Here is a 144,179-nt window from a genome sequence, read left to right as displayed (position 1 = left end):
ACATGATGTTATTTTCATTATATTTTTCATGTAACTGCTAACACAAATCATCTATGCTATATAGTTTTTGTTTCGTACTGCTGGAGCATTAGGATAGTTTTGTCTCCGACTTCCCTGAATCAGTAGCTGACTGAGGCTGAGGAACCTAGTTAAAGCCTCTCCCCACCCAATCGATGGCTTTAATGTATCAATTAACATCAGGTCATGTATTGATTAACTGGCTATCACACTGCTGCAGCCTGGTAAGAGCTGTATAGCTCCAAAAAGTGAACAAGCTTTTGTGTATTGTTGAGTAAACAGCTAATAAACTTGAGCATTGTAAAGTGGCATTAGCACATTAAGAACTAGTCTTAGGATTTGTGGGTCGTTCGGGGACGAGGCTTTAGGTGAATTAGCTGCCTACGAGCCCTGAAGACTGTCTGAGGAGTCCAAACATGGGCTTGTTATCTTAGACTCCCAGGGGGGAAACACTGAGCGGGTGAAAGAGCAATAGAGTTGTTAAAGTGCTGAGAATTGTGTGAATGAGAGAAACAAGGAGAACGAAAAGCAGCAAAACTTTGGGTTTATCCTGTTGAAAAAGAAAACACCCACAGTTTTGACATTGTGTGTACCTACTAGATTAGGGTTATGGTTTGTATTAATGAAGCCTCTTTCACCTTGTATAGCTCTGTTTCTTAAGACAACAGCAGTTAATGTAAGAAGGGATCTGACCTCCATCCACATGCTGATGGCGCCATAATCAAAGCTCCCACTTTTTGCAAACTTGTTGCACTGGAGCTCTAGTGTTGTTCCATTCCCAAAAAGGTGCTGTTGGCAAAATCCTAGATAGACGCAGACTCAGGGACAAAGTTACAACATACCAACATTGTGTAGCTTCCTCTCTGAGAGTCTTCTCAGGTGATTATCATATATCCAAGAACGCCAAATTGATAAATGTGTTTTGTGGAGAACGTTCTTGCAGAGAACAAACTTCTCAACAACGTGAGAACAGAGAACATCTGAGACAGATTGACATGGGCTGTGTGCTTGATGTCACAACTTCAATTAAGACGCACAGCTGTTCATTTTCCCAGCTGATTCAACCAGCTCTCTACTGTAGACAGCACACAAACAGCACACAGACAGCAGTTTGGATGTGTCGTTCTTGCAATGAATCTTCCTAATCGTTCTCACTGGCCAAGCCATCTGATGCATCCTTGTTTGGCAAGTAAACTTCCAGGATCTTCATCCTTGCCTTCTTTTGTTTTGGAATTGTACTTCGGCTTTTAGATACTGTATTACATGAGTGGCCGTAGGAGAATAAAATCTATATTTTGAGGCCACAATTTATTTTATGGAGGGCAGGAGATGGTGTTGCCTGTGCAGGAAACCCCCTCTGCCCTCGTTTTAATTCATGTGGATGTACAACATACTGTATATCGTTCCCTTGTTTTGTTGCCACAATTTCATAATTTGTGCAAATTAACACGTACAACATTTTTTGAAGCACTTAGCTCCTGCAGCAAGTTTCAAACTGGTTTCACTCACTTGCCATAGTTAGTTCAATTTACTTGATTACATTGATTTATATGTTTGATTAGCCTGATATTTTACTGGATACATTTATTTAGTGACTGAGGATTTTGGTAACATATAATAGATTAAATTGATTAAATTTTACTTCAATTTAAAAAGTCAGGGTGCAGTTACCAAGGCATTTCCTCCTGACAATGATTTGTTGTTTTTAGTAAGAAACAACTGACAACATATTGGGAGCTAATGGGCTCTGCCATCATCAATAAACAGACTGGAGGGATCTTATATGATGGGACGAGTGTCGGTCCACAAACACACACAAAAAGGGCTAGGTGTGGTTGCACTGGCTCTATATATTAACTCATAACGTATTTTTGTGCAGTGTGAGCCCACACACAATAGCAGGTCATGTTGTTTCTTCATCACCACGAGACACTGTGTCCCTGCAGGTCGGCGGCTGCCAGGCTCCGTACTCAGGTGGCGGAGAAAGCATGGACATTTTAATGCACATAGTGTATCCTCTATATTTGTGATGCCAGAGCAGCTGTGAACTGAGCCGTGATACAGCCCCTAATTAGACGTGATGGTTTAATCAGCCTAACAAGGCACAGTCAGTCAGTCACTCAGACAGGCTCCTAATGAACCAACAAGTGTCTGCAGTGAGGGGAACTGAGTCATTTGAATGGATGGAGAAAGGGAGGGAAGTCTATTTGCCTTATCTGAATGGAAGGGCATGTGGCCGCACCAGTTTTACTTGCTTGCAGAACGTTGGCAGCAGCTGATGGATAATTACCGCTGATAACAATGTTGAAGACACTGAAGGTGTGTCTGACTCTTTGTCAGCACGAGTGTTTTAAGGATTATACGCACTGGTAACTTATTGTGGGAAAAGAGGAATAATGCAAATGTCTACATGAATCGAGTCGACAAAGGGACGGGATACAATAACTGCAGATGTCATAGAGAATGTCCTTCAATTTAAGAAGACCTATTTAAATAAATCCCATTATCAATATGCTGAGGCAGTTTTTACATCACAGAGAAGGAGAAACACAGAGAGAGAGAGAGGGTGACAAAGAGGAGAGGGAGAGACAAGGAGAAAGAGAGAGAGTGAGAGAGAGAGAGAGAGAGGGAGAGAGAGAGAGATGTAAAATAGTGTCCGACAGAAATGAGAAACAAAGAAGGTGGGGTGTCGGGGTGAGGAGATATGATAATAGATTCACTACAGAGCTGAACCAATTTCCATTCTTAACCTCGTCCGGACCAGCTGATGGTTTTAAGAACGCGGCGAGGGTCACCTTGCTCCAGCTCTCCTTTTTCCAGCTCAAATTAGAGACACTTATGGATTCATGACATGCATAGATTGAATAGAGTCGCTCTGAATTCTGTGCCAATATACAAATCAGGACACTTTCGGTTAATAAGCGAGACATAGCATATGTATGAGAGCAAGTTGAGGAGCCAGAGTGACTAAAAATGGATGCTCCAGCTCGACCGCCTACTTTTGTGCTGCATGCTGAAGGTTTTACAGGTTACAGATCGTCTTAATCAAGAGACTTGTTCACCAGGTTTTGCAGTCGCCCAGCAGGTGACCTTTCCTTTCAGTGTTCATGTTGTTTCATGTGCTCAAGGTTATTTTAAGGCTTGTCATTCAGGTTTCTACAATATATCCTTTACACTTCCTGGCTTAAAGTGATGTTGAACTTTGGTAGAACCTTGGGTTGTGTAGCTTCCTGGCCATGATATAACCCCATAATCTGTGATTCTCTGTTATCTGTTGCTCCGGTAGAGACGATTGGAGAATTGCGTTAGTTTCTCTCTCCATTCAGTGCCACTGTATGGCGAAATCACTTTTCTAGCACATAAACGAATGCGAACAAAGCAGATTCTGACAATATATAAAAGGGTCATGTTGCTGAATTGTGGTTAGGTGAATCACTTTCTTTATGATGATTAAACCTTTCAGTTTGAACAAGTGTAACACTGAAATCTGGACTGAAGAATTTTGGTGTTACACTTGGCGTTCAAACTGAAAGATAATGTAACATAAAGAAAATAGATTTTGGGGTTATATCACAACCCAAGGAACTACCAAAGTTCAACATCACTTTGATTGTTCTGGATCTGTATTTTATACTTTGTGCCATGAGGTCGCCCCATGATTTTAAAGTGCTAATGGTCACACTTTATTTGGATGGTCCAATGCTGATACTCAACTTACTATCAAGTATGTGTCACTTATGTGTCATTATCAACTATAATGTGTCACTAAAAAGTCTACTGAGTTTCAAGTGATACAGTAATGTGAAAAGTAGTCTACAGAGATTCAGTGTCAGGGTTGGGGTTCATCTTAGGGTTAAATCTACTTTTTGTCACCTGGTTAGTTAGTTAAGTATCAACATTGGAATATCCAAAGAAAACGTTACCCCTTTTTTTTTTATTTAGGTGACATCTATGGCTCTAAGCGCTCATTGCTGTGGTGTTCCTGCACTGCACTTCCCACAGATCACCTGTCAATCAAACAGTGTGGGCGGTACTTTCCTTGGATTGACATTATTTATATGAAAATGTTGTGGGTTATTGCTTTAAAAAGTTCAGTTTGCTCCTCCCGCTGAATCTGTTGATAGTTATGGACAGTGTGATGATGAGGACTTAGGCAGCCATCTTTTATTGAGGTGTTAATATGTATGTTTTGTTGGCCGAAACACACTGATTTTCAAAAGGAACTTGTAGTTGTTCAGCAAATGTAGCTGAATTTCTTGTCATCACTGCACCACACAGCTCCAGCACCTTGTTAGAACAGCAGAGTGGCAAGATTTTGTTTTCCGGGCCAGCGACATTCAAAGCTAATCCACTATACTCAGTGAAATCTCATACTGTACTGATCTGAGGCCAGTCGGTGCTGGCACAACCGGCAGATCCATCCCTTCTTTCATCTGTCTCTCCATTGACATCCTTTTCTTCTCTGGGCTCATTTATCCCATTGGAGCGCAGCTTACTGTAATTGACACCAAAGTAAAGCTGAGATCATTCAGTGGAGCAGCACAATTTCCAGTATTACAGGAGGAAAAACAGGATGAAAGTGCTTGGATTATGTTGAATTATTGTGGGCATTGTCAGTGTAGCAAGTCTGACTCAGTGAAATCTTTGAATAATATAGATATATGCTATTTTACCCTATAACCATACAAGCTGTACTGTATGATTCTCCCATAACAGCAGTCCATCTGTTCAGCCCATGACACTAATGAGAACTATATCATCATTACAAAACCATTAGGGAATGTTGGCTTTATCTTTTAAAGTATAATTAGCCCTCGCAACACTTAAGCATCCCAGAAATAGTGAAAAAAGAAAAAAGAAAAACGTAAAGAAAATGTAAAAGTGAATCCAATCAAGAGGAAAAAACAATTAGCAGCGTAATCAGTGGGCTCTACTAACTGTTCTGTAATTACTGCATGTTCATATTGACCTTGTTATCACACACACACACACACACACACACACACACACACAGAGAGAGAGAGAGAGGGAGAGAGGCAAACTCAGGGACCATTCACTGATACACGTTAAAGATATTTAACTTAATGTGTTTACCATCGTGTTGTGGTGAAAAGGCCTGGTGATCTAATGAGTTTGGATAACGACAACACTATCAGTTAAGACCGGGCCTCTGAGAGAGAGAGTGTGAGAGAGAGAGAGAGTGAGAGAGATCCAGAATGTTAAGTGTAACCTACAAAGTGACAGTAAGAAATTCAAAAGGCCATTTACATAGCAGCAGGTTTATAAAATGTGTCACAGAAGAACATTTGTGTTTGTATGCAAAGCTGAAATCATCTTTGCCTTTATACCTACATTTTTGGCAAAGTAAGTAGACTAAACTGAAAGTAATCAGAATACATTACGAGAGTTTGAGTAATGTCATGGATTTATCTTATTGATTGCAGTTTTTTAACTAGTATCTGTAATGCAAGGATAGGCAGCCATGGAGGGCCAGGAGTGTGCAGGTTTTCACTACAGTATATAGTTAGAAAACCTTGAGACACTCGGCCCTTCATGGCACATGGTTGCCTGTCCCTGCTGTAATGGAATACATTTTTAAAATCACCTCGTCGACCCTGCACACGCAACACGATCGATCCTACTCCACGCTTCACCCGAAGTGCACACACTGCATGATATCCATTAGAAAACACCCCATAACATCCTTCATACGGCAGCATCCAATTTCCTTACAGTGGGTGTGCAGGGTAACAGGTTAATAGGTTCAGGGGTAACCCGGTGGTAAATTGGTTGCACCGCAGTGGTTAAGGGACTAATCAAAGCCGCTGATCGAGGCCCGCTCACCTGTCCCGATCCCCGGGGTCAGACCATCAGCTGACACACACGCCGCCGCTCTGCTGCCGCTGGCCGGGCAAGCAGATGGCTAATTGAGCAGAGGGGAGATGGGTCAGGTCGAAAAAGTGATGGAGGGGAGTGATGGAGGGATGGAAGGACGGAAAGAGGGGAGGGAAGAATGAATAGATGTTGATATGAAGGTTGGATGCAGCGTTGAGAAACTGTAAGCGCCAAAATGAAAGTTGAGATGATGTCCATCGCTGTTACATCTATCGTTTCGTTAAATCAGGAGCTGAATATCTTTCTGCTATGTGTTCAAAACAGAATACAAAGAATTTTTGCCCTGCCATAATATCAGCTTGTGGAAATTTTTGTACTTGTTTGGGTTGATGTTGAACTGGGAAAAGAGGGACGGAAGGTGGGACAGAAGGACAGTAGAGAGAGGTGTGAGGGGGGAAAAAGAAGGGAATGTTGAAGCAGGGAAGGAGGGAGAGAACGAGGAACGGAAAGAAGAATGGAAGGAAGAGAAGGGAGAGAAAATGGAGAGTGAAGGTAGAGAGAAGAAGGGAATAGAGAAGCAGGGACTGGGGGAGAGTGGGAGAGGGATGGAAGGAAGCAGTGGTGGAAAGTAACTAAGTACATTTACTCAAGTACTGTACTTAAGTACAATTCTGAGATACTTGTACTTTACTTGAGTATTTCCAATTGATGCTACTTTATACTTCCACTCCACTACATTTCAGAGGGAAATATTGTACTTTCTACTCCACTACATTTATTTGACAGCTTTAGTTACTTTTCAGATGGAGATTTGACACAATGGATAATATAACAAGCTTTTAAAATACAACACATTGTTAAAGATTAAACCAGTGGTTTCCAACCTTTTTGGCTTTTGACGTCTTACAAAAAGCAGTGTGTGGTCGGGTCACATTTCAGATGTCTATGAGTTGTTAACAGCTCCACCAAATAGTGATTTTTCCCTCTAAACCTCACATGGTTTCATTTCAATAAATGTTCAAATGATCCAATATTTCAGTAAAAATCAAAGATTAGAGAAAAAGTCCAAAAAATGAAAACAGATTTGTGTATCAGAACTTTGTTTTTTCTTCTTTCCTCTCCCATTAATCATCTCACGACCCCTCAGATTTATCTGGTGACCCTTTGGAGGGGCCCGACCCCTAGGTTGGGAACCACTGGACTAAACTAGCTAACTGTATATAAAGTAGTTCAAACTAACTCCACCTCCAGCAGCTACAACAGTAACATGCTGCTTACACACTGATGCTTCACTATTAATAATCTAATGATGTCATATATAATAAAATATCAGTCAGAGGGACCAAACCACTACTTTTACTTTAATACCTTAACTACATTTTGCTGCTAATACTTATGTACTTTTACTTAAGTAGGATTTTTCATGCAGGACTTTTACTTGTAATGGAGTATTTTTACATTGCTGTATTGGTACTTTTACTTAAGTAAAGGATCAGAGTACTTCTTCCACCACTGGAAGGAAGGATGGAGGGACAGAAGCAAGGAGGAAGGTCGGGAAGGAGGGACGGAGGGACGGAGGGAAGTAGCAAAGGAATATAGGGAGAAAAGGTAGAGAGAGATGTGGACGAGAAGATGGGAATGGGGAGGGAGAGAGGGATGGAAGGAGGGAGGGTGAGAGGGAAGGAAAGTGGGAGAGAGAAGATGAAGAGAGTGAAGGTAGACAGAGGTGTGGATGAGAAGAAAAGGAATAGAGAAGCAGGGACTGAGGGAGAGATGGAAGGTATGGACAGAAAGAGGGAGGAAGGGATGGAGGGAGTGAAGGTAGAGAGAGGTACAGGCGAGCTAAGATAAGAATAGCGAGCAATAGGGATGGAAGGAGGGTGAGGAGGAAGGATGGAAGGAGGAAAAGTTGTGAGGGGGAAAAGAGAAGGAAAGAGAAGAGAGAGTAACTGTATTTTCTAACAAGGAGAGATAGGATGGTTTTATTTAAATAGTGTGCGCAGAAGGAGTGAGGAAAGCTGCGGGGTTGTCTGCTGAAGATGACCCGAATGTAAGAAAAACACACAGAGAGAAAAACCACAGCTTCCCTTTCACCCAGCCTGACCTCTGCTCCGCTGCTCTGCATATTAACACACACAACATGCGGAGGAAGATGCTCTGCTGCACATTATCCCAGTGAAAAAATAAATAATTTGCTATTCCCTCTCTTGCTGCAATAAATGCTTTACAAAGCATTTTTTGACCTAATACAAAAAAAATAAAATAAAATAAAAATTTTCCCCGGCAAGAGATCCATTTCAGTCCCCCCCCCCCCCCCCCCCTTTGCTCTGATTATCTCTCTGGCCCCTGCATGTGCTTTTCTCCTTGAACGTCCCTTCGAATTTGGAGTGCCTTGGAAGTAGTTGATGACTTTGTTTTGAAGGACAAAGGTTTGGAAGAAGTGCTTCCAGGTAAATCAGATTGGTTTGTGAAATGATATGTAGCGCACCAGGAAATTCTGTCAGACATTGTACGTTTTCTCCACTTCATATTCTTTCATTTTGATTGTTTGGATGGGTGGTAGCAGGCCGTCATTTGCACAAAGGTATTATCAATAAACACAATGGAAAACACTGTTTCCTCTCATTGCAGTGGTCCTGTCGTTTCATGTGATTCACTGTGATAGAGATAGACAGACAAGCAGTGACATAGGCAGTTAGGCAGTCAGACAGATAGGTATGCAGCGAGACAGGCAGTCAGACAGACAGTCAGGTAGTCATGCAATCAGGCAGGAAGGAAATCACATAGGCAGTCACACAGGCAGTGAGGCAGTCAGTCAGGTATGCAGAGAAACAGGTAGTCAGACAGTCAATTATTCAGACAGATATGCAGACAGACAGGCAGTTAGACAGATTGGCAGTCACACAGACAGGCAGTTAGATATTTCCACAGTCAGACAGGTAGGCAGTCAGGTATTCAGAAAGACTGGCAGTCAGACAGAGATGCAGTCACACAGTTAGACAGTCAGACAGACAGTCAGATTCAGACAGGGAGGTGTAGGTATTCAGGCGATTAGGTATTTGTGCAGTCAGACAGACAGACAGACAGGCAGTTAGATATGCAGTCAGACAGGTAGGCAGGCAGGCTGCTGTGTAGGGAATACCAATAGCGCTCAGTCAGTGCCATTAGAGCCCTACAAACACAGACAGCATGGCAGATTAGCCACTCTCCACTGACCAGCAGCACTGGACGAGCCAACGGAGCCACGGTGAATGAATGGATCATTTAACAATAGGTCCCTCTTCCTGGAACAGGGCGTCTAACATGGCTGCCAGAAGGACAAGTGTGAACGGTGAGGGATTGAGCATGTCCAGGTTTGTCTTAGTTAAGGACACAGCTCCGGTGATAAAACTGCAGTTACTGTCCAGCGCAATTTCCAAAGAAAACCCACAGCCTTGTAAAATGTACACAAGGAGCCATGCAGTATATTTTGTTGTTTACGTGACCACAATGCCAACTAAGGACCAACTATTTGGTTAAATTGACCGGAATGGTGCAATTTCAGCCTCATTAGCCAATCTCTGCCCATTAATTCTATCAGGATCGGTGTTGTGATGCAGGGTTTCTGGTTTGTATTCCATTCATGCCGTTATCTTCAACAACATAAGCGACCAAGCCTTCTTATAATGGATGAATTTAGTAACTTCAGTGGTTTGGGTGGGATATTAAAATACAATTCCACCCTTGGATACTCTTACACTGTTTTATATCAAAAATCTGTGATACTCAGTGCATTCTAAGAGTTATTTTGTGAACAAATATTAATAATAATTTACTTTTTTGGTGTTCCCACTTTCCCTCAACCTGCCTCATCTACTTCTACTTTGTTTAATGATGTCCTACATTTCCCAGAATGCCTTTTGACAACCCCCAGAATGTGAAATTGTTGCATTCAGCTGTGGGTTATGCCTCTAGGTGAAGAGAGCAATAGCGGTAGCAAACAGCAAAAGAGAGTTTTTCCAGTCCAGGAAAAGTGAGAGTCGTGTCCCTTATTAAAAATACAGCATCTCTTGTGGCTGCATTGCACTCAAGCTACTGTCAGTGGAGAAATTGGCCACTCTGCCTCTTCTACGATGGATTTCTCCCTGTATGGTTGTTGAATGTCGGTCCTAAATGGTGAGTCTAGAAAGAAGCTCATGCTCTTTGAGGGACTGACACCAAAATGTATGTTTTGGATTTTTCAGCTATCAAACTCCATTGTAGCTGCTGGAAATATCTCAACATGATGTCAAGTCATCTACATTTGGCCAGTTATGTGTGGGAATAAGAAAAATCACCACCAAACAACAAAATGGGCCTCGAAATGCAAAGCAAATCAGTGTTAAAGTGTTTTAGGGTGGCTTTTCAATTAATCATGATTAATTTCAATGGTCCTGTTATACATAACTAATATTTCACAGTCTATTGTATTTTATTCTTTGGGCCTATGCTGAATCAACAGCACATTAGAATATATGTAAAACTCTTTGAGTCAGTTAGCTCTTGTGGATTCTCCTCACATGCCTCATTGTGCCAGGTTGTTTGTTAAGGTATTTTGCCTGCTCACAGCCGCTAAACGATAGAGAGAGATTTATTCCAACTGCTGTTCAGGTCAAAAGGCTCGTTTTGCTTCCGGGTACAGCTTAATAATGCCCATAACGAGGGCTGACAGAGAATTAATATTAATTAAAAAGGATCAAAGAGTGCCTGCAAACTTGTCTTCATTAATAGGTAAGTGACAATGTAATTTTTGTGGGGTACTCTTGCCAAGAGGCTCATACAATAGGCTCTGTATAGGCTGCCAACTTATGAGTTATTTCATTGTATATTGGAGCATAATTGGCTTTTGGTAAAGCTTTATGAGGGGGGTAGAAGAAGGGCGGAGAGAAGAAGGGTAAAATAAAACTGCTTTAACAGGATATTAGCCTCCAGCCCCCCTCCGCTTGCTGTGGGGTCTCGGCACTTCACATTGTGTATTAGGTTATATTAATTTGGAGAGTGGTGTCTCTTGCAGGGAAAAAGGGGGGTACTCTCTGATGCGCTCTCCTCTGCGGTTTCCCCTGAGCCATTTTTCATGTAGGTGCTCCACTCGGTATTGATTAGGCCTCATAAATTGTGAAAGAGTATAGGGGCGATGGAGAGGCCTAAAAGCTGCCCTAAATAGGTTAATGCCGGGTAGCGAGAGCCAGTGGGGAGTAGAGGCAACGGCAGCCTCATCTCAGAGGGGCTCATTTGAAGGCACTGCTGAGACCATGTATTATCCCCTTATGAAATTAACTGAAACTGTGAGGAGCTTTTTGTCCATATCTGCCTTTGTCTCACATAAATACACAGATATAGGCTACATCCCTACTGCAGCAGAAAGTGTCCCAGTTCTGATTGTTTTCACCCCTCACATGTGACACAGATCGGATGTTTTCTAATGGGTGTGCTGCATGGAGCCGCGTTTTTTTCAACTCCGATCTGGACCGCATGGATATGTCGTACAAAATGGGATCCTGAGGCACGCAACCTGCATGCGACTGGTATTTAAACGCTCAAATCGGAATTTGTCAGTGTTGCCATGACAATAAGCAAATTTCACATCATTCGGTGTTGCTCTTTTCTAATCCTTTTTTACTTCAGAGCATCTTTTGATACTGTAGATCACCAATTTTAACTGAACGCCTTAAAGCAATATTCCAATTAGTTTGGCTCTTGACCGCCATGAAATCCAGAATAAACTACTCACAAAGATTAGATGCAGCTGGGACACATTTGTAGTGTGGTTTTTCTTCCCATTCATTTGAATGAGGCCACAAATATAGCCTGAAAACGTATTCAGCAACAGATCCTGCTTTTAAGACAACAAAGCAGCCCTGGGTTTGTCTGCATTTTTTTTTGGCATTTTGCATTTCTGTTCTTGGTTTACACTAAAATTTGTATTTAAAAGTAAAAGTAGATCCGGTCTCCCAAACAGGAACTATCTCTCCTAAATGGTATCCCTCCACTATGTCCTCTTCAGTAAGTAATCAGTAAAAATGTTGTTCGGTGAAATTATGTTCTAAAATGTTGGACCAACAGTCAATTGAAAATCACAGTAGTGGGATCTGTTGTTGAATCCGTTCACCAACGTGTTAAATGTCAGTTTTCAGGCTATTTTCGTGGCCTCATTCAAATAAATGGGAAGTAAAAATCCAACGCTACAAACTCATCCCAGCTGCATCTGATCTCGGTGAGTAGTTTATATTCGGGTTTTCATGGCAGTCAAGAGCCAAATAACCCCAAATAATGTTAAAACTCAGTGGAATATTGCTTTAAGCACTGGGTGGGTATCACCGGCTTTGCTGTAGACTGGTTCATCTTCTACTTTTCCAATAGAACATTCTCCCTAACCACAGGTAAATCATCATCCTCCTCAGCTAATATCACCTGTGGGGTGCCACAAGGCTCAATACTTGGCCCAATCCTTTTTTCATTGTACATGCTCCCACATGGCCAAATAATCTGTAGGTCTCCTTTCTCTGCTACGCCGATGACACCCATGTATATCTGCCACTGAAACCTGACTATCCAAACAGCCTTGACACACTACATAACTGCCTCCGCAATATCAAGTGCTGGATGGCCCAGAAATTGTTTTACAGCTCAACGATAGTAAATTGGAAATTATTTGATTCAGCCCTCCCAGCTTCAGAGACAGCATTTTAAGCAGGCGAGGGAATCTATCTACCAATTTCAAGCCAGTGGCCAGAAACCTCGGGGTGTTTATTGACAATGACTTGAATTTGAAGATCAAGTTAAGAGACTATTATAGTCTGGCTTCTTTCAGTTGAGGAATCTATCCAAAATCAGGGTTTTTTATCACCTGCAGGCTTGGAGGCTTGCTTTTATATCATCTGATTTAGACTACTGTAACTCCCTTTACTCAGACTTTAGGTAAAATCAATCTCTTGCCTTCACCTTGTACAGAATGCTGCAGCTTGGATTTTAACTGGTGTTAAATGAAGAGACCATGATCTTACCCCTATCTTAGCATCTTTACTCAGGTTAAAAGCCAGTCTTTACAAACTGGCTTTTATGTAAATGTTTCATTTTAATTTGTCATTTATCCTTTATACCTAGTATATTTTTTTTTATTCTTTTGGACCCTTGTGTTATTTATTATTCCTTGTGCTCCATTCCTGCTGCTTTTTAATTTATTTTATGTAAAGCACTTTATAAATTCTGTGTTTTTATATAACTGCTACAACAATTCTGGTGCCACGGCAGCTTGTCTGAGCCAGCGTTGGCATGGAAGACAAAGACACCCAACAACAGAAAAAGAGTAAAATATTCAACTTGGTAGGTATTTGGGGAGACGCCTCAATTGAATCAAAACTCGAAGCACATACTGTAACGCATGTGATATCTTTTGTTATTGTTACTCTGCGTGTGCATGTCTTTTCAACATCGCTGTCTGCATCCTAGAATAGATACGAACATCCAAAATAATCAGATAGAAGCAGCAGTCCAGAATTGAGTATAAAGGCTTGCAGTGTGAATGCAGCCTTAGATACACAGATGCACACACAGAGATATGCAAACACAGAATCACAGAAAGGCATATGTACACACACACACACACTTCTCAGTTTGTCTGGCACTGTGTCTTTCTCCCTGTTTGTATCGTCTGTGTGTTAAAATTGAATATGCTTACACTAATGTGTTTTGATCATGGCTGGGAGGCCACACAGATAATTGACTTGTTTAGATTAGAAACCACCTCTCTCGGTTTCCCATTATCAAACTAGACTGCTGGCTGTTGTTGGTATGCCAGTGTGGAGAGAACAGGTACATGAATGTGTGTGTGTTTCTATGCCTGTGATTCTATGTTTGTGTGTGTGTGAGTGTGTGCTGATATATCTTACTAGCGTACTCTGCGTGTGTTTGGTGCAGTTTGTTAAGGCGTGTGTAGGTGCGTTCTCTGTGTTTGTGGTGTACACCCTCTGTGTGTGTGTGTGTGTGTGTGTGTGTGTGTTTGTGTGTGTGTACCTCCTCACTGGCATGGAAATAAGGTATGAGTTGTAATGGCGAAGCAGGGAGCCACAGTCATCTGTCTTTGTTCAGCGCTGATGTCCTGTTATATATCAGAGGCAAAGATGAATGCAGTTAATAGACTGTGACACAACCATTAACTACAGCTGTAATAGAAGTGTAATGGAATCAAACAGCCATTTCTCCCCTCAGCATAGGCAGGCCCAGGTAAATGTTTAAAGACCATTCGCTGTGGGGGCACCTGTCTCTTCCTCTCTCAGTCTCGCTGTTATGTTTCTCTTTTATCTCCCTCTCTCCTCTGTCCCCCGCCTCGCTCTGTTGCTACCACATACATGCACTTTTTCAGTTTTCCTTCCCCACTTCCCCTCCACGCATCAATCCCCACCTCCATCCCTCTCTCTTTCCCTCCCACAGCGCTGCAGTCGTCCTTGAACCTCCTTCGGCCTCATCGCCAACATCAAAGCCAGCAGATAAAAGTGTCCAATTGTCCATTTTCCTACCGATATTCCATGCCGCCAGACAGATCCACCAGATCCACTGATGTCTGCTTTTATCCTCCTGTGTCTGCGGGATAAAATGCAACATTCTTCTTTTCACTCCCACCCCACCCCACCCCACCTACCCACCCACCACCCCCTCCACTCCCTATTTGTAACTCCCTGTATGTTCCTGTATGAAATTACCGTATTGATTGGTGAAATTGTCGTTGATGGTCTAGCTCTTGAGTTTCAGGAGATAATGGAACTCGTGTTATGCACCAACCTGGACAGAAAATCATTGGAAAATGGAGAGCAGTCATATCTGCACAATGATAATGTCCATGTATGAACAACACTGGCAAAATTGCCATCACTGTGAGCACAGATGGGCACATTTTCCAGTATGTGCATCAAAAAAAAATTGCACTTTTCCTTTCATGTGATTTTGACCTTATTTTGCTCTTGTGCATTACTGTACTGTATGTTATTTGTCTTCTATTTTTATGCTTGGATTGATTCTGCTTTCTTGGCCAGATCTCTCTTAGAAAAAAAAAAATAGATTCTTAATCTTAATGGAACTACCTGGTGAATTTAAGGTTAGAAAAACTATAAACAGATACTTCCATGGACATTATTTGTGTATTGTAAAAATACCAAAGTACTTTTCCTTAAAGATTAGTCTTTTGGCAACAGAAAACCACCTGAATAGTTCAGTGATGTGATAAGCATTTTTTACAGCATATTTACATTTTAGCCATTTAGCTAACACTCTTCAGAGCAACTTACAGTGAGTGCCAGAGCACATTAACCTCTAACTCAGACCAGTGTACAGACTGTATGTAGCAATTTCACCACTACTGTACACACAGATGGTTCAGATGGTGCAACCAATGAAAATCATTTATTTTTTCCCTTTCGGACACAACAAAGTGCTACACAGCAGCACTACTCTGCTCTTCTGCTAACCAGAATCACAATCTCCTCTTTTCTCCTGCACCCACTGATCCAAACCAGGGGAATACAGCGTGCAGGAGAGAGGTAGGAGAGAGGTAATGGGGTTCAGGTGCCGTCACTCGTCCCATCAGGCTGCTCCTCATCTCCTGCCTCCTGACAGCTCTCCACCCACCACACCCCTCCCGCCCCCACTTGCCACAGTATAGTTATCACACTCACAGGGAAAATGGTATAGAGTGGCCTGTTACTATCTCTACAGTCTCCATGCCTGACACCATTAAAAGGAGCCGTGTGTAGCATTTTAACATCAATAAATCTTTACCACAGTCATTTTGAGACCTGAGTATAATTACCATAAACCATACCACCACTGAGAAGATTATATTCTACACTGCATTTTACACTGTATGACACAGGGTTGGATTTTGCATGAAATTTGCTAAAGTGTTTTTGTTAGTAGAAGGAACAGGGTTAATGGGAAATGTGGTTTTAATTTAAAGAAATGCTAGCACCAACAAAACCACTGATGTGAGATAGAGGCTACCAATCATCTCGATCATGGTTTCATTTATTTAGGTAATAGGTATCATAATTAAATTGACAATGACATATTGATTTTTTAAAAACACATAGCGCCTTTAAAAACCTGGAATCAAAACTTAAAAAAAAGGTTAAATAACGTGTCCCATGTGAATAAACACACAGTACCTTACTGGGAAATTAGATGCTTGGCAGTTTGTGTAATTTCCTCAGTGTAATCCTTTTTCTCTCCTTGTCAGTTACTTTTTTTTGACATGGCATTAACATTGTGTTGGATTTTGTTTCTACATGCATTAAGAATACAATGTCTGATGGCTGAAAATAAATGGTGAAAGTTGTCAGGTCGTGGATAGACTGAAAAGTAAATATATACACGTCTCATTACACAGTAAGTGTCAATGTGTTGAAAAAGACATGCTTTGGGTGCTTTTGGGATAGATAGGACTGTATTGGACATAAGTAGCACTATAGTGAACCGGGTTAAAAGATTTTGGTCAGAATCGATCAGTATTAAGGAAAAAGACAGAAGGAAAATAGGGGCCAGGTCGAAAATGGGGAGTTAAGCTTCAAAAGAAACGCTTCAAATCTGATCAAATGACTCTCACACACCCACCAATGCAAGACAAAACTCTCCAGGAGTTTTTTCCAAAGACACAACCTTGCATGCTAACACGGACATATTTCAGAAATGATTAAGGGTGAATAAGATCCATCCTGTCCAGCTGAGAACAATCAGGCAGTGATAGATGAGTTGTGTCTGCTTGCTGTTTACCAGAGCTGTAGAGCTGCTTCCTGATTAATCAGACTCACCTGTGTTCAGCCCCGTCTGGGACTGGACAAACCGAGCGGCGCATCATTACCCGGTGTGATTGGACCTGGCCGGCCGCTGACACCCAGCGAGACGCTCTGCACCTGCTGCTTCTGAGGGAAACATGCATCATAACTTTCTCTTGTTCCTTCATTAGCTAGTTTGCTCCTTTGTTTGTCCCTCCTTCCATCCGTCCTTCCCCCCCTAATCTATTTTGTCTCCTCCCAGCAAACCCTTTGACATTGAATAGATGTTGATACGATTTGCAGCAATGATGAAAACCCGTCTAAATATGGCGCCAAAAAAGTTGAGGTGAAGTCCGCAGTTATTCATTGCTGCTACCTGCACCCAGCAATCATTTCACAACATGCAACTTAAACGTCGAGCCAAATGAGTACAACATTTTCACAATATGATATTATGGCATGCCAAAAAAATCATATCAGAATAGCTTTGGAAACTGTTTTGAACTGATATCAGAAAGATATTTCCAAGATAGGTTCCAATTTCACAAAACGATGCAGTTACCAGACGTCTCATCTTTGATTTCAGCCCTGTGTTGACACTGTATTTATACAAGTCTTCAACGTTGGTACAGGCTGTCGTCTCAGCATCTATTCAACGTCAAAATGTTTGCTGTTTCGTGAAATTGAAACAAAAATGTCTTTCTGATTTCAGTTCAAAACAGTTTTGCAAAGCTGTTGTAATATGATTTTTTTTTTTACAATGGCATATTGTGAAGATGCTGGGTTGATGCTGAACTTGGCCTCCACCTGCAAACTCATTCATTCCTTCATTTATTCCCTTGTTTGTCCATCCGTCCCTCCTTCCTTAATCCCCCTCAGAATAATAATAATTGTACCTACCTGTCCAGTCCAACATTGACACTTCAGTTTCAATCCTATTTCTTCTATCTTGTGCGCTGCATTTCCCTGAGATTAATTCAAAACACATAGTATTCGTTGCTGGAAACATGACCAAAACATGAGCCCTTATTGTCTGAAGACTGATGCTAACATCTCAGCAGGCAGAGCAGCTCCATTGTTTGGTGAAGAGTAAATCAAGGCGGAGTTGTCCTTCCACCTACTGTCCCCCCATCAGCGGCTCTGAGTGTTACGAGTCATTGCTCTCTGGTGTACAATCCACCATTCTGGCTGCTTATGTGGCTGCCTGCTCAGGATTTAGTAGACTGGTAAACGATGCCATCCGCAGCGCGTACACACACACACACACACACACACACACACACACTCAAGGCCTCTGTCATCTCTAGCTGCGGAGCCACTGTTAGTCAGACAGATGGAGAATTACAGCCCTGAAAATTGCGGTTCGCTCACATTCGGCGAACAGTCACTCACACGGATACGCTTCCATACTTCCACATGCGCCCGAGCACACAGGTGAAGGCAGATAGAGCTGTTTGACTCAAACACACGGAAGAGCGAGCACACACAGGCACAGCAGGTCAGACATGAACAGGGACTCGGGGCAAAAATGCCCTTGATAGTAAATGGCTGTCAAATTAAAAAATGAGGGGGCATTGTAATTAGGAGAACCCTTTTTTTCTTTCTTTTTTTTATTTCACCCTGTTCACGTTTTATTATTTGAGTTGTCAAATTATATTATATTCAATATAATATTCACGTGTGAATGTGAGTACTGTCCCCTTGGGCCACTGTAGGTGATTCATTGAAGCCTACGACCACGTTTTCTTTTTTTCCAGTGCTTTCTGGGAGAGAAAAATTGAGCATTTGTTGGTCAGAAAACAAACCGAGTACGCAGTCTGAAACAGTAGAAAATGTTGGCGCCACACAGCCAGCAGTAGAAAAAAAATGCCAAACTCACACAAACCACTGCATCAACCAAAACAAAAACAACCAGCGTGGTAAAAAAAACCCAAATCGAGCGGTGGAGGATGGACTGGTTGGGGACAGAGTGGGGAAACATCAGCATCCTTTTCTGAAAGGCCTGCTGACAGGTTCCAGCAGTGGGAAAGAAGTTAAGGCAAATCTTAGTGGTACAAATAAACTGCTTATTTGCCAAAATGCAGTGGAAAAGTATCACAGTTAAATAAAATTGCACCCAGAAAGAACAAAAATGCCTCTAAAAATCAGTTCAAGGGGCAAAAAATGCTGTCTGAAAAAAACTTTACGTTACCTTTTTTTTTTTTTTTTACTTTTTTTTACTGTAGTGCAGACACACACACACACATACAAACACACACATACAAACACATACACACACACACACACACAAGTAAGTAAAGACACATACGCAGAATTTCTATATAGAGATTGAAAAGCAAGCATGCACAGGCATACACAAGAGCACACACACCTATACACACACACACACACACACACACACACACACAGAGAGAGCAGTGAGGCAGGCTCACCTTGCTGTGTACTCTCTGAATGAGATGTAAATGTGCTCCTCGCCCTGCCACCGCAGCCCCGCTGTGATCAAAGTGTTTTTAGAGACACGACTGCTCTGCTCACCGTGAAAATCTACTGTGAAGAAACTCACTGCAGGTGGAGACACAGCCATTTTAATTACTGCACTTGTGTGTGTGTGTGTGTGTGTGTGTGTGTGTGCACATGTATGTATGGGTGCATGGTTTTTTTTTTTGCCGTCAACATTTTGTGTGTACGCATTTAAACATATTGTGCATTTCTGGGTTTCTGTATGTGCGTGTTTGATTCTGTGAGTGTGAGTGTGTGTGTGTGTGTGCTGGTGGGATAGCATGTGTGTGCAGACTGGAGTGTGTCTCTAGGCTACCAATGATATCTCAAAGCGGCAGGTGGATCTCATGGAAAGTTCTGGTCTTGCAGAAGCCGCGGCGCTCGCAGGCTCGGCCACCTGCTGTGTGCATTACAAGCCTCCGGACCGGAAAGGTTATCACGCCGGCCTTTGTGTCAGCAGTTTTAACAATATTTCAGACTCCTCAAAATGCAGCTTTTTGGCCCCTTTGACATACTTTACAGCTCAGCTTTGCAAATTCATTTGAGCCCCCTCGGCGCGGAAGCTTGTGCAAAACGCATCTGGGTCTGCGAAGTATATTAGCAGCTTCATAAACGGTTTATGACAGTAATACCACCAACGGCATTTGAAGACCACGACTCAGGAGAAGATACTCAAACAATTTTCAAGACCAGCAACTTTCAAGTCTATAAAAATTGATCTGTTTGTCATGAGACCAGACCCATTTGGGATCCTTCGAGCGTGAAATCTTTGTGAAATGGGTGTATCAATCAGAAAAACAGAGAGGCAGAGATTGAAAGACGGTCGAGAGAGAGAGAGAGAGAGAGAGTGGAAGAGCGAGAGAGAAGAGAGACAATATCACTTTAATTTAGTCATTGTCTCAGCTTTCCTAAATCCTTTCAAGAAGAGAGTCGAGCCGTCTGTCTCTCAAGCCAAGAGCGGTAGAATATCACTCCTCTCCTCTGTCACAGCAGATATGGAAAGCAATAGGCCCTTGTCACATGTAATAGCATATAATATCTTGTATCTTCTTCATTTCCCTACCTCCGCTGACAACACAGGGCCGCTGCTGGATAAACGCTTTGGATTTTACGCAATTGTGTGTCCGCCCTCCCTGCGAATAAAACCCACTGCAACTTCAGCAGCTTTTCCTTCAAGTTCCTGAGCTCAGATTCAGATGGGGACAAAAGTGTCTCAACAAATATCTCCTCTCTTTTGCCAAGCTGCCTGAAAACATTACACCCCGACAATTTCCAAGTCACATTCTTAACTCTTGATTCGAGGATAACTGGGAGGCAGCTAAGAGCCTCGGGCATCAGTCAAATTCACAGAGGTATGTGTGATGAAGTTTACCTGCGCTCCTTCAGAAGTTAAACTCGTTTCAACTTTTTTGACAAATATAAATAGTGGAGTTGATGCCTATGTATGAATTTCTTTCCAAAGCCTTTGCCTTTCCATTAAGGCACCTAGAATCTAACGTATAAGATGGTTTTGATTTGTTGAACACTTTTTTTGGTCACTGCATAATTCCATTTGTGTTATTTCATAGTTTTTACGTCTTTACTATTATTCTAAAATGTGAAAAATAGTACAAATAAAGAAAAATGTGTATGTGCAAATTTTTGATTGGTAGTGTATATCTCATTGAAATACATGGGATATTGTCCGTTTTTTCATGTGCCACAAATGCTCATGTGAACGGGGCCTAAACCAATTTTTGTGTTTGTGCAAGTAAACATCATAACTCACTTAGACTAACCTGGTTAAGCTCATACTCTGATTATGAGAAATCCTGTTAAGATGCCTGGTTTACTGTGACACTTTTGACCAAAAAAACAACTCTTGCTACTTAATAACATAATGTAATGTAATGTAATATTACATGGGTTACTTTGGCAAGGAAACATCTTACTCCTTTCACTTTTCGTTTTCACCGTCTTGCACAGTTTTGAATGGTATTGTGACTGTTTCTCTATTTATTTCCCCCCCCTTCAAGTGCAATAATCTGTCCTATGCAATATCTCTCCAACTATGCTGCATACTGGCTCCACTTGCTCCCAGTACCGGACATTTCACTCTTTTATTCTGTGTATATACAGTATTATTTCGTTCTTATTTATTTCATATTTTTGTATCTTATACTCTATAGTGTTTATGTTTTCTTATAGTTTTTATCCTTAATTAGGCATCTATAGGCTTGCTCCAAACGACATTTCATTGTACTTGTGCAGTGACAATAAAGGCATCTATCTATCTATCTATCTATCTATCTATCTATCTATCTATCTATCTATCTATCTATTCTTCCCTGCTTTGGTTTTATTTTTCATAAGGATACCTTGTTTTGATGAGTATCGTATAGTGTTAACTAGAAAACAATCAAAAATAAACAGAAAAAATAAAATGACTTCAGATCTTACCATCGACCCCAACAATTGATGCAACCATCCAAGCATTGTTTTTGAGACTTTTATTCCTGTAGTCTTTCAAATAAAAGTGGTAGGGAATTGGGAAGCTGTGAATGACTGTAATCAACTTCTCATCCATTTTGCACTTACCAGGTGGAACTATTGTTCATGAAACAAAATCACATCAGTAGGGAAACAAGGAAGCACAGAAATCTGGCTGAGGGCCAATAACAACAGAAAGTGACCACTTTTCTCAACTGACAAGTTTGTTGAGTGTTCACACATCAGCTGAGTTTCCCTGCTCACTCAGCTCTACAGGAAATGAATAGACTTCAGGTGACTTTCTGACCATGTAACTCACAGTTACTACTGGGGTCCTTCTTTCTTTCCCCTTCTGTATGCGAAACGCCGCAGGTAGACAGGAATATTCAGTTTACTGGTTTATTTATGGGAGCAGAGATACTCAGTGGCAGGGTATCAAAAGGTTCATGTAAACAGTTTAACCTGAAGAAGACCTTAACAGGAGTATGGACAGCAGCCGGGTCGCTGTGGAGGCAAACCTGGCCATCGTTAAGTCTGATTTAGGGATAAAGGAAGAGAGGAAGCTGAAGGCCCGAATCCCCGACAGCAGTTCTGGTCAATGCTGATGACTAATGGTGTGGAAATAGACAAAATATAAGAATCCCCCCCCCCCCCCCCCCATCAGCACCTGCAGCTCTGCTCCTCTGCTCCTCTTCCTCCATTTTTCATCTGCCTGGGAGAACAAAAGCAGAGACAGAGAGAGAGAGAGAGAGAGAGAGAGAGAGAATACCTGAAAATGAGTATAGTGGTAGAGATATAATTGCTTTCTTGTCTTTTTCAGTTCCCTCCCAAAAGGAGGAGGCACAGCTGTGAGTGACTGAGGTTATCTTCACCACCATATCTGCTGAAGAAGCACATTAATGAATAGTGCATTAAAAGTTTGAGTCTATGCTCCACAAAAAAGAAAAAAAAAAAAAACACTATCCTGCAACTACTGTAATTTAAAAAATCACAATAGCCGGTATGCAATCTTGAAAATGAAAAAGAAAGGCTTTCATGCATTGTGCAGAATGGTTTTCTATTGTTTTTTGTTTTTTTCAAACAAAGCACAAAGGAACAAGTAGCTATCTATAGTTAAAGCCTAATTGATTCATTTCACAGAACCTCATTCATTTCACAGTAAAAAAATATATATATACGCTTTCCTCCCACGGCGCGCATAAACAAACATATACTTTCAGGTAAACATAGAGATTATGATAAGAAACAGAGACTGTAGAGAATAATGCAAAACAAACAAACAGGCCCGGCAGTGACTAGCGGGGATCCACATGAAACGATGAACAAGTCAAAATGTGGTGTAAATAACAGAAGAAAACCCAAATCGCTACATTGTGACTAGGGCAATATATTGTATAATATGGATATCGTGATATTAGACTAGATTATTGTAATAAAATGCTGCGTTACAGTAAAGTGACACAATTTTCTGAACTTATCAGCCTGTTCTGGCTGAGTAAAATGAACAATGATTGGCTTCACCAGCTCTTCATATCCACATTACTTATTACAGATTACACATTACTGATTACTAATGATCATTACTAATTTTCAAAATTTTCTTGTGTGTAAATACTTCTATCTATCTATCACGAATACTCATCCCCAAAATATCATCACATTATCGATATATCAATATATATCGAGGTATCCGGTGTAAAATATCATGATCAATATCGCCCCGCCCTAATCGTCACCCTGGTAACGGTGGCACCCATCAGTTATCCGTCTCCCAGTCTGTCTCCGCCCTGAACCGCGGGCTGAGGCCGCCGTCTCCGGCTCTGAGCTGAAAACCCAATTACTATAGCGTGAATGCTTGTTTAATTAGCCTTGTATGATAGGCTGCCCATCCATTACGTGGCTAATTGCCGTCCTATCAGACCAAATAAAACGCACTATCACACTCCGGAGTCCGCATCATTGCGCCAGATGATATAATTTCCTTGTGAATCATCTGGATAATGAAAGGAGAGTGACTGACTGACGGGTAAGGCTAAATGCGCGTGTGTGTGTGTGTGTGTGTGTGTGTGTGTGTGTGTGTGTGTGAACGTGTGTACGTGTGTGTGGGTGGTTTGCGCATGTAAGACTGAATGATTCCACAGCTATTATTCATTCTCTGAGCTGGTTTGACAAAGTAGCCATAGCAACGGCTAGCGGGAGGCGTTCATCTGTCTTAATCAAGGAAGAGGTGTGTTTGTTGTGTGTGTGTGTGTGTGTGCTGTGTGTGTGTGTGCGTGTGTTTGTTGTGTGTGTGTGTGTGTGTGTGTGTGTTTTAGGACCTCACCGGACAGCTCTCTCCCCTCTACTGTCATACTCCCCATGGAAGGACGGTGTGGATTTTGAGCTCATCTGAAGAGCTGGTATTTAATGTACACACACACACACACACACACACACACATACACACACACACTTACTTATCTCCACTGTAATATTCACCAGGCCCATTCGGCATCAGGAACTGTACAACTCAAACAAACAAAAAAGAAACTCCAGCTCCTTCTTATCTCCATGTAAATACCTTCTGAACTAAGTTGCCCTCGCAGCCGTTTACTCAGCCAGAATTTGCCCTACTTCCCTCTGCTTTTAAGCCCTGTAGTCGTTTACTCCCCATATTTGCTCCTTTTAGGGCCCCGGCACAATGTATTCTCCTGATGAAATTGAAGCAGAGAGCGGCTGCTAGTAGATTTTCACATCGGCCGGCCCATGTGAAGTAGAAGAGACTGTCATTATGCTGTTCATTGGAGCAGCAATATCTCTAGCTGCTTGGGGACATTGGGTGCCTGAGCATAGCCGGCCTGCCAGCATGTCTGTCTGTCTGCATGTCTATCTGCCTGTCTGCCTGCCTGTCTGCCTGCATGTCTGTCTGCCTGCATGTCTGCCTCTGCACCTGTTAGGCTGCCTGTCTATCAGTCTGCCCGTCTGTCTGGATGGCTGCCTGCTTGCCTCTCACTCCGCTTGTCAGATTATCTGTCTGTCTCTCGGTCTATCTCCTCTGGTGTGTGTGTGTGTGTGTGTGTGTGTGTGTGTATGTGTAGGTGTGTGTGTGCATTCACCTGTGCATTTGAGTGTGTGTGTGTGTGTGTGTGTTAAGAGAAGCACAAGCTGTACCCCAGGGATCTGGGCTCTCGGCTCGGAGACAGCATGGCAGATAATAGGAGCTTCTCTGGAAGATTACTGGGCCTTGTTCTCTCCCCATCAGCCTCTCAGTCTGTCCTCCTCGCCTCGCTCTCCTCCTCCTCTTCCTCTCCTCCTACTCTTCCTCTCCTCTTCGTATCTCCCTCCTCCTCCTCCTCCTCTCCCAGCTCCTGCATCAAACCAGGTTGCAGGTGGGTTAAGGTCGTCGAAGCAATTAAACAAACCTCCTTTCTGTCTCTGTCCCCGTCACTTTCTTCATTTTTTTTTCTCCCCCTCTTCCTCATCTTCTCCTACCCCTCCACTCTCTCTTTTCAGCAGCTCTTCTTCATGGGATCGAGGTATAGCTACAGTATGGCGAAGGTTTCAGGTAGAAGGGGAAATTGGACGTCATCCACTCCTCATCCTCGCTCTCATTCTTTCCTTATCATCCTTTTCCTCTCGTCCCTGTCTCCCCATCCGTCTCCCTTATGTAAGAGAGTTGTCATCATAGAGAGAGAGAAAGCTCAGACTGGAGCAGATACAGATTCTGTCCTTTCCCATGATGCATTTTGTGGCAAAGACATACAGACCTAATCAATTATCAGTCTATTTGAATGTGATTTCTGGCTCTCAGGTTGATCTGCTTCATGTCTGCTGTGGGGAATTTAGTAATGTTAGGCTGCCTGGCTAGTTATTGTTAGAAAATATAGCTTAAAACACATTACATACATAGAAACACTGCTTATACAACAATGTGCTTTATTATAAAATCCCGAAGAAAGTTCTTATGTGCTGTGTGACATCGTGTGAAATTAATTTGCGTTCAAGACAAGGCTCATGGGAGTGGTGTGAAAATTTGTAGCTAAGATGTGAAGATTTATAATTTCAGTTACATTTTCACACATTTTTCCTTCCTTTTATTTAATTAGACAGTGCTTAATAAAGAATAGACATGATTGGTAGAAAATCAAGCACTGTACATTGTGACCAGTGTTGGCTTACTGTTAAAAGTAATTAGTTACTTTACTACTTAAAGAATAACTAGTTATGTTACAATGTTACTCTTTATTAAAAGTAACTCATTAGTCTACTTTTGCATTACCCACTTCAAAAACACGCTGTACAAATATGGCTTTTGCTGCCAAGTGTGTTATCGGCCACTGTTTTAAAATGCAAAGCAAGGCTGCTGCTCTGATTTTATAACAGTAAGCCAATTTCATTTTTATCAAGCAGACCTAGGTTGTGTGTATTTTCAATTAGCAGCTTGTTGTCTGCACCAAATGCCAAGGGATTTCCACTTTTTTCTACCTTGTAATAAAATTTGCCCCAACACATATGAAACAATATGAGAGGAAACTAAAAGTGGTGGACATTCTAATTTTAAAATGTAACTAACTGATTAGAAAGACTGAAAAACGAATGCATTAAGTTACTAGTTACTATAAAAACTAATCTGAGTAGTAACCGAGTCCCCAACACTGACTGTGTTTGGGAGTGTCCAGGTAGAGGAGAGCAGCGTCTCACCTGCAGCTGAACTGAGCTCTGGGTGACCACAGTGGCGATAAAGAGGAGAGATGATGTGTGGGTGGTTTGGTATTGTTTCCTCTGAAAACAGGAAACCTCCCACATGTGAGGCTTTGTGTGCTGTGAGCTTAATTGGTCTGGCAGCATGCAACAAGCCGCTGCAGAAGTGCAGCGTAATGAGCAAAACTGAGAGGGAGAAGTTGAAAGAGTGCCGGGAAAAAACGCTTCACACACAACTCCCATTCATGTTGAGGAGCGAGTTGAATGTTTGTCTGTGCTTTTATCTGTGTAGAGTCACAGTGGGCGGGGCCATGTGATGCAGGTGACACTGAAATTAAGATTAAAGGTCAATCATTTAGTGAACGAATAGATACATAAATTAATGAATGTACAGTTTCTCTGATAAATGAATGCACACATGAACAAACAAACAAATGAACAATATCGAATGAATGAATGAACTGATCGATAAATAAATAAATCTTTCAAAAAGATGGAATTAAAAGTATTGATCACTAAAAAGAACTGGCCATTGCTTTTGTAATAGGATTACAGACTATCCCTCATTTTTCCCAGACCTGTCAACTTCCCGTACATTGGAAACACTTAGCTAAATGAGGATTAACTAATCAAACTAAAATTATTAGAAAATGTGGAGGAAAATCTGTGCCAGCAGCCCTTTTTTGTTTATCCACCGGGACTGAGATTACATTAAAAAGGATAAATTGGTTTAAATACAACTAATAGAAATGCTTTTAGTGAAATTAAAAGCAGTCCCTATTAAAACAGACTTTAATTCACTGTGATTTTTTTCCCCCTCCCTCCACCCCCGGTGCTAATCCAGGCCCAGTGGTCCTCATCCTGACAGCCAATGAAATCGAGCCTGGCACCCACAGCCCAACATTATTAGCAAATGCACAAAAAAGCTCTACCTTGCCTGTTGGGTGGTGGAGAACAGTCTGTCTCTCTCTCTCCGTCTTCCCCTCGCTCAACACACCGCAGCTATAATTCCCTCTGACAGGTTTCCAGCCCCTGTGTGTGTGTGTATGTATGTGTGTGTGTGTGTATGTGTGTGGAGGAGGGTCCGGGGTATCATGTGTCGCATGATACTCCTGCAGCTCTAATGCTAATTGCAGCTATTAGGCCTCCAGAGACCGTATCCGAGTCCAAGAGCCTAGCATGGTTAATGAGCAGAGCACGGTGAGATAAATGAGACATTGTACATCTCATGTTGGAACAACGGCCGGGTGACGTTAGACGTGCTGTCGAGTGGCAGCCGAAACAGTTGGCGATGATCATGACCCACGCTCTGACGCGGCGCGGGAGGCTGAAGTATTGCAGCTAAAGAAAAGAACTGCTGCAGGTTCTTCAATGGCAATAATCAGGGATTTTTCGTTGCTGATTAGATCTTTGTCCAAGCGATTGTTCAGGCTGCAGAGGTGTGCATGTGGTCCTCTTCTCTTCCTTCTCCCCTCTCCTCCGTTACTGTGGCCACCATCTTTTACTTGTGTGTTCATATAGCGTCACGTTCAGGTGCAATTACCCCGTACCTCCAAAGTGTCAGCTTTTCAGAAACTAAGAAAACCAGCCTTGTTTTCAGCTTGACCACCACGCATTTTAGAGTTTATCCAGTGAGGTTTTTAAATAGTTTTCTCAATCCGTAGAGGAACATGGAATCCTTCAATTGACGTTAAAACAAGAAAATCACCAAAATTGGAGACAACAGTGATAATCACGTTCACTTACATAATACTAATATGAATACTAATACTTCATCTCTACCTTTATTCTACCTCATATCTCCAAACTGTGATTTTTTCAGAAATGAAGAACAACAGCCTTGTTTCAGCTTGACATTAAGCATTTTTGAGATCATCCAATAGTATAAAAGGGTTTCATAAGCTCAGGGGTTTTTGAATTTTCTCTACCCACAGAGAACCATGTAATTAATCAAAGTTAAAACATGGAGTTAAAACATAAAGAATCCCGAACACTGGAGTTACAAGGTTTTTCACATGACGACAGCATGACAGAACCATGTAATCCTTCGATTGACGTTAAAACATGAAAATCACCGAAATTGGAGTTATGCTTTTGAGCAGGCAAATCATTTATTTTTCACAGTTTTGGTATTGCCTTTCATGCTGTTACATAGTTTTGATGAGTTAACTTTGCTTGTAAGCAAACACTAATTAGCTAACATTAATCAAACATAAGCAGAAACAATTTGAAATTAAAATGACTTCAGAGTTAACCATCAACCCCGACGATAGAGGCAACCGTTCTCCAGCTTCAATTTTTGGAGATGTTTATTCCTCTCGTCTTTCAAATCAAACAGTAGAGCTTTTGCGCACCTGAGTACAAAGTGACAGGTGTTGACGAGAAGACAAATGATCAAAGAACAAGCTTGAAGAAAGAAAAAGCTTCTCTACAAATCAAAGATAACCTCTTCCTCATAAAGATGACTTCCTAGTAAAGTTCAGTAGACAGTACAAGTGAGTTTTTTCTTTCTTTGTTGGTCTTTCAAGTAAAAGTTATAGAGAAACTGGAAGTTTTGAACGTCTGTAATCAACTTCTCGTCCATTTTTACACTCACCAGGCAGAACTATTGTTTATGAAATGAAATCTCACTGGTAGGGAAACAGGGAAGCGTGGAAATCTGGCCCGATGAGCACGAAAAGTTTCCCTGGTCGCTCATCTCTATGGGGGAAAAAAAACCCGAACCTGACTGGTTGATCGTGTTGCTCAGAGTGTGAACGCGGCAGTGAGACTAAGTATAGGTTCAGTGACAGGGGAGTGTAGGTGTAGCGAAGACGAATATAGGTGTAATCAGCGTGGCATCAGCATGTACTGCTGAGCCCTCGGGGTGTCATGGGTTTAATTCAATGAAACATGTGTGATCGGAGGATGACATTCCCATCTCATCCTTCCCCCCTAACATCCAAACCAGGTTTCTAGATTGGTGCACACTGGAAAATAGCAAAAGGGATAATTGCAACAGATCAAATCCTCTGTAGTGTCAAAGATGTTCTCTCTTCTCTCTAGGCAAAAATCTGAAAGCTTGAGAAATTTAGATATGAAACCGACTGTATTCAAAGCAGCCAGTTTTTTCCATGTCAAGGGAAATTACAGCTGCTTGTTTATGCTGTATAGCTTTTCCCATTCAATCACTTTCTTATCAAAGGACAGATACTGTAACCAGCGTTGTCCCTCATCCATAAAACCACATACATTCCTGTCAACGTCATACTTTCCATACACATGAGATGAGAGATTATTATTTTCTACAGGAGGCAGACTAGTCTCTTCATGTCGGAGATGAGGACCGGTGGGGTTTCCTCGCAACCGGCCGCGTGAAAGATGGCAGAACATACATAATGTAAACTGCAAATGAAATGAGGAGACTGATTCTGCTGGAGGACATGTAATCTAAATATTTAGATTGGCGGCTCATACAACATATATCCTTTTGTTTATGAGGATGGTTAGGGGTACAGAGAGGTACAGAGACACTCAGAGCTTCCCTTGATAGGTAGGAAATTGTCTTACAAATTACTCTCTGGAGAGCAATTTGCAATCAGCTCTCATATTAACACTGTGCAGCGGATGCTTTCAGAAATGGTTTCAATGATGATGATAGCCACATAGTGGGACATGTTCGAGCCATTCATTCCCTTCTGTATTGTCAGTCATAATGAAGTTATATTCTTCACTGTAACCATGGAGATTGAGCAACATCAAAGATCTGCGCCAGTTCATTGTTCCTCCTCAACTCCACACCGCTGTAGTTTCCAAGAGTATATTCATTACTCCTTTGTCAATCTCCTCCTTTTCTTTCGTGGCCGTTCTTCCCCGTTCTGCCTTTTTTTTTTTCTAGCTTCGATCTTCTCGCTGTTTCTCTCTCTCTCTTTTTCTCTGAAACTCATCTCCATTTGGGATTTCTTGAATAAATCCCTCTCTCTTACCGAAGACCTTCTCTCTCGCTTTCTTTTCAAGGCCAGATCAATAACTGGGAGCTGCAGGAGGGGAGGAACCAACCAGTGGCAGCAACGGACGAAACTATTCATGTCGCCGCTACTTTTTAATCCAACTAAGAGGTCAGTGAAGACCAGATTTCTCCTCCTCCGGACAAACAAGCGGCTCAGCTTAAAGGCTAGCTTGACAGACAGGGCCGCTGTTGATCAAAAGGCCTCATTAACATTTCAATCTGCCGCTGCACAGATAAGACAACGACGGCCATTTTGAGATGGGCGCTGCCTGTCAGATGTCCTGGGTGGCCAGTAATGACGGTGATATTTCATGTATGTTATCACAATCTCCCTGCGTCCATCAGTCAAATAACAGATGCCGCAGGCTTAATCTGTCCACCTTTCATTTTAATGAAAACGTTGGTCGGCGCACATCTCTTTCTTGCAAATCCAAAGATAAATTGAGTAATTGCTCTTTTGAGGTGAGGGTGGAAACTGACCGTTAGCCAGATCCACCGGCCTTTAAAATCCTTGAAAGTTGGTGGAGGAATAGAGGATTTATCTCATGCCTCAGCTCTCTGAACCTCTGTCTGTCCTTGCATCAACTTCATATCCTGAGGAAACCTCTGGGATGGATATATGTGTTGATTTAGCACCAGTTTAAAAAACCCCAAAACAATTTCATCGTAATATCTTCACTCAACAAGATCAGAAGTAAAAATGGGGCCTTTGTGTCTAATTTTGACCAAAACGTGTCAAATTTGACTCCTTGAATTTCACCAAAAACAACTTGGAAGTCATTGAAAACTCCCTGCATTTGATGCCCAAGTGAGTGTGTGAACCCCGATGGGTGTATCCAGATGAATTATCAATACTGCTGCAAGACGATCATTCAACCAAGACTTCACGTCCGCCTCCATCCCTCCACGGCCCCGGGGCTTTTAAATCTGGACGGGATGTACAGTGTCCCTCCCCATGGAGCGGCAGCTGGAGAAACGTGTCGACAAGTCAGAGCAAATGAGTTATTGAGTCATTTCCCCTTTCGACACCAGATCACGGCCTCATAATTGCGGGGATGGAGGTGGAGGGGGGGGGGGGGGGGGGGGGGGGGGGGGGGGGGGGGGGCATGTCATCGATGGCGAAGAGAGAGGGCAGGATGTGAAGGAAAGGAGAGGAACGGAGGGGAGAGAGAGGGGTGAGGGAGGAAGGAGAGGAGACAGAGAGAGAAGAGAGAGAGAGAGATAAAAGGCTTGTCTTGTATCTGAGTCAGCGCTGGTCTTAACAAATCCCAGCAACCAAGTCCTGTGAGTAATATAGATATGATTTCACCCCGGCCCTCCACGTCTGCCAATGGAATTATGATTGCTCTTTTCTCCAGGCCTAGATCTACTCTCTCTATGTGTGTGTGTGTGTGTGTGTGTGTGTGTGTGTGGGCTCCTATGTGTGTATGTATTTGGCCTGAGCTACCTGGCTGCTGCTCAACTGAAAAGAACAAAGACTGACCCGACACAGTAAGAACAAGCATGGTGTTCGATGGTTTCCTGGCATCATTTAGTAGGATTAGTAAGATTTTTTACTGCCCCATAGCACAAAATGACCTAAATGCCCTGCTGAGAGTTGATAGGGTTGGTGATCAATACCAGTGATTCAATGATTACTCAGCTACCAAGGTTAAAAAGCCTCCCTCTCAAGCCGAAAAGCAGTGTTGTTATTCCAGTGTTTTTCATGGTGATATTTTACCTCTCCACTACACGTTTCCGCTGGATCTCTGCTCTAATTAGCTAGCTTTCTCCTCTGTTGTGAAAATGAGGCTTCACCGCTGTTATTGTCCATCCCTGATCCATGTAGTATTTCTATGGGTTACCTGGTGGAATAAAAGCAAATTCCCACCGTAATGTGTCTTAATGGGATACTGCATCATTACAAGCCTTTAGACCAGTTTCACTGCTTTTTTGCATCAATTCTACAACTCTTCCTGAACCGCACCGAAGGGGAAGTGGGGAGAGAAATTACAGTATTTTATGTTTTGTTGATGGTGGTAGAAAAAAAAATACTGTCTTGGGCGCTGGTCTACAGTCTACTTATCAAGATTATCTCTATCATTAAAGGAAAATAATGAAAGAAATTTTTATATATGCTCTTTTTTACTGTTTTTTTTTTTTGGCAGGGTTGCAGTTGTCAGACTGTTGTAGTTCCTATAATATGTGAGGATATAATGATGGTACTTGTTAAAGCATAATCATGTACTAAAGGTCCCCTGTTACAAATTCAATATAAATTCGAATTTCCCTCTATTTATATACACATACGATCAAAGATGCTTCATGAATACATTGTTAAAATTGGATTGTTTTGTTGAGTGGTTCAATTTAATGTCATTTCTGTTTCAGATTAACTCCACTGGGACCTGCAAATAATAAACATTAAAAACATATCTTGATGATACATCCCACGGACATAAAATATACCCATAATTATAAAATGCCTCGCTTATAGTTTACACATCATTTTCATGCTGGCAAAACAACATTAGATTAGACCGTCCTGTAATCAATAGATCACAAGTTTGGTCCCTGTATCAGCCAATGTGTGTCTATCACCAGCCGCGTGTGTGTGTGTGTGTTTGTGTGTGTGTGTGTGTTTGTGTGTGTGTGTGGTCTCGGATACAACAGCACACACTTCTTTCTAAACTTCAGGCGACAAACACTGCGAGTAAGAAATAGACAAATATTCCAGTATGCAAGTGTTTTATCGATCTCTACAGTATTGCATTACTTGATAGATGCAGGACTGTAAGCGCTGAGGAGGGTGAAGCAGGCAGCCGGGTGGTGTTATGGGTGTCTCGGGGGCGGGGGGGGGGGATTACAACTCCCACTGTTACCATGGCAACGGAAGAACAACAGGGATATCTGCCTCCCAAGGCCTGCTGGCTGGCTGGACCACAGAGACACTGGACACGCAATTATACCTCACACATGACTGGATACACACTAGTTAAACTGTAGTGTGTGTGTGTGTGTATTCATAGGTGTGTGTGTATGTGTTTTGGGGGGGGGGGGGGGGGCATTGAGGGCTCATATGTGTGTGTGTACATGGGAGGGGTGTTACAGGCTCATTAGTGTGTGTTTATGTGTGTATGTGTGTACCTGTGTGGGTATGTATGTTTGGGGGAGTTTTGTGTGTGTGTGTGTGTGTGTGTGTGTGTAGGGGACACTCATATGTGTGTGTGTCTGTGTGTTTTGGGGTGAGGGCATGTTGGGTGCTCTTTGTGCTTTTTGTTTGTGTGTTTGTGTGTGTGTGGAGTGTTGTAGGTTCATATATGTGTGTATCGGTGTGTGTGTATGTGTGTGTGTGTGTGTGTGTGTGTTTTGGGGGTGAGGAGGGGTCGGGGGCCCTCTTGTTATGTGTTTGTTGGAGTGTAAAGCGATGGGGCGCATCAACTAAATCAGCTCCTGTCCGTCCCATTCTCCAATCAATCCCGTTTTGGATACTGCAGCAGCCCTCCAGATATTTCCTCTGGCAGCGGATCAATAGTGGGATTGAATGATTGACGACTACTAATCCAATTGACTTTTTTTTTTTTTTTCTTCCCCATTTGACTGAGATTTATTCAGAGGCTCCAATTTGGTTTCCCTTGCTCTCTTTAATTTAAAGCAGGCTAAGATGAATGCGGAATGACAGATAGAGAGAAAGGGCATTAGTCTCTTTGGAGTTGATTGTGATCACTGGCCATGGAGTGCATCTACACTCAGTTTAAATTCATCATTGTGCACAGACTCTGCATGTCAGTAGGTAGCGACTGGTATCCATTTAAGGGAGTGCTGTTACAAATCAGCTGGCTTTCCACCGCATTTACCTCGGCACAGCACCCCGGCACTCTAAAAACCCGCTGAATGCTTTAGGCAGCTCCTTTGAATTCAGCCTTCTTTGAAAGTCTGAGAGATATATAGCCTACGCCACAACAGGACCCCGACTCTATTATGTTCAGCAAACAAGCGGCAGATACGAGCCCCGCCGAGATCCATTTGAAGCTTCACCCCCATTTTGGCGTGATTGTCGGGGTCGTCCGCATCGCCGCTGATGGAGAACAAGAGGCACTGCACCCATTGTCGCGTCTCCATGCCCGACCTGCTGCCGCTGATATTTAGATGGATATCCAATCATCCGAACAGTTGAAAAGATCCCGGTCTCAGCTGCAGCCTTCACTCACCACTTGGTTTCACTTTTAAAAAAAAAAAAAAACACCCTGAATGCGACTAGCCTCGCGCCGCACAGACATCAAGACCCCGGTGGCTCGGAGAAAACCCCAGTGCAACGCCTTTGTTAATGCCCCGTATTCATCTTCAGCCTTTCAGGGCTCCGGCGGCATGTTGTCTTCGAAAGACCCTCGGTGACGGGGAAATGGGATGCGGCGGGTGGCCTGAGAGAAACCCTTTTACAGGTTTAAGATCATCCACAGGTATTAAACCCCTCTCAGGACCCCAACAAAGCCCAGGCAGAAAAGCCCAGGCAGGCAGGTGGGAGCTCAGACAACAGGGAATCAGATATGTATTTCAGAGGGAAATCACTGTGATACACTGAGACGCACGATAATCTGGGCGAAACAGAAAACCGAGGCTTTAATGTTTGTTTTGTGCTCAAAGAAAATTAGCTTGGGAATGTATTGCTATTTGATGTCGGAATAGAGGCTCAGCGCTGGATGTTGATAAAGCAAAACCCCCGATCCTGAATTCAGATTTCTGTGAATGTTTTTCTTCTCCCTTCATCTCTATCTTCTCTCAAACTCGGTTATTCCCTCCATCATTCCGTCTGACTCTCTCCCGAGTCAGATTCCCAGTTTGTTTTCATTTTGATCCCTCTCACTCTCTCTCTCTCCCTCCAAGTCAATTCCAAGACCAGATCAAGTCAAGTTCAGGTCAAGATCAGGTTCAAATGGGGTTGAGACCAAGTCAAGACCGAGACTATAGAGCAAATCAAGTCTTACTCAAAACAAAGAGCAAAATAATAAAACATTTAAGGAGTTTCTGATGAACAGAGATGTAGATCTATCTGTAAATCTCTTCCCTATATCCTTTGACATCCAACTAATGCCTAGAAATTGACTAATCAATGCACAGAAGTTTGAGGCCCAGGTTTCTACAGATGGAATCCCTTCAATTATTTGCAGTGCTGGGGAGAAGGTAAACCAAATATCAATACAATTCCTAATCTGTCTGTGTTTTTATATGTTTAGATAGGCAGGAAAAAACTTGAGTCAACATTCAATAGTTGCCGAGACCAAGTCAAGTCTGAGTCAACACAGACACAAGCCTGAGACAAGTCCAGAAAACACTTAAGACTGAAACTGGACTCTGTAGTATTACAGCTCTGCTCTCTCTTCCTGTCCTCGCTTCCATTCCCTTATCTTTCTTTCCCTTTATTTCATTCCTCCTCTGCTCGCTCTTTTAATCCCACCTCTACCTCCCTCCCTCCCTCCCTCCCTCCCTCCCTGCGTCACACCCTTAACTCTCTGACATACTTTTAGGTCTTTCGGTCACACTTTAATTGGATAGTGCAGTGTTGATACTCTACTTCCTATTGAGTGACTCTAATGTGCCACTAAGACGTCTATTGAGTTTCAAGTGATCCTCATAATTGTGTGAAAAGCGGCCTATAGATATGCAGTGTCTGGGCTAGGGTTAATCTGAGGGTTCGGGTTAGTCTAAGGTTAGGTTTGATGCAACAAATAGGCAAGTGACACTTTGCTGAACATCTACTTTTTGTCACCTGATAGTTGAGTATCAACATTGGACTGTCCAAATAAAGTGTTAGGGCTTGGCAGGAAACAGGCCTTCAGTCTTTTTTTCCCCCTCTCTTCCTCTGTGGTGTTTTGAGCGCGTCATCGCTCTAATGCAATCAAGGCCAGCCACCTGCCCCGGCCGCCACAAACCACCACCTATTACAACAGCGCTTTTGTCTTCACGCACAAAGACACGGGGCCTCTGTTTCAGAAAGACTGGGATGGAGCGACAGACGGAGGGAAGCAGAGATGGAAAGAAAGAGAGAGGGACAGAGAGAGAGAGAGAGAGAGAGAGAGGGAAACTGAACCCAATGCAGGTTTGTTCTGGCTTTGGGGATTGAGGGAAAATACAGTATGAGCAGCAGTATCTCATTATGGTTCAACATCATTTTTACATTTCACTATTGTCATGTGAAAACCTCGTAACTTCAATTTTAGGGATTTCTCATGTTTTAATTTCAACTGAAGGATTACTTGCTTCTCTGTGGGTTGAGAAAAATCAAAATCCCTCGAGTTTATGAAACCCTTTTATCCTTTTAGATGAACTCAAAAATGCATGGATGTCAAGCTAAAAACAAGGCTTTTCTTAGTTTCTGAAAAATTGACATTTTGGAGACAGCGACAATATGTACTGTAGGTTAAAGGGTTTAGAGGAGGAAGCAGAAGGTGTGTGCCTGTGAGTGTATGTACATCTATTAAGGCTAACAGTTCAATATCTACAACATGAGCTCGAGGGGATTTAGTGACTGTGGTCTTGAGGGAAATAAGGCGGCAATGGTTTTGTGTAAAGCTGGATCAATATGTCCTTTGAATTGCAAAAACACAGACAGAGGTCTTGCGTGCGGCGTCCATTTGACAATGTTAGCGGTAATAGAGTTTGATGTATATGTTTTATGAGGCAATAATACTTCAAGGTTTGTCGTATTTTACCCCCATTGATCACATCCTCCGCCGCCTTTATCGCGGTAGATATCATAAAGCAAAATCCTATAAGCTGCGGTATAAAAATCACATAACGATAAAATTATGGATGCACAAAGCACAGCTGTAAAACCATGCATGTTTCATGGCTCATATCACCCAGCATTAGGAGGTGCATTATAACATGTCCCATATAGCCTGGATGGTTTCAATTTTTAATACACTTTCTGTCCATAATGCATTTGCATGGTGAGAACTATTTCTGTATTAAAAAAAGCGCAAAAATATCGGTTTTGCTCTCCAAGGTTGAGAAATGGATGAGGGTGAGACTTTATCGCAATTTTGCATGACATTCGATAAGGAAAGTGGAGGAGAAACAGCCGCCCTTCTCTCTCTCTTTCTCTCTCTCTCTCTCCGTTCAATAAAGCTCCCATTGAGGAAAACAGCAGACGTGTCTTTTCTTTTTACCCTGAGGGGGAAAGTACCTCACGTCGAGGCTATCACTGAAAGGTCAAGCCGCTCCGAATCTCATGGAAACTCCGTTCAGGATACACACTTCCTGTGCCATTCAAATAGAGTTACTGGGCTCCATCCAGCTATCATCTCCGTTACAATAACATTTCCACGACCCGGCGGGGAATATTAGCTGGAGAGGTGTAGAGAATGTCAGGACATCAGTATGACCTTTTGATTGTAGTGAATATAGATGGGCATCTGACACTCTGTTTATGTTAAGAATACAACCTGCGTCGTTCCCATTTACAGTGCCCTTTCTCTCTTTCACTGCTCTGCATCTCTTTCTTTAACACATACTCCGTCTTCCTCTAGCACACACACACACACACACACACACACACACACACACACACGCCCATGTAAGTGCAAGTAAGTAAATATTTATGTATATAGCACCTTTGAAAACCGGGAGTTACAAAACACAAAACACAAAACAAAAGGAGCAACAACAATATGACATACTGTATATAACAACAACATAACATAACATAACATAACATAACATAACATAACATAACATAACATAAGCAAAAGTTGACAGCAGGGTCCATTCTTTTACATTCTGAATGGTAAATCCTGACAGATCTTTCTGCAAAGATGATGATGTGTGCAAAGATTCAACTGAATTGGATTAACAGCCAATGAGTTACTGCCTATTGGCAAAATGCCATCAAAATGCCAAATACCTCAGATTTGCTACCTGCACATGTGCGCCAATTTTTTTTGTGATAGCACAGAGCGTTCATGAGTTATGGCAGTTTTTGTAAAGTAGGCCCCACCCACAACATTTTTGTGAACCACCTGTGTTTTGGACAAAATTCAAAATGCCGTTAAATCTAGTCAGACGGAAATGGACACCAATGTTGTGCATATGTATGACTTATAGTTCAGAAGTTATAGGCGAACATGCCAAGTTGGTTGTTATTCTTCCACCATCTGGCCAGTTGGTATCATTTTTGTTGCCTGGGTTAGAGTAAGTTAGGTTAGAAATCGAACCCTAAAAACTTACTAGAAGGCACTCAGAGCACGCAAACCTATAAGCATTGAACAATTCTCCAACTTGCTGTTACACCCAAACACATTGTTCCTATTGTGTAAATTTTAAGTTAAGTTGATTTCTTGACCCTGCAAACAGACCCTTAGAGTCTGAAATCAAGTCTCTATCTGTGTTAGTTTCACAGTTATGACTTAAAAAAAACGATAATCATCTAATGGCAGAAATCCCTGGATCACCACCAAAATCGAATCAATTGTCCCCTGGCCCAAGGCTTATCTGTCTGCCAAATATCATGGAAATCTGTTCTTAAGTTTTACAGGACGACAAACTAACAGGGGCAAAAACAGAACCTGCTTGGCAGAAAAGAGACACTGACAGACAATAACATCAATGCAAAACTAACATAAAAGGATGAGTGGGCACTTATGCACACACGTACATTCACATGCAGACGCACAAACACTAGCTTGTTGGACTGAGCTCAGATTTGTGCTAAATCATTTCCCACTTACAGCAGTCTGAATGAACACAGGCCGAAGTCAAAACCCCCTTTACTCACACACTGGAGTTTCCTAAAAAAGCACTGAAGCACAAAGTTCATCTTGATACAGCTGTAATCCAACTGTACTCACATGGAAATTGCCAGCAAAAACAGGGAAAACTGGGAAACTGTTCCTTGAATGGAGCATTGTTGATCAGTTCATCGTTGATCATACAGGAGTCACATTGCTGTTTTCAAGAATCAAATCCATAGCAGTCCCAAAATTTCCTCGACCCATGTCTATATAAGCCTGAAGTCTAAAATCGATAATAACAGGGCTATAATGCAAAATTTCACGCAGTGTTTTGTCTTGCTTCATGGCCCAGTAGCACATTAACTCTCTGAAACAGGATCCTCAAAATACAGTTTATCCATAGAAATCCCTCTAACTGCAGTGTTGTGGCGTTGTGGAAGCTTTGTGGTTCCACGCTGTGCCTGTCTGAAGCCAGACTTGTACCTCTAGCAGCAAACAAAGACAAGTGTCTCTTTCACTGTGTCACCGTGACTTATCCTCCCACACACACACACACACACCTACACACACACACACACACACACACACACAAACAAAAACACACACTGAGAAGACAGGGCAGGCTTGCCAAGTAGAGCCCGCTACCTCTTAAAAACCTCATGTTTATGCAGACATTTTGTGTGTTTCTGGCTGACAATGATGGGCTCTTTGTTGACACGCCATAGGAACAGTGATGAAGAGGAGAGAAGAGAAGAGAAGAGAAGAGAAGAGAAGAGAAGAGAAGAGGAGAAGAGAAGAGAAGGGAAAAATACAAAGGAGAGAAAAAACAAAAAGAGAAGGAAAGAAGCAAGAAAAGAATTCAAGAGATGAAATAAGAGAAGAAACACAAAGAAAAGAAGAGAAGAAAAGAAACAAAAAGACAAGAGAAGGAAAGAAATGAGAAGAGAAGATAAGAGAAAAACAAAGAGAAGAGGAGAAAAAACAAAGAAGAGAAGAGAAGGAAAGAAGCAAGAAATGAAGTTAAGAGAGGAAATAAGAGACAAAAGGAACACAAAGAAGAAAAGGAATGACACTAAATGAGAGAAGGGGAGAGAAATAAGAAGAGAAGATAAATAAGAAGAGAAAGAAGAGAATAAGAGAGAAGAGAAGAGAAGAGAAGAGAAGAGAAGAGAAGAAGAGAAATAAGAAGAGAAGAGAGAGGCCCTTGACAAGTCTACAGTTTGGAGTCGACTGGCTGAGTGTGTGGGAATGCGAAGAAGAAGAAGAAAAAAGAAGAAGAAGGAGAGGGGGAGACGGAGTGAGAAGAGAGAGGCTTGAGCTGCAGAGTCAGCAGGCTGGAGACGGGGCAGTGTGTGTGTGTGTGTGTGTGTGTGTGTGTGTGTGTGGGCGGGGGGAGGCGGGGTGGGGGGGGGGCCAGCCTCCTAAAGTGAGCTGAAGAACCGCTGGAATAGGCAAGTTGGTTATCTCTGTGTGTGTGTGGTGTGTGTGTGTGTGTGTGTGTGTGTGTGTGTGTGCAATATGTCCAGCATGAGTAAAGCGTCAGGATGGAATAGCTTCATATATCACTCCCCTAATGCTGTTGGCCCTGAGTCAAATCTTTAAGACATCACTCCCTCTCTCTCTCTCTCTCTCTCTCTCTTTCTCTCATTATGACTTAACGACTTCGGGTCTGTCCCCATTTAGCTCGATCTGAGCTCGCCTGTCATAACCGGCCAGATTTACTGCGGAGCAACTCCTCCACTCCCGCCGCATTTAGCAAACCCAAACATGAATTTGCTGAGCGGGATTAATAGTGAGGTTTTGGGTGTTTTCAAGCCGTCGGGATGTTTATGTCTTTTTCAATACCCAACATGAATCTTTGCCTCTGCAGTCTGAGTCCGAAGTTAACCTCATGAAGTCTTCCAATATAAATGTTGATTCGGTGAGATCTGTATCTGTAAAGAGGGTCATGGGAAAGCATATAGGGAGCAAAATGTGTTTATCATGAGGGCCATAAGTCACAAGATAAGAATTGTTTTGCTCAATTGGTAAGTAGAGTGATTAATTCCAAGCTCTGCATGAAATTTAATATCTGGAAAATAACATTCAGAATGAAAGGCACGGACATTAGAGGGAGAGTAAAAAAATGGAGTGCCATATCCTATTCAAGAAATACAGTTAATTTTCTGCAAGGGCGTAACCATGGTATAGACATTGGGGGGAGGGGGGAGGGGGGGGGTTAAGTGCATTTCCCACAATTCTATGATATTTATATATGAAAATTTGCACATTTAGAACATAGTTTTGAGGACTACATTGACCATTTGAATTCACATTTAAAGGAACAATAATGTGATTTCTCCAAGATAATGGCTGCCCCTCCACTTGTTACTTACTGTTTTACTGTTTACTGACTTTAAACACACCTGCCAATTAGAATTATGCCTTTTTCAGTAGTAGCGAATAGGATAGCTTCCAATGGGGAAAAATTACATACCCAAAGCATGTTTATGTAGGCTACATATTGTGATTAGAACAACAACTAAGGCCTAGGTTAAAACTAATGTTATCAAGCTGTTTAGTCTCGCATTCCAATTTCTCATCTGATCATCTGTACCATACTTATGTTTTCCTTAACAAACGGAAATAAATTGAAAATAAATAGGAAATAACAAGAGACAGATCAGTATTTGGGGGGACATGACCCCTCCCAAAGAATGCGTGGTTACGCCCTAGATTTTCTGACATTTTACCAAAGTAGAAGAAGCAAAACCAGTGTAAAAATATACTTAAGCAAAAGTTAAAAAGCAGCTCAATTAAGTATGGAGATAGAGTATAGAAAATGGTATTATAAAAGTAAAACAGTAGCTTTAAATACAGACATTTTTACATCTGGACTTTCCCATGCAATGCCAAAAGGATGAGAGAACAGAGAGTTCAATATGTGATATTACACATGTTTCCATTAACTATAGTATGTTGAGTGTAGTAGAAATAAGACTCTCAAATTCATGTTGTTATTAAATCTGTATTAACCTACACTGATGTTTCCTTTGCTATCCAACTAGCAAAGTGAGCAAACTAGCTGGACAACAACCAGGCTAACACAAACCAATAATACTGCAGCTTGGAGGTACTGTCTGTCATGGAAGAAAATTTTAGTATATCATGTAAGTTAACATAATGTTTCCTCCACATGCTTGTGCCAGTTTGATGCATTTGACATTTACGATTATGACAGTTTCTGATGCGATGATCCCTATTTGCCTCAGTCCGCCCAAAGTTTCTTCCAAGTTTTCCTACTAAGGTTTTTCTTGGGAGTTTTTCCTTGTGTGCATTTAGGGTCTAAGGCTGGGGGTGCTGGGTAGGTTAGGCTATGTAGAATAGGTAGATTGTTTGTCTTGGTAAAATCTGCTCTTGCCTACCTTGTGTTTTTCGCTATGCTTGTCCTGTATAATTTTGTTCACCATTGATTGTGTTTAGTTAGATCTAGCTAGACACATTCTCTGTAAAGTCCCCTGAGACACGCTTGTGATAAAGGGCTGTATAAATAAACAAACTTGACTTGACAAGTGTAATTCGTTACTTCTAGTTTTGTATTTCAGCATAACAGAGGTCATTTCATTGTTTTGACTCATGAAATGCAGATGTCATGCAAATTAATTTCCCCTCCATGACGCAGCATAACCCCCAAAGGTGAGCCAACGGGTCAGGGAGCATATTTACGGCAATCAGAGTAAAAGTTAACAAACAACTTCACCACAGATGACTGTTATTTGACTGGGATGGGAGGGGGTGATGGGAGGGGGGGGGGGTGAGGGTCGCTGCTATATCTGGACCCGAGCACAGAGCACCGTCCCGGGAGGAGGAGGAGGAGGAGGAGGATGAGGAGGGGGGAAGGGGGGCGGCCTGGCAGTCGACGAAGCCGCACTCCAAAATAAACACACTCGCTCCTGCCGAAATGATCCAAACAGGAACGCTCATCCATCGCGGCCGGCCTTCATTAAAGTGGTCCGCCCAGGGTCTAATTATAGGATTACAGGGCAGCCAGCAGGACAAACACAGCAAGGGCCTCTGGATGGATGCAGCTGCCCAGCGCTACCATACAAACACACCGATCACTGTACCCACTCACCCAGGCTTCCACCCACACACACACACACACACACACACACACACATGCGGCTCTAACCCCAAACACTCATTTTACACAGTACCTGTTTTCTCTCGCTCGCCACAGGACCCTATACACGCTTCTCACAGTCTGTACGGGTCTAAACCAACACGCAAACACACACACACACACTAACACACACACACACACACACACACAGACCAAACAAGACATATAGGTAAGTATAGAGCTGACCCAGCCTCCCAAAACAGACTTAAAAATAACCCCAAGGTGGAGCGGCGAGGAGAGCCAGTCATGCAGCCTGTGATAGCAGAGTGAGGCAGAGCGGGTCAGCACCGCTCTTCTCAATAACAGCTTATTATAGCCAGAGACTGTCTGGGCTTTTAAGATGTTTTAAGAGACGGCCCCAGGGAGCCGCTATCACCGCTGAAGAGTCTCGGTTTGAGTGGAGAACATACATCTTTTTTTCCTTCCCTCCTTCTTAGCATAAACCAACCCGGCGGACCCGTTTTATCCGTAGCACTTCACTGCGTGTGAGTGTGTATGTTTTTAGCATGCTGGGTGGCTTCCTTCCCTCGTTGCGTCATTCCTTCCTTCGAGGTTTAGACCAATCTTGGTTTTGCCGATATTCGAATATCGCCCCAATGATTTTACCCGCCCACCTTCAATGGCTGCAGTCTGTGAAACCTGCTTCACCCCTGACTTAAACGTCCCAATGACACCGCTTTTTGAGAGCATCACACTTCCTTAATGTGATGTATTTCCTCTTGAAACAGGATATTGGGGCCGGGACGGATTATTCGAAAGTGTAAACCAATGGGAGATCAGTTAGGGAGAGAAAATCTGATTGAAAAAATCTGTGATGGTTTTGTACGCCACCTGGTACACAATGATGTCACCACAAAAGACCTTCCATTTTCTAGGAAGTAAAGGCAATGAGATTTTGATATAAAAATACAAGAAAATAAATTGTTTGTTATTCTTTTTTGCATAAATTGTCAAATAGTTGTATGGTATGACAGAATGAGCTAAAAAAAAAAAAAAGGTTTCATTTCATTTTTCATTTCAGTGTGACTTTAAGGAGCTGCTAAACAACAAATTTCATTTGTATGAGTTTTAATGGAGAGTTTTAGTGTCCCATAATGATCTTAAATGCTGTTTCAGAGTCTTTTCCATCCCGCAAAGAATACTTTTCTGGCATGAAAACGGTCAAAATGAAATATACAGAATATCAGCACAAAATATTGACGATTGGCAGCTTCAGTCCAAGAATATCAATATCTTTAACAGCCTTCCGGATCAATCGAACCGTACTTCCTTCATTCCTTCCTCCCTTCCCTCCTTCCATCCATCCATCTACTCACTGATTCTGATTACACCAATGAGAGTAAACACTTTAACACAGCAGTCCACGTTAATGTTTTATCTTAAGTATTCATGAAGGAATATGTTGTGGGAATTCATAGATACATTAATAACAGCTGTGAGTCTGCACAAAGCAGCTAAGGTTGATATCAGTAGATGTTTTTTATTGAAGCCCTCGGGCATCATCGCAGGGAACAATGAATTCTCAACGACTATTGCATTTCCTCTAAATGAGCTGCCAATTATTTTTATCAACAACTTCCATCCTTTAGCGAGTGAGAACAAAGCGACGATCACAAAGAGAACATCTCTCTCTCACACGTCCCTAATATGCAATCAAGCGAAATGTCAACCTTGCTTTGCGCTGACACCCACAAGTGATAATTGTGTAAACAAAAGGCGCATAATGCATTCAAACATTATAAGGAAATAGATGAGAATGAACACAAACAGAATCAAGAACGAGAGGAAGAGAAGGAGTGTAATTCAGAAACAAGTCGGATAATTTCAAAATGTCACCGGGTTCCCGGTGACTGTGGATGTTTTTACAAAAGTGATTATCCGCGACGCAATTTCAAAAGTGTCTGTGTTCAAACAGTTTAGACATCTGGCCTTTGAACTGTGGCACTGTAAATGGAAATGAGGAGGGGCGGAAAGAGCAGGAGGGAGGCAGAGCAAACGGAGGAGAAGAAAGAGGGGCGTGAGGCTTATTGGGGCCAACAGAGGGCATTGTTATCTGTAATATCCATTTAGACGCGGCGTATCAGATGCGGCGAGAAGCCGCGCCGCCTCACGGATGGAAATTAGTCTTGTTCCCCACTCGGCCCTGGTCACGCCAAGGGCAAATTCATACAAATGAATTTACGCAGACAATACATATGGAAAGCTGAGCGATGCTGAGGGATGTATGAGCGGGGAAACGGCGGCGGGAGACGGAGGAGAGAGGTCGACCCCCTCACTCCCTCACACCTCCTCTCTCTCTCTCTCTCTCTCTCTCTCTCTTTTTCCCTCTCTCTGATAATACTATAGAAATGTCAGCATTTTTATTTCTAAGAGGCTTCAGGGTGACTTTCACATTTCATTTAAACATAATGTACTTTCCTTGAAAGTTTTTACAGTCGTGCCCAATGATGCCATGGTTACACTCACACTTACTTTACTCACACTAACTTTACTCGAGAAAATCCTGATAAGGCCATATTCTGACCATAGCTTTCACGTGACAATAAAATCAAATGTATGAGATCAGCTCCCATTTGTTATTTGAATCAAATTTGAATTAAAGTTGCATGGAAACGGCCTTTCGATGGTGTCTCGCTTCCGTAATTTTACGTATTTCCGGTTGAAAATTGAAAGTTAAAAAAATGCTTTGCGCATAATCTGGAGCTTTCAAAAATTTCTGATTTTTCTCTTTTAGGAAAAGGAAACAGGGTTTTCGGGGAGGGGTGAACACCCAAAATGCACCGCTGTACCATGATGCCAGTCTGTCATGCTGAAATTTGAAAAGTTGCGGGTTTTATATGATTTAGGGGCAAGGGGGGTTGTTCAAAAATCTGTGATGGTATTATTGATTGGAATTTTTTTGTACACCTACTGGTACAGCATGAAGGAAATACTAAAAACAAGCAATTTTCAAGGAAGTAAAAAAAAAAATGGGATTTTGATACAGTATGAAAGTATGAGAAAATAAAATTAGATGTATGTTATGATATAGATATATTTTTCATTGCATTCTGCCTTTAACTGCCTCTTGCCTATAGCCTATAGCCTATAAGTCAAGCCTGTTTGGCAGACTTTGTACAGTAGCGAGCAGGTGCCTCGCCCTTCGCTGTGATGGTGCAGATAGGAATAGAGATACTGCTATCTTCCTCATCCTCTGTGCTATCTAACCCAGAGACACCCGTGAACAGTAGAGGACATAAATCTTGTGTATTTACGACCTGTGCTGTAGTCAGCTATCTGTTAGGGTGCCCTCCTTCGCCTGATCTTGTCTGTACAAGGTCTAGGTTCTTTTTAATTCTCCTGTCATATGAAATATCTGAGGACGGCGTTTCTCAATCTGTCTTTTATTTTCGCACAGATTGGCAGCAGTGATCGTTTTCTTTCAGGGACGGCGATGGCGTTTTCACCCTCTGGTATAACAAGGTCTTAAGATTGCGAAACAGGGTTAAAATCCTGTTAAAATTAAAGAGATTTTGTTCAGGAGCTTTGCCAATAAGCTTCATCGTATCACCGCAGAATTTGACTCTGGAAAAATACCATATTGTTAGTTAGTCACTTGAAAGAGTGTCAATGAAAGCTTTGTGGTTTTCTAGATCGCACAGTGCTTTGTCATGTAGATAGTTGGCATCGCTAGTCATGTATTTCTATCCAGTGATAATTCATTGTGAGATGAGAATATTAATCTGATCGAATAGCTTCTTGTCATCTCACAACAGTCCACTGCAATTACCAGGTCTGAGGGCCTAATGTCATCTGACAGCCTATAAAATGAGAGGAGAAAAATGCGTTGAGGTAACGGCGACGCATCCCTACAGAGAGAGAGAGAGAGAGAGAGAGAGAGAGAGAGAGAGAGAGAGAGGAAACCAAACCACCAGATAGTCCTCTTGATTCATCTTGAAAACCTGAGCTACAATCGCACAAGACAAGCCTTGTGAGGAAGCATTGACCCATCGACTGCCGTGATCCATGTCTGACTGACATCAATACACATTCATCTCTGCTTGTTTCACCTCGGGCTAGTAGGCCACAGGCTAGAATGGCTGGCGTGAGACGTGGACAGGCAACAAGCATCACTTTGTCTTCCACGCTCTCGGTATCATGGTCATCAAACACCGACTGGGGGTGATCTGATGAACCTTTCGCTTTGTTGTGAATTAGTCACCGCTCAAAGGCCTCAAATGTCAACGGTCAGTGTGTCCTGTATGTAAACCCCCCATTACTCAGTAATTTAGGGGAATACTTCCTCCGGTGAGAGGAACAATGATGCTTTTCTCTCCGGTCTATGTCTAACACAATAGACAACACTGTGGAGGAGGTTTGTCGGGTCCATTGTGTGTCACTTGATACTCGGTGTGTTTCATTCTGGGAAGGGCTCCTCTCGGTAAGACGGGAATAAACCGATCACTTGTCATCGACTGTGCCACCACACGCGCACCCACACATCCACACACACACACACAATTTAGAGCTTTAGATTAACACTGATCTCTGCGCCGCTGTTTTAATTTTGCCTCTACATCAGGTTCATTAACATTCACAACTAATGTTTTGTTCCAGTGAGTAAATCCCCCCATAGAGCATATCTTAAGCCATCTCCACTTTCCTCTCTTATAAAGCTATTCCTTCAGCGGCTGTGTTAGCGCAACAGCCACCGCAGCCTCTCTCTCTCTCTCTCCCTCTCTTTTAATTATAAACTAATCTAGGGAGGTAATCACGGACAGCATGATCAGTTACTCATGCATATACGCCATACTACCGTATGTGCGAGTGGTTTATTACCTCTCCTGTCTATTTGCAGCCACATTCACAGCCGCTAAGAACCGTGCATGCAGCCGTAATGCTGTGCCAATTAGCCGTAAAGAGAAACATTAGTCCGCTGAGTGGATATTGGACAGAAGTGTGTATGGGTTTCATGGCCGTTCATGTGGTATATGTGGTTCACGTGGTATATGTGGTTCATGTTGTATATGTGGTTCATGTGGTATATGTGGTTCATGTTGTATATGTGGTTCATGTTGTATATGTGGGTTAAAGGTCAGACAGCACAGCAGCAGATAAAAAAAGTGTGGAGTCAGTCGGTTTCTCTGCTGCACAAGTCTCCGTTTTGACTCGTTCCTTTTTCTTTCGGCACTGAAAGGTGCTTTGTGGTTTTCATTTCATGCGGGCCTTTTAAATATTATTGAAGATGTGATTGCTGCTGAGTGGCAGCAGTGCAGGATGGAACTGGATCCTCAGACTGATGAGCAGTCTAATAGGCCTGTCTAATGTATCATCGATGGATTGACTGCCGTCTCAGAGGAGATATTTCAGAGGGATTCCAGCAGATGAATTTCACCAAAAAAAAAGAAAAAAAAAAAGAAATGGCTTCATGGGGCTTTGCTGCTCTGTGTGTGTGCGTGTGTGTGTGTGTGTGTGTGTGTGCCAGACTGAATATTGGCCAGTGGGATGAGACGCCCTCTTCTTGCACAGTCTGGATGTGCAGCGAGGATTTATTCCAAGAGGAATACAGACGAGCACTTCATGCTTCACATGGTCGCAGTCCTCTCTCTCTCTCTCTCTCTCTCTCTCTCTCTCTCTCTCTCCCCTCAGCCAATCTGCGCACGGTGACGCTGCGCAAAGGCTGGATCTAGTCTTGGCTTCATCATCATATTTAACACACCCACCCAGATTCACACATGCTACAGAGGTGGATTCTCTTTCCCCACTACTCCTAGAGGTTGCTTGGCCCTGCGGGGGGATTTCTGTCTCCTGCTATACCTGTGCAAATTATTCCTTTGGCTCGCCTCGGGTGATTTTTGTCGGGCGTGACAGAATTACGCATACCGGATCGCTGAGGTGGATGAGTTACGTCGACTACTTTTCTGGGACTTTCCCTGAAACATATTTAAATGTGACATCCGTGAAGAGCTGCACTTTCCGTACATTTCCGATGTCCCAGCTGGTCCGCGGCGGCTCTCTCCAGAGGATCGAGGCTGGACGGTGAGGCTGATGCGCGCCCTCGGACCTCTTGGACACGCAGATTTGACGGATCATTTATCCCGCGTTATCAGAGCCGCTTTTGGATCCTACTCACTTGTCTAATAGTCTGTATTGATCTTGAAATATTGGGTGGTCGATAGGAAAGAGAGAGCGGCGGCGTGGAGAGGATGTGGCTTGCGCAAATCGACCGCTGGTCTGAACCGACTCGACCTGTTTTACCTGGACGCTTGCGGATGATTTTGCGCTTCTGAAATCTGGACGTCCGAGCCAATAAAGCAGGACTCTGATGTTGAAAATATAAAGGCTGAACACTGAATCCTTTACTCAAGACGGCAAGTGAAGATGGTTCCTACGTGTTTAACGTATATTTCATTAGATTGGCATCCAGTCTAATAAACATAATCAGCGATGTAGTCAGCTTGTTCATCTGCGTGCTGATCATTTGCAGTAAATATTCACATCTGCTCAAAACGGAGACTATGAAGATGATACTCTTGCGTAAATTCCGGGTTTTGATTCTCATGGTGTTTCTCATCGCATGCTCGATGCACATAATGATAGACTTGTTACCAAAGCTGGAGAGGCGCAGCAACAGCGGCTGCTCCTGCTCCCACACGCCGAGCGAGGAGCCTCAGAGCTGGGGGAAGCAGGGCTGGCCTAACAAGCACACCCTGCGAATCCTCCAGGACTTCAGCAACGAGCCGAGCTCAAACGTTTCCTCCCACTCGCTGGAAAAGATTCCGGTTACGGGCGACAAAACGGAGGGCTTCAGGCGGCTCGAGCATTACGCGCAGCGCGGTGACAGGAAGAGGCAGTTCATCCAGGACGCCACGGTGACCAAGAACATGCCGGTGAGGGGTTCAAGGTTGTCAGCTCTCTACGACCACCCGTTATATAAACGATCCCCGCCGCCGCTGACGGACGAGGACACGCTGTTCAACGTCAACACGGACATCAGATTTGACCCCAAAGCCGCAGAGGATCAGGAATGGTAAAGTGCAGCATTTCATAAACATGAAGCCAGCTTGCTCTCAGCATTTATAATAGAAGTGAACCTTAAACACATCACCTATCCAGTCTGTGGCATCATAAGATCCTAAATTAGACTGAACATTTTGGGTAGAAAAGGGATAATTTGTCATAAGGTGTAGTCTACACCTCAATCCAAATATCCCAACAAAGAGCTTAGTTTTGCTCAATCACATTAGTCTAAATACTGCATCAGAATCCAAACTATATCACCCATTACATCAAAACCTGATAATCCTCTTCCTCCCCATCCCCTTCCACCCCTCCCTCCTCTTCCTCCTCCCATGCAGGCACGGTGAAGGCACCATGGATGAGTTCAGTCCAACAGGAGAGCTGACGGCGGACTCCTACCCCAACTGGCTCCGCTTCCACATAGGGATTAACCGATACGAGCTGTACTCCAGGCACAACCCGGTCATCGACGCCCTCCTGAAGGACCTGGTCTCCCAGAGGATCACCAGCGTCGGTGAGTCGGGACTCGGGGAGAGGCGATCCAGCGTACGGCACCTTTAGGAACAGCAGGAGGGCTTCGCTGCTTGGATGCAGTTGGAGGGTTTCTGCTCACAGAGAGAATATCAGGCGCAAAATTACACTTTTCTCTTTAGGGGTTTCGCTGATTTTCTCATCCAGAGAGACACACAGCGATGTAGCGGAGGGTAAACCCACCTGAACTGCTGTTTGCCTGCCTTTTTATTTGCAGAATAGTGTTCACCCCCCTGTCTAGGCTGACATGAATCTTCATTACATGAATTCATAGTGAGTAATATCACAAGGGTGGGGTCTTTCAAGCAGAAATTGACGTTTTTCTGATTGATTTCTGTTTATATTGGTGGTTGTGTTGCCGTTTGATGATCACCAACTGGAGGTCATACAGTTTACCTTTTTATTTACCATTACATCACTGGTGTCATGCAATAATTGAGCAGCCGGGGGGTTCAGTCTCTTGCACAAGGACACTTGGATAGCTCACATGGCTTCTAATAGACACACACTGGCTTTTTTTTCTCATTGAACTTGTGCCCTTTTGGTCACGGGACTGTCTGTCACACCATGGCCTAGAGGGTGTCCCCTGTAGAGGTCAGAGTTCAGTTCAGAGGGTGTCCCACATGGGAAACGGTGGCAATCAAACAGTAAGCCAAAGGGGAATGTGCTGTGGCCGGGTTAATTGGGCCTACCAGGTCTTAGGTAGGGCGACTGCTACACATATCAATTAAGAATGAGAGGAGGGGAGGCTGCTAAGTGATAGACAAGTGCACTGCTGGCTGCTACAGAAAACACACACACACACACACACACACACACACACGCACAGTCTGAGTCTGATCAGCCTGCCTTACAAGGAAGAAGGAATAATAAAACCCACAAGTCTTCTCTCGTGTGTTCCCACAAAGCGTCACAGCAGAACATAACTCGCCTCAGAGAACACCTGGTCTCCGTCCAAATCACAGTGTGATCCAAATCACACATTGTGGCTTTTATTTGATCGACAAGTGCACAGTGAACCTGGCTTCGTGCAGAAAGCCACAAAGCCCTCGCTGCAAGTGCAAGTAGGTACCTGATAGAGCCGGTAAAATCCGTGTTAGGGCAGTTATATGGAATCGAAGGTTTTTGAGGTTGTTGTTTTTTTTTTTCTTCTTTGGTCTTGGATTGTCTTCCTTTTTGGCTCCGCTCTGTTCCCACATTCCAGGAGTGTTTGTCGACTCAAGGTCGCCCATCTCACGCTCGCTGTAAAAAGTGATTGCAGATTTCAGGTTTATCTGCCAGTGACAAAACCGCAATTGCCCTATAGCTAAGATTAAATACTTATCTGGGACCAGAATTAACCGGTTATAAAACTAGCAGCATGGTGTCTGCGTGGTCACCACTAACAGAGGAAGAATTTATTTTTCTTTCTTTCTTTCTTTCTTTCTTTCTTTCTTTCTCGCCACTTCCAAATTCTCTCCTTTTCCCTGATCTTTCTCCCTCTTACTTTCTGACTCTCTCAAGCCTGGGTGGATAGTGGAAGCAGTTCTCAGCGTCTCTAGCCAGCTAAATACATGCTGGCCCAGTAATTACAGAGCCATAGCAGAGGCCTGGGGCAGAATACCAATAAAAGCCAGCAGCAGTTGGTTATTATCTATGCTTAAGGATAGGAGGGCTTGGATGTATTATACGCCGAACCTTTTTAAGCAGTGTTTATCAGTGAAAACGCAGCCTACAAATGCAGCATATAGGGTAAATATTACTACCGATGATTGTATTAATCTGACGCACATTTGATCGCTGGACTGCACATTCTAAAAAGAGAAAGAGAAAGAGGCATAGAGGTTTCCTGGAGGGAAATGTTGTCAAAGAGGATTTGTGTGAGGGCGACTGGTATGGACGGAGTGGGACATTATCATTTGCATGGTTCCTGTATACAGTTACTCCGCAAACATGAGTCCCATATATATTTCCTGCTGACCTGATTTGCTTTTATTCAAAATGCTCCCAAGCCTCTATACACAAACACACGCATACACAAGTTCACACCGCGACAGGTGAGCTGGAAACTGATCTTTTCACTTGATTCACTTGATGATTTTTTCCCCTGTAAAACACTAAGCTTGTCATCATGGTTCCCATATGTAAAAAAAACTAATCAGAACATTGATTGAGAAGGCTGTGCTTTGGCAAAAGGCCACCGAAACACTGTTTACAATTGATCGGTAGAGGAGTAAAAGGCACAGTGGCTCCTCTGTTGTTTCTGCCAATTTTTCTGTGTTTTTTAGTACAGTACCTCGCCCAAACGTTGAGCCCAATCCCGTGAGTGCCTTTAGAATGCATTATCATGTTCAAAAAGAAAGAAAACACGAAGGATAGAGGGATGGACAGAGAGCGAAAGAGAGAGTGAGAGACCCTGCAGAGAATACAGAGAGAGAGAGTAAACAACGGAGGAACAGAGAGCGACGGGCGAGCACTCGCTGTCCTTCACCCCCTCACTCTCCCTTCCCGTCAAACAAACACTGTGACATCAGCACTCGCTCGCTTCAGAGTGCAAACACTCATGCACACACACACACACACACACACACAAACACACACAGATATACCCATACACACAAACACAAACATACAAGCTCACATACGCAGCAGTGCACTTCACCGACATGGTCGGGGAAATTGAAGTTTCAAGCTCAGGTGTGCCATGAAATTTCACTAAACTGTAAATCAAGTCAATATCAGTCAGTATTACACTGCAGTTTAAATTAAACAACATATTTTCACTTGGATGATGGACTTAAGTCTCTGTCCTGTGAGCTCGATGTATTTTCTACTTATATGACCAAACTCTGCTGAATATGGCATTGCTAAACTATCAATAATTGATATATTGTGTGCATATTGTCTGGAGACTGGAGTTTTATTTATAGAAACATTTCTCAGAGGCAGAGCTGCTCTGGAGGCAGAAATAATCTGATTGATTGAGTTAAACCTTAATGGGCGGAGCCAAAAAGCACAGTTTTTTGGAGCAATAAAATATATGAATGGCAATAACTTTATTAATTCATTCATTCATGATCATAGAAGGTCAGCAGCTAGCTAGCTAGCTAGCTTACCTGGATAGCTATAGGCTAGTATGGGTAGTTTGAACTTGGAAGGTCAGCTAGGCTAATAATAACTTATAATAACTTAGTATGGCTCGTTTGCATTTTTCAGTTAGTAGCAGAGTGCTAGGCTTCCTAATATTAGCTCTTGTCTCTTTCGCTGGACTTCAGTCAAACATTTCTTAGCTAGAAAAACTATTTGGCTCAACCAATGAGATTATTTCTGCCTCCAGAGCCGCTTTGCCTCCGAGAAATGTAATGCCAATTTGTGCCAGAGCATTAGAAGCGGTTGTACACCACCATGCACTAGTGTCTCATCTCCTGGGGTGTATAATTGCAAAGTAATTGTGCTCCAACAGTATTTGCTGCCAGTATGCCAGTCACGAGTCGCCAGCACACTATATCTGTTTAACAGCTATCACCTGTAGCCGTTGTTAATAGCAGTGTTGTCTGTTTCACTCCAACAGCAATGAAGTCGGGAGGCACCCAGCTAAAGCTGATTATGACTTTCCAGAACTACGGGCAGGCTCTGTTCAAACCCATGAAGTAAGTTATTGTCCTCCAACAGAAATACGTTTTATGTGTTGTGGTAAAAATGTGCTCCTGCTGGCTCTGGTGTCTCCTGTTAATCTGCCCCTCTCATCTTTCCTATACTGTGCCAGGATGGACTGTGTCATGTCCACTCTCCCTAAAGAAATCCCTTTTGTATCATATTAAAGCAGGTTTTAGAGATTAGGTCAGAAATACTCCTTTCACATTTTTACGTGCAGCTTCTTCAAAGCTTTTTAATCCCCTGAAGGGAAAGATGGTTATGTCCAATCATCAAATCACTGCACCTTGTTTCAGTTAAATCACCAACTATGCACCGCTCTACCTCACTTCGCTCCTTTCACATCCCACCAGCTCCCCATTCTCCTCACAACTCACATCAATCTCACATCCTCATTCTCCTCTCTGGCTATATCAAATGGGTTTCATTTCAGGGCAACCTTGATCTTCGATTGAAGGCCGATATCATTCTGCTGTGTCAGAGCCAGAGATGTGGCATAAGCATTTCACTTTAGAGGGCTTTCAGGTGACGTAACACACCCTTCAGCGGCCATATTGGAGGACCTCAGCCTTCAAAGTGCTAGCTAGCTAGCATTAAAGTGGCTAGTAGTTGCATGTTAACATTAACATTGGTTGCTTTGCTAAATTAGCCTGCTGGCTAGTTAGCTATCAAAGCATAAAAATTATTTATTCAGGTTAAAACTCATAGTGCTTTGGAGTAGAAATAGGACCAATAGGGGTTTAGGACTAAAAACAAGAGATTCCTAACTTAAATTTGGAAATCTCTGACTTATCAGACTATTCACATTTAGTTACAACATTACTGAACTATATCCAAACCACAACAGCCGTTATCAGGCATCAGTATTTTTCTTTCCTGGTTGCTTAGTCATTATTTGCACACAGCCAATTCTCCACTGGACCTCCATGATGGCGCCAGACATGATTAAGAGATTTGTGATGCAACTGCAAAGCCTCATACCTTACCTTGCCTCATGTTCTCCTCAGTCTTATTCCAGTTGCGATATGAGGACATCCAACTCGTGAGCTGCAGCATATCATTTTCGTCTCGCACAAAGGGGCAAAAGCAACACTTTTCTCTCCTTTTCTACCCAAGTCTTTTACTCACCCTGTAATCCACCTTGGTTTACCTTGTAGAGGAGATAAGTCTAGCCAATGGTAAAAACGGCCTCACTAGTAGATACGGTAAAGTGTTTGATTAATTCACACTTCCTTTATCCAGACTGTCATATTTAGACGATAACACATCCCAAGAGACGTGCTCTTTGCTCCTAATCCCTCCTCGATTGGTGGATTTAAATGTCACTCGTCCTTTGTTATGGTGATTGTAATTTAATTGTGGGTTAATGGTTTTCCACACACGCTGTTGTCTGGCCCCTGCATGTCAGTATGGAGAGCAGGGTTAAGCCTGTAGATGATAGGTAGCGAGGTTTCCGTGGGAGGAAAAGCTATTCAGAGACTGTTGTAATTACTGCTTCAATCGTACCACAGTAAGTCAGGCTAGACGCAACAAGCCTGAAATCATCCTGACAGGCCGGGAGGAGAAGAGATGAGAATGAGGTGAGAAGAGGGATCGGAGAGGAGAGGTGTGGAATTGAAGAGAGGTAAGGGAGGAAAGAGGCGAGAGGAGAGGTGAGGGGGCAAGGACTGGAGGAGACAGGGGGAGGAGGATGGAGGATAGACGAGGAGAGGAGAGGGGGGCAGAAAGAGTTGTCAGCGCTGTATACACAAACGCAGTCGAAATCCACAGATTATCTCAGCGCCGCGCCTCGAATTTGAACCCAGACGGAAACGTGAAATGGCATTTTCTGTGAAAAACATGGGGTGATGCGGTTGGATGCAAATCTGTTCTGATCTGTTGCTTGACAGTTGTTGTTGTCAGAGCAGCCCTGATGTTTGATAATCCTGAAACTGGAAGTGCAGGATGGTTTTTTTTATTCCTTCCTGCTTGAAAGCACTTCGCTTAAACAAAATGGGGCAACCCATGCTGGTATGTGTGTGCTCATTTGGTCTGCAATCAAAGTCTTGATGGATTTGCAAAGTCATTCTCTCTACATACATCAGTTCCCGTGCAGAGAGGCGCACACATGCACACAACCACACACACACTCTTAACACCCCACATCATCTCCTCACTCGCCATTCCCAAATCTGCTGGTGTGTTTCCACATGGTGCATCAAAGAGACAGAGGCTGAGAGATCAAAGACTTCTCCGGCTGTGCTCCTCCGCTCCGCTCCTCTCAACTCTAATGCAAATGTGTGCCAGGCAATCAGGCAGTGAAGGCAGGCAGCCGTGCAGCGTCTGGGTAACGATCGACCCTCCAACCATACATATCTGTGGAAACCCGTGCTCTCGCTGCTCCCCTCTATCTGTTTATCTGCCCCTTCTCTCTGTCTCTCTTTGATTCTTACTATTCTCCACCACTCGTCCTCTAGCTCTGCCTCTCCGTCCGTCTCTCTATCACTGTTGCTGTATCTCTTTTACTCTCTTGCACACTCACTACTGAATGGCACACATGCAGAAATCCATTAGCAGGCTGTGCTGTATTGATCCTTTAGCTATCCTCTCCTTTCCTTTCTTTTCTTTTCTCTCTCGAGAGAAAGAGATGATCACAGTCTTTGGTCAGTGGTTCTGATTTCTGCTGGCAGGTTTTCCTTTTTTTCTTGGGTTGGCGGGGCAGTACACACCTTAGAATGATTTCACTGTGTTTTAAACAGAGAATGAATCATCTTCTACTGACGTGAGGCTATACAGCATGGCCTGTAGAGCTGGGCAATATAACGATATTATCGTTTACCGAATCGTGAAAGTCAATTATGTTGTTTAAATGAAAGATATAGAAAATATAAGGTCAAATTCCTCAAAATAAAAAAAATAAAAAAATTGAGAACGTCAATTACAGGTTCAGTTTATTACTGTATAATACTTCCAATTATCATACAGGTCAACATGAACATCAACTGGATTATTTAGCATGTGATTTCTCCATACCTAAGACAGCAGATATCATTATTTATCAATATCGCAAAAATTCCAACTAATTATTGTGATATTTATTTTTTCTGTATCGCCCAGCCCTGCACGAACAACAAGTGCATGTTGAGTCATAAAACTAGGTGCAATACTGTCCCAGTAGGATGTAAGATAGATGAAGTGGCCTGTGGAGCTTCCGTATGTGGTCTGGTTTCCCAGACATGGAAAAACCTAGTCTAGTCTAACACAAGGCTTCTTCCAAACAAGTGCTATAATTGTTAAGACTAGGCTTTGGGTGAGATCAGAGAGGAATTATGGGATAGCACTTAAAATCCCTCCTGATGCCCAGTTAACTTTGGTTAACTAGGCAGACGAAAACATCGTAACTGCGCTTCCTGTCACAACAAGTGCGGTGCAGTTTGAATAAAGCTCAGTTAGATGACTAAGCTCAATTATCATCTTCGTCATCCTCTGCATCCTCGTCCCGTTGTGCCTGTGGTTACAGGACTGAAATAACCCTGAATTGCGGCATTTCCATAATTTCTGCTTTTGTTCCTGTACACAAACATTTTACTCAAGTGGGGAGTGGGAGCATCTGCTGGACGTATTTGGGTAAAAATCATGCAAATGTTCATATAACCGTCAAAAAGTCTATGATGCATAAACTCTCAGAAAACGAGTTTGGCCAGGGCTGTACCCTATTAGGGTACGAATATTGTACCGTCATGCACGGTCCATATTCCCGTACCCTTGTCGCCTGTACTTCTAAAGGAACAATTAAGTACCCCAAGTGACAAAAATGTACAAAAATGCAGCCTTTGAAAAGGTACAGACTCCCTGTAGGAGTACTGGCCCAGCGACAAGCCATTTTATACTTTAAAGTGGCAAAAAAATACCTTCAAATTCAAAGAAAACTAACACAAATATATATCTTTTGCTGTCAGAAATGAAAACCTTCTAGCGCAATAAAACATATACATTTAGTACCTTAAAGACCACTAGCGCACCTTTAAGTGTACATTTGTTACAGGTGATAAATACACCTTTGGGTACAGATATGGACCTGTCCTGTACCTGTATTTGTGACAGTGTATAGTGTGCTATGAAGTGTGTTTGGTTGAGTCCCAGCTGGAGGAGAGTTAGTGTACTTTACAGTGCATTGAACCTGGGTACCAGGGGTAGAGAAGTGTTATTGTTGTTGCTGCTTGTCTCTCTGTTTGTCTTTTACTGTTTGTCTCTGTCTCTCTTTTGTCTTTCTATCATTATCCAACTCTTGTGCTGGTGTGAATTAGAGAGACATGATTGTCATATTTACAGTGAAATTAGCCTCGGAGCACACAAAGCCCATTAGATGATGAGCGCGGATGATAGACGGAGAGGGGGGGGGGGAAACTAATGATTGATATAACGACGGGCTTCCGTTCCTTCTCGCTTCCACTTAATTGTATCGCTTGTCAATCAGCCGGCTGATGGCTTAGTCACACATAAATCAATCCAAGCATTCCTAGATGAGATATCTGCTCTTTCCGCCGCTCCTCCCTACCGGGCAATCTATATCCGTGTCCCCCGAGTAATTTTTGATTGACACATCGGGGAGACGAGAGACGGGAGCCACATAATGTCACCTCGTTTGTGTCAATAACATATTGACAGCAGCACAAATAACAGCCTGGAGGAAACGTCTGTGTTAAATGTGAAATATTAGGCGGAAATTGGCCGCGTATAAGAGCCTGATGTTATATCATCAAGCTGCATCGGTCCTGGGAGGTGAAAGAATGAGATTGAGGAAGCTTTGTCTGGACAGGGAGGGGGGGCATGTCTCGACAAAAAGCCGTATTATCCTCGCTTATAGCTGCCCGGATTCGTCCCTGAACAAGGCAAAGATTGAACAGTGAGAGATGGATGAAAAAGAGGACAGTTCAGCGATTGTTCCCCGGCTGTGGAACCCAGAGAGAGAAAACTTCTCAGTAGACAACCTTGCTCTTTCTCTCCCTCTGCCTCATCTTTTATATGCGTTTGGTTGTTTGTTTGTCTGTGCATGTGTGTCTCTGTGTGTGTGTGCCTCTGTGTGTGTATGTTTACTGTGTCATATTGTATTCACAAGGTCTTCTGTGCCTGCGCTTTGACATTGACTTGGGAAATAAAGAGATGAGTCGCCTCAGGACAAGTCACTCAAGAGCACAGATGATGAGTGCAGCTCGGTTTGGAAATAGAGGGAAACTCGCAGTGGCGCAACGGCGATGCCAGAGCCGCGGGGAAAAGTACCGCGTTAACCCCCGAACCGCCGGCCCACATACCTGGACATGGCGCAACACACATTATGACTAGGCAGTTGCATTGAACCATGGCATGAAGCGTTTATACGTTAGCACAAGAATAATTGGATATATGGTAATTAAACCTAACCCTTGCGGCGTATACAATAGGTACCACATCAACGAAATTCACTACTTTTTTACATGCTTTTTTAGTACTAGCTTACATCCCGGTAAAGGTTATATTTGTTATAATCATTTTATTTATGCATCCTCATATTCCAATCACAAATGTCCCTGAATACACAAATAATCCGAATATTTAGAATATAACCAAGGAAGCAGAACAATTAACGGCAATTAACAGCATTTTATGAGGCGTTTCCATGTCTCTGCGTCTCCCAGCAATTACAGCAATTACAAATTTCAGGCTTCTCATCATCAGGATATGAGCCTACCTGGGTTGTAAACGGGATGCGGCGTTTACATGCTTCAAATCAAAAACTGAACACTTGAGGATCCCGAATAATAGCAGAATATTATTAGCGCTTGCCAACCTCAATAAATATTTCTGTTCTGTTCAGTTTTGCGGTACCACTGGTTCTGTTGGTGGAGAAAACAGTTGAATAATTAATCGGGAATTACAGCCACAGCGAGATCATGTGATTCAGCAGCACTTTAGGCTCCGCACCGCTCGGCAAATTTCCCCTTAATGTTTTGACTGTTTCCCCCCCATGTAATAATTGCTTCTCCGGGGTATTGTTCAGTTCAGCGGAGTTTGTGCCGAAACATAAATTAAAATGTTTAAAGCGATATTGTTGGAGCAAAGATGAAAATGGCGCCTGTGCATAAGCGCTCACTTTTAAACAAACGCACACACACATACAAGCGGAAATGTGTGCTATAAACACACACACCAGGCAGCACACGTACTCTACATGAGACTAACAGTAGTTGAACACATGTTTTTCAGTGTGCAGAGAGAGAGAGACACACATGACCAAGTGGAGGCCTCAGGCAGAGTAATCTGACCCCGTTACTGTCTTCCCTACACAGGCTGTGACACACTGCAGCCCACTGGGATCATATAGAGCGGAGCCGGCACTGTTTATTCCCCTATATTCCTATATTCAACAGCCCGTCTGTTCATAACACATATAGAGAAAACTGAAAAAAAAAAAAACACTGAGCGAAAGATAGTATCGCTAGCGGTGCATCGATGCAAGATACCAGGCTAATATATTCATCCTTGGCGTTGGTGAAGGTTGTTGATACCAGGGAGGGAGCACTGGCTGATATTTATCTATTCGCTGCATTAGAAAAATAGATGCCTTTTGATAGACGAATTACGAAAGGAAAATGCTATTTTATTAGATTTAACAGTATTGGAAATGTAAAAGTCTGCTCATTTTTTTTCGCCGCGTTTTTCTCTGGCAGAAGGTAGTCCAGCCAAACTGATCAATACTAAAACAGATAGTGCTAAAGTCCAGAAGCAGAGATGCTACAATCTGTGTCATTCAGTGGCCTCTTTCCAATAAGTCATCAGTGGGCCGCTTTGATGCTAAAGCCATAGCATGGTTACAATACTCTACAGCACTGGTACTCAACCAGTGGGCTGCGGCCCAAAAGTGAGTCACGGACATTTTCCTTAAAAACATCCACAGGACTTTTATGTTTAAATGTTGTGCGTTCCATTACGTGAGTTATATTTTTAAATGCATCCGTTTCTACAATAAGTTGTTGCTGTGACAAGCTGCCAGAGAGAGACAAAGTAAGACTGGAAATGAAGCAAATATGACTCACAGCATACAGTATATTTGAAATTTTGCGGGGGAAAAGGGTTACAGAACACAATAAAATATATAAATACTCGTTAGAGGACTCATTAGATTAAATATGCTTTATTAGAGTTAAATGGAATGGATGCATTGACTACACTGTATTATGGTAAATGGTATTTCCTGATGTAAGACTACATTATGGACAGATAAATGAAGGCTAAAAATATATAAATTTGATGACTTAGAGACAAAACATGGACTACCAGAAAACCTAGGATGCCCACTATCTAAAAGAAGTCCAGTTTAGTCCACATTGGCACAGTTCTTCCTAAAAACTACAGAATGGAGCCGTGTTTTTTCTCTATACCTAAGAGTAACATGTTTTCACTGTCTTTTTTAAAGCAAAAAACAAAAAAACCTCCCTTTGATAATGGTAAACTTAAAGGCTAAGGTGAATTTTGATGCACACCTCTGCCACAGTGACCTGTGTATGGGACCTTCACTAAGCCCATGCAGTAGTGGGAGGCCACAACAAATACCCTGTAATTAAAATAAAGGTTAGAGTGGCCCACTGTGATACTAATCTGTTAATGTGGGCGAAAGCCGCTCTGGTCATCATGGCCAATAATCCAGTACAGACCTATGGCCCGCTATACTGGGGAAAGACATGCTATAAACACTCAATAACAGAAGCTTACACAACTAATACGGTCTAGTGGGGATGCTGTAGAGGAAAAAAAGCCGCAAATGAGCAAGTAGCCCACTATAATAATCTCTTAATGTACGGTGGGCTTGCTGCCATCTATACTAATCAGCAGTAGTGATTTATGTAGAATGTAGATATGAGTAAGCCACTGATATTTTCCTCAGTAATGTATTCTAACACACGCTGCCAGTTTTAATCAGTGTTGTTGATTAGCCGAATCATTACAGATAAAGTTTGACATGTTTGTTAGGTGCTGGAATCCGCTGCTTTTATTTTCTGCGGTTTTATTATATATAAAGACTCAACATCAGCATCCATTCTTCTCACGACTTCGCAAACAATGTGTGCAAGTGTGTGTGTGTGTGTGTGTGTGTGTGCTTGTGTGTGAGTGTCACAATCTCACTGCTACCTCTGACGACTTTGGACACACAGCGTTCCAAGCTGTCACAGTATTCGTACTGTAGTTGCCTAGGAGACAGAAAGCGCTCCTATTTTTTTGTCTTTGTGTGCTGATGTGTGTGTACATGTGTGTGTGTGTGTGTGTGTGTGTGACTGGCTGTATACGTGAGTGCCACTCTGCAGCGATACAGTCAGTGTAAATTCCATGCAGAACCCGGATCAGACCTTCCAGGAGCAGAAATGTCTTGATGATATTATCAGTCAGCTGCCCCCTTCAGGTAAATGTTATCAGCTCTAATGTGGCACTGAAGGAACGATAACACAGTGTTGCAGCCAGCAGAAATGGCAGGCCAGCATCCAATCTGCATATCAAAGCTTCGGCTAAATTCCTCTGCCATCTGTGTGAGTGTGTGTGTGTGTGTGTGTGTGTGTGCCCCGAACAATCGCCAGCACAGCACGCACACGCACACACACGCGTTTGATATGCATGTTGTGCTGCTGCTTCTCTGCAGTCTCAGAGGCAAGTTGTTCCTGGCCCGTTACAATCGCAATTCATCCCATTAAGAATCCCTGATAAACACATTCATTGTTTCTTAGAAATAATAAAAAATAAAAAAAATAAAAAAGCGTAATTACTCACCCATAAACATTTCAAAAACCTCATCCGGCTCTGGGAAAGTGGGATTTGATACCATCTGTCATCTTGTCTCTTTGCTTTGAAGGGGCTGTCACTCAAAGATGGGCTTTTGCTCTCTGTCTGGACATTGTATACCTCAGTGGCTGATCTGAGACTGACATCAGACATTGATTCATCTGGTCTGGCCCGCTCCTCCACACTGCCAGGCTTATTGTGGATCAGATGTGGAAGCAGAGGCGCAGAGGGCGTTTGGTGACGGGAAACGGGCCTTTTCATTTCTTCTCATGGTCAGCGAACAAAGGCAGAGGGAGGCAGAGGGAGGCAGTGTCATGCGTAGGTTTTGTCATACATGAATTACATGGAAAAGCTATTTGCACTTTAGCTGAATGCACATGAGGCTAAAAAACTCCTACTCCGAAAGTCCCATAAAACTCAGATTGTGGTTTCTTGAAATCCTTTTGGGGTGCAATCACACCTACAGCTGGTTTCCTTTGGTCGAAACCATAGTGGAAAAGTTTACTTTGTTGCATTTTTGTATTCGGTTCGTTTAAGTTCACGCTGCCCAATTACAAGCAAACCGAGGCTTGTAAACAAAAGTCACATGGACTCACATGTAGCTCGTTTATCGGGCTGAGTTTTAGTGACCTGTCATCCTGAGAGATTAGAGATTAGAGACATGCTTGCACCTTCAGTCCTAGACCTACAGCTCATCTTTGGCATTCAGTTGAACACAGATGATTTTACTAAGAATGCTGCCTTGGTTTCAGAGTTATAGTAGAGAGCTATTCATAGGAGAATGGGGCATGCATACAAAAAAAGTGAAAAAAGGACTTTCTGTCTTAACCTTTTTGATTTGAGAACTATGATGGCCTTAGGAAACAGGTAGAAATACTAAAACACACAGTATCTGTTCTACTGCCATAGGGCAAGACAGCTCTGGTTTTACAGAAGTCTTCACAGCTTTACAGTGTGGGACTTCAGTCTGGTTTGCAGAGCGCAGGCTTTCTCCTCTGATCTCCTCCTCCCTCTCTCCGTCTTCACCTTCACCAACCATTAAAGTTTCTCATCTCTTCACACCGTCCCGGCAGCAGAAACTGATCCGTTTTATAAGCTGTAGTTAGTGTCAGGGAAAACACCTTAGGGGGATCATTAGACCATAATGAAGCAGGAGGTAAAATACCATGTTCGCCCGTCGTTCTCCAACATTCCTGATTGTCAGGTTTAATTATAGCACCGCGAGGTCTTCGGGTGTCACGTTTTTTACTGCGTTTATCTCATTTCTTCACCTCACTCCCACCTCTCCCTTTCAGCAGATGGACACTCGGTCTAATTAGGCTTTCTTTTCCCCTCCTGTCGAGCCGGCCTCTGAGGGGAGCGTTCAGGAACGTGACGTTACCGGGGCATGTTGCGATACGTAATTAGCAAACAGCAGAACGGCAACTGAGGGTTACGGTGGGACAGGCGCCGCGGTATAGATACGGATTAAACAACATCTGCTCCACACTGCTACGTATGAGCTTGATTAAAGTAGAACGCTCTGCTCTTACAATTCAATATCTGCACCCCTGTCTGTCTTCCTCCTCCTGCCCCTCCTCCTCAGAATGAGAAAAGGAGGTTGGATAGTCAAAACAAGTGATGCAACCTCCCTCCCTGCCTCAGATGGGAAGATTGCAAAGCCACCCAGAACGCCCATGTCTCAACATGATTTGTTTTCTTGCACCTCACATGAAAGGGAATGTGAAAAGGTTAGATGTGGCGTACTGTAGGGTGAGGAGGGCTCTCGCTGTCGCGCTCAGTCAATTCCAACTCTCAGACAACTAGCTGCGCTTGTCGTCTTTGGAAATTAACATCATTTTAAAGTGATGACAGCGTATCATTTGTTCCACCCGGGATGTGCCGTTTAAACGTCAGAACAGACTCAGGCCGAGTTGCCGACTCTTTCTTTTTTGGCACGCTTTTATTTTGTGTATATCAATTCACTTTCAGCTTAAATTATTGGTGCTTTACTGGCATGAAATACGAAGGTACTTATTGCCGAAGCAGAAACATCTGTTGTACTTATTGCCAAAGCAAGAACATCAAACAACAGAGTAGTTTTAGCAACAAAGTAGATTTAGATAGCAACCACTACAATGTGACAAAACAACACAAATGGTTCAGTGATTTCATCCTAATCCATCACTAAACCAACAGACAACAACATACAATACGCATATTGTTTTCCATTACTAATGTCCCTCCTGTCTGAATTTATAACAGGTTAATTCATACTGTATTGATACTATACTGTATCTGTGTGCTTACTGATATTTAGAGTTGCTCAATTTATCATGTATAATTGTCTATCATTAGTTTCCTCAATTAATTATCATAGAATTTTGCCATACCAGGAATTTTGAAGCATTTAATTTCAGTGGGAATGTTAGTTGCAGTTAAAAAAAAGGTCCAAATTTAGCAGCAAACTATAGTAGGATTATTTGAATTTTGAGTGTTTCAGCCCTATACTCTCCCATCCTACAGATTATTAATGTCAGTGGGGTGTGGATAAAGAAAGGATAAAGAAAAGAACATATGGTAGGGCTCAACAAAGGATTATGATTTGTTGTCTCTCCCTTCCCCCCCCCCACCTCCCCCCCTCCTGCAAAAAAAAAAAAAAAGATAAAAATAACAAGTGACTTCAGCATTGTTATGGGCCTAGCCAGGAGAAAGCAGCTTGGCAAAATGGCACGGATTAGTTTGCTGCGAGTGAGAGCTTCTCTACCTACTGTGATGCTGCGTGTCGAGTTCATTCTGGTTTCAGCACAGGGTGAGGGAGGGTGAGAGAGAGGGGGTGGGGGGGGTGGGGGTGGAGCATTTATGGTGTGTTTGTCCAGTGCTTATTCAAATATGAGCTTTGGAGCCTAAGCCCTTGTCCAAGCACGGGCGAGCTTCCGAGGGGGTGTGGCCGCCTCATCATTCACGGTAATGACCCGGTGAAATCACAGCACAGCGCCTGGAATAGACCGCTGTATTTACCTTTAATTCCACCGGTCCTCCCCCGGTTCACTCTCCGCGAACCACTCAACCAAGGAGGCCACTTAAGCACGCCAGTATCTCCCGCTGTTCAAAATGCTCCCTCGCCTAAATATGAAGCGTAATGTGTACAAGTTGTAATTTATTAGTCAGTCTAGAGAGGGGCTTTCACATCTGCCATACCATGTAAGGAAACATTAAAAGGAATTTGCCCGAGCTCTCAGCCAATATTCGCTCCTTTATACTGCAGCGTAGTAAAGGATGGGCCGTATGTGATTAAATATAAAAGACTTAGGGAATGATTTCTTAGGAAAAGACTTGGGAATAAGTGTTTTAAGTAACTCTTTCTTCTGCTATCCTCTGGGGTTTTTAATCATGTATTTTTTTTTTCAGTTTCTCAAATGAAATCAGTGTTTCTTTGTGTGTGTGTGTGTGTGTGTGTGTGTGGGTCTATCACGGCACATGCATCATTATGAACTGTTGCGAGCTGCGTTCCAAGTCAGTGTTACTCGGGGCAGAAGAGAAACTGGAGCGTTGCGCAGGGATTTACTGCTTGGTTCTCTTGTTGGAAAATGTGTGACAACATCCAAGCAAATTAACGGCAGTCCTTTCCCTGGACGGCCACCACGCTTTCTCCCTCTTTACACCCGTACTATCTGTTTTACTGATGTATAATATCGCTGGAGCATTTCACATGAATGCACAAATCAATATCTTTTACCTTTCTTTCCTTTAAACTTGCACAACCCATTTGTGGATTATAGATATTCATGTTTCTCAAACAGTGATCGCCATGTTTGCCCCGCTGTATCTAGGTGTCTCCTCTCTCCTTGGCTGATATGTGTGATATGGTAAAGCTGTCTGTTTTACACTGTCATGTCAGCAGCAAGATGCTATATCTCCTGCCGTCGCCTTCTGCCATCTGCTCATTTAATCAGCACTCTCCCTCTCTCTATCTCTCTTTGCCTCTCATCCTCTCCCTCTCTCTCTCTCTCTCTCTCGCTTCCTTACTACTTTATTCCCTCATTCACCTCTCTGCTTCTCTGTCCCTCTCCCCCCCCCCCCCCCCTCCCGTAGCCGTTTCCTGTTTTTCTCTTCCCCTTTTTCTATCACCGTCACTCCTTCTCACCATCACTCCTTTCTCCTTCCAGCTACTACACCTCTCGGTCTTGGTTCTTGGGGAGGAGGATAGAAAGCGAGAGAGAGAAAGCGGCGCTCTCTCCTCTCTCTCTCTCTCCCACTGACGGCTGCCTCGCTCTCTCGTTTTCTCCCGATACGATCCAACCAGGAGAAACAGACTTATTGTAAAACTGCCCCTTTCTGCCTCTCCTCTGATTTTTTTTTTTTTTTCTCTCGCTCCACTGACTCTTGCAAGCGAGGTTTATTCATATCCCTGGAAAATCTGAATCTGGATCTGTCGTTTATTGCGCCTCCTCTCGCAAAAACTTGTTTTCCCCCTCCCATAAAGGCTCCCAGACAGTCCTTATAAACACTTAACAAGGTCAGCTTTGCATTGTAGTTTCCAGCAGTGTGAATCCACTGGGCTTCCTGTTGCATTTGTGAGTTTATGATGGCGGTGCAGTAAAAGGGGCTGGTTCCTCTGAGGTCGAAGGAGCTAGATGTGCCCTTTTCCTTACCGGTCGTTTATTGGTCTTATGCAATAGAACAAGTGACTCACACTGTTAGTGGGATCTGATATAATCTACTTGCTTGTATATTTACCGGGTGGATCTCCTGGAAACCCTCCTTTGCTATCTAATCATCTGTTTCTTCCCTGATCCTTCCATCCATATTTGTGCTTTCAGTTTGCAATCTTTCTGTTCATATCGCTCCATCTTCCCCTGCACATCCCAGTTCACCTCTATCTCCACCCTCTCTTTCACTCTCCATCTCCTTCTCCCCCCCCCCCCCCCCGTGCTAATCTTTTTGTAATAGCACTCCACAGCATCATTTTGGTCGCTGGTTGCAGGTTGAGGCGCCTTCCCTCCCTCTGCACCCTCGCCATGCTGGTCCCATGGCTCCAGGGTTTCCCTATGTGTATTTATAGCTGCACAGCCCTGTTTTCTATCTGCTTATCAACAGCCACCATGTTCCCCACCCACCAATTTACCATACTCAGCCCTGGGATTTCAGGCTACCACAGGCCCTGGCTGCAGTCGCTCACGGCTCACCAGACCTTGATGCTTGTCCTCCCCCTCTCATTCACTGCTCTCTATGACTGCATTCGCCAAAATCCCTTAATTCGTGTCCTGCTGATTCATACTTTTTTTTTCACCACCCACTTTTTATTATTTCTCTCCCTTTTGCCCTCTCTCTCTCTCTCTCTTGTCTCTGCTAACCCACTTTTTGGGGTTCCTCTCTTCCTCTCATCAGTCGTCGCTCTCCTCAAAGCTCTCATCGCTCAGAGACTCTGAGTCCCTCGCTGGCCTGCAATGGGTTTCTCCAGACGGGACAGAAGAATAGCCTCTTAAACGATGTCCTCCTCTCTTCTTGTCGTGTGTACAGTAGATCGCAGTATCTGTGAAGTGTCAGCTGTGATCCGCAGAAATCCCTGTCATAAATCAGATGGTAGTAGTTTTCTGGCGGGGCTCGTTGCCAAATCACATCACAGTTCTGCAGGATTATTTCTGCTTTCGCAATTATGTCTGACTAAAAAGTGGAGACAAACAACAGGAGCGCACAAGTTGGATCCTGTAACAGTGGCATGCCACCACCTTCTTATCCAGGCGGCAAACAGTATAATTAGACTAATTGTCCTGGCAATAAATTTCCATCCAGACATGAAAGAATTTGGAGGGGGAGAAGAAACTTTACTAATTATCCACATAGTTTGCACTCCATGTTCAGAATGCCGGGACAAGACGTTCGCTTCATTCCAGAGATCGCAGAGGTTTTACTCTAATCAACATGGTTTGATTAGAGAAAACCTCACAAGTTCAGGCATAGTTGGATGAAATTGTGCGCGGCGGCCACAAGATAAAACACACCCAGGTTATGACTCCTAAAGGGATGATTCAACCTTTGGAAAGAGAGAGACAGACACACACACACACACACACACACACACACAGACACAGACATGCGACGTGGGAGGTAGAGTGTTTGTAGTGCTGCCTGGCAGAATGAGCCACTTCAACTGGATTTAATGGGACATTGCTAACAGATGTATGAATGGTTTATCTCCTCTTATAGTTCAACTCCACTCTGTTCTCATTGTCAGGCACCAACAGGAAAAAAATATCCATTTATCCTATCAGAATGGCTTGTTATATGTTGAACATACTCAACATATTACAATTAACATATTTAAATTAGCTAATGTTTGTCATATCAGTTAGAACACTTTTTCTGAGTGGATAAAGTCAGAGTGCATTTTGCTGTTTCATTCTGATGAATAATTAAATAATTATTACACAACACAGACGGCTTTGTAGCCTTTTTTTTGAAAGTGAAAATCAGATTTTCTTTGCTATTTTTTCGTGTAAAACACCTCGGATAAACAAAATGACAAAATATGTCATTTTAAAAAGCCTTTAAATTACCTGGCATTTTTGCTAAAAGCAGCATGTCAGATTTGGTGGGCATATCTAGAAGTTAAGTTGAAAAAACATCCTGTTTTGCATATAAAGGAAATATGACATTTTGAGAAAATGGCCTTTAAAGTTTTTTAGCTAGTTTAGTGCTTGGTTTGCCTGACACAACTGCTGTTAAAACATATAAATTAACAATTTCTTGTTGTTTTTGATAATAGTTTTGTATATCTTATTAAACTACAGTAGTGGAGTAGAAGTGTTCAGGTCTAAGATCGAGCTGCTCTGCTGCATGAAACATTTCTGCTTTCAATCTATACAGTGACTGAAAAAAGGTCACTCCTGTCTCTAAATTAGCCGTCTTACAACAAATCTTTGCTCTCAGCTCCATCACCAACATCTTTGTGATTTTCTCTTTTCAGTCCAAAGCCACAGGAAATCAGGAGAATCCATTAGCTGGGTGGTTTTAGCTGTTTTTCTCCCCATTCTCTCCTGCAGTCCGGTGGAAGCGCAGTCCTGCCCTGTGGGCCTGCATGACAAGGGCAGAGGAAATGGCCTGGCATTAATGGCGGCTTTGATTACTCTCCTGTCACTAATGTAGCCGAACATGAAAGACAACAAGAGGAGAGGGATGACTTCAGCCCCAATCAAAGGGAATCTGACTGCGGCTACATGAAGCCGGGCCATACTTACCGCCCCACTTGGAACACACACACGCGGCCTCTCGAGGGCATACTTACATTATTCAATCAAGAAAACGGAAACACACACGCACGCACACACACACACCCGCCTCTCATCTACCTATATCCGGGTAATGCCTGGAGAGGGTGAGTGAACAGAGGGTCAGGCTGGCTATTACTAACTGGAGCGGTTAGCGGAAACAGGATCATCTCTCTCATCTCCCTCCTCCTTCAGGGCTTCTATAGGATCAATAAACAGAAGGCTCCCTATACTGCTCTTTGCCATGGGCTGTTGTTCTGCCTGCTGGTGCGACAAGCGAGCTGAGCAGCGGAGACGTGTTGCATGGGGTCACATAGGAGGAGGCAGACGGCTGGCTGGGTGGGTGGGGTGGCTGTACAACCTGCCTAAAGACATGGTGTAACGTTACACAGCTGGAGAAAGAGAAAGGTGGAGTGAAACGCAAGGACACTGTGTTAAGAGGTTTGGGTAAATGGTGTGTGTGTGTGTGTGTGTGTGTGTGTGTGTGTGTGTGTGTGTATATGCATGTGTGTTCACATTAGTAAGAGTCTTAATGGTGTGCATCTATGCATAGGCGTGCAGATTGGAGTTTTACTTATACAAACATTTCTCAGAGGCAGAAATAATCTCATTGGTCAAGTTAAACCTCAGTGGGCGGAGCCAAATAACCACAGTTTTTCTGGCTAATTAACATTAAACTGAAGCCCAGTGAAAAAGACAAGAGGTAAGAGAGGAGGAAGCTAATATTATGAAGCTTAGCACTCTGCTACTAGCTGATAAAATACAATCTAATCATACTAAATTATCTAGGTTAGCTAGTTAGCCTAGCTGACCTTCCAAGTTCAAACTAGCCATACTAGCCTATAGCTATCTAGGTAAGCTAGTTTGCTAGCTGTTGACCTTCCAACATCATAAAGGCCAAGGTCATGAATGAATGAAAAAATGTCATTTCCATTTCTGTTTTTATTTATATTTTGACCAGAGTTCCGTCTTTGCCATTCAAGTTCACCAGCTAGGTAACTGGCACTCCGAAAAACTGATTCTTTGGCTCCGCCCGTTGAGGTTTAACTCAACCAATGAGATTATTTCTCAGAGGATCTCTGCTTCTGAGAAATATCTGTATAACTAGAACTCCAATCTGCCATATGGGAGTCCCCATGTGCATTGCCGTGTCATATAAAACCTGATATTGTGTTCAGAGTGCAGACATGTCATTATCCATCCAATTCACAATGGGACTCAGCGCCCAGTAGAGCCATTTAGCTTTGGCACCGTGCCAACCTGAGTAACTCTAGAGCAGCATGTCAGCCTGCACCGGGCCTGACAGACCAGCTGAACATCACATAGGCCTGCTAAAGACGGACCATAGCACTAACAGATAAGGAATTCATTTGAATGGGTTCATTCCAATCTTAAAATTTTAAAGCTGCACTAGGCTTCTTTTCTATGTAGAAATACACCAGTTTCACCTCCTCACCAGCCACTAAGAACAAAGTTTAGAAGTGTGCAGTTTGCTGTCGTTGTGTTACATGACTTCTGGGTAATGAAGTGCTTCAATCTTTCAGTTATCTACTTTAACAGTTATCTACCGTCTGTCACTAGGGGTCGCCAAAGTACAATGTTGCCTACTTAACTTTTTACATTTTTTAACGTTTAATTGCTCAGTACTTGAAAACTACAAATCAGAATCAGAATTATTATGCCATTATTATGCCAAGTATGTTTGCACATACAAGGAAACTGACTTGGTGTGGTTGGTGCATAAGGTACATAGACACGATAAGCAAAGAAGTTTACAATATAATGAATGCATCCTCTTCTGTCTTTATTAAGCAACGATTGCCAGCAACTTTCGATAATGAGTTTTACTTTAATGCCAGCAGTCATTCTGTAACAGCACGGTATGTGTGAAATCTCATTTTGCAACCAAAATAAGGTGATAATAACACACAAGTGATCAGTATTTTTTTGCACCTGTAATCCTTTCTTAATTTAAACCTTTTGTGATGGAATATCTTAAAGCAAATCTGAGATCTTACTGTTTAAAACACATTTAAGAACAAAAAATAATTTTCTACTAACTATAAAACTATATTATGTCACGCTCCTGAGCTGCGTGACCCCAGTGTGAGGTTCTGTGTTTTGTGCTGCAGTGATGTAAAGTAATGTCGGCCATGTCCAGCTGTTTCCAGATAGTCAGACTGCCCCGGCTTCAGCGTCTCCCCTGGAGATACACACACACACACACACACACACACACACACACACTCCCCACAAACACACACATATCTTCAGGCTATAAAGTGTAGAGTGATGAGTGCGAAAAGAGTATGTGAGTGAGTGTGTGTGCGTGGACGTTGGAATGGGGCTGGTAGTGTGTATGTGTATGTGTGTGTGTGTGTGCGTGTGTGTGTGTGTGGTTGTGGATGTTGGAAAAGAGCTTGTAGTGTGTGTATGTGTGTGTGTGTTGTGTGTGTGTGTGTGTGTGTGTGTCTGCGTACGCATTTGAAATTCCACTTTTCCACCTGCTCACTCAGCATCAAAACTCACTGGAAATAGCATTGCCTGGGGTTCACATCTCTCTCTCTCTCTCTCTCTCTCTCTCCCTCTCTCTCTCTCTCTCTCTCCCTCCCTCTCTCTCTCCCTGGCTCGCTCAGATGCGTATGCGATTCCCCTGAGCGCCTTTAGTCCGTGCCTGGGAGTTCATTTAGTGTCAGGGACGGCCTTATTGACTGGAGCCCGCACAATGGCTCCAACATATGTCCAAACCCGAGAAACACTCCAATCCGCTCTCAACAGAAACATCGCCGCCATTCTCTCCTCCTTTCATTCCCCCGTCATAATTCTATTAGCGCGTCCTATTCAGGAGCGGCCTGATAAGTCCGCGGCACAATGAGCGGCACGACGGAGAGGTTCTTCTGGGGTTTGGACGCCGCCGGCCTGGGCCGTGTTTCGGCGCGCCCGGGCTTTGTTCTCGGGGCGGCGCAGCCTCCAGCAGCCGCCGCCGCCGGTACAGCGAGCCCCGGTCTGCCTATCAGCTCCGAGAGCGGCTTGACGGGCTTAGGGGAAGGCCTCGTGTCTTTGCCGGGGCTTTCATGCTCTGTTTTTTGATATATGGCACGAAATAGCATCTTGTGTGTGTGTGTGTGTATGCAAAAATACACTCGCGTGAACATAAATAAGCAGACCGAGGCGTGACCTACACACACACACATGCAAGTACACCAACAAATGCACTTTGACACACTTAATCACACTGAATCGTCTCTGCTGCCTCAGGGAATATGTGGTTATGTATGTGCATGCTTGTGTGTGTGTGTGTGTGTGTGTGTGTGTGTGTGTGGATGCCTGTGACTGGGCCAGTCTCTCAAAGGAAGATTAATATGGCCCGCGCCCATCTCCAGTGTGTGTTTGTGCCATTAAGCTGTGTCAAACAGAGCACTATAATCTGGAAAGGACGGCCTCTGGCACCCTGATATTCCGACTTGGTCATCATTAACTTTCTGCCTAGAATTAGGAAAATCTGACTGTCCATGTATGTGTGTGTAAATGTGTGTGTGTGTGTGTGTGTGTGTGTAAGGTCGGGAGCAACAACCTTCACTCCTATGATGCAACGCGCTGATGAACGTAGCCCATTAAGCGACCGCTCCCGTGGGGCTTCGATGATTTTTTGCTGTGCATCACTGTGCTACAGCAAGGCGGGCTTATTCACTTTATATGGGGGAAAGAGAAAAAAAAGACAGAGAGAGAGAGAGCGAGAGAGAGAGAGAAGCCGAAAAGGTTTAATGGAAGGAGGGACAGAATGAGAGAGAGAGAGAGAAGAGAGAGAAATCAGACACAGAACAGAGGCCAGTACTCATGTTAATACATAACGCTGCTTCAGTAAAGCCAAACATTTCCCCCGCATCATTAAAGCAAAATTAGTTGGCTTGTTGTAGGCGCCGGTTATGAAAAATACATTCAAAAAAAAAAATACATTCACATTCTCATCCTCTCTCGCCTCTCTCTCTCTCTCTCTCTCTCTCTCTCTCTCTTCTCTCTGTCTCTTTGCCACCCATGTTGCTCTGTTGTGCTTCCTCCTGTGTGTTCTCTCTCTCTCTCTCTCTCTCCACCTCTTCCCCTATTTTCTTCCCAAGCATTCATCCCCTCGTTTTTTCCTCTCTCACCTTTTCTCTCCCTCTTCTTCTCTTCTTCTTCCTCCTCCTCCTCTCCTGCCTGCATTGTGTCCATTAGGATGTAAGCACAGTAACGGCAGGCCTTCTTGGTAATACCTTCTAATAAATCCATTGCACGCTGCGAGAGCAAAAGGGCGGATGAAGGGATTGAGGGATGGAAGAACAGAGGGGGGAAACAGCGAGGAGGAGGAGGAGGAGGAGGAGGAGGGCAGGCATGAATAATGAAAAGGCGCCAGAACCCACGCTGTCCCATCAGGCTCGGCGACACCCCAGCATCCTGCCGTGCTGTTTTGGTTACGGGCAGATGAAGGCGGCGTGGACGAGAGGGGAGGGGGAGGGAGGGAGGGAGGGAGAGATAGAGCTAGGGGAAGAATGGCCTGAGAAGTGAGCGAGTGGGTGTGCGCTACGTGCTCAGAGTGCTAAGGGCTGAGGCCGAGGCGAGCAGAAGAGCTGATAATTAGCAGTAATTGTTGTTCAGGGAGGGAAAAAAGGCAATTGGTTTGGGTTTCATCTTCGCCGCTCCTCTGTTTACGTCTGAGAGTTTTCCCTCCTGTTCTCTCTGCCGAGCTCCAACTCATAGGTCAGCAAAGGGAAAGTCTGCGCTTAACGTTATTACTTGTTATCATATGGCTTTCGCTCCTGATGTGCTAACAAAAGTAGTTTTTTCAGGTAGAGAGAGTTAATATTAAACTGAAGTCCCCCACAGTGTCCTTCCGTTTTTTTGTTTGCATGTGTGGTGGGTGAGCAGGGAGAGGAGATCCAGTGTTTGATAACCCGCATTTCAAAAGAAAATCAAAACAAGAAAAATGACAAACATATAATGCGGGTAGAGCTGCAACGATTAATCGATTAATTGATTAATCGTTTAGTTGTCAACTATTAAATTAATCGCCAACTATTCTGATTATCGATTAATCGGTTTGAGTAATTTTTTAAGAAAAATAAGTCAAAATTCTCTGATTCCAGCTTCTTAAATGTGAATATTTTCTGGTTTCTTTACTCCTCTATGACAGTAAACTGAATATCTTTGGGTTGTGGACAAAACAAGACATTTGAGGACGTCATCTTGGGCTTTGGGAAACACTGATCAACATTTTTCACCATTTTCTGACATTTTATAGACCAAACATCTAATCTATTAATCAAGAAAATAATCGACAGATTAATCGACAATGAAAATAATCGTTAGTCGCAGCCCTAGATGCAGGCGCCCTGTGGGCCAATCAGTAACAAGAGGCATCATCCCTCCAACTTTCAGCAAAATTGGACTGGTGGTGTAGCAGTTATGGCCTTTTAAAGTTTGACATTTTTACCTTTAATTATATTATATATAACAAAATGCCAATGCCACAGTGCCAAAACACACCATCTCTTTTTTAAACACCAGAACACAGTGCTTAGATGCATCATCCCTCCAAGTTTCGCCAAAATTTGACCAGTAAGGTCGTAGTTCAGTGTAATGTTTTCAAACGCCAGAACACAGTGCCAAAATGTGTCATAAATGCCTCCTTATTTTGTCAAAATGGGACCAGTTGTGGCTGAGATGGTAATGTTTGAGTTTAAAATGTTGACCTTTAATTACAGCGCCCCCATCAGGCCCATCTGTGTCATGTTTTTTTAATGCTGGAAGCTCTCAAAATCAGACCGGCGGTGTCTTACATGTCACCTGAGATATCATGTTTGAAGGACAGACAGAGCCTGATCCATCATGTGGAGGAAAATCATCACAAGATCATAATCCGTATTTAGATGTTCACTGTGCAAAAAGGGCAAAGTTTTTCACACAATAAACATCTAACCGAAGGATTATGATCTTGTGAAGATTTGGACTCTCTTTTGGAGTGCGGGTATCACACAGACTTTTGTCAGGTTAGGTGGATAAAACTGTTATAATCCCCCTGGGGAAATTATGCATCTGACTAAAATAAAAAACAAGTAAGTGTCATGTGAAGGTGCGATGTGAAGCGAACGCCGGTGCCGAAGCGTGCTCGCAGATCTGTGGCGGCGATATGTGTGTGAAGATGGAGCTTTAAAAACCAGACTTTTAAAAACCAGGCTTTTCCTCTGCACCGGTGACTGCCTGGGGGGGAGGAGAGAGAGAGGGAACGAAGAAGAGAGAGGGTGAAAAGCAGACATAAAGCGAGAGACAGAATGACCATGAAAGAGCCGTAAAGGAGCAGAGCTTGTATGTAGTTACAGAGAGTGGGGCTCGTATAGCTGCACACTGGAGAGGAAAGCTTAGCGAGGGAGAGGGAGCTTACAAGGGAGGAAAAAATACTGGATTGAGAAACTATTCAGCAGTGAAGTCCAGTTACACTCAAACGGAACGGCCTTCAGAAAGACTTGAAACTTAAGGGACCGATTCCTCTCAGAGGCTTTAAAGCAGCGGTTACCACTGTGGAAGATGAATCATTTGGAAACGGGATATTTTTATTAACTTTAACTTTTTTTTTTAGTTGACGGTGCAACTGCTTCTCCTCTCTCAGTTCAATTCAAGAAATACCAAAGTATGTATTGCCAAAGCATAAACAACAAATAACAGATCATAACCAGAGTCAGACACAAACCATGACAACATTATACTAATTGATCACTAAATTTTGAATGAAATTTGAATTTCCCTCTGGGATTAATAAAGTTCTTCTTCTCTTCTCTTCTCTTCTCTTCTCTTCTCTTCTCTTCTCTTCTCTTCTCTTCTCTTAAATCAATAGACAAATTTACCAAGGACATATGCTATGCATCTTTTTTTCGCTGTTTTTTTTTTTCTTCTAGAATATATTGTAGTTTTCCATTAGGAGGAAAGTTTTCAGAATTGCTACATATTTTGAATTTAGGAAAATAGATTTCTCTTGTTTTTTCAGAGATGCTGCATTACAGTTGGAAGTGCTAGTCTCTCTCTCTCTCTCTCTCTCTCTCTCTCTCTCCCTCTCTCACTTTCTCTCTCTCTTCTTCTCTTCCTCTCACCTTGTCTTAAATCGCCTTTTCCCTCTCATGAAACACACTTACTGTAGTTTTGTCTGTAGCTAAATGTGCTGCTGCAGTCTTGGCCAGCTCTCTCTTGGAAAACCTGCTAACGTGTTTAAAGAACGGTTGAAAAATCTAAAGATGAGCAAACTAAATTATATATGTTGACAACACAGGGAAGCCATGTTGTATATAGTTATTAAAGAATGCATGAGGAATCTGATGTTCTGTGTTGGAAAGCTGCATTTTTCAGTATGTATTTAGCTCCTAGATGAGCCCTCAATTATTCATCTTAAAAAAAATGATCAGACATGTTATGAAAGGTTTATTGTAGAAGGAAATATTTATTAATATAGCTTGATGGAGTACAAATAAATAACCTCTAGCAAATCACATTTTTTATTTGTGTAAGATGGAGGAGATAGAAAATGTCTGTTTGTACAAGATGATGGGTTTGGGCGCCAGACGGAGAGAGAGATCCTTCCAGCTGTAACACGGTTTAGTCATACTGACAGAGGGGTGTGGCTATTATTTAAGTGAATATTGTGATGTCTGCTATAGGGCCCTAACACAGCCTGACCTTTGACCCCGCGGGAGTCGACTCAATTCTCATTAGAGAGGACAATGGCACTGGTTTTCTTAACCCTACCTACCGTACCGTAGAGTTACAAGGATGAGTTGGTCAATTCCAATTACTCTGTGGTGATTGCAACGCTGTCACAAAGACTACAAAGCCTGTTCAATGGGGCACGAACACACACACACACACACACACACACACACATACACACACACACACACACACACACATACACATACACATACACAGGCAGGAGCAGCTGGCAATTGTTGACGCAAGGAGAATAAGGAGAGGAGGCTACATCAATCTTGTCATCCAAAATCAGCACGCATGTTTGTATGTGCGTGTGTGTGAGTGTGTGTGTGTGTGTGTGTGTGTGTGTGTGTGTGTATACATGGGAACTGTTGTGTGTTTGAGTGTGTACGTGCGTGTGTTTAGAAATGAGACTCACCTTTTGGTCTCTGCTGGGTTTTACTGGACGGCGGGTCGATAGATCAATGTTGAGTGGAAGGCACACACTCAGCAGAGCCAGAATAGCTCTGGAAAGGCCACAGCAATCAGTTTTACCCGAGCCGGTCCCCTAATCATCTGCTGGCTATTCTGATGCTGAATGGAGACTATTATTACAAACTGGCACTTACGGCACTTCAGATGAAGTCAAATACGCTGCAATTACAGATATGGATAATTGAATTTAATGACAAATCTGTCTTAAACCGTGACTGTTTATTTTGCATTAAGGCTGTTCTATACTCTTGCAGTTTTTGTAATTTAGCATTGAAGAGCATGTTGGGGATAAGTGTTGTAGAAGCAGATTGGAGTTTTAGTGATACAAATATTTATCTGAGGCAGAGCTGCTCTGGAGGCAGAAATAATCTGATTGGTTGAGTTAAACCTCAGTGGGTGGAGCCAAATAACCACAGTTTTAGCTACCCAGCTTGAATGGCAAAGAAATAACCCTGGTCAAAATATAAATAAAAATGGTTATGACTTCTTTTTCATTCATTCATGACCATTGCATCATGATGTTGGAAGGTCAGCATCTAGCTAGCTAGCTTACCTAGATATCTACAGGTTAATATGGCTTGTTTGAACTTATAGTCAGCTAGGCTAACTAGCTAACCCAGTTCGTGTAGCTAGATTGCATGAAGAGCGCTAGGCTTCATAATATTAGCTTTCTCCTCTCTTAGCTCCGCCCCTTCATTGAGGTTTGACTCAACCAATCAGATTATTTCTGCCTCTGAGAAATGTTTGCATAACTAAAACTACAATCTGCATTGCAATCTGGAATTTCTTTTACCTGCAGACCTTTGTGTTGACATGCATCATCTGATGCTTCCTGTCCTTTTTAACCCAAATTAAAATCAATCATTTGTAATAATTAGCCTATTATTGTAGCTGTAACAGTGGTGTAATTTCATAACATTTTGGAAATTTTGTTGTTACAAATTGCAGACAGAAGCAATGGGTAAGCGTGCATTAACTTAACCATTTTTATTTACCATCTCAGTTGTTTTTTTCATTTACTTTAAATAAATGCTGAATGTTGACAAGCTGACGTTAGAGTAGAAGCGGCTCCATTTTATATTTGGGCCGTTCAGTTAATCAAAATAGTATTGAAGTTGCACTTTTGACTGCTGTAAATTCTACATCACAAGAGATGCAGTTTATTTCTTGTTGGCAGAGGTGTTTCAAGTATGCTGCTGCAGTGCAGAACCCTTGACCTACACATCAAATCAAATTGCATATCAGAGAGAATCTTTGATTTATTCAAACAGAGCAAATCCTAAGCATTAGCATCTCATTTTCTCCCCTTAACACAATTTTGTAAGCTCTAGAAAAGAAGTTCTGTAGAAAAAGCTGTATCCGCATGTATCATAATACATATTACAAATGCAATATTCAGCCATATATACATAGTATATGTATATAGCACAGTCCATTGAAGTGCATATCCTAATGTGATTATTTGGTCAATATGCAGCCCTGCTTGATACACAGCTAGCTGACTGATGCTGCTATAGTGCTTCATTGATGTCAAGTGTTTGAAACCTGAATGAATGGCGAAGATTAAGGATCGTCTTTTATACCATAGGAGAAATTCATCATCTCTCCTTCCCACTCACCAAGACACACACACACACATGTAATCCACCTCTGCTTTAGAAATGGAGATTAGGGAAACGCCGGTGCCTGGTTCAGTTGTCCTTTATATAGGAATTCAATGATGCATGTTTACATTTCTGTTAAGAGATTCACTTCAAATCTTCTGCATGTTTATCATGCTTTTTGCGTTTCGTATTTTCATTTAGCGCATGGAAAATGGGATTTCTTCTTTCTCTGTGGAAAACCTGGAAAAATTTGAATTGCTAGGAGAATTTCACTTCCCTCCACCTCTGTCTATCTATCTATCTATCTATCTATCTATCTATCTATCTATCCATTCCTTCACTTCTCACCTGTCCATTTCTCCCCTCCTCATTTTAAATGCTTTCCTCCGCTAAAAGCTACTCAACATTTGGACTCTGAAGTAGACATCCATCCATCCATCCATCCATCCATCCATACATCCATCTATCCATGCATGCATCCATCCATCCATCCATCCATCCATCCATCCATCCATCCATCCATCCCCTCCTCGTCCCTCTCTCCTTATCCATCATCCTGCATTCCGTTCATCCACTCCACTCCAGCTTCAAGGTGGAAGGGATGATATTAGGCGTTTTGAAATGCCTAATTGCATTCTCAAGCTCAATTTTTAATCAAAGGCAATTTAATTAACTTGGAGCCCTTCCTGATTTCCTGGTGGCTTTGATGCACTTTAAATGAAATGAGAAATGATTGGTTATTTCCAAGGAATATTCCCGCTCTGGATGGAGGACTCCTGGAAGAGTCTCGGCCCGTTGTCTTCCACCATAGTATGAATGTTCTCCCCGCCAAACCTTATAGAAAACACATGTGTGGGATTGGTATGCATGCTGAAATGAAGTGAAGACAGTAAGGGCGTTGGGTTGTTTTTGATTGTAAAATGCAGATGGAGAAAGTGAGAACTTGACATACAGACAGAAGGAGCCGTGTTGATGTTTATTTACAAGAAAGAAAGAAAGAAAGGAGGGAGGAAGATAAAACGAGAAGAGACGCTGCATTAGGACATGTGCAGTAGGGAGGAGGCCTCCGATACAGATTAGGAGATAGAGCTGGCTGTCAGGGGCAGCGGTAAATCTGTCTCAGATTATGTTGAGATGATGGCTTCATCTTTATGGCCTGTTTATCTGCCCAGGATATTTACAGGATGACATGACAACAGCTCAGGCAGGAGGAGAGGAAGAGGAGGCCTGATGGAGTATTGAGCGTTGTTGCTCCTGGGATATTATCAAACAGGCCTGTCAGCTTAGTGCTGCGTGTGTGTGGGATGTGTGGAAGGTGTGTGTGTGTGTGTGTAGACATGCATGCATGTGTGTGCCTCTCTGCGAGGGACTTGGTATATATAGAGAGGATGACAATGCAGATCCATCAACACTTTGATTACAGTCCAAGTGAGCAGACACATAGCAGCAGGGGTTGCCCTATTTTGTGAAAGTTAAAGTGGTAATCTGCTAAATCCTAATTTTTTTAATATTATTTTTGGAGACATTGGTGCTAAACAGTTGCTGCACTGCACTTCCCAGAGATCACCTGTCAATCAAACAGAGTGGGCGGGACTGTGACATCTTTTTCCTTGGGTTTTCTGTTGATGAAGTTTGAGTTTCTGTAGCTTTTGTAGCTGTAACCCAGTTCTTCTTCTGTTTATTTCAAACAAACTAGTGTTTTGCTGCGTCAAACCCTACCAGACCCCGGCTGTTTAGATCAGCAAATGTAAAAGCCTTCATGACCTGGGTGTAGACTGACTGGATCACTGTTGCGTTGTATCAATTGGAGATTTAGACTAACAAAATGGACATTTATTTATAAAGCAAATGTTGGGGATTATTACTCTAAGTGCTTTCCAACAGAATGACATGCGAACCTTTCCCTGTCTCAGGATTATCAAACATCAGCGCTGCTCCGGCAACAGCCACCATTTGTTTCTGACTGTATGTGTGTGTGTGTTTGTGTGTGTGTGTGTGTGTGTGTGTGTGTGATCTACCCTATATTGCCGGTGCCGAATCATTTCACCTTTCAGTCCCCTGTCTCTTGCTGTCACCGTAAAAGCCTCTCAGTAACAATCTAGTGGAACAGGCGTCTTCCAGCGCAGCCTCCTCCTGCCCGCCCAGATCTCACAGCAAACACATTTCATGGTGTCTTGCCACGCGCTAAACCTCTAATAGCTGTGTTTTGCTCAGTGATTTTCATTTAGGACTATTTTTAGCTAAAACACAGGCCTCTTTGAAGTGGCTCAGATGAAAATATATATATATATGTTGTATTCTGAAGGCGTTGGCTACTTATTCAAGAGGGACGTATTTACATGGTGTTGCCCCTGAGGACAACAGAGGCTGATATTAAAACAGAATGTAGTTTTTAACATAAACTGTATTACATAATTCATAATATTCACATTATCTTTATTCATACATATGGTAATGTGAATAATGTATGTGAATTATGATAATGTCTATGAATTCGTCTCTGCAGGAGTGCGCATTTAGCATGAATACATTGCTGTTTTCCAAGGAGAATAGCTAATTTCTAGATGGGAGTCAGGCTTTAACGGTGGTTTTTGCAGGGACTTTTGTGTGTGTCTGTGTGTGTGTGTGTGTGTGTGTGTGTGTGTGTGTGTGTGTGTGTGTGTGTGTCAGTCAGGCTAGCTGTCAGCTAGCTTGCTCCCTATTCTTTCATCACTTGCCATGTGTGTGTGTGTATTTGTGTGTCTGGGCGTGTGTCTCTCTCTTTTTGTGTGTATTTATGCATATTTGTGGCTGTGTGTGTCTCTTTCTCCTTCTGTGTGTCTCTTCAACTCTGTCTCTCTGGCGTGTGTGTGTGTGTGTGTGTGTGTGTGTGAGAGAGAGAGAGGGAGAGAGGGAGAGAGAGAGAGCTTGGCTGGGAGGAAACAGCTGTCTCTCTGTATGTCAGGCCTGGATCTGAAGGAGTTAGGGAGTAAAGCAGGAGGAGGAGGAGGAGGAGGAGGAAGAGCGCTGCCGTGCCTCGGGAACCGTGACAGCTATCACACTTAGAAACAGCTACACATCACCCAAGCCAACACACACACACACACATAGACATGACACACACACACACACACACACCTGGATCACTGTGTGAAGGTTACTTAGAAAGCCCTTGGGCATTTGTGGTGCGCTAGCTTAAAAAAAAAAAATCCTTGAGTGACGTTTTTACTACCTGACAAATTATCCTTTTACACACTTTTCAGTCAGTTTTGACTGATATGAGTTTTTGAAGGCTGATAATCGATTTTTTTAGACTCAAACGATCAATATCTCTAAGTGCAGCCTTTTTCATACCAAAAAAAATACAAGGATTCAGTTTTTCCCCTCAGAATTTTCTTCTTCTCAGGGTGGAAAAGCCTCTGAAGCAGCATTTGGACCATTGCGTGACACTAAAACCCCATTAAAACACAGGATAATTAAATTATTTTTAGTGTTAGCAGCTCTTTAAACCAGGGTGACCTACCGCAGCTGCTCAATGGTAGGAAAACTCTGGGATGGATCACTGCCTTTTTAAATGAGAAATTAATTTACAAAAAAAACATAACGGAACAATTAAATGAGTAAATAAAACATGCAAAGAAAATAAAATTTCATTGCAGGTTTTACAGACTGTTTTATAGTAGCTGTGGTCAGGGAGGAAGCTCTGTTATATCAGCAGTGGACGACATCACTGGCCGCTATCCAAGATTTAATGAAAGGCCAATATCACAGAAAAGAAAACGTCTTCCTCCTTCTCTTCCTTTCCTCCATTCTGTATCTCTTTCTTTCTTTTTGTCTCATTCTTTCCTCTCCATCTCTTGTCTCACACACACAAATGTCATATATCCGTACGCCATACACTGTATATACAACACACACATCCATACCAAACCGCCTGCCACAGCTTTCCATTTGAGCGCCAAATCGCTGTCGTAAACATAAAAGCGCGGCGGAGGGATTTAGCGGCAAAGACGCAAAACGTGCGGGACAGGTGTCTCGTCTGCTGGAGGAACGCCTTTTTTTTTTCTCAATTTATCAAATGTCATCGCTCCAAAGGTCAGCCTTCACACATGTTATGCTTGAGATAAAACAGTGTAGCACCTCCTCTCTCATATCCAGCAGTGTGTTTTTCTTTTTTTTTTTTTTTTTTTTCTTTAAAGATTCGGTATCTTCCCCTCTCTTGCATTTAAAGCTCACCTGACCGCTCACAGCTCAACATCCCCCCCTTGAGGATTACAAAAAACCTCTTTCCCCACAAAGCGAGCCGCCGCCGCCTCTCCTCATCCAGCGTGTGTGTGTGTGTGTGTGTGTGTGTGTGCATGTACAGTATGTGTGTATGTTTGTGTGCGTACGTTTTCTGTGTGTGTGTGTGTGTGTGTGAGAGCGCCGTGCCCGTGCGTTTGACGGATGATGTGTGACAAGTGTGTGGAGTCAGCCCTTTGGTGGGAACCCGCTGGGGCTGGAAGATGCCCTTGTCCTTTTATATTTTACAGCATATCTTTTTACTCCTCCTCCGCTCTGCTTTCCTCCACAGCGCGGCCCGCGACCGCAGCTATAGGCTTATGGTGATCGATTGGCAGTTTGACTTTGAAACTAGACAAAACTTCCTCTCCCCGGCGTGGCCTCGCGCGCTTATGACAAGATGACGCACGCACAAAATAGCTGTTCTCTCCCCTCAGCCGCTTTTAATGATTATACATCACGCCGGATAAGATATTCTCTCTTGAAGTCGTGAGGAAAACGGCTTTTTTCCGACGGTGTCCCGCTTCGTTCTTGTTTTCGGGTTAAACGGGATGTCGTACCTCAGTGCTTTGTGCAGAATCTGGAGCTGACACAGATCCCACGTTCTTCAAAATGAATGAATTCCAGACACAACCGTGATGTCTTAGGAAAAGGAAACAGGGTTTTTTGGGGGGATGAACACCCAAAAATGCACCGCAGTGCCATGTTGCCACTTCAATTTGTCACTTTGAAAGTTGTGAAGTTGCGGGTTTTACATGATGGGAGCAGCGGAGGGAAGGGGGGTGGGGATCTGTCATGGTATTATTGGTTGGAAATTTCATGTAAAAGTACTCCTACTGGTACACCATGAAGGAACCACTAAAAATACACTGTTTCCCAGGAAGTAAAAGTAGTGAGAGTTTGATATAAAGATAAAAGATGTTGCCTACATTGTTTGCATTTATCGTTAGGCTACATAGGTGTACATTATGATATGGCTAACAAGGTGACAAAGTCATTACACTAGGCGGCTCCAAATAGCAGCGAGAGGCAACTGTTTGAAAAATGTGAACTTTAAAGCCTAGAAATAGCAGCAAACACTTTAAAGCCTAGAAATAGCAGCAAACTGCACACGACACCTCTGGAAACCAAAGAAATGAGAGACAAAAGATCTAATGTTGGTGCTGCTCGCTGCTGTGTGGGAGACAGTTTGTATTTCACTCTTAAGTTTCCATTTGTCACTTTCTGTGGGCGGAGGAGTGTTGATACCTTACAACAGAAGTTAATTTGGGCAAATGATGTGAATCTACAGGGTCTGAAATAGGGGGATGGGATACTCTTTAGTTTGTTGCAGCCTTACTTTGTGATTTAGGCTGATCAGACAAATGTGTTTTTACATTAGACAAATGTGTTTTTGCATAAAACTCTTGGCTGGTGCAGCTTTAACTAAATGTTAAAAACAGGGCGAAAGGAAATGCCTCTTCCTCATCTTCTCACCCCGCTCCCTCCCTATCTCCTCTCTCTCCCTCTCTCTCTCTCTCTCTCTCTCTCTCTCTCTCTCTCTCTTTCTTTCCTCCCTCTCTCTCTCTCTCTCTCTCTCTTTCTTTCCTCCCTCTCTCTCCCTCGCTCTCGCTCTCTCTTTCCTCCCTCTCTCTCTCTCCCTCGCTCTCTCTGTCTCTCTCTCTCCCTCCCTCTCTCTCTCTCTCCCCTTCCCCCTCTCTCCTTCTCTCTCGGTCTCTCTCTCCCTCCATCTCTCTCTTCCTCCCTCTCCCTCTCTCTCTCTCTCCCTCCCTCCCTCTCTCTCTCTCTCTCTCTTTCTTTCCTCCCTCTCTCTCTCCCTCGCTCTCTCTCTCTCTTTCCTCCCTCTCTCTCTCCCTCGCTCTCTCTGTCTCTCTCTCTCCCTCCCTCTCTCTCTCTCTCCCCTTCCCCCTCTCTCCTTCTCTCTCGGTCTCTCTCTCTCTCTATCTCTCTCTCTCTCCCTCCCTCTCTCTCTCCCTCTCGTTCCCTCTCTCTCCCTCTCACTCCCTCTCTCTCCCTCCCTCCCTCCCCCGCTTTCTCTCCCTCCCTCCCTCACCCCCCCCTCTCTCTCTCTCCCTCTCTCTCCCTCTCTCCCCCTCCCCCTCTCTCCCTCCCTCTCCCCCGCTCTCTCTCCCTCTCTCTCTCCCTCTCCCTCTCCCTCTCTCCCTCTCCCTCTCCCTCTCCCTCCCCTCTCTCTCTCCCTCCCTCTCTCCCTCTCCCTCATGTATGTACTGATGCTCTGTACTGTATGTACAGGCAGACCTCTCTATCCTCACACTGCTGTGTGGAGCTGCTGCCCCTCGGAGCTCGGGAAGCGGAGCCAAGAAGCTGTCTGACCCCCCCCACCACAGTGTAAACTATGTGTTTACAGCGGGGCCGGGGTCACACTGGGCACGCCCGGCTCACTACATCTCACCTGCTACCGATGATAAAAGCTGTGATGTCGGAGCCACCGAAACCCGCTCCAAAAATACACACTCTCTCTCTTTGTGCTTTACAGTAGAGCGAGCGGCGGGTCTAGAGTGCCTCAAAAACCTTGCTGAGGAGGAAGGGAAATTTATGCTTCTGCTGGCAGTCTATCGGCAGCTTGGCGCAAGATATCCACTTACCATTCAACATAAATCCGCTGTGGATTTGTAAATATTTTAAAGGTTAAGCTCAACCAGGCAGTCCGAAGTGAAAGAGACTAGTAGCTCTTGAGCAACCGGCATCTCTGCCTCCTCTTCTGTTTTCCCCGAAGCTTAGTGCTTACTGTGTGTATTCAAACATTTATGGAGCTACCGACCAGGACTTTATTATGCGGTCATGCATTTATGTATGTTTCCTCCGCCTGACGACGACGGCGGCGTGCCTGCCAACCCCCCCCCCCCCCCCCCCCCCCCCGCGCATAATCATTCGCTTGATCAAAACCCACACTCCGGGTTCGCCACGAAACACAGGTGCTACTGTCGGTGGATGAAAACAGAGCGTTACATAATGTATAACAGCTGCGTATTTGTTAGTTCAAAGAGCATTGAGAGACATTGTACTGTACTCTTCTTCTCTGACGCTGCCCTTCCCCCCCCACTTGACTCCCTTCCCTCTTTTCATGTGCCATCCATTTCGGTCAGTGGAGGGGATGGAGGGTGTTGGGGTGGAGTGGGGAGGGTGGGGGGGGTGTGACGCCACGCTCTAAATAACTTTATTGACATTTGAATTGGATGTGTCTCACAGTAATTATCCAGCCCTCCTGCTTCCTGGCTCACAGTCACTGGGAGAAGTGCAGCAGGCTGGTCGCATCTCGAGCCAGTGCGCAGAGAAAGAGCAATTCAGCTGTCTCACACACACACACACACCTACACACACACACACACACACACACGCAATCACATGCTCACACACTACCAAATACCGATGTCAAATATCCATTCATAACCGCACATAAACATGCTTTCACCCATAAAAAACGCTGTGACCCGCGTACACGCACAAAATGTATACTCATAACACACACACACACACACACACACACACACACACACAGATACACACACACATCGTGATGGAAAGTAGACATATTTGCAGAGAGAGAGGCACTTGCAGATATTCCCACCATAAGACGCTGTATACGTTCTGGAGCCCAGGAATAGAAGCACGACTAAAGCACCTTTCTGTGGGATCTTTCCCTATGGAGGCAGCAATGTAGTGGGAATATGTGAAGTATGCTTGTGGATTTCTTTAAGGCTGAATGACCATGAATCACAGCACCAGACTGTTTACTCAGGCTTATCCTCCGAGAAATCTCCATGACTACGCTCCCGTACAGGCAGAGACAGTTATGAACTCCACTCACAGCCATTTTGTCAGGTGGAGTTTTATGCATTTGTAAAATTTGTCTTTTTCTCAACTCTATCAGATTAGTTTTATTTTGCAATGATCTCACTCAGTGTCCCAAGTTCACTTTTTGGCTCACCTGCCAAGCTGATAAACTAAAAACTTTTTTACTGGCAAAATCATGAATATACAATTTTCATAAAAAATGTGTCAGAAATAAAGATTATCTTTCTTCGTTCCTGAAAAGTTGACATTTTGGAGATACAAGGTTTTATAAAAATGGGTAGGGTGAAAAACTTGTATCTCCAACTTTTCAGGAACTAAGAAACACAATCTTGATTTTTGTTTGATGGAAATGTATTTTTTGACATTATCCACTGGGTTTTGAAATGATTTCGTAAGCCCAAGAGGTTGGAGAATTTTCTCAACCCATAGAGGAAACATGCAGTCTTTCAATTCAAGTGAAAATCATCAAAATTGGATTGGTTACAAGGTTTTCACTCGACTGCAGCAAATATAAAATCAGGTATTCACTTCAAAATTGAAAGGTACAACAGAGCATTTTGAAGCGTAATCCAACCTTCAAATGTTACCGTCTAAAAAAAGATTTAAAACAGATTTTAAAGGCATTTGGTGCTTGTCAGATATTCATTCCCGACCCTGATCTCACCCATTCACCCCCAACAATATTGATAAAACGGTGATAGCGACTGCGACAGAGCGAGTCAGTTTATATGTTTGACTGAATGAGATCGCCCTGCCGAAAAAGCCAGAGTGCCACCGGTGTTAAAATTGACACTGCTCTCCGCTTTCAAAGTCAGTATCATTTTTCCTTGATGGAGTGAGAGCTGTGTCCCTGAAGCAAGGCTAGCCAGGAGAGGAGAGCGATACGATCTACAGCCTCCCGCTCGCAGTGTTTTCTCCGCGCACAAAGAGAGGGGAAGAGAGCGAGAGAACTAGCGAAAAGAGGAGGAAGGGAAAAAATGAGAGAGAGACTGGGTGGGAGGAATAGGCTGTCAGGAGATATACAGTGTGTATTAGTGAAGAGAGACAGCCCAGAAACTATTTTGATGTTGGATAGACGCTACGAAGACCTGCGCCAACTCCGAAAAACCCAGAATGAATCTCAGAATGAAAGTCAAGATGTCGTCCAAAGCATCGTTTTGTGAAATCAAGGCCTAAATATCTTCCTGATAGCGGCTCAAAACAATTTCCAAAGCTGTTTTAATGTATTTACCATGCCATAACATCACACTGTGAACATTTTCTGCTTGTTTGGGTTGAACTCGGTTGAACTCCTGCATGTCTCCGACTGTCAAACGCTTGCTGGGAGACAGAAGATGGAGTGAGATGAGAGAGGCAGAAAGAGAGAGAGAGAGGGGAGGAAATTGAGCAGTTTTTTCAGTGGATGAGTGTGTTCCTGGGCTCCATGTTGGGTTAGTTAATGACTGGTGCATATGTCAGCCACACAGCTGCGGAGCTACAATCAGCCAGCCAGCTGAGAAGACAGGGCGAAGAGAGAGCCAGACAGATACAAAGAATTAAGCCGTGGACACAGAAAAGGCAGAGAGAGAGAGAGTGAGAGAGAGAGAGAGAGAGAGGGAGAGGCAAAGTAGGTGAGATAGAGGATATGAGCGAAATAAACAGAGTGAGGCGTCCAGAGGGAATAGAGAGAGAGAGAAGTTGCCAAGATAGTTTCCATTCTTCTCATCCTCCCACAGCTAGCTGAAGTAGAAATGGCAGAGGCTACAGTCCAATTCATTACACTATACTGCCTTCCTGGAATGTGTATCCTGTTGTCAATAAAAAGGCAAAGGGAAGGCAAAATAGCTAAAATTCTTAAAGTGAAAGTGTGAGAGACGGGTGTGTGTGTGTGTGTGTAGGTAAAACTCAATTTGACAATTTGACTTTGCGCTGCCGTCTTTGTGTTTTTCGAAAGGAGTCTGGTTTGCGGTGTAATAAATAGACGTATTCTGCGGCTCTGCCTTCCATCCAGCACTATCTTCGGGAGCGTTTTTCACCTTCCAGTCCCTTCGCCTCTTTTTACCCCGGCTGTCCTGTCTGTCCTGCCCCGTCCTGGCCCACGTTCCATCAGCTCTGGGATTTAAGCCTTTAAGAGCCTCTTTCTCCTCCAGTAAGAGCTTTAAGGCAGAATGTGTGTGGAAAGCAGTTTTTTTTTTTTTTGGGGTGGGGGGGTGAGAGGATGAGAGCTTGACAGAAATAGGTACAGATAGAGAGAACAGGAGTGGACTCTTCAGACGGAGGCTTTGACCTTGAATTGTCTCCACTCCTTTTGCTGCCCCACAAAACACCCACTGTAGCTTCAGATGGGGGATTTTGCGAGTGGTTTTGTGTGTCTCCTGCTCACCAACAGTGTTCACAGTGTGAGGTACACTCGTGTGAAGTCAGAGTCTTCTTTCGGTCTTCTTCTCTCCTGGTCTGGAGTGACAGGTGTGTGGAAACGCTTGGTGGAAGACGTCAAGATAAGATTGATTTGTGTCCCAGTGCACCGGTAGTATACAAACACAGTATATATAGTTTATGTGGAAACGTCTGTAGTCGTCCAGAGCTGCTACCTGCATCGTTTTGTGAACTCGGGACCCACAGTAAATATCTTTCTGATATCACCTCAAAACAGTTTCCACACTGCAAAAGTTTTCTTACAATAAGTCAAAAATCTGCCAGTGAAGTTAGATCATTTCATTTGTTTCCAATGCAAATCAACTTTTGCAAACAAGTTTTTTCATAGTAGTGCAGTGATCTGCCTTATTCTTAGAGTTATCTCACCTCATTGGCAGAATTTGTTTCTCTTGTTTTAAGAAAAGTAAGATTTGAAGGCTGAATATGAGACTAAATTACTTTTTTTTGTGTGTTTTCAGTGTGATTTTTTACTGTGACATAATATCATATTGTGAAACTTTGGAGCCTGTTTGGGTTGACGTTGAACTTGCCTCGCCTCCTGCATGTTGCCGCCTGTCAGATGCTTCCTGGATACCATGTGGCTTTGTTTGAAGGTTGTACTCGACCTCTGACCTCTCGGTGTATGTTGACCCTGTGCCCCTGCAGGCAGACCCGGGAGCAGGAAACCCCTCCGGACTTCTTCTACTTCTCCGACTTCGAAAGACACAACGCTGAGATCGCTGCCTTTCATCTGGACAGGTAAGACATGAGCACACCTGGATTCTCCAACATTAGCCAATCACTCACTCTAGGCTGTCTGTGTGTGTCTGTGTGTGTGTGTGTGTGTGTGTGTGTGTGTGTGTGTGTATGTGTGTGTGTGTGTGTGTGTATGTGTGCGACTTCATACCTTACACCACAGGTTCCCCCTATACAGTAGACAGTCTGATTAGATTTTGGAGCACCTTGCTGCATAAATCTGCATATTAATGAGGGCATACATTTACATATTAATTAGAAAACCACTGTAACTCCTTACTGCTTTTAGATACAGAGTTTATATTAATACCGCCCATATATTATGTCAAGACAAGTATGTTGACATCAAAATATTAACCATCTTAATTAATGACCTCATTAGCATAACTGGTGATGTTTAATATATCATGGTGATTACGGCGGGACATGCAGTCCCTCTTGTCTAGACTCATGAGGATCTAGTGTCAAAGGATTGAAAGATAGATATTTTGTCGGTTTCAACTTTTACTTTAAGATTAGAATTAGATTTAGAGAGAGTTTAAATTTAGGGTTAAGATTAGAATTAGGATTAAGTTTAGAGTAAAGAAAGGGGATTTTTGAGGTTGGGGAATGAATGTAGTCAAGGAAGGTCCTCGCGAGTATAGTAATACAAACGTGTGTGTATGTGTGTGTGTGTGTGTGTGCTTATTTGTACACTTGCTTCTCCCTTTCACCATCCCAGTCCCTCAGAAGCTCATCTCTTTTTAAAAAGCGCCGGGCGGTGCGAGTCGGGTCTGTACAGTAAAGGCTGGGAGCACCGAGAGGCCGTGACTCATGGAGAATGAATGCCGCCTTCCCGCAGCTAGCATCTGACTGAACAATGACTGCAGCCTCTCCGCTTAGCTAACCACCACGCTCTCTGACTTCACTGCCTTTACAAGGCTAACACTTTATGGCCTGCCTGCCCGCCCGCCCGCCCGCCCGCTGGAGGGAGAGACTTTAATGAAAAGAGAAAACCTCACGAGGCTTTTTGATCGACGAGAGAAAGCAATGAGTTTAGTGGCGGCGTTGCTGTTAAAGTGGAGCTGACGTCACCGGGGCTGCAGATTGTTATGAGCCCAGGGATTGTGTTGTAATGTGAATGCAGGTGATACTTTACTGGCACACACAAGATGACACCGAGTTCACACACACACACACACACACACACATATGCACACGCACAGGGGGGACACAGAGGGTAGTGATGTTGAATCCAGCCTGCCTTCAGGCACAATGACACAGTTCAGCAGCAATAGCATTAGCAGCAGCTTTCTTTACCAGTCTGCTACACATCTGGTCCTCCAGTATCACACACACACACACACACACATGCAAAGACACAAACACACACTCCCGGCATATGTGTGGGTTAAGGGGAAAAGGAGGAAACCAAAGGCATGAAAGGCCCTGTGCCCGTTCTAAATATAAGCCAGGCAGGGCTTGCCAGCAGCAGCGCTTTATTTTTTTTCTCTTATTTTGTCTGTTCTAAATTAGAGCCTGGCTACAGAGCTGCTGCTGGTGCAGAGGCTTAGGCTACACTGCCTCCCAGGGGGCCGCAGACACACATAGGCTCTTTAAAAGCAGCGTTCGCACGGGCCTGTGCACACACACACACACACACACAGCCACTGTCTTTTTATATACACTGCTACAAGCATCATTAATTATGTGATTGAATAAGGGGGAGTGCTCGGTTATAAATTTGGTATTTGTTGCCTTGGAATAACTACATTTGGTGGGAGAAAGAGAGCAAATCAAAGATACTGACCTTATTCCCATGGCGGCCATTTTGAACACCCAGGGTGGGAAAGGTTGGCGTATAGCCTATAAAACTAGCATTACTTCAACAAGTAAGGACTTAAGATAAACCTAACAGTTATCAAATTAGCTATCAGTCTCGGGAACAACAGCTACTTGAATTTAGCAGAAGTTAGCTAGCTTATTCGCTCGTTAGCTACTTGCTAGCTACCTGGGCTAGATTCCGCTAGCTAACTATAGTGGGTCAAATACAATACATTAAAATGTGAACATTGCTCTGAATTCTTGAGGTCCATTCGTTTCTAATACGCTTTTCAGTTGGGAATCTGTGAAATTATAAAAGTTTGTCAGATTCCCAATGTTTTTATGATGTAGGCTACACAACAGTAGATCATAGCTGGGCTCCTCTGGGCTGAGTGTGACGTCAGTTCAAAATGGCCTCCGTGGGAATAAGGTCCACTGAGAGGACAAGGACGGGAGAAAGGAGAGTGAGTGATGAGCGAGGAAATTGAAGCCAGCAGTGTTCGCTTTAGCATGGCAGCAGGCCCGGGCCCAGCAGGCCAGGCAGTGCTGCGTGGTCCGCCTGTCTGTCAGCCTGTCTGTCTGTCCTCTTGTCTGTCTGTCTGTCCGTCTGTCTGTCTGTCCTCTTGTCTGTCTGTCCGCCTGTCTGTCTGTCTGCCTGTCTGTCCTCTTGTCTGTCTGTCCGCCTCTCTGTCTGTCTGTCTGTCTGTCTGTCTGCCTGTCTTTCTGTCTGTCCTCTTGTCTGTCTCTCTGTCTGTCTGTCTGCCTGTCTGTCTGTCCTCTTGTCTGTCTGTCTGTCTGTCTGTCTGTTTGTCTGTCCGCCTGTCTGTCTGTCTGTCTGTCCTCTTGTCTGTCCTCTTGTCTGTCCACCTGTCTGTCTGTCTGTCCTCTTGTCTGTCCTCTTGTCTGTCTGTCTGTCCTCTTGTCTGTCCTCTTGTCTGTCTGTCTGTCTGTCTGTCTGTCCTCTTGTCTGTCTGTCTGTCTGTCTGCCTGTCTGTCCGCCTGTCTGTCTGTCTGTCTGTCTGTCTGTCCTCTTGTCTGTCTGTTTGTCTGTCCACCTGTCTGTCTGTCTCTCTGTCTGTCTGTCTGTCTGTCCTCTTGTCTGTCTGTCTGTCTGCCTGTCTGTCTGTTTGTCTGTCCACCTGTCTGTCTGTCTCTCTGTCTGTCCGTCTGTCTGTCTGTCTGACAGCTAGGTGGAAGGAGACATGACTGTGTGTGTGTCTTTGTCTCGATGTCTCACTCCACCCACCGCCACGCTGCATCATGATGGCATCATTCATGTTAGATGGTCCTGTCTGTCAACGGCTGCCTCTTTTTCTTTTTCTTTTTCTGTCTCTATTCACCTGGTTCTCCCAATCTCTCTCAGTCTCTCTCCTCTCATTCCCCTGCCTCCATCCTCTCTCTCTCTCTCTCTCTCTCTCTCTCTCTCTCTCTCTCTCTCTGCCCTCAGGCCTGGGCCATTAGGTGTTGTCAGAAGGATAAATTTTTAAAGAGCCCGTGCTGATGTTGTACTGACAGAAGGGGCTGCACATGCATAAAATGAGCAGGAAGCACGCACACAGACAGACAGACAGCCATATGCCATCAGTCAGTCGGAGAAATCGGCCGAGACACTGTTTGCTTTCTTAAACCTCTATTTTTCTCTCTCCCTCCCTCACACTCATACACACACACACACACACACACGCGCACACACACAATTGCTAGTTTCCAGTCAAAAGATGCAAGGACACAAAATGGTACCCCACATCTATCACATTGGCCTCGCAAGATTGAATGCAATAATAACAACGGAAGGGAGAGGGAACCTATATCTCAAAGGGCCTTATTTATATCAGGAAGTTGTGTGGAAGTTAAAAATGTGTTTGATGTTAGAATTGCAGCCACATAAAAAACCCACTGGGAGTTTTACCAGTGTGTGTTGTGGTAATGCTGAGGTCACTGCTTAGGCTGTAGTGCCCCCTGTTGGTGATAACCATCTGTTACATGACCAGTTTGTCCAGTGTGTTATTACTGTCAGCCCCAGTGGCCTAATGGATAAGGCACTGGCCTCCTAAGCCAGGGATTGTGGGTTCGAGTCCCATCTGGGGTGGAAAGTTTTTTTTCCCCAGTTGGAATGGTTTATCCTGGTTGCTGAATTGTTCCAAAAAGCAAAAAAAATACAAATAGGTACAGTCCCAGACATCGCTTTGACAAGGCGCTTCTCCCAACCTGGCAAGGCAAGATTATTTATATAGCACATTTTGTACACAAAGGCAATTCAAAGTGCTTTACAGAAGGTACCCAAGACAATAGATAAGAAATACAGGATAAATAAAACAAACAAATAAAAAGAGATAATAAAGTGTACAAGAAGAGAGAATAAATAAAGAATTCTAATGCATAAAGAGAGAATAAAGATCAAGTTGCATAGGCAGTAGTGCAGAATAAAAAGGTTTTAAAAGTGGTTAAAAGTGGTCAAAGTTTGGGGCGCTTCCGCAACACAAGTACTGCTGCGTATTATGCATTGTTGTGATGGTTAGAACAGACTTACAAGCCAGTGGAAGAACAACCCACTCATCACTTTTATTACTGCCACTTGCCACTCAGTCACTTTAAGATTCTAACCTACCTTAATGTATACCTCAATATAATTACTGTGTATTGTTGTGTATGGTGTACGTTGTCTTTTATGCCAGTGCCAAAGACGAATTTCCATTCTATGTAAATTTAACGGACAATAAAGTAGTCTGAGTCTGAGTCTGAGCACAAAGCAGCATTTTGTCTGTGTTCGTGACTGATGCAGATTCTGTTTCCCTGTTTTCTTGAAGCTAACCCTCTGTGTGTGTCTCTCCTCTGTGTGTGTCTCTCTCCTGCAGGATCCTGGACTTCCGTCGCGTGCCTCCTGTGGCCGGCAGGCTGGTCAACATGACGAAGGAGATCCGAGACGTCACCCGAGACAAGAAGCTCTGGAGGACCTTCTTCATATCACCAGGTACACACTGAAGAGTGGCAGAGTCAGCGTTTTGGAGGTGATTTGGAGGGGAAACGGTTTAACCAGGATGACCTGAGATTGAACTCGCCACACCCCCAGATTTGATTGATTAATGCTGCACAAATATAAATATATTCCAGTCTGTCTAGTGGCTGTTATGTCAGTAGAATTAATATCAATGAATGCCTGCTTAAAACATGATATATGCCTTTTTACAACCATCAATCGAATTGCTGTGACAGTCTAGGAATGAAAACATAATGAACTGCCTACATGTGCAGCAACTGTGCAACCTGCAACAATTCTTCAACATGCAATAATCAAAGCAAAGCAGAAAAGAAACTCTTTCTTTGTTCATAATGTAGTGCAAAGCTACTTTTGTGCCCTGAATTACTGAGATATTAATTTGCATGGGATTAGTATTATCAGGGGACCGTAGCCTTCTCCAAAGCTGCGGCAGTTAATTAGCGATGCAACTTTTACTTTACGTATTATACACATGGCAAATTCTCACAGGATTAAAATTACTGACAATCTCAGCAATTAATACAAGCCACTGAATGTCCCCAGGTAATATTAATCTTGTGCAAATGGGGCTTTATATGTATGAAGGGTGTGGATTCAAAAAGGGTAAAAAGAGTGTATAGTCACATTTAAAGTATTTAACATTGAGCAGCACATTAGAATACACTAAAATGCACATAGTTTTTTTCTCATTAACAATGACTCAACAAAGCAGCCGCATCATTCTCTTTTCTCCCTCTGATTTTCAGCCAACAACGTCTGTTTCTACGGCGAGTGTTCGTACTACTGCTCTACTGAGCACGCTCTGTGCGGCAAGCCGGACCAGATAGAAGGATCCCTGGCCGCCTTCCTCCCAGACTTGGCCCTCGCCAAACGCAAGACCTGGAGGAACCCCTGGAGACGCTCCTACCACAAACGCAAGAAGGCAGAGTAAGAGATCGATCCTTCGCTCACAATACTGTATTCACTAACGCTCAATGGCAGCGGCCGCTGAGGTATTCGCCGCGCGACAGGGCCGAGTCCTGAAGGTCCCACTGTCACAGGATATTTATTACACCTCCTGTCAGCTGCCAGTGACAATAACAGACGAGGGCTGAGCCACAGATCCTCATGTGTGTGTTAGATATTCAGTACAGCATGCGTCACAGCTGACTGGCAACCAAAAAAACAAACATTCAAGATCTTTTCATGCAAGAAAGCACTTAATAATTGCAATCTTGTTAAGATAAAAAAGAAAAAAAATCAAGGGCTTTGTTTCCCAAAATCATCTTAGCATGAGAATAAATTGGAACAAGCATGTTAAAGGGGGGAAACAAATGGGATTTTAGCGTTGAGAGGCTTTTGAGAAGCAGATGCACAAATTGGAGCAGATTAAGAGTGTAAACACGATGTTGTTGGTGTAATGTGTGTTCAGATGGGAGGTAGACCCGGACTACTGCGAGGAAGTCAAGCAGACTCCGCCTTATGACAGCGGAACGCGACTGCTGGACATCATGGACATGACCATCTTCGACTTCCTTATGGGTGAGTTGGCATGTCTGACACAGATGAACACACACTCGGGACGGGATGATACGCTTATGTCACGATACGATTCGATACACAACGTGCCAGTTGCATAAAGATGACTTAGACTTAAATCTGACCTTAAGTCAAACTTGCTATAGACACTTATACTTACCTGTTCCTACTACTTCTTGATTGTTGTCGATCTCTAATGGCTTGTTTCTGTCTCTAAAGACTCTCTCTCTTCTTCAGGCTCTTTCCAAAAACCAAAGATTTGCCATCTTGTATGAAACAGCTTCAGTATTTAAACTTCCCACTCTGACAGTTAGGCCGACTCGTTGCCATAACAACAAAATTCTTAACTCAAGATTAGCCAGGAGGAAGGTGGCTAACTTTCCGACCTCAAAATAAGTCAGCTGTAATATTTAAGTAACAGACAGTCTTAATTAGCCTAGTCCAACCTGAGAATCTAAGACCAGTCTAAGGCTTAGACTAGTCTCAAACTAGCTTTATGCAACTGGCCCCACGGTTCACGATTTGATACAACCATGATACGATGTAATAAATAAAAGTTCAGTGACGACAAAGTCTGACTGTGCAGAATCATGTTTTTTTTCTGAGCCATTAATCTTTCTAGCAATGCCATTGGCTTGCTAGAATGTAAACAACAATTTAAAAATGTCATTACAAAGTCCAAATAATATAATTTGGATGGAGAGTTTGTGAAATTGTGATGGGCAAACCGTCTCATTTGTGATTACTACAGCAGAATGAAATGGAGCTAATATTGAATTTTTCTGCCCAACGATACGTATTGTCACATTTTTGAATCACGATATATTGAATTTTGATAAATTGTCCCATCCCTAATATACAAATACGTGCTTTCTCTCTTTCTCTCCCTCTCTGTCTCCCTCTCCCCTGATTTATTTACACATCATCCAACACAGGGAATATGGATCGTCACCATTATGAGACGTTTGAGAAATTTGGGAATGAGACTTTCATCATCCATCTGGACAATGGCAGAGGGTAAGACACTGCTTGATAATACAGTAGATTACTGTTGAAATGTGAAATTTAAGATTCATATATTCCCATACTCTCTGTCATTAGGAGCTTTGCTGCTTCTATAATCCCATAATCGGTTTAGGTTTCGTTTATTAACACATCCATACAAAAGATAACACTTAAATAAGAGAGAAGAAAAACACACTTTCTAGGTGAGACGAAGCAATCCAGAACAGCTTATAAAAATGTCTCACCTCCCAAAACAGAATATAAAAATCAAGATGGCAAAGACACAGTTGAATTGGGTAACGGAGACCAGATAAAATCAAAAACTTGACAAGGAAAATGGTGCAAAAATAGCAAAATGCACAACAACCGAGGGAAATAAATTCAAATTATCTCATGTAATAACTCCTATGCTTCTATTTGTCACTGTAGATTTGGAAAGCACTCCCATGATGAGATCTCCATCCTGGTGCCGTTAACCCAGTGCTGCAGGTAAGGCTTTCTTTCTTCATGCAGCTTGATCAGATAAGATGAGCTTTATTGATCTTCGGGGAGAAACTGGGTCATTGCAGCTGTAAAGAATAGGATAGAAATGAAAAATACAGTCAAATAAAAAAAATTGTGAAGATAGAGTGTCTTGATTAGGCTACACCATCCATCTACACGTCCATCTTAACGAGGCATTTAGTCTCATATCGAGCCTTCAAATCTTATTTTTCCTAAAACCAAGAGAAAAATTCTGCCGAAGAGGTGAGATAACTCCACTTGGTTCCAATGCAGCTTCAGTCGTTTCTGGAATTTTCTAGAAATTACAACAAACCAGTCAGAATAAGGCAGATCACTGCACTACTTTGAAGAAAATGACACTTGATTCGACAAAATTCTTGAAACAAACTGATTTGCATTGGAAACAAGTGAAATGATCTAACCCCATTGTCAGATTTTTTCACTTATTTTAAGAAATTTACGATTTTATGATTCAATAATAGACTAAATGGCTTGTTAAGATGGATTTTTTTTTGCAGTGTAATAGGAAGTTCCTAATGGGTAAAAAGGCTTCTTGCTAGAGTTACAGATTTGCATATTTACAGTCCAGTGTAAGAGCGTATATGCAGGATGTGCAGCTGGACTCACGCTGTCAGTGTTGCAGAGCATAATGCACAGACAGGAAATTCTGCATTGTTACAACGCGGGCTGAAGCCTCTTGAATCGCCTGCTGTTTCTGCAGGGTGAGGAAGTCGACCCACTTGCGTCTGCAGCTGCTGGCTAAGGAAGAGTACCAGCTGTCTGTCCTGATGGCTGAATCCCTGGTGAGGGACCGCCTCAGCCCCATCCTCATCCAGCCACACCTGGACGCCATGGACCGACGGCTACGCCAGGTGACTGCCTGTGTGTGTGTGTGTGTGTGTGTGTGTGTGTGTGTGTGTGTTATTTCTTTAAGTGTTTGTACTATATCTCTTTATTCATTTGCATCTTTGAACATCCAGGAAACATCCAGTTTTTTAAAGAGGCATTCAGTAACTATTGCCTTTATCAACATCTACTGGCAACCAGTAGGAATTACAACATTTATAGAGCTTAATCCTACTATAAAATGAGGAAAACTCTGTCTGCCTGTCTGCATCCATTTTGCTCCTCAATGGGTTGGCCAATCAATCTGAAACTGCACATGGGTATTGAGCATTGGCATAGGCAGGGACTGACGAAGCTGATTTTTCCATTTTCCCAAATTTTTGCTGTTTATGCGTATTTTTGGCAAGTCTGCATGTAGTTGTGGCACTCGCATCCCTGGATATGGACTATTATCTCCTAAATTTAAGTAAGGTAGCTAATTAGAGCAGATCCAGAAATGTTTAGTGAAAAGGTGATATATCACAGTGTAAATAAATATACAAGGCTCCCACACACCATCTACTTGCAAATCTCAGTTTATTGATGTTTCGGTTGCCATAAATTGAGTGAAAGCAGCACTGCTTTGAAAAAGTTCTATGACCGAAACGTCTCGGGTAGATGGTGTGCGGGAGCCTTCTCCCAGCATCCATAACTGAAATTTTCAGGTGTGCAAACTTTATTTTATTATGGTATAAACAAAGTGTAAAATCCTGTGATCTTGATGCTGCTTTGTCAGTTACTTTTTTGGCTTGAGAATGACGCCTTTTTAGCCTTTTGTAGCTGGAAATTTCACTCCTCATAACACTGTCCTCTATCAGCAGTTGAAAATGCACGTGAGACAGAGTGAGTGAGTTTTGAAAGCCAGAAATCTCACCTGGCCAAGCAATTGTTGAGTAAATAGTATTGATCAACAACCGTACTGATCAATCCTTGCAGATACTGTGTGAGCTTTTTGTGCTATGAGGCAGTAAAAACCTGGCTTATTGCCCCTTTATTAAGTTGTGTGCATTTCCCCTTGGACATGAATGAAATCTAGTCTAATCTAAAAGCCGTTTGAACGTCACTGTCATCCTCTCTAGGTGCTGAATGTGCTGGCTGACTGCATCGAAAAGGAGGGCTACAGCTACGTGGTGGAGGACGACCTCCAGGCGGACCGGGGGACGGACCACACCCACACCGGCCCGCGGCGGAGGTAGCTGGCTGGGGGGGACCGGCAGCCGGACAGGACCGACTCCCTGGAGAGCGGAGCCTGGACTTTACCGGATCCAGTCATTGTCTTAAACTGTGTTGGTATCCTGTATATCAGATGAGCTTCGTCTGGACTTAAATTCACGGAGGACCATGTGTTGACTTTAGGGAGGCGGACCTGACTGAGGTGGACTAAGCTGTCTGGAACTGGAAGCCTGCTGGATAGGACTGGACTAACCGCTGCGACAAACAGTGCAATGACTTTACCTGTGCTGATGATGCAGACACATGATGTTGAAACTGACAGTGGGGCTGGAAAACGGACATGACCCGGACCATCCCACATCACCTAGACTCCTTAAAATACCCCCCCCCCCCCCCCCCCCGACCCTACTGTAGGCTCTTATCACCACAGCTGACCCAAACAACCACCGACCCACCGCAGCACTACCAAACCATGAAAGTCTTGCAAGAGACGCCTTCTCTTCGTCTCGTTTTAGGACTCTTTTTTGAATTCAGTGAATTCCGAGGGACTTGTAAAGACTCTCCCGCTCCCCCTCTTCTTCACAGCTGAATTATGTGTTTCTGTGTATCGTTGGTGTTGCGAGTGTTTCGGTTGAACGTTCGTTGTGGAGGAAGAGGAGGCAGACTTCTTGTTGTCTTAATTGAACAAAGAGATGTTTTATTGGTTTACTGCTAAATGTTTTATTGCATAATGTCTTTTTTTTTTTTTTTTCTGCTGAGCGATTTCAGCTATTGTCTTTTTATTATTGGTATTCAAGATGGAAATATAAGATTGGAGTGCAGGTTTACTCCTGGATTTATCAGTTAATTTTGCCCATCAAATGTCACTTAAGAGAGTATTTATTGAAATTCATATTTATTGTTTTAAATGAATAATACATAATCACCAACAACACTTTTTTTTCTGTTACGACTATTGAGTTAATGCTACATTACAGATGTGCACTTCCTCATCTGTCCAAAAGAGGGCAAAACAAGCATGTGCAAAAGTAGCTGCCAGGTCCGTGCCTCTCAGCAAAGTTAACCTTCTCCATATTTCACCCCATGCTAAGTATTAAGCCTGCTTTAACATTGGTTTACAGCTGCCATCTTATCATCATATAACAATAATCCAACTGTTTGAATACACATATTGTATTGGTTAGCTTCAAAGGAACAAGTAAACAGATCTACGCCTGTGTTTACAACATTTAATCCGTTTCCAACTGCTGTTTCTCTTCTTATTTCTTTTTCATGTGACAGATCTTGAGGTTAGACTTATGGTACCAAAAGCCAAATGTGACACTAATAGTTTTATATTATTGTTTCTTTGTAATATATTTGATGTCCAGATGTTGCTGTTGTGGAGAGATTATTTTTTTTCGGGATGTAGATTTCATTCATTTCCCAACAGCTGATAGCTAAAACTGTTGGAGTCGACGATTCAGTCATTGGCTGAAAGTTAATATATACAGTAGGAAAATCTAGTGCCTGTGCAATGATAGAAATACTTGAATGTCTGAAAGGTTTAAGGTCAAACTACTCCCGGGTACGAGCTATAGATAAGATAACAGAGGTCTACATGTATGTGTATGCTGACTCCATCTATTCCATCAGGATTTTCTATAAGTTTCCATAGTCCTGTGTCAGTATGGTGTGTATGGAGGTATGGGTGGATCCGTGGAGAACCTTAGATGATGTGTCTCTGCAGTGAAAATGCTTCTTTTTTTATTCAACTCATTGTTTCTGTGGATTTTTTGCATTCCTTTGCATCATGGTAAAAGTGCAATAAAACAAAATGAGCAGAGTACTGTGTCTGTTTTCACTTCAGGAGCATGTGATGCGATTTTAATAAGTCTGTTTTCATATTAATGAATGAAAGATCTGTGTTTTATGATCCTGGAAGATGACTAACACACACACCCTGCCCAACAACAGTGTTGTATTTAAAGAGACTGAAATGTCCTTGAGCAAAATACTGAGGGGACGCTGGTTTTGTATTGGAGTTTGCACTTTGACCTCGCTGTGGAGGGGTCAGGCAAAAAGACACATTTCATCTCTGGGGGATCAATACAACATCATAACATAGGGACAGAATAGGGAGGTTGGTGGCTGCATCAGATTGAAAAACTAAATGCTTTCTATGATCATAGGATCATAGGACCTTGGATATATTCAGGCTTCCTGTGATTTTAAAAGAAAAAACACAAAGATTTTATTGCTGAGCTTTCGGCCTTAGGTGTTGTGTACCACTTCTAACTAACAGTGATGATCCAAGGGACTATGCTGTGATTGGTTAATTGAACTAATGAACTCATTGTATCCAGTGGTGGAAGAATGAGATCTTTTACTTAAGTAAAAGTAGCAATACAACAATGTAAAGATACTCCATAACAAGTAAAAGTCCTGCATTCAAAATCTTACTTAGAGTATCAAAGTAAACATACTCATTATGCAAACTGTCCCCATTTAGAGAGTTATATTTTTCATAAATTATTGCAATATTAATACTGATTTATTGACATACATGTACATGTAAGCAGCATTTTAAAGTTGTCAACGTGAAGCTAATCTTAACAATTTAGCTATACTTTTGGGTAGTCTAATCTATAACAATGCTATTTTATAGTTATTTTATAAAGATGATCAAATGTTTTAAGAAAATATAATATAATATATATATAATATAGAAAATATTGATCTGAAAAGTAACTAGTAACTACAGCTGTGAAATAAATGTAATGGAGTAAAAAGTACAATATTTCCCTCTAAAATGTAGTGGAGTATAAGTTCAAAGTAGCATAAAATGGAAATACTCAAGTAAAGAACAAGTACCTCAAAATTGTACTTAAGTACAGTACTTAAGTACATGTACTTAGTTACTTTCCACCACTGTATCCACCTGTGTAGTGGTTGTTTTGTTCTGTGTGTTTGTTGTACTATTCACTTTGCTCGGATGATGGCCTAAGGCCAAAAGCTCAGCAATAAAGCGCTGTGTGTTGCAAGGCAGTGTGCATGGAGTCTTTCTGTTCTATTTAGTCCCGTCTTTTTCCTTTTGCACCTGCCAACAAGACTTTGAAGGTGTGCAGATAGCTTGACTACTAAAAGGAAATGCACACACATAAAAAAATCTCTTAGCATTTGAAAATTGTATATTCCAGGACTAGAACAATATAGAAAACAAATCGTCACTGTCTGGTGAAAAATCTGTATCTCCGAATGGTCAAATTTCCAGGGAGTAAGAAGAACAGCCTTGTTTTCAGTTTGACCACCATGCATTTTTCAGTTTATCAAATGGGATTTGAAAGGTTTTATAAGACCAAAGGTGGTAGAATGTTCTCAGCCCATACAGGAGCATGAAATCCTTCAGCTAAAACATCACCAAGATTGGAGTTACAAGGTTTTCACCTGACAACTGTGAAATGCATATCACCAAAAGTTTTGAAAACGTCCTGGCAATCTGTTTAAGAATAATTTTGGACCAGTCTAGTATTTGATGTCAATCATGGCAGCTGATAGATCAATTTACCTTTGAAGAAATCATGATCCAAATGACAAATTTCCTGATTACATATAAGTGACAGCTGCAGCTTGCCAAAACAAAATGTTGGATATTCAGATCAGCTGCTGAATTACACCAAAAAATGTAACATTTGAACACATAGCCAGACAAAAGTACTTAATAGAAATTGTGCAACATGTCTTTTAACAGTCATGGGGAAGTCATGTATTTACTTAGCCTGGGTGTGGCCCTGCTGTTAGTGGGATATTTGATTAAAAAAAGGAGTTACTTTTTTCTGTAAAACACCACTGGACGTAAAGGAGTGGCTCTTGCTTGCACAACACAGTGAACCGACTTTTTAGGGAGAAGTGATACCTAAGAGTTTCATTAAATGTTATTTTTCCAAAGTTTCCGCCAGTGATGAATCAGCTCAGAATAGATACCCAGTGTCTCATCGATGTGAAAGATGCTGCACAACTGTCTGCTGTATGCTATTAACTCCTATCAAGATAAACATAATGGGCCCATAAGTCAGAATGTGTTCTTTTTTTACCTACTGGGGAAAGATTGAACACACAGTTAAACACAGCGCTATTTTTATCCAACTGTAGCTCTCTTGTCTTCCTGGTGTTCTGCAGGTCTTATCTACAGTGCTCTACATAACCCAGTGTAATTTTACAATGAATGGTGGCAGTGAGGATGGCTGCACAGTACAGTGCAAAAGAAAATGGCCCTCAGCCCCGGCTCTGTGCATAAGCATGTTTACAGTTCCCAGTGCACTGTTGTGTTTTGATAACCTTTCCTCACAGAACAGCCCCCGGAAAAGCTACTCGGTTGGTTTACATAAATGCATGTATACACACACACACAACACACAACACACAACACACACACAGGCAGACAGAGGTATGAATGGAGGAAGCAGGGTCTCAGACAACCATCAGAGGGACAGAGGAAGCCTCGTCATGGGAGTGAGCCGTGGCTTCCTAAGAGAGAAGGTGCTTATCAGATCTCAGTTCGAAACCAGTCTGCTTCTTCCCTCCCTTCGCCTCTCTCTTGCTCCCATCTACAGCTCTGCATGAACAAATCTATCGTGACTTTAGGCCTAGACTATTCCTGACAGCTCATCTGTACAAGCTCAACTCATTTTAGTACTGTGGTAGGTTTTCGATTGGTAAAGTCAGTTATTTTTGCCTCATGGGAAGTCTATAAGGTTGATATTATAGTGTAATTCATGATCAAGGCAACCTACTGAATGGGTGATTAAGCAACCACCAATATGAAGGAATATGATTTTCAGAAGAGCATTAGTTTATGTTTTTGTTTCTTAAAAGACTCAATTTACATCAATATATTTTACATCAGTTGTGATCTGGACTATATGCATTTATACCATAAAGATTCAGATCAGGCAAAAAAAAAAAAAAGCAAAACATTTTTTATAAAAATTAGTTTTGGTTTTTGTCCCTACATGGAATATTATACAGATTTTTCGTTAAGGATTTGATACCAGCACACCTGTTTCATTTCATTTCAATTGTATGGGCCTATTTCAATTTAAATACGATATGCTTTTGTCTCTGGGAGTAAACAAAGCGACTAATAATGCATTTTTTTTTTTAAACTGCCAAATTTACAGTCTGGAGACAATCAATGAATACGCTAAATGAAAATGTAAGAAAAAAAATGCGTAGGCTTACCTGCACCTTAAATTGAATAGCCTACAATGTTGACCTTTTCGTGGCTTCATTAGCGCATCAGAAATAAACAGAATTGCATTATGGTCCCGGGTCGCACCGATGGAGCTCGTGCTGCAGCAGCGGGGCCACACACGGAGGCCGGGCCGGCCGCGGGCTGTTTTCCCCGGCCTCTATCGCCTCACGGGAGAGCCCCAATTGCCCCGTTAAGAGCCCTTCAAAATACACATCCCCTGTTTTTAGACGCGGAAACAATTTATGGCTATTATAGAGCATTATAGATTGCATCTACAAAACTTCCCGTTGTTGACTAAACGTCTGCCAGGCGGAGTGGACACACACACCCCAAAGAGTTAACCGAGAGGAGAAAGAAAACAAAGTGCAAAGGAGCCTGTTTGTTGGCATTGGGTAAGCTGTTTAAGTACTGTTAGATAGATTAGACTACAAAAAGAAACAAAACAAAACATGAAGGCAGCCCTCTCCAGACTGTGAGCCCGCCGGACCACCCACAATCAAAGCGGGGAGAGGGGGAGGGTTTGTCCGGCTACCAGTTGATCACACCCCGGGTTTAGGCGTCCAGGCTGCCGGATCGGGCGGGGGACCGGCCTGGAGCCTGGTCCGGAGCCTGGAGCCTGGAGCCTGGAGCCTGGACTGGACCACATTAGTCGAGTTCAAGTCAAGTCCAAGACCAGGTCCAGTCGAGTTTGAGTCAAGACCAGGTCTAAAGGGGGTGGAGACCAAGTCAAGTCGAGACCTGAGCAAATCCTGTTCAAGATCAAAATAGGCAGTAGCCAAAACAGTGTAGCCAGTTACATGTCTTTCCAAATGTAAAAATAAAATGAGTTTCTTGATGAACATCAAAATAATCAATGCATAGGATTTTTACTAATCAATGCATAGAAGTTAGCAGGCTACCTTTAGCTAGGCTATTTCAGGACACAATCTTTTATGCATTAGCCTATTTTATCTTTCTATTTTATCGATCTAGTTTCCTGCCAAAAGGTAGGATAGGTGACATAAAATCATATAGCCTATATTTCAGGAGCTAAAAGTAAAATTTCATTACTACAATAAAAATAGGTCTTTTAACACTAGAACGACCAATATTGGAGGTCTGAGAGAAGGAGAAGAAGTCAGTTAAAGGGTTTATAACTACTATTTCTACGTGATTTTGGGAATCTAACAAGTTATAGGCTATAGAAATATGCCATTTTGAAAGCTGAGATACACTAGGCTACTTCAATTTTGAATTTAAATCTGACCTTGACTTGCCCTTTCTATAGTGTTGCATTGCTTGTAGTGCTGACGAAAAAATAAACATAAACGAAGGTGGAGGAAAAAAAAATATATATGGCCAATTTGAATGTCTAACTAGGCACGAGAGCAAGACAAGTCCCAGTAAAAAAAAAAAAAACTAGGCACGAGACCAATAGGCTCGAGACCCGCAGCCGCGCCTGGGGAGGGGAGAGGGGGGCTCGCGGGCCCCGTCATCAGCAGGACTCAGTGTGACTGGCAGCCCGCTGAGGAGGGAGCATGGTGCAGCGGTGTGGGGCTTCACTCTCTGAGCTGCTGCTGCTGTCCGGATCACAACTGACTCTCACAAGTGAAGACATGTTTGATAACTCTCAGTATCCATACAACTGCTTCAACTACGATGGAGACGGATACCCGTCCTCCAGCACGGACGAGGAGAAGAAGATGTGCAGACCCGCATACAGGTAGGAGGTTTCTGAGTTCATTATTTGACATTTTTGAATCCTTAGTGTTGGTATAGGCTATTATATTGGCAATGTTAATGAAATCAATTTAAGTGTAAACATCATGTCAACACAACAGGCTATAAGAGGCACAGTGAGATAAATATTTGGCCCTTTTCCAGTAGTCTTTTCCTTTTAAATGTGTAAAACCATCAATGTTAAATTAACTACATGTTCTCCATATAATTTTAACACTATTATATAATGGAATTCATAGTTTAAAAACAAAACAAGATTTTCTACAGCAGCCTACTTCAGTTTGACCAATCTTCTTTTTAGCTTCTTATAATAATAATGATTTTATTTATATAGCACTTTTTAAAACAAAGTTAGTGCTTCTCATTGGAGAGAAAAAAATAAACAAATAAAACATGAGCTAAGAAAGAAAATAGAGTAATATCAATATCATATACACAAGAAAACCAAGACAATAAAACACAGGCTACATTTAAAATGAGACACCAATGTCTCCAGTGATAACTAAAATGTAGAAAACTTCCCATCCCATATTCATAAACTCATCAACCTTTTACCTTGTGTTAGACTATACTGTGTCAGCTGGTTGTTAACTGTCTGACCTGTGTGTGTGTGTGTGTGTGTGTGTGTGTGTGTGTGTGTGTGTGTGTGTCAGCTACATCGCTCTGATAGCCATGGCCATCCAGCAGAGTCCGGAGCAGCGGGTCACGCTGTCCGGCATCTACGAGTTCATCATGAAGAGATTCCCGTACTACAGATCCAACCAGAGAGCCTGGCAGAACTCCATCCGACACAACCTGTCCCTCAACAGCTGCTTCATCAAGGTACACACACACACACACACACACACACACACACACACACACAGACACACACATACATAAGGGGGATGGGGAAATTGTGTGGTTTTTCTGACATTTGTTATGTCATTTATTACAACTATCAAAATAGCTTTTAGATTTGGAAACTGTCACTTGGACTCGGAGCCACAGTTTGCAGTGTGATTCTTTTATGAAGCTTTATTCCAAAAATGAATCCATGTTATAAACTTTGTCCATAGATTTGTATAGTGTTGGAAAAATACAGACTGAGTGAGCCTGCTGTTTGTGTAGCAGTGACGTTCAAAAACAAACAAAATTCAGGAGGCTTTGTTGCTTTTATATGAAGCTATTCTTTAAATTATTAAGATTATTAGTAATAGTAGCAGTAGTGTTCTTCTTACTCTTTTTCTTTTATTCTTGTTCTTGTTCTTTGTATTATTATGCTTTTTCTTCTTCTGATCTTCTTCTTATTATTAGTTGTAGTAATAGTAGGAGTAGAGTTCTTGTTCTTATTGTTGTTCTTCATCTTCTTCCTCTTCATCTTCTTCTTCTTAATATTATTATTATTATTATTATTATTAAGCTTTTTGTTGTTCTTCTACTTATTATTATTATTAATAGTTGTTGAATTGGTATTATCATTAAGCATTTATTCCATTTCCCACAGGTTCCACGGACAGAGGGGAACGAGAAGGGAAAAGGAAACTACTGGACTTTTGCCACGGGCTGTGAGTCGATGCTCGATCTGTTTGAAAACGGCAACTTTCGGCGTCGCCGGCGCAGGAGGAACATGAAAATCGGCTTCCGCGATTCCGGAGAAGCCCCCTTCCACCCCATGGAGAGCCAGGCCAACCTGCACGGACCCCCTGCGGCTCCCCGACGGCCCGAGCCCGACTCCGCCCTCTGCCCCCTGAACCCCGACAGGCCGAGACCGGGACCCCAGCCCAACCACCTCGTCCCGAACCCCGGCCAGGGAAAACCAGAGTCAGAGATCAAGTTTAGCATTGACTACATCCTGTCCACTCCGGATCCGCCCCTGCCCGGGTTCAGACCCCCCCACGGTAACATACACATAGGACCCACTGGACCCCCAATACATGTGCTGGAGCCCCAACACCTAAACCTGCACTTCTGGACTCTGTGAGAGAAAAGACTTGGTGTTTATTCCTTCATTAGCATCTGTGTCTAAAACCTGGGAATGAAAGCACATCCAGAGACAGATTCCTCAAGAGGAGTTTTTACTGACTTGAAAGTGTAAACAAGGAAGAAAACAGAGAGGTACAGTATGGTGTGATGGATTCTCAGTGAAAAAAAAGACACATTTAATTTAAAGAAAGCATTAATAAGAATTCATGCAAAAGAAAAACTTGAATATCAGAACAATACAGTGCAGTGTTCATATCGTCATTACATGTCCAGTGTCTAGTGCTGACATAGACTAGGTTTACAGTGTTCTCTATGTGTACAGAGCTGTGGGCAGAGGTACGATGTGTAGACATAATGATTTGAAAATCAGATTAGAAAAGACAAAATCCATATCTTGGATTTGGATGGATTGCTCTCTGATCAGCTGGTATTCCTCATAAAAGTGGAACTTATTTCTAATCGTATGTTTTTCCCTTCCTTGTCATCTGTCATTCTTCCAACCAGGCAGCACGGCCTGTTTAGCGTCAATATGACAGATTCATTTCCTGACAAAATGCCAAAATATTTGAGTGTGTGTGTGCCAGGGCAACAGTCTCTGACAAGGAATTCAACATTACAAATCGTTGTATCACAGTTGTCTTGGTCAAAATGTTATATCTCCAACATGTCAACTTTTCAGGAATTATGAAAAACAGCCTTGCTTTCATTTTATCCCAAGGGTTTTTGAAAGGTTTTCATAAAGCCGAGGGTCGTAGAATTCACTCAGACCACCAGAGGAGCGTGTAATCTTTCAGTTTAAAACATGAAAATCACCAAAAAAAAAATTGGAGTTACGAGGTTTTCACCCGACGACGACAACATGCACTTGCTCTCCTTTCTTTCCTCCGCACCTGTAATACAGTCAACAGTGTTGTCAATTACAATGTTGTCAATTACAGTCACTTCGGACCCACCTCTCCCCAGATTCTGCTAATTTTTTTCCCATTGACCTTTTCAAATCCGGCTTGACTGACACACTTAAATTCTAATCCAGTCGCTGCTTATTATAAAATATTATATTCATGCACTTAAAGATCTAAAGAAACAGAGGTCTGGCTAACATTCATTTCCCGTACAAGGGAGATCAATCATGGCGTGTTCCTGTGCTGTTGAAGGGACATTTTTCAATTTAACCTTTATATTATGCCTTGACTACATCAGAGAAGGGGTTTCAACACGCTTAACATGAGTGGCATTTAATATAGCGTAACACTTGCAAGGTGAGGCCGAGATGTGACCCTATTTAAATACAGGGGGGCCCCTGCCTAGCCTTAACCGCAGCCCCACCCCCCCTCCCTCCCCCCAAACCGCTGACGCAATTATAATTAAACACACCTTATGCCTCCTTGCAAATGCCCCTCATCGATCGGTGGGTTTTTAACATTCATATGTGAACTGCCCCCCAGCAAACGTCTGCAGCGGCGCAAACGTTTATGGATCAGCAAGTTTCCATTAACAAAGTTGTTGATGTTGAATAGCGCGCCGCTGCTGCCATGCCGTGGATATATTTGGGTAAATTAACTTAGCATAAAGTGCTCCGAGGCTACAGGGGTCTTTTGAGACAGCTAAAGAGAAAGCCAGGCCCGAAAAAGTCAATGCACATATTATGTTGTCAGTGAATATGTGAAACTCTGTAGCTTTTGGCTCGGTGTCCCTCTGAACGGCCTCCAATAAATGACTCCTCTAAATTCAACCGGTTTGTTTCATTCCTACTTAATCCTTTTATAGAGCCAGGCCAATTGTTTCTAATTACTTGAAGACTTCCACACAATAATGCTTCACATGTTTAGAGGACACGGTTTCCCATTAGCAGGGGTATGGACATTCATTTTATTTGAGATTGATAACTTCGTTATGTCCGTGCTTCTCAGCAGGAGCTCGCTTGTGCCGGTTAAAATGTGCAGCTCAGGGCAAGAGGCGGTGGAATTGGAGGTAGAGGAAATTGGGAAACCATTGATCTGCAACGTTAATAACAGGTAAATCATAAACACAAATAGGTCATTTAATCTTGGGCGTTTGTTTAGCAATTGGATTTCGCTCAGGCTGTGACTAGGATTACGGGGGATGAAGATAAATATAAATATTAGTGTGTTGTTTTGTTCTAATGAGAGCGAATCTGTTTGTTTGGTTTATGAGGAAGGCTGTGTGTAATTTCTCTGCACTTCGCTAACAACTGCTATTTCCTTGAGCTGTGGTTGGGGAGGGGCTGTGTGTGTGTGTGTGTGTGTGAATGCACTGTAAGATTAAAACATGCCAATGTGCATGCTCACAGCCTACGTTTTGAATGCTGATTGCAAGGGCATTGATAATGAACGCTGGTGAAATAGCCTCAGGACTCTGACATACACACATCTCTGCCCTTTGCCATTTTGTCGCTCTGCCTTGACGCACCGAGCTGCTGCAGGTGCATCCAGCACAGTTTTAGCTGGAATATGCCAGTGTTTTTAAATGGCTTTGAGAGCCTGTGTGTGTGTAATGAGAAAATCACCACACCATGTCAATCAATGCCAGTTGTAGACGTGTTTACATTTAGACTTTATTTGCCGTGGAGATCCTTGGGCCCTGGCTGGTAGAGATTTCTATAAGGATGTCCCTGCTAGGAATACAAACCTGGAAGAAGTGGCTGACTCCAGATGACCAGAAGGGTGTTGGAAAGAAAATGGAAAATAGGGAATATAATAAAGGAAAGGGCTTGACATTCAAATGAAAATATAACTTAGAAATCTGCCAAAAGTCTGTTGAAATTTGTCAGTTCTCATTTGGTAAACATGCCAGCTTAGGTAAAAGGTTCAGAGAAGGTTGTTGAGTCTTTCTCACACACCAGAGGCTCAGAGAGAGTTTGATATGAGCTGCAGCTGAAACCCATTCACATGATACTGGAGGCAAGTAGCCCAAAAGACATGAAGGCTGTGTATTCATAATACTCCCATGGTGTCACATGCATTTCCTACCAGTATGCTGCTTTACCATGTACACAGCTCATTGGCTGTGGCTGTCATTTGATTATAATCACCTGATAATTTATTACAATCCTGTTATATACAGTGGTGCTGTAACAGAATATTATGAATAGTTTAAATAGGGTTGGGTAGTAACAGAATACTTGTAACGGCATTACATATTCTAAATACAAAAAAAAATCTAACTGTATTCTGTGATGTTATTATGTTTTTTGATTATAGACACAAATTTATGGACTTTATTCTGAGATTAATTTATTCTGAGATTAATCTCAGAACTCAAATACATTTTTCACATGTGGCACTAATCCCCTTCTGTACAAACTAGAGGATTACTTGTTTTAATACTTTTAAAAAGTGAAAGCGAGAAACCCAGAAGGACATTTAAATAGTGGCAGCTGTTCTGAAAATTTGCATTTGTATGGAAAAATGAAATTAATTAATTTCCTGAATTTTGTCATTTTTCACTTTGTACCTCTATACCTCAAAAATAGGGTTAGGGTTAGTGAAATAGTCTGAAAACAGCTGAAATCAATCAGAATACATGACTGAATTTAGGTAATCCTTTGGACTACTTTACAGATTACACTGTACTTTGTACTTTTATGAGGGAAAACTAGTAGCTGTACTGGAACACATTGCTAAAGAAACCAGTCCTGACCACCATGCCCCGCTCTGACTGATGGAAGCTCTTCAGACACCCAGATGTTCCTGCTGATCCTGCATCATGTAAACTGACATCAAGGAGCCTATCTGCCTGAACATCTCAGAGGTAAACATTACGCAGCTTCAAAAAGCATCACAGCAACTGTTCATCTGCTGTACGAGTCACAAGTTTCACCACAATCCTCTTTTTCAGCAGAAAGCAGCACTGCTAATAATAATAATAATAATAATAATAATAATGCCGGTGAGCTGATGAGGTGTTGGATGACTGCATATGTCAAGATGACTAATTTTAGCTGTTTAATATCGAGGCTCATGGTTGAGTTGTGTTATGGCCAAGTTCTCTGTTGCAAAGCAGAAACATTGCACAGCGTCAACAAACATGCAATGCAACTACAATGCACCACAGCTCCGGCCAGCTTCCACTTCCAGGACTGGTTCTGTTGGTAGATAAGTGATCCAGTGGCTGTGGTGGGGATTCATGTGTGTATCAAAATATTTATGCTTTCTTGACAACAGTTATATTTTCTCTAGAACCATGTTGTAGCTTAAGAAGTGGAATATTACTTTAAGGAGTCTGTTTTGATGGTTCAAGTTCTTTGATGATGATTTCCCGGATCCTTTCATCTCAACTCGACCCCTGACCCCTGAGTCATCATGCTGTGTAATCCGACCACTAGAGTGTGCTAACAACTCGTGGTTCTGGTAAACCACGCTGTCCTGGGTGTCCTGGGTGGGGAATCGATCTGGGGAAGAAGAGACTGAGAAAATGTGGATCCTCCACATTTCTGCTCCTCGGAGAACATTGGTCAGAGCTCGAGGGATCCAGCAGGTCCGTACAGATAAAGTCCTGTAACAGATGGGGTAGTGTTACGGTCAAATGTGCTGCTTGTCAAAATATGACTAATTTGTCTTTGTAGAGGGTGGAAATTATCACAACTAGGCCACAAGACTGGCAATGTGGGCTTTACATTTATTAACCAGTTTGTACTGATTTCAAAGAACTGTAAAAATACTTCCTCAGCAGTCACTATCAACACACATGGCAGTGGAACCACACACTGCCACATGTACAGTAAGATTACACTATCTCACACCAACAGGCAGCACATGGTGCTTCGGCTACTGGCACAAAAAGTTTTGTTTTGTTCAGAATTACGACCATATTTCAACGTATTTCTCTCTAGCGATGTAATACAAAATAATACATAAAACAAATATCTAAAAAGCTACAAAGCTACAAAGTTCTTGTCAAAGCCATTCCCCCAATGATCAAACGGAGAACATCAAAGCAGCCATTTACCTTCCAGAGAGAAATCCACCAGCACTTCTGTTAAAATAGATTATAAACCAGCTATACTTTTACCACTGCACAGCCTCTCTGCACACGCTGAGTCAAACAGGAGCGAGAGCAGCCAGTGTGCCGCAGCCTGCCGTCTGACACACCCCTCTTTCTTTTTGACCGGGAAAACGTTCCAGTGACTGAAGCAGAATGTGAGGGGCCATGTTGTAGGATGAGGCGATTCCCAGCGACCAATGGGGAAGCCCCTGGTGTGGGGCCCACCGGCCTCCAGAGAGAGAGAGGGAGAGGGAGAGAGAGAGAGAAGGCCAAGGTAAATGGCAAGGGTTTACTACAGGTCAACTTCAGCTGCTATTACCATCTGAAGAGGAATCCAGTGGAGGGACAGTATGCCAAGTAGTGGACTGGAGCGGTGGCAGTGCAACAAATGAACCGGTGAATCAGCTTTGGATGCATTACAACATACTGCAGGAATTATTCCCCATTCCCATTTCATCCATACATTTGACTGGTATAAAATCACTACCAATCAAAAGTTTGGACACACACATTTTTCTTTGTTTTTTGCTATTTTTCACATTTTAGAATAATAGTAAAGACATCAAAACTGTGAAATAACACAAATGGAATTATGCAGTGACCCAAAAAAGTGTTAAACAAATCAAAACTATCTTATATTTTAGATTATTTAAAGTAGCCGCCCTTTGCCTTGATGGAAAGGCAAAGGCTTTGGAAAGAAATTCATACATAGGCATCAACTTCACTATTTATATTTGACTAAAGAAGATTTCAAGCATTTAAGCATAAGCCTTTATATTAGATCGAAATGGATTTGAGAATGAAAAACATAGTACATTCAATCAGGTGTGTCCAGACTTTTGACTTGTAGTGTAGATAAGCTATGAGAGTATTTCACCAACAAGTCTGCCTGAAAAGAACATAAAAAAAAGAAGACAAAAGCCCAGGAGGCGGATCACACTCTGCTAATGTTTTATTAGAGTTCATGCATAAGTCAAACAACACAAAGAGAAAAAAGAGAGATGGGGCAACTTAGGAAAGTAGCAGTCACACAGCACAGCCTCCCTTATCAGCATCCCTTTATATATTATCCAATCACATACAAAGAAAGCTTTTGTTCCTTTGTGAGAACAGGTTTGGGATGACTTTCTGGCAAAGCATTCAGTACGCTGAGGTTTAGTTTCAAATCATGATCGGAGCTCACATTGAAATAAGCTAGGTCAACTCTGGGTTTAGAGTATCACACCGGTATGGATGGTAATACATTTTATTCTTTCAAACATTTGGAGGCTTCTTTTTCATTCAACTTTTGAGATTCATAACACGTCTTTGCCTTGCAGTATGGCTGACACACACACACACACACACATTTAACACAAAAACAAGGAAACGGTAAGAGAAAGGAAACTCCCCTTTTAAAATGTGCAATGCTGATGCGTTGTAGAAAGTGTCTCTCAGAAGTTAAGTTCATTTGTTATGTTACTTAGTCATGTGCTAGTCTGTCGATTAGTGTTTAACTTATAGTATGAATAACGGATTCTTAGTTAAAAATACATCCTTCATTAAATAAATGGTGAGATTCTCTGTTACAGCTACAAATCATCTGTTGAGTGAGCAGCCAGTTGACACCGAGCCGCCCGGTGATTCGTTATACATCACAGTATAAACTATGACCATGTATTTACTGTTGTGACACACTCAACCAACAAGAATATCCACATAACCATTACAAACAATAAGATACATTAGCCAGCAGCAATGTGTAAAAAGGATAATCTGAACTCCATAAACAAAAAGCCAACAAAATAAAACCAGAAACCCACACCAACGTTAAAATTTCTCATCCTGTCCCACAAAGTAGTTCATTTCTCATTTTCCTTTTGTACAATAACATGACTCTAAAATACTGAGATCTGAAGAAAAAAAATAACGCTGAATAAATTATTTCTACACTTTACTCAAATATTTCCCAGCATTTCTCATTAATTACAGTTTACAGCGGGTTAAACCTTCCTCTTCTTGCTAATTTACAGTACAAGGTGAAAGGTGGTGCGGCCGTCAAAGTGAGCGGCCGTTTTAAGCTTGTTGTGATTGTGTAACATGTTGCATTTTATTATTGTCGAGTGGGAAATGTCTCATTTGTAGCGCTGTGTGTGCAGCTCGCTCATTTCTGAAAAACAAATGTCATGTTGAAAGGTCAGGCCTTTTAAGATGTCAGCGTAAGGAAATAAAGGAGAACCGCTAACAAATAATGTGTGAGCAGCTTTCATCGTGTGATTATTGAATTCGTGTTACGTCTCTGGATATAAAGTCGTGAATTTGAACAATCCAGAATACCTTCCGTTCATTCTGTGACCTTTCATCACATCCGGAAGAAAGCACAAATTTGGTCCTGTAAATTGAATTTCAGTGCAACAGAAAACATACAGCACAATCCACTCAGAAAGGAGTTAAACCTTAACCAGTGACATCATGAGTCACTTCAGTTTCCCCTCTTATAAGACTGATACCAACTCTGACTGGGCTTCAGTTCATAATGACACAACCTCCCCCTGTGAATTTCATCATAGTCAATCCATGACATGAAAGCATCTTCAGCATACGGACGATTACATAAAATTAGATAGTATTCTTCAGCAGATGGATAATTAGATAGTTTATAATAGTACTACTAGTACTATTGCTACAAAAAAAAATCAAACAGCAACTGTAGGCTAATAAAATCTGCGCAAAATAATCTCAAAATGTGATATTTTGGTGGGACCAACTAATCATCATCAAACAGCTTGAGTTCAGATTGCCAAAGAGAAAACTACAACATAAAAACAGCAGATTTTATGGAGGGCAAAAGAACACATTTGCTTGTACTGTCTGCAATTTTGCCAATGGCAAAACGCCCATGGCAATGCATTAGCTGTGGTAAATTTCCTTGTAAATTAGCTATTGTAAATTTTCAAATGTTTCCCCATTCCCTTTTGAAAAAGCCTAACCCTGTGAGGTAAATACCTTTAGTGAGCAGCAGGAAAGATAAGCGGGCTCCGATGCCCTTTTCACAATCTACTTTAAATCAACATCTCTCCCATACACAGATTGCTTAAATATACACACAACTAATAAACTTGACATTTGTCATTTACAATTATACAACAAAACCAAGACTCAACCAAGAACTGACTTTGTTAACCACATGGAGCAAATGTAATGGGGTTGATACTAACACTGGACTTCTCCTTCAGGGCATTTCCCTGTCATTAGCATACTATTCGTGTTCGGTCCGTTTGGTGGTAGAAACTCTGAAACGGTCAAGGTTGACGGTGTTAATACATGCAGTGTGGGCCGGGATAGGAAACGGATATCCTACGTCTAAGAAGGACAGAGGTGCAGAGCTTTTTATCAAACTCTATTTCATATAATCAGGATTAACTGGGACACGAGGCTTTGCTGTCGTTTCTCTCCAGTCCACAAGAGGCTGAGGAAATCCACAGAGACGGATCCTTCACACGTAAAAGGAGAAGAAACGAGCAGGTTGCCTCGTTGTCTCCCGACGCCGCTCATCGTACGGGTGAGATCCGCTGTCCGGTAGTGTATCAAAATAGGCCATTAGTTGGGTTTTCCCTTTGTCTAGTGAGAAATTAACTGACAACATGAAAGATTCCCTTTTTTATGAAGACAAAACCACAACATGGAAAAGAATCTCTGTAGTGTAGCCGAGTAGTGTGAAGCTGATGGTGAGATCCAAAATGAGGGTGGATGTATGTGCGTGTCACGTCAGTCTGTTCTAGGATGTCGCTGCTCGGCTGGTCGGGTCTTAGGCCGGGGCTTGGGGAGGAGGGTCAAAGGTGGAAGGTCTACATGGCGAAGAGAGTGTCCTCTGCTCTGTCGGCCTTCTTGCGGCTCGGGGTTTCCTGCGCCGCGCCCGGGTCGCCGTTGGGGGGCGAGGGTAGGCTGGGAGCCATCTCTGCTGCTTTGGCTCTCTCCTCTAGAAACTTGTCGAACTCTGGAAGAGAATAAGAAAACAAAAAGGAAAGGGGAAGACAGAAAGAAGAAAACAAAGAGGAAACGGAAAGACAGAATTTGACATTGGTTAGAATATAGCTGACAACACAGTGGAAAATCTTCTGAAGGGAATAATGGAAGAATAAAGGAGATTCCAGTCGTCTTACCTTCACTTGTCACTCCTTCCTCACCCTCATCTCCTTTCTGTTGGAAAGGAAAGAAAACAAAGTCACATTCGAGAGCAAAGTCGGCTTCGCAAAACTTGAAACACTGCAAACCACCAGAAGCTGACTGAGTTGTATTTTGCTTACTGTGCACACACCCAAAACTACTAATTAAAACAAAACCACACACAACAGCACCCACCCTCTACATTCTTTATACATGAAACTTACCACTGATGTTACACAGATTCTCACACAACAACGGTTGGTATTTTCCACTCAGGTATATCACATGACAAAGAGCCAATTGTCATCATCGCTCACCCAAACGTGTGCAGTTACATTTTAGAAAGCACATTACATATGTCTACCCATTTCTACTTGTATAAAAATTGAACACCAAAACAAATAAACCAGGTGTTTTACCCACCAAGACAGATAATTATTCCAAGTCCATTAAGCAACACAGTCTCATAAAATTTCGTGAAATGAGCACAAACTCTTGAAAACACTTTATTACGTGTTTACAAATTATGTGAAGATTACATTCCTCCATCACACACTATATTGACTGACATTGTGATTGTGATATGATTTGTGATATTAGAGGGAATGATAATTTTTTCATCATTATTCTCATTTTCATTGAAAAACATATTAAAATGATTATGGTGTGATTTTTGCAGGGATCTGTACCAAACAAAGATGTTTTCTTAAGTCTGTAGAATATGATGTGTAGGCCAGGACATCTCTGCAGTACGACAATATTTAATTTAAAATGGTATTTTGACACACATTTTGCCTTTAACAAATATTGCGCCTCCTGCGATTTGAAAATTGCAGTAGGCCATATTGCGATTTCGATAAAATTTTGATTAATTGTTCAGCCCTAGTTAAAAGGTTAGCTAAGTTTAGGCAAGTAAAACAACACCTGTACTTTCCACCACGCCAGTTGAACATCAGACTTCTACCTGTTTCTAGTCGTGTCTCCTTCAAGTAACTCTTCGCTGTGGGAAAACGCATTTCTCTCCCTTTTTGTGCACGGACCACGTATTTGCATTTTAAGACATCATGCTCATTTCACAACATTTCGGGAGTCCAGGCTCCAATAATGTCAGTTTGTCCCCACAGCACACTGTTAGTAACTAAAGAGGAAGCTGAGGTGTCCAGACACGTGATTGGTCAAAGAGTGAGGAAATGTAATGAAAAAAAAGGAAAGGAGGAGAAATATGTTACTTTCTGGCTTCAAAAACCAGTCCAAAAGAGAAGAGGGAATACCACAGAATAAAAACAGGAGAAAGAAGGGGAGAACAGCAGGCAGAAATAAAATCATGATGGTCTCACCACATCAGTACACAGCCACTCCTCTATGTCATCCATGACAGAGGACTGGCCTCCGACACCCTAGAGGGCAACAGCGAGACCCACAGGTGGCCAGGGGACAGCAAAGCCACAACAGAAAATATCCCGCCCCAAACAGAACAGAAAATACGACTTCAATGAACTTCAGTATCAACTTAAATGTAACTTAAGAATGCATTTATGAGGAAAGAAAAAGAAACAACCAAAATGAGATGGAGTGGAAACCGATGTCTCTGGTTAGTGTGGCACAACACACCCAGTGAAAGCTATGAGCAACAACCACACTCACACAAACACAGCCGTAACACCACACCATGTGGATTAAGCTGGGCATGCCATTAGTGCTGAAACAATAAGCCTTAACCGATTAGTCGATCAACAAAAATTAATTGATTATATTTTTTGGGGGGTTTTATAGGCTAAATGATTGATCGAAAAAATAATCGATAATGAAAATAATCGTTAGTCGCAGCCGTACATAACATATAATGCCGTTGAGGATGAATATAGCAAACATCATCATGTTTGACAGCAGAGCAGGAAATCAACTTTCTGGTCCAGTGACCAGAGGCTGGTGGAATCCAGGAAGTTTACCAACTGATTTCATCTTTTTTCCCAGACAGTGAGATTTTTAGAGTAGGAAACAAGCTCCAAACAATGGGTGGTTTGGAGAACACGACAAAGTGGCTGGTTGAGTAGACAGGGCACGTTCACACCAAGCAAGTTTGGTGTGAACTCCAAATGGCGCGATTCAAACTTGGCACCACATAACCGCACCGAGACGTCTGAAAATGCAGGTCTTGGTTAATTCCAAGTGAACTGTGGTGGGTTTGTTAGGAGTGAGAATGTAACCTGAACCAACCACAGGAAAAAAAACCCAAATGTACAGGTTTTATGGGTAAAAGGAGACGGATGTTGACATCTGATAGCCAACTGTTCCTCATGCTTGGAAAGCCTAGCGTAACAAAATGAACCGAAGGAAAATCACCGTCTGGACTGATGCTCATACTCAGCTATTTCTTCATGTGTTCTTAACTGGTGAGAAGGTAAAGGTAAAGGGTAAAGACGGTAAACGGTAAAGAGCACAGACAAGTCCTTCATGCCTAGCTAAAGTTACAGCGACTGGAATTGGACTTGTTTTGACCCCCTGACACCCTGAAATCTGTAAACTCGTGGGAAAACAGGTTACCAAATCTCTGTCCAATAAACAAGCTACTTGTGAGTCATGTGACTTTTGTTTACAAGCCCTGGTTCATTTCTGATTGGGCCGCGTCAACTTAAATGAAGCAAATCAAAAAATGCAACAAAGTAAACTTTTCCACGATGGTTCGGACCAAAGAAAACAAACTGTTGGTGTGATCGCACCCTAACTCATCAGACGCAGCCAAAGATTAGCAACATTTGACAGGTGGCAGTGGTGTTAATCTCCCAACCTGCTCGACAGTTCAGTGGAGTGAAGTGTGAAAACAGGGTTATGCCAAGGCCATGCATTGCTACTGAAGAGCCACATAATCTTTAGTCAGTCTGGTTAGGAATTCATGAGGAACATCACTCAAAAGCAGGGAAAGAGAGGGTATTACTGAATAAGTAGAAGCTGTTAAGGTGCTTAAGCAACTCGACTCCAATTAGGCTAGTGAAAAAACACTGAAACTTATCTGAAGGCCTAATTGAGAAAAAAAAAGCTAGATTGAATACATAGCCTGCATATTCTAGAAATTCCTCTGTTAAACTGAGAGCTCAGTCAGAAGCTCAAAAGGCAAAAAATACATTTTAAAGACAAGTCTAAACTAATTTTCCCAATTGCTTAACTAGTTTAGTAGCAAGAAAGCATTTTAAGCATTTTATCCAGCAGCACAAGTCAACAGCAGACAAAAGCATGAGAGAAAGTGTCTGCTTCATGACGGTTCAGCCCACCACACACACACACACACACGCACACACACACACACACACACTCCAAATGTAAACGGGTATGAAAACGCTGCCTGAAAATGAAAGCCTGTGTCGAGTATAAAAGCCTGTGTCATGCAGACTCACCCCTCCTATAGTTGGCTGTCGTACATCCAGAGTGGGAGGAAGGCCACCGGCGGCGTTGCTGTCTTCTGCTGCAGCACTGAGACAGGAAGTGGACACGGACTGTTAGAACCCCGTTAGAAACAAAGATCGTTTTCTTCACTGAAAGCTGAAAGCAAAGAGCTGGGCAGCCAAGATTAATTCATTCTCTTCTTCCCTCTAATTCACAGGACAAAGAGTATCTCTGATGTAGCAGATGTGTGATGTGTCCTTACGTCTTGCGTGGTTCGGACAGAGCTCCGGTCCTGGTCTGGGCGAACATGTCAAAGTCGTCCTGGGCAGACGGAGGCTTACAGCTGGGCAGAGAGCTCAAGGTGCCGCTCACGCTGTCTGCACCCACGTCTGCAGGGACAAAAACAAGCTGACATGTTAAAATTGTCATACAGCTTTAAAAAAAGAAGAGAAGACAAAGCAAAAGTGTATTTTTCACACATTTCCTATAGAGGCTTTGCAGTTGTGTCAGAAATGTCTTTGCAACCACGGCTGGAGCCATCACAGAGATCCATTTGAGAACTGGCTGTGCACAAATAATGTCTAAATATACAACACTCAGGCTAGGAAAAGAGATATCTGAAAAAGACTGTTGTGGTGTGGGAGTCAATTCACTAATGTTCTCAGTAAAAATGAATAGTCAAATGAGGTACATTTGTTGCCAAATTTAGGATCATGAGTAAACTGTCTTGCATTTAGCTCTAGTTTCTATGCAAAAACACTGAGTTATAGCTTGAGAAGGGTCAACTCATTTAGCCTGAACAAACTGTTGACTTTTGCCTTTGTTTGCTCAGCAGGCTAATTTAGCAAAGCAGCCACAACTAGATACATCAGCTAGTGTGCAAATGAGATGCGTTTAAAACCAGACAGTGATGTTTGCTGACAAGATACTATGGTTACCTAGCTAACAAGCTGACATTAAATCAATGGTGAAATGATCAGTTCCCAGTCAAAAACAGCACAGAAATTAACCAGACGAAGTCGCACGTTTAGAAACACAATCAGCTCTTTGCCGCTATTGTTGCTAAGAGCTAAAGACTTCCAATATGGTGTTATGTCACCTCAAGCCCTCTATAGATATTTATGATATGCTATATCACAAGGAGAATGTTATTCTTGCTCTGAATAACAATCCCCAAACTGTCTCGGAGGGGAAAGCTCGGGCACTAGGGGTTTACATACCAAGGCCAGCCAGGCGTGAGGCCAGCGAGGCTGGGGAGGAGGGCCTGCCTGCCGGGGCGGTGAGGGTGGGGGGCAAGCTGGTCGGAGCGGCGTTCGTCATATTGCTGACCACCGCCGGGGAGCCGGGGCCGAGGTCTATGAGGTTGTCCTCTGTGGCCTCACTCAGGACCTGGCGGAGAGGGAGGTGGGAACGGCTGTCACTTCAATCATGAGACACAACATGGTTCCCCTTTCACAGAGGAGCAGAGAAAAGGATTTAGGGACACTGGCTCAAGTGCAGCAAAACAAATCCCTTTATGGAAGGCTAAGAAAAGGCAGGGTTATTATACAGTATTGTGATTGTGTTTAAAAAAAAAGAAGAAAAAAAACTAAATGCGTGGTCGAAATAAAAAATAAAAGACATGGTGAATAATAGGTGTAAGCGCAGACTCTTGGGGGAAAGTTATTGGTTAGCTTCAGGAGAGCATGAAAACATCCATGACTCAGGAAAGCAGCACATTACGCAGCACTTTTTCTTAAGGGGGTCCAAAGCAGCACAAATAAACTGTTCTGCATTACAGACACATTTACGATTCAAAGGTATTTGCTTTGAGAAAATGGGTGTGACAACAGAAAAAGAGTGATGCAAGACCATGAAACTCACAAACTCGCCATTTAATCCTGGATAGTATTTTTAGTCACCATAGCGATGACCAATGCCTAGGGTGTTGGCTGTTTAGCAAAGATAAAACAATCCCCTTAAGAAGGTAGAAATACAGCAGGGAGGGAGGAGGGGAGATTGAATCTTTGGGCTCTGGAGGAGTTGCTTTTGTCGGCTCACAAGCCAAACCGCTGATCTTAAAATCTAAGATCACTTTGCATATCTCAACTCCTCTATATCTGAGATAATGCAAATCTAATCTGGGAGTAGATAAGTGATTCTAGGGACATATTCACTAAATTACAATAATACGGTTGTACTCCATTATCATATGTCAATCAATATCAATCTGCCTCTGGGTTTGGGTCATTTGCTGTTGGGGGCTGCATGGTCAAAACATGCCATATGGGGCAAAACATATGGGTGGAGGTGGGGCCCATATTGTTTAGCCATGTTTCAACAGCTCCTCTGGGGTCAAAATAGAGAAACACATGGTACTACTCATTTAGGGAGGGTGACAATATTTTCATACTTGCCTGCCTCAGCTAGCCATAAAAAGACACAAAACAGAAAGGAAGAAACACAATGAATACCGTTAGCATGCCTGTGCAGGAACACACTGTATTGGCATGATAACAGCACTTGAAAGACATTAAAAAAGGCTGACTGGCAATGTAACATGCAACCCTAGAGAGTTGACACTGAAAGGGCGGACATCGAAGAATGAGAAAACATCTGCAGAAAAACGCCATGCCATGGATGATGTAACAGTAGCACAGAAGAAGAAGTAGGAGGATTCAGACAGGTGTCAACCAGGAAAAGTAAGGGAGTGATGCAAATGTTGGATGTTTTAGCACCCGAGGTCCTAACTGCCGACTCACCCCATTGTTGACACTCTGAGCCGAAGACCTCCCAGACCTAAACCTCTCATACCTGAGGCAAAGACAGGACCAGATGAAGAAAAGAAGGAACAGAAAGAGAGACTGTTTAGCTTGGTGTCTGGGTTTGTTAGTGTACATGTGTTTACCTGTGTTCATGTGTCTGTCTGTCGGTGTGTTCTGACCTTTCGTAGCGTAGGAAAATGTTGTTGAGGTCGTCATTAACGTGCAGCAGCTCCTCAGTCACCTCCTCATTGGAGACACAGGAGATGAGCTCCATTATCCTCTGCTGCATGGCTCTGCAAGTCCTGTTCAGCTCCTAAATACACACACACACACACTCAGACACATAGTATATTTTTTCGAGTGTGTAGCCCCCTCTAGTGGGCTCAGGTTCTTTTTGTGTTTGTCCATTCCTGAAAAAGCCCTTTACTTATGAGGAAATCAGGATGGAGAATGGTGGAATACACATACTTGCAAATACTTGCACACACATACACACACCAATGTGTGGTTCCTAACCTGCAGTAGCTCATGGTCTGAAGGGTCCTCCTGTCCCGGTACCATCTCAGTCAACATCTCTGACATCACCTTGGTGTTCCCACGCACAATGTCTAACTCGCTGCGCAGCCGGCAAATCTGGAGGACACAGAAATAAATCTACACTAAGTCTACCATATAATAAGTCTAATAATCTCACTTGCAGCCAACAATATTACTTGTGGTGTGTTCATACAAAGCTTTTTGTTTGGAGCGGTTTATTTGAACTCTGGAGCATTCACTCCTTGAGAACAATGCCATTCAAACTCTGGTGGCACAGAGACGGCTGGAAATGTGAGTCTCAGGCCTCCTCATAGAGAAATGCAGTGTGGTTTGTTAGGAGTGAGAACGTAATCCAACTACAGGAAACAACCCCAATACACAAGGTTTTATGGGTATAAAGAGATGGACATTGACATTTGACAGCCAGCAGTTACTCGTGCTTACAAAGCCGAGCATAACAAAATGAACCGAGGGCAAACCACAGCCTGGACTGATACTCATATTCAGAAACTGATTTGTTTTTTCTCCTCCTGCCACCAAAATCTCTAACCTGAGAGGATGACAGTTTCCAAAACTTTGCCCAATAAACGAGCTACTTGTTTTTTGTTCCCAGACATCACCTGTCAATCAAACAGTGTGGGCGGGGACTGTGACGTCTTTCTCCTTGGATTTTCTGTTGCTGCAGTTTGAGTTTCTGTAGGTGGCGCTCTTTTCTTTGTCTATTCAGCCATGGTGGCTATCACTGCTCATGCTAACTACCCAGTTCTTCTTCTGTTTATTCCAAACGAGCTGCTGTTGTTGTTGCCAGAAACATGAAACGCATCACTTCCTGTGCGCAAGAGGATTTTACCCAAATACCTACCAGACACCGGGTGTTTAGAACAGCAAATCCAAAAGCTTTCATGAACTGGATATTATAAAAAAAATCTGCAATAAAGTAGCAAAATGGATATTTAATTGTATGAAAATGTTGCAGATGTTACTTATTATAACAACGTTCTGTTTGCACAGTTGAGTCCAGTTTCAGTGTGTTTACAGGAGTAACACCGTACCTGTTCGGATGTGGGGTTGATGGATCCAGAGGCATGGATGTTGGGGACCTGGGGGGTGGTGTAGGCCGGGGGGACGGCATGTGGGGCGGGCTGCGGCTGGGGAGGGGCGGTGTACTTGTGTAGGGCGCTGTCCCCTTCTGGGGCAGACGCCAACTGGCAATGAGATAAAACAAAGAGATCACAGTGGATTTAGTGAAAAAAAACAGTCATTATGCTTTCACTGAATGTGACAAATTAGCTGGAAAGATAATCACACTAAGAGCTTATGCTGAGTCTTTGCGCACAGCTTTTATAAGTCATCATGAGTGTGTGATGCTCCCCTACCCGCTGAGGTGTGTGTATGGGCGACAGCGTCTCCAGGTCGGACATGGGGAACTCGATGCCTTTCCTCTTCAGCTCCTCATAGATGTGGACCACGCCTGTCAGGTCCGGACTACTCCTGAACGCATCGGCCCATGCCTGGGGGATAGGAACGCACGAAACGGGTTAAGAGAGAAGAGAGTGAAAGACTGAGACAGAAAAGAAAGGATCAATAAAGGGCTGACAGTAAACAAAGTGAGGGATGACAGAGAATAGCAAAGAGGCCTGTTCTCTGATCATTTGTGTTTGTCCGCCTTGAACACATTCTCTCAGCAAACCACAAAGCTGTTGGCTTCTCTCTCTCAGCAGTGGGCAGGATAAAGCCAGACTGAGCCAAAACAACAGATCAAAGACGTGAAGCACTTTTAAAAAACAAGATAACTTTACAAGGACTTTGAAGGCAATATGGGTTCTTGGACCAAGAGAGTGCTGCTCAGTCACTTTAAAACTCAAGCCAATTTGATCCACATTCAAATTTCCACAACTGATGAATACTTTGGCTGAAGTGTGTCTGCATCCAATTTAAGCCCTATGCAAAACAAGTGCTACAACCAAGGTTGGGATGAGTGTGGCTGTGATCAATCAATAACTAAAAATAAATGATCTATGGAAGACTAACTGAGCTTGTTTTTAGCCACTCCACACTTCAAACTCACAAACACACATTCACACCTGGGAGCTGCACAACACAACCACAGTCCACAACCACAGTCTTCTACTGTTGGCCAATAGGGGATTAAGCGTCTTGCTCACAGTCATGTCGATAATAGTTGCTATGGGAGGGGAGATGCGTTACTCACTAAATTCTCCCACACAGATTTTCCCAGCCTGTCACAAGCTCGCTTCTCTAACCTCTAGACTACCAAGGAACAATTAGATTCTCCCTCAGAGCCGCGATGCCCTCCTGGATCCGCGCTCTAGCTGCAGTCACATGGCCTCCCTGGAGGAAACAGGAGCGGCCCACTTGAGCCTGCCAGGGTCACCTGAGCTGTAACAGGTAACTGGAGATGCTCCTGGCTGAAGCCCTGGAGTCGCTGTGCATTACCTGAGGCTCTGCCTGGGGAAGGCAGCACACCTCCTGGACCGCTGCACTGCCACACACACTGTAACAAACACCTAGGCTTGGTACCGCACACCTGACTGTCTCAGCTGTAGGTCCTTTTCTCTCACAGGGGCAACAGCCATCTCTACGGCATTATAGAATAAGATTCATAGGCTTCTTAATAGCTGTCAGCCAATCTTAACCAATTTTATATCACTCCCATACCTGAATCAAGGCGAGCACTTTGTCTTGAACGATGGTTGGAGGGTTGTTTTTGGGGGAGATGATTTTCACCAGCACGCCATCAATAAAGTCCCTGCTGGTGACAAGGGCGTGGAAACGATGGCCACAGTTCTTCACACACGTCTCCAGGACCTGAGGGAGCGAGGGGAGAAACAGGTTTCCAAACATGCTGATGCCTGGCAAAACGGCAAATTCAAATATCCTTACAGGCGAGAAAGTATTCGCTCCGGTGTTTGGATTGCAAATTCTCCATGAATATGCCCCAACAAACTTTCACTATTTTTCAGAATCCAGTGGCGCAAGATTATTCTCTCTACAGCATATTGTTCACCAAAAACTTTTTTTGTTACAATACAGTAATAAGCCTGACTGCACTTTATTAAACCTATTATAAATTCTTCAGATTCTGACATCAGAAGAAGTAGCCTAATGCTAAACCTTTGTCTGGTAATATCAATCATATTTTTATGATGACAACTCCCCACTTCCCCACCTCTGCCCACTCACCGTCAGAGCCAGCATCACTTCCCTATAGTTCCTGTTGCCATTCAGCCTCTTCTTCACTGCTCTAATGGCATCCTTTGGACTTAACACACACACACACACACACACACACACACACACAAAACACACACATTAACACACACACAAACACACAAGGATATAGCACATGCCTCAAATGGATTGATAAGACACAAGAACACAAGAATTTATAATAGCTGAAGGATATAAGGAGTGTTTTGCAAAGAATGTATTACAGTTAAAAGAATGGAAAGTGGAATACTAGCTGTAGATATCTGTAAATGATTCCCTGACCTGTCTGAGTCTCAGTGCTTATACTTCCTTCTACTAATAATTTACTTCAGAATTTACTTTTGCTATCAGATCATACAAGCCTCATAGCAGTGGGTGTGTGACACCCCTTGAATCCCCCAGCCATAAAAGAAAAAACAGTCAAAGCTCTCATTAGAGATTCCAGACATACAGTGCGGTAGGCTAAAGTCACCTAACCCACTTTACAACCCACTAATCAAACAAGACTTTGACTTCACACACTGACGTTGTCCTACAAGGTTAATGGAGCAGTGAGATAAGGAACGAGGCCTTGGATAAATCCACCCATAAATCCAGAGCTAGGCTTCTTCCCTTCCTCTGCCACAGATTAGAGCAGGTAAAGAAAGAAATGACTCTCTTAGTTTCTGTTGCAGGAGTAATGTACTATGTAAATAACTATCAAACAAGGGAGACAGTATGAAAGCCGAGTGTATGGGACAGTTAATCAATAACAGATATGGGTATTGACTGATCTCCTCTGGCTACTAACCCATCCTCTGTTTCATTGATGATGTCACATATTTCCATGTTGAGGGTCCAGTCTTCACTTTGGAGGGAGCCATCTGTGGCTCTCTCTGAAATACACACACACATAACTTACAGCTAGAAAATCAGCTAAGGTGGTGAATCCATTTCATTATAATACATGTCTAACCTTTGAAGCTAATGGAACGATGACTGGTGGCTAGCTAGCTTAGCTAACGTTAGCCGCCATTCAAGACAAGACTGTTTGTATTCATGGGTGTTTCTGCGTTGATCGTAGCATTGAATTACACAACACAATCAGAAAATAGTCCGCTCGCTTGTCATGAACTGTAATGTTGGCACAATCACAGCAGATGTAACCTTAACCAGTAGCTAGGCGGCTAACAGTGGCTTACCAGCTGTAGAGAACTCATTCACGGACCTAGCTTGCTAACGGCAGCTAGCCAGTAAACGACCAAACCATGGCAACCGAGAAAAATATATTTCCAGGACACATTTATCCGCATAAAATGTCATTTCTAAACTATCTAGTTACATACCAATGCAATGCCCCACCGGGGTACTGTAAGGATTTCCCAAAAGGAACTCCATCTTGCTCGACAACAAACAAGTCAGTCCATGGGCTGATTCTTGGGAAAACGTATAGAAAGTCCCGCCCACCGAGCAATGTCATTGGCCAAGAAATCCTGACAGTTAACGTGATTGGACAGCTAGAACACACATCATAGGACTCGGGCAATTGTAAATAAAAGGCATCAAAGGTTGCATCAATAAAAGTAAAATCGATGGCTTATGAATGTATGTCACATTCTAACATCGGAACATGCAAGTCGCAGAAATACGTGAATATCGGCATATGAAAAAAATAAATACATAGGCCTATTTGGAAATTGTTACTTTGCATTTTAATTCATGTTCACATAGATAAACTTAGTTTGACTGGTATTTGACACAACTCATGGAAAGGAAGCAAGGGACACACATGGGTCAGATTACGCCACTCTGTTAATCACCATGATTTATTTCTACAGCAACAACAAAACTGTCAACTTTGCACAAGAAAATGGCCACTTGGGCTGCGGCAGATATCTGAAACTCAGCTTCATCTGGAAACTGCACTATGCAGTGGAGAACATGCTGATGAGTAGGCTTTTTCTGTATACTGAGTTTAATATTCTTCCCGTCAACATCAGCACACTGAAAATGGCAGAATGTGTGCCAGGTGAATGAGGTTAAGCTTAACCAATTACAGAAAAAATGCTGGAAAACAGTAGTACGTTTTGTGGATATGTGGATATTTTTCACATAAAGCATGCCTTTACCAAACACTGTCCATACAGTACAGTTAGTATGAATAGTGCTTACTGTTAGGATTGCATCTGCTTTTTACTATATTCAGATGCAGCGAGAGACTGAGCACATAGGGAATTAACATTCCACCGCCAAACAACATTAGTCACTGTTCTCATGAAACCGTGCACAGTGTCCAAAATGTCACGGATGACTGAGAACCGACTGGAAACACGGCGATGGGTGTCACACTTGGCAGCTGCTGCACATAAACACTGTAAATAAAGACAGCTAATGTGATTTTACTGGGGTGAAATGACTCTGACTCTTTAACAGATCACTGACAGAGCAGCTGTCACTGCTAACCAGAACAGATAGGATGTGTTGCTGTTTTTTTTTTCTTCTTGCAAGTAAAAGCACAGATGAACTGAATCCCTTGGAAACAGGGTCCCCCCCCCCCCAGTCTGAGGATTCGCCCTGTGCTTTCTGAGAGTTTTGTGTTTGAGTGTTTAACACTATTATTCCCAGAGTTCCTCATCCTTCTCAGTCCTGTAGAAGTTTGCGTTTGACAGTTGAACTCTCGGAGGACAGCTGGACAAAAAGCGCTCCGGCAGCGGCCCGTGCCCTCAGCTCGTACATGTCGTAGTCATGGGCCCACTCCACGCTTCCCCAGCGCTGGATCTGTGGAGGAGAGGCAGCACGTTAGAGGAAGAAATACAGAATGAGAGAGAGCTGTCCGGGGGAAAAGCAGCAGTTCAAGACTTAGTGTTTCTCAAATTAATGTCTTAACATTAAGATACCACATTCATTTTGAGACATTAGTAGAACTATCATTAACAAACGAGACCATCACTGAAAAGCCTGTCAGCCTCTAGCGGCCTCTACTCTGCATTTTACATTGTTTCTCCACCTGGTGGATGTGGAGGGAAATCTGCTGGATCGCTTTACAGCACAAAACAGGAAGAGGTTCTGTTCTTCCAGAGCAAACGCAGCTAAAGCTTTCAGAGTTTCTCGATGGTGGAAGGAGTGAAAAGCCTGAAAGACCGATGGAAAAATCACTTCCAACATGTTTATCCCCTTCAGTAAAGGGAAAAAGAAAACCTTTGACCAAAGAAGCAAAAGATCCTCTTTGTGACCGGAAGCAAGAGGGTTTTTATAGGAAATGTGGTTTTATGTTGAGAAACACTGCACTAACAGTGCTGCTGTCTCAACCATGGTCTCATTTGTTTATGGTAATTATACCAAGATATCACATTTGATTGGACAATGATATATTGGTGCTTAAAATATGATAAGTAGCACCTTTCACATTCAGCTACATACACCAGACAGTTATCACCGCACTAAAAAACACAAAACTGAAAGGCTGAGTAGATACAAAATCTATTCTGGGTATTGCAGCTCTCTACTGCTCTCCTACCTGGTATTCCTCCTCCAGTCTGGAGAGCAGCACAGCCTGTTCCACAGTCAGATGTCTGTCAATCACCCCGAACGACAGCACAACAGACTTCAGCTGGGTGATCACATACTCCAGCCCTGCACAGGGAAAACATATTACTACACAACACTGCACTCCTACTGTATGCTATTACAACATCATTTCACCAAGGTGTGAATTACACATCACAGCTATTCCACCTACGATTCTGAAGTCTCACCTGCTCATCTTAAAGGACAATTTCTGCATGATTTGAGTTTTTGCTCATTTTTGTCAAACCTCTCAGGCTCATTCACTCCCATTCAATTCTGAATGGCATAGAAAACAACTCTGAGACTTCTAATTCAGTCGGTAAAGGTAATTTGCAAGGTATTTTGCAAAGCTGCATCAGAACGCTAAACTTTTACATTTGGAAAGAAGTTCAGTTCACCGCTTCATATTAATGCGTTGCATTCAGAAACACTGCAAGAGCCAAGAGGCGACAGGAGGGGGCATCTTACTCTTTCTGCTTCTTACCGGGAGTACCTTGTAATATTTAGACAGCGTCTATTTCAAAATATTTACTCAAACAACTAAGATGAAGGACAATAGCAAATATCTGATAATGTGATACGAGCGCTGGAAAACAATCCTCAGTAATGTAAAACAGTAAGGCAATACAGGAAATGAGCAAAAACTCACAATCACACTGGAACTGTCCTTTAACTCATCCCATTTACACCAGTTACCACACGACAGAAACAAAACTATAGAACAACAACAATAGAAGAGCCTCGTTTTAAACCAGGGCCTGTTTTTAAAGAGAGTCTGATTGTTAGTAGTGCTCATCTAGGATCAGTTTTGAGATGTTTCACCTGTCAGGGACCAGAAGTTGTAAGAACTGAGGTGTTGCCTGAACGTGTCCTTGGTTGCCTCTGGGATCTCTGGACCCAAAATACTGGAGGAGGAGCCGATAACTACATTATATCTGCAATTGAATTATGGGAGACAAAGACAGTTAGGAAATAACTTAATACAGTTTTGTTACACACTCAGCTTAATTTACAAGTAACAACAAGCTGCAGTAAGCTGACATGCAGATACTGAGAAATGCCCCCTGGACTATTGGGATGGGCTTTAAGAATAATTTCAACTTCTATGCAAGAGAAACTAAAGCAGCTGTTAACCTGTTTTCCATCCAGTGCAGCACAGGATCCCACTCGTTCTTCTGTAGCTCAACCAAACCTGGAGGATCATCCACTCTGTAACTACAAGCAAAAAGCCACAGCAATCACATTTACAACCAGTGCAACTGCAGAAAATACTGCATGACACTCATCAGTATTAGAGAGTGTCTCTGTCTAACATCTCAGTGTAATAAACAGCTGAATGTCTGTCTCTGTCATTAGAAACCATCTACAGTGCAGTATTTGGACAGTGACACACTTTTTGTTGTTTTGGCTCTCTACTCCAGCACATTGGATTTGAAATGAAACAATGACTGTGAGGTTAAAGTGCAAACTGTCAGCTTTAATTTGAGGGTATTTACATCCATATCGGGTGAACCGTGTAGGAATTGCAGCCCTTTTTATACATAGTCCCCGCATTTTAGGGGACCAAAAGTGATAGAAATTGGTAGAAGAAATGTAGAAGTTTACCAGACAGTATCAGTCTCCAGGAACTTGAGAGCAGCGCTGATCATTTGGTCCTTGTCTCGTTCAGTTGGATTGTCTAGAGCTGTGTTGCACAGCGTAGTCTGGAGGAAACAAAGTGCCAACATTACTCTCTCTCACTCTCTCAATTTAATTTTCAGTTTAACATCCTTTATTGGCATGAAAGCTGAGAATAATGTTGCCAAAACTTCAAGATAAAAGTTCAATATTTTTACATTAAAGTCACAATGAAATGAAAAACGATCTTTTCACATTGTCAGCTACTTTTTCACCTATTTAACAATAAATGTCCCAAAACTTTCAAAAATTCATGTTTCCTTGTATTTTTTTTATATCAGATTCCTATTAGTTTTACTTCCTGGAAAACAGCAAACCTTTAGTGCTGACTGGTCATGTACCAGTAAGGATACATCCATACAATAAAACCATCAGATTTTTTAACAATCCCGCCCCTCCACCCCTCCCAGCAAATAAAACTGCCTTTCTCTCCCCAATGGATATTCCATTGGTTTAAACTTTTGAATGATCCCTCCTAGGGCTGAACGATTTTGAAAAAATATCTAATTGCGATTATTTTGACTGATATTGCAATTGCGATATGATTTGCGATATTAGAGGGAATGATAATTTTTACATCATTATTCTCATTTCCATTGAAAAACGTATTAAAATGATTATGGTGTGATATTTGCGGGGATCTGTACCAAACAAAGATGTTTTCTCAAGTCTGTAGAATATGATGTATAGGCCAGGACATCTCTGCAGCACAACAATATTTAATTTAAAATGGTATTTTGACACACATTTCGCCTTTAACAAATATTGCGCCTCCTGCCATTTGAAAATTGCAGTAGGCCATATTGCGATTTCGATAAAATTTCGATTAATTGTTCAGCCCTAATCCCTTTTTGTGTTATGTCCCACCCCAACATCCTGTTTCAAGAGGAAATATGTCAAATTATGGAAGCTAGATGCTCTCAATATGCCGTTTCATTGTGACTTTAAATCCCTTTTGTGTGTGTGTGTGTGTGTGTGTGTGTGTGTGTGTGTGTTTGGACAGTGGAGAATCTGGGTTACTGCAGTTCCCAAAACATAACCTCATTACATAATCTCTCTCACTCACACACACACACACACACTAGAGCCTATCCGACCCTCGGGTCAAAAAGCCGCACCAGGTGCATCGTGTAGAACTTGAGGGTGTCCCTCTGAGCATCCCACTCGGTTGCCACGGCGATGGCCAGGGCTTCATTTGGCACCGTGAACAGCTTCCCTCCCGGCGTTTTCAGTTTCCTCCGGTCTAGGTTGATCTCATACAAGCCACCTGGAAAATTAACAACAAAAAAAAAATTATCATTAGTAGGAAGAGTGACACACCGGAGAAGGAAAAACCAAGGCACTCTTCCTCTATCAAAAAAAACAAAATCTATTTTTTTTTATTTTTGTATAGAGGAAGAGTGCTTTGGTTTTTCCTTCTTCATGATTTTGGAAATATTAATACCTGACATCACAAATTCAGGGTTATTCTATGACACACATAGAGATAAACACTTAACAAAGGGGTCAAATCCTCAACCTAAAATGTATAGGATTACATTAATAATATCTGACAACCTACCGTCACCTTGGGATATGCTGACGTCTTCATAAAATTTCTTCCTCTCTGTTAACAGCAGAAAACATCACATCAGTCCAACCTCTCACAGCAGGTTCATAGCCTTTGCATCCCATGCATTGCAGCCAGAACTGCAATCAGAACAACCAGGGGCGAATCCTCTTACCTGCCGTGGCTGTGGAGTATGCGTTGCGATTCAATGGGATAAATTGGGACAGCTGACTTCTTGTGCACGCGCTGCTGAGTGAAAGGGCATTTCCTACACGACTCTGCAGTCTAACGAGGCTCCTCAACATTGCTGCAGTTATATAAAAGTGTGATTTTTGTCCAAGGATTTCAGAAAATGCCTCCCTGAGAAGTGGGTCGACAAGCTAAAGGCTGTAATACAGTTCCTTACTTACTTATTGGATGCAGCATTATGTTTACAAGAGTGAATATTTTTCGTGCTAATATATAAAGGCCTAGTATAACATATATATATATATATATAATAGAAGCCGCTATTTCTCTACTTGCTGCCACACATTTTCTCCAGTTTTGAAAGCAGCTCCAGCGTTCAAAAGCATGCGAGTGACCTTCCGTGTGTGACAGGTGGTATTATTAAAAATATATATTATTGGGAATTGTAGTTTTAAGAGTGGCTATACACAACCTATAGTACGGCTGTTTCATAACAGAAAAAAACTACAGCCAGGAATATCCCAGAAAGCCTTCCGCAAAATAAACCAATGAGCGTTGAGATTTTAGGAGGGTGGAACTAGCTGGCCAATGAGAGGGGCGGATGCTGCTGCCTATGGCGCCGCGTCGAAGTCCACTTACTTTTCTGGGCGCTTGGTGCCTGGCTAACTAAACTGTGAAGGAATTAGGAGGATTTTGGATGTTGGTGGGCCTCTTAAGTCGCGCTCTCCGCAGAAGCCGACGCAGTCCACCGCCCACACGGCCACTGACCGCGGTCGGTGTCCAGCCCGCCGCCCGAGAGCCATGCCTGTCCCCGCCAGATACCTCAGCAACTCCCCCGCCATGGCCTTCGCCTCCTCGGCCTCGCTTATCCCGCCGCCGCCGATCAACACCCAGCAGCCCGGGGTTGTCACCTCGCTCCTGTACAGCGGGTCCAAGTTCAGAGGCCACCAGAAGAGCAAAGGGAACTCTTACGACGTGGAGGTCGTTTTGCAGGTGAGGCTGTGGAGGGGTATTTCGTTAAGGCGGGCTGTCAGTTGGCGAGGGGGCATTTGCTCATCTGTCAAACGGGCGGTGTGATGATTGACAGCTGAGCCTGGGTTACTAATGGGAAATCAATGAGCCTTGGCCTGGTGTTGACGTCTAACTCGTATCAGGCCAACACTGGGCATTTTCTCACCTCGGCTCCCTTGATAATTTGCTGATATAAATAGGCAATGTTAAATCAAATGCCCTAATGCTACTAGCTCATAGCTCCCCGGCTAAACTGTCAGTGTGGGAGAGGCATATTGTGTAAGCTGGGGTGGGTGCAGCTGTGTTAATAATGCCATCCGGTCTAATGAACTGACTGTCACTGCTGCATGAATGAAACTACTTAATGCAGATGGGCAGTAAACATTAACATTCTCCTTGTTTATTTCCCTTTTTAAGCATGTTACAATGGAGGATTCATACCTGTGTGGCTACCTGAAGATAAAGGGACTGACTGAGGTGAGAGGAGCACATTCCTTTACTAAGCCAAAGACATGAATAAATGAACCTAGCTGCATCTGGCCACAGCTCACTGCTTTATCTTCTCACACGAGTAGGAGACTGGCACAGTTTAGACCCGATCTGTGCCACTCTCACTTCCTTTGATTGCATGATAGATAATGTCATACCAAACTATTACAAATTCCAGCAGTGTAACATACCGTGTTAAACAGCAAACCTACATTACGTAGCTCACAGAACATGATGTAAGACCTTTTCCAAATTATTAGACTCCATTGATTAATTCAGCATACATCTGATCCACCAAGTAGCATTCATGTCAATAATTGTAAAGCGGCAGTGAGTAAGATTTGTACTTCCCTATGTACAAAATGAGCATAAACATCCCCAGCTGCTGAGACATAATCAGACAAAAACTCTGCATCCATTGGAATTTGAAGACAACACACACACACACACACACACACACACACCCCACCTATTCACCGGACGGTGCTACAGGCAAACAAGTGGTTTCACAACAACACATTTCAGCTACAAAGGCTAAAAAAAAACCTTGTTCTAAAGCCCAAAACACAAATGACAAAACAATATTGTAGTGACAGCATTTTGCATTGTGATATATATATCACCTTTCCACTAGACGTTTCTGTTGGATCTCTGCTCTAATTAGCTAGCTTGACTCGTCTCTATTGTGAAAATGTGACTTTATTGTTTTATCTGCTGTAATTCAAGAGGATGCGATAGGTTGGGAGGAGGGGGGCTGTGCCAGAGACTTGTGTAGGAAGAGAGAAGTTCGATCAGTGATGTTACAATTCCTACTGGTTGCTGATAGAGGTTGATAAAGCTCATTGATTACTTAATGCCTCTTTAAAATTGATTCACACTACTTGCTGCCCTCACCCTGACCCTCCACACTCTATTATGCTGGAAGAAGGTTGTATAAATAACGGGCAAATCGGTTATTAAAGTTGAAATTAAGCTTAAGGTCAGAAAGAAAAACCACTGGAGTTTGGCATGACATTCTCTCCCATACAAAGAGTGGAGCAGGGAACAGCATGTATACTGGAGCTGGGCCAGAGCTAACAAAAACAAAAAAACCTCAATGTGTGTTCCTCCGCCGCGGCTCCTCTCGCAGGAATACCCGACTCTGACCACGTTCTTCGCCGGAGAGATCATCAGCAGGAAGCGGCCGTTCCTGACCCGGAAATGGGATGCGGATGAAGATGTGGATCGAAAGCACTGGGTAAGGGGAAAAGCTTGTTGATTCATAACCAGGCCCCGAAATATTCCGCCCCCCGCCAAATGGTTTACATGATTGTTTTGTGTGTTTGGTGTCCAGGGCAAGTTCCAGGCGTTCTACCAGTACGCAAAGACGTTCAACTCGGATGATTTTGACTATGAGGATCTGAAGAACTCGGATTACATCTTCATGAGGTGGAAGGTAAGGTTCTGCCTCAACACGGCTCCATATCCAGCATCTGCATTCACAAGCGTCTGTCTCTTTAATGACACATAAGAAGAATAGGGGAGTGATGATGAAGGGCACAGGGAGAGATTGCACAAAGCACTGAGCTACGTCACAGATTCTCAATCATGTGCCTTTGAAGCCTTAAGAGTCTGCAGGTTTTCATTCCGACCAAACACTACAGCGGCTGATTCCACTGATCAGTTCCTCCTCTCCGTTTGATGTTTGAAGATGTGCTAATCAGTGAATTCAGCTGCCGTAGTGTTTGGAAATTTGAAATGAAAACCTGCAGACTCTCGGACCTCGCTGGCACACGGTTGAGAATCATTCACTCAGACCATATGCTATAGTTAGACCACTTATTGATGAAATGTTTCTCAACCTCTGCGTCCCCTCAGGAGCAGTTCCTGGTTCCTGACCACACAATCAAAGACATCAGCGGAGCTTCCTTTGCTGGATTCTACTACATCTGCTTCCAGAAATCCACAGCAACAATCGAGGGCTACTACTACCACAGAAGCTCTGAATGGTAACGCAGCACAACACCAGTTACTGAGATTAGGGCTGAACGATCTTGAAAAAAATATCTAATTACGATTATTTTGACTGATTGCAATTGCGATATGATTTGCGATATTAGAGGGAATGATAATTTTTACATCATTATTCTCATTTTCATTGAAAAACGTATTAAAATGGTGTGATTTTTGCAGGGATCTGTACCAAACAAAGATGTTTTCTTAAATCTGTAGAATATGATGTGTAGGCCAGGTCATCTCTGCAGCATGACAATATTTAAATTTAAATGGTATTCTGACACACATTTTGCCTTTGACAAATATTGCGCCTCCGGCCATTTGAAAATTACAGTAGGCCATATTGCGATTTCGATAAAATTTCGATTAATTATTCAACCCTAACTGAGATTGAGTAGTGAAATTGAATAATTAGAGTAATATGGCATATTACTCTAACTATTATTACTCTTGAAACTGCATGGCTTACAAGCTGTTATTCCAGATACAGTACATTTATTTTTGATTTGTGCACTGTCAAAAAAAGTATGGGTGGGAAAGTGAATAAGATACACAATTCCCAGCTCTCATCAGCTGCCGTCGAGGTGCCTTTGAGCAAGGCACTTGGCTGCAGATGGCTGTGGTTGTGCTGAGCAGCTTCCCAGTGAAAGTGTGTCTAACTGTGTGAGGATGAACCAGGACATTGCTGAAGAACGGCATGTTTTCCTCTGGTGCGATCACACCTACAGTTGGTTTTCTTTGGTCCAAACCATAGTGGAAAAGTTTACTATGTTGCATACTTTGTATTCGGTTAATTTAGGTTCACTCTGCCCAGTTACGAGCGAAGCAGAGCTTGTAAACAAAAGTCGCATAAGAAAACGTGGAGAAAGCAGCTAAGCTTCGGTCCACGCTGCGGTTTGCCCTCGGTTCATTTTGTTGCTCTCGGCCTTACAAGCATGAGTAACTGCCGGCTATCAGATGTCAACATCCATCTCTTTATACCCATAAGCTTGTGCATTTTGGGGTTGTTTCCTGTAGTTGGTTCAGATTACGTTCTCACTCATAACGGACTGCACCACAGTTTGCTTGGATCACGACTGAGACTCGCATTTTTTGGCATCCCAGTGCTGTTATTTGGTGCCACCAGAATTTGAATGGCATTGTTCTCAGCTGACCAGAGGAACCAAACTAACGGAGTAAACGCTCTGTGTGAACCTCAGTCAGTCTTCCCTGGATACATACAGTACATATTGAAGTGTGCAGTAAAGCTGTGTGTTGCCGTGATGATGATGATGCTTATGCAGCTGGAGATAAAAGCCTTGATGAATAAGCAAATATATACATCATCTTTATGCTTCTTCAGATGAATATTTTATACTCTAGGCAGCCTATGAGTGTCACAATGCAGTCCGTGCCCCAGATCGTGCTTGATGATTTTTTGCATCGCCTAACTTAGCATGTGAAATATCCAAGGTTTATATTGAGCTTGGCCTCTAACTTAACATGCATCTAGTGCTGAAAGGATTAGTCAATTAATGGATTAGTCCATTGAGATAAAATGAGTCGTTTTAGTCATTTATCAAGTAAAAATACCAAACATTTGCTGCTTACAGCTTCACAAATACTTTGTTTTTTTTGGGCTGCTGGTCAGACTAAGTAAGATATTTTAAGAATCGTTTTGGGCTCTGGTAACTTGGGCATTTGTCATTATTTTTGACATTGTATAGACCAGTGGTTCTCAACGTGGGGTCCGGGGACCACCAGGGGTCCTTGAGGGGGTTCCAGGGGGTCCCCAGCAAATGGATGAATTGTTAAACTTCAGCATTATTTCATTTACAAGAAGTTAAGACAGTTAGAGAATGTAGAAGAATGACTGTCTCCACCTACAATATAGATAGTAATGGAATTCTGACAAAATCATATCAAACAATAAAAATATTCTCAGATTTGGATCCGAGAGACAAAATCTCATCAAATGGGGGGTCTTTGGCTCTAATGTGGACTAAATTAGGGGTCCTTCATATGAAAAAGGTTGAGAATCAGTGGTATAGACTAATTGATTAATTGAAAAAGTTAGTTGCAGCCCTACATGAATCCTTATCTTTTTTTTCTTTGCTTCCCCTCTCAACACAAACTTGTCTTGTTGCACCGTCTAGGTACCAGTCTCTGAACCTCACCCACGTTCCCGAACACAGCGCAGCCATCTACGAGTTCCGGTGACCCCGGCACCGCGTCTCTTTCTGTTGGACAAAGACTTTGAGGCAGAGCAGAGGCCTGCGGATGCTACTGAGGAGGAGGATGAGGAGGAGAAGGACTAGGGATGAGAATTTGGCTCTTCAGAGAAACGCAAACTGTTAAATTTTCAAAAAAAAAAAAGAAAAGTGGATGTGCCTGTCAAGGAAGGAAGGAGATGGGGACTGCCGATGAATCAGAGGATGGACAAGAGAGAGGATAAATGAGGAAGGTTTTGATTTTTCTGGGCTGAAGTCATGAAAGGACAGATGATATGTGTGCGGATGAGCAGAAGGAAAGGAAGAAAGTGCAGTTTTGCTCCCAGGATGGAGCTTGTAAAGTTCTAACCAGCAGCCGAGACTGGGTGTGGTTTATATAGTGTACTCCTTTCTCCATTTCTTTTAATGTCTGGTTTTAAAATGCTTGGCACAGTATCTTGGGACACTTTATGAGCAAAGTTGCGGATTCCCCTTTTTGTTTTTGTTTTTTATTTTGTCCTGCTTTCATCCAGCCGATCGCCGAATGAACAGCGTAAACCCATTTGACGACCGTTGGACAAGGATTCCTGTGAGGAGTCTGCTTATTATTAACGCAACACGGATCTCGAAAGAAGCCGAATGAATCACTGAGTCGATGTGGAATAAGATAAAAAAGAAAGAGAAGTTCATGATTAGAGCGCTTCAGGATTGAGGATTGGAGCTTTAATCAGTTCATAAGCTAGAATGACAGTATTTTTTAAAGCTAAGCTGGTTCTTTGATTGCCTGCAAAGAGGAGATTTTGTTATTTTCCTCTCGGTGGACGTTGAGCGGCACTTTTTGAGGCTGCGAAGTGAGCGACACGTGAAACGAGCTTTTACATCTGTGTTGATAAATTGCTTGGGAGATTATTATTACATGTGATTGCTGTGGATCTTGTACTATTGAGTTACATTTGCACAAAGATGGACTATATGTTACTAATGCTTGCAGTCAGCATTTTACACTCACATGCCCAAACACACAATCTCAAAGGTGGCGGGTCAGGCTGCATCAGTGAGCCAAAACAATCACATAGTAGTGTTGAAAAAGGAATAGCTAGTATTTTTGACCCAGGTCTGCACTCGGCATTAAAACAAAGAGCTTTTTACTCCTTTTGTGTCATTTTAAATTAAGATCCCCCTCCCCACCTTTACGTCTCTTCGACTATGCAACATTATCAACGTAGCACTCTCCAAACATCAACCCCGGGTTTTCAGAGACAAAATTTTATTCTATCCTTATAGTATATTAAAAAAAAATCTATCTTCATTAAAGGAAATATTTTTGTTAAATTGCCTTTTGAAAACACTCTCCTCCCTAATCATGTTCCCTTTCCATGTGATGGTGCCATCTTTTTGAAGCTTATCAGAATTGTATTATATATGATCACAAGTGTGTTTGTTTGAGAATAAGTCTGGACTTGATTGATGGCGTGTCTGTGAGGAATGGATTCAAAAAAATCATATCAAAACACCCGTCACTGTGTCTCGTTTGTCTGACTGATGCATTACATTTTGCATAGACCACATAATTAGCGCTGGGGCCATATATCCTATAATATCGATATTGTGATATGAGACTAGATATCGTCAGAATATTGTGAAATAACTTAAATGTTACTTCTTCTGAACTTATCAGTCTGTTCTGGCTGAGCAAAATGAACAATGATTGGCTTTACCTGCTCATCATATCCACATTACTTATTACAGATTACACATTACTGATTACTAATGATCATTACTAATTTTCCAAATTTTCTTGTGTGTAAATATCTTCTGAAAGCATGAATACTACTAATACAAAATATCGTCATTATTATTATCGATATCGGGGTATTCAGTCTAAAATATTGTGATATTTGATTTTGTCAATATCACCCAGCCCTACACACAGTGGTGGAAAGTAACTAAGTACATTTACTCAAGTACTGTACTTAAGTACAATTTTGAGGTACTTGTATTTTCCATTTTATGCTACTTTTTACTTATACTCCACTACATTTTAGAGGGAAATATTGTACTTTTTACTCCATTACATTTATTTCACAGCTATAGTTACTAGTTACTTTTCAGATCAATATTTTATATTTAAAACATTTGATCATCTTTATAAAAATAACTCTAATTCATGAAAAATATAACTCTCTAAATGGGGACAGTTTGCATAATGAGTACGTTTACTTTGATACTCTAAGTACATTTTGCTGCCAATACTTATGTACTTTTACTTAAGATTTTGAATGCAGGACTTTTACTTGTAATGGAGTATCTTTA

At 42.7% G+C, this 144,179-nt stretch overlaps 5 protein-coding genes and 1 non-coding gene across 7 annotated transcripts; 4 read left to right on the top strand and 2 right to left on the bottom strand.

Annotated features, from left to right (window-relative positions):
• Window positions 1–48,878: 48,878 nt before the first annotated feature.
• Window positions 48,879–103,077, top strand: fam20cb (FAM20C golgi associated secretory pathway kinase b). Its single transcript, XM_071530969.1, has 11 exons — window positions 48,879–50,149; window positions 50,478–50,653; window positions 54,221–54,299; window positions 91,286–91,378; window positions 96,034–96,149; window positions 96,923–97,103; window positions 97,588–97,697; window positions 98,630–98,711; window positions 99,129–99,188; window positions 99,925–100,075; window positions 101,168–103,077. Exons 1-11 carry the CDS (start codon window positions 49,638–49,640, stop codon window positions 101,282–101,284), a joined length of 1,677 nt encoding a protein of 558 aa, XP_071387070.1. The 5' UTR covers window positions 48,879–49,637; the 3' UTR covers window positions 101,285–103,077.
• trnar-ccu (transfer RNA arginine (anticodon CCU)) lies at window positions 95,195–95,267 on the top strand. Its single transcript has one exon. It is a non-coding gene; the product is annotated as a tRNA-Arg (tRNA).
• Window positions 103,078–108,068: 4,991 nt separating the features above from the next.
• foxl3 (forkhead box L3) lies at window positions 108,069–111,880 on the top strand. Its single transcript, XM_071530991.1, has 3 exons — window positions 108,069–108,196; window positions 108,867–109,035; window positions 109,700–111,880. The coding sequence occupies exons 1-3, from the start codon at window positions 108,090–108,092 to the stop codon at window positions 110,174–110,176; spliced, it is 753 nt and encodes a 250-aa protein (XP_071387092.1). The 5' UTR covers window positions 108,069–108,089; the 3' UTR covers window positions 110,177–111,880.
• A 4,247-nt stretch (window positions 111,881–116,127) lies between these two features.
• On the bottom strand, window positions 116,128–130,631 carry tom1l2 (target of myb1 like 2 membrane trafficking protein). 2 transcript variants are annotated; one of them, XM_071530984.1, is made up of 15 exons: window positions 130,547–130,631; window positions 130,012–130,096; window positions 129,195–129,273; window positions 128,670–128,819; window positions 127,367–127,501; window positions 127,043–127,195; window positions 125,970–126,086; window positions 125,633–125,766; window positions 125,451–125,502; window positions 123,930–124,098; window positions 122,972–123,098; window positions 122,717–122,796; window positions 120,666–120,715; window positions 119,325–119,361; window positions 116,128–119,158 (listed from the first exon to the last, which is right to left on the bottom strand). In XM_071530984.1, exons 1-15 carry the CDS (start codon window positions 130,596–130,598, stop codon window positions 119,010–119,012), a joined length of 1,569 nt encoding a protein of 522 aa, XP_071387085.1. In that variant the 5' UTR covers window positions 130,599–130,631; the 3' UTR covers window positions 116,128–119,009. The 2 variants fall into 2 exon arrangements, with proteins under 2 accessions (XP_071387085.1, XP_071387084.1); XM_071530983.1 differs by having other exon boundaries at window positions 120,666–120,725; window positions 122,721–122,796.
• A 377-nt stretch (window positions 130,632–131,008) lies between these two features.
• atpaf2 (ATP synthase mitochondrial F1 complex assembly factor 2) lies at window positions 131,009–136,605 on the bottom strand. The gene is made up of 8 exons (XM_071530988.1): window positions 136,169–136,605; window positions 136,006–136,050; window positions 135,563–135,711; window positions 134,373–134,470; window positions 133,902–133,982; window positions 133,590–133,702; window positions 132,718–132,833; window positions 131,009–131,978 (listed from the first exon to the last, which is right to left on the bottom strand). The coding sequence occupies exons 1-8, from the start codon at window positions 136,296–136,298 to the stop codon at window positions 131,841–131,843; spliced, it is 870 nt and encodes a 289-aa protein (XP_071387089.1). The 5' UTR covers window positions 136,299–136,605; the 3' UTR covers window positions 131,009–131,840.
• Window positions 136,606–136,810: 205 nt separating this feature from the next.
• LOC139653964 (glucose-induced degradation protein 4 homolog) lies at window positions 136,811–143,361 on the top strand. The gene is made up of 6 exons (XM_071530980.1): window positions 136,811–137,175; window positions 137,611–137,670; window positions 138,812–138,919; window positions 139,016–139,117; window positions 139,540–139,670; window positions 141,813–143,361. Exons 1-6 carry the CDS (start codon window positions 136,984–136,986, stop codon window positions 141,874–141,876), a joined length of 657 nt encoding a protein of 218 aa, XP_071387081.1. The 5' UTR covers window positions 136,811–136,983; the 3' UTR covers window positions 141,877–143,361.
• Window positions 143,362–144,179: the final 818 nt, after the last annotated feature.

This window comes from Centroberyx affinis, unplaced genomic scaffold (assembly GCF_046629955.1).
Source record: "Centroberyx affinis isolate AG114_WGS23_722 - 3 ecotype Tasmania unplaced genomic scaffold, CSIRO-AGI_Caff_v1 ptg002014l_1, whole genome shotgun sequence".
NCBI lineage: Eukaryota > Metazoa > Chordata > Actinopteri > Beryciformes > Berycidae > Centroberyx > Centroberyx affinis.
Note: the sequence above shows the minus strand (reverse complement) of the source record. Positions and strands in the feature narration are given on the sequence as shown.

Coding starts and splice junctions, on each gene's coding strand:
- fam20cb (XM_071530969.1), top strand. CDS start 49,638: ATGAAGATGATACTCTTGCGTAAATTCCGGGTTTTGATTCTCATGGTG. Junction 50,150..50,477: donor GCCGCAGAGGATCAGGAATG/GTAAAGTGCAGC, acceptor CCTCCCATGCAG/GCACGGTGAAGGCACCATGG. Junction 97,698..98,629: donor CATCTTCGACTTCCTTATGG/GTGAGTTGGCAT, acceptor CATCCAACACAG/GGAATATGGATCGTCACCAT.
- foxl3 (XM_071530991.1), top strand. CDS start 108,090: ATGTTTGATAACTCTCAGTATCCATACAACTGCTTCAACTACGATGGA. Junction 108,197..108,866: donor ATGTGCAGACCCGCATACAG/GTAGGAGGTTTC, acceptor TGTGTGTGTCAG/CTACATCGCTCTGATAGCCA. Junction 109,036..109,699: donor TCAACAGCTGCTTCATCAAG/GTACACACACAC, acceptor CATTTCCCACAG/GTTCCACGGACAGAGGGGAA.
- tom1l2 (XM_071530983.1), bottom strand. CDS start 130,598: ATGGAGTTCCTTTTGGGAAATCCTTACAGTACCCCGGTGGGGCATTGC. Junction 127,502..128,669: donor AAGTGCTCGCCTTGATTCAG/GTATGGGAGTGA, acceptor CCTATCCCCCAG/GCATGGGCCGATGCGTTCAG. Junction 125,767..125,969: donor CAGACCATGAGCTACTGCAG/GTTAGGAACCAC, acceptor GTGTGTATTTAG/GAGCTGAACAGGACTTGCAG.
- atpaf2 (XM_071530988.1), bottom strand. CDS start 136,298: ATGTTGAGGAGCCTCGTTAGACTGCAGAGTCGTGTAGGAAATGCCCTT. Junction 135,712..136,005: donor CAGCATATCCCAAGGTGACG/GTAGGTTGTCAG, acceptor TTAATTTTCCAG/GTGGCTTGTATGAGATCAAC. Junction 133,703..133,901: donor CTGCACTGGATGGAAAACAG/GTTAACAGCTGC, acceptor ATTCAATTGCAG/ATATAATGTAGTTATCGGCT.
- LOC139653964 (XM_071530980.1), top strand. CDS start 136,984: ATGCCTGTCCCCGCCAGATACCTCAGCAACTCCCCCGCCATGGCCTTC. Junction 137,671..138,811: donor AGATAAAGGGACTGACTGAG/GTGAGAGGAGCA, acceptor CTCCTCTCGCAG/GAATACCCGACTCTGACCAC. Junction 139,118..139,539: donor ACATCTTCATGAGGTGGAAG/GTAAGGTTCTGC, acceptor GCGTCCCCTCAG/GAGCAGTTCCTGGTTCCTGA.